At 39.3% G+C, this 144,179-nt stretch overlaps 2 protein-coding genes across 6 annotated transcripts; both read right to left on the reverse strand.

Moving 5' to 3' along the window:
* Positions 1 to 14,964: 14,964 nt before the first annotated feature.
* GP5 (glycoprotein V platelet) lies at positions 14,965 to 16,674 on the reverse strand. Its single transcript, XM_068546466.1, has one exon. It carries the CDS (start codon positions 16,672 to 16,674, stop codon positions 14,965 to 14,967), a length of 1,710 nt encoding a protein of 569 aa, XP_068402567.1.
* A 4,979-nt stretch (positions 16,675 to 21,653) lies between these two features.
* Positions 21,654 to 102,012, reverse strand: ATP13A3 (ATPase 13A3). Of its 5 annotated transcripts, XM_068546462.1 has the most exons (35): positions 101,992 to 102,012; positions 101,150 to 101,193; positions 84,931 to 84,988; positions 78,740 to 78,838; positions 78,124 to 78,297; positions 77,298 to 77,480; positions 76,795 to 76,865; positions 74,990 to 75,070; positions 73,761 to 73,830; positions 70,420 to 70,554; positions 69,869 to 69,941; positions 67,402 to 67,533; positions 65,928 to 66,107; positions 65,625 to 65,782; positions 64,698 to 64,886; positions 62,747 to 62,808; positions 59,092 to 59,242; positions 56,676 to 56,792; positions 56,048 to 56,065; positions 55,757 to 55,910; positions 55,540 to 55,660; positions 51,835 to 51,959; positions 49,982 to 50,157; positions 49,338 to 49,460; positions 49,180 to 49,259; positions 48,382 to 48,424; positions 48,184 to 48,293; positions 47,775 to 47,871; positions 46,789 to 46,861; positions 44,971 to 45,148; positions 44,114 to 44,310; positions 38,887 to 38,975; positions 33,503 to 33,583; positions 31,804 to 31,893; positions 21,654 to 25,136 (listed from the first exon to the last, which is right to left on the reverse strand). In XM_068546462.1, exons 4-35 carry the CDS (start codon positions 78,788 to 78,790, stop codon positions 24,939 to 24,941), a joined length of 3,780 nt encoding a protein of 1,259 aa, XP_068402563.1. In that variant the 5' UTR covers positions 78,791 to 78,838; positions 84,931 to 84,988; positions 101,150 to 101,193; positions 101,992 to 102,012; the 3' UTR covers positions 21,654 to 24,938. The 5 variants fall into 5 exon arrangements, with proteins under 5 accessions (XP_068402563.1, XP_068402562.1, XP_068402564.1 ...); XM_068546461.1 differs by lacking the exons at positions 84,931 to 84,988; positions 101,992 to 102,012 and adding an exon at positions 85,022 to 85,084; XM_068546465.1 differs by lacking the exons at positions 21,654 to 25,136; positions 84,931 to 84,988; positions 101,992 to 102,012 and adding exons at positions 25,150 to 27,518; positions 85,022 to 85,084.
* Between the last annotated feature and the right edge of the window lie 42,167 nt (positions 102,013 to 144,179).

Here is a 144,179-nt window from a genome sequence, read left to right on the forward strand (position 1 = left end):
AAACACAGGGGCACCTGGGCTCAATCCAAGGAGCCGCATCCTTCCCCTGCTCCCCACTCTGAGAAACCTGCCTTGCTCAGCACACTCTCTATAAATTCCTCTCAGTATACAACCCAAAAAGGAGCAAGAAAACGCAGTTAGCTAGACAAACAGGTTCAAGAAAGGCATGGACAGCTAGGAGCCCAGAACATGGACCTTAGCAAGTCACTTCCCCTTTTGGGTATCAGTTTTCCCATCCATAAAGTGGGGACATTACACGAGCTAACTATTTATGACGGTCTGTTATTCTATGAAAACATCATAACTTTTCACCCGATCTCATCTGATAAAGGAGAAGAAAGGAAGGAGGGAGGGAGGAGGAAAGTGAAGGAGGGAGGTGGGCAAATTTTGCTCACAGTTTAGGTTTGCATTCGCCTTGACTAATTTCAGACCCTCTTGACTCTGCACTGCCCACCGCACACATCAGTGCCCAGACCCGACAGCTTCCAGCTTTATTTATTATTATTGTTATTATTATCATTTATTACATACAAATGGTAAACGTTTTTCTGGCGTTCTCTCACCGCGCAGGTGCATAGAGTGACCCAGGCTCCTCCCCAGGCTGGGCTGGGGGGCAGCGGCTCTTGCAGGATGGGAGTCGGCTGGGCTGGGTCTGCATAAGTTGTGACCAACTCCTTCAGAGCTTTCGTTGCACTTGGAGCCTTCAGCGACTCAGTTCCATCGTAAGACCTGAAAAGAGCATTTCAGATTGGAGCCCCTTCAGACGGCTTGCCTGAGCTGAGGCCTCTGTAATTCTGCCCCCTCATTTGCTTTGAAAAACTCCAACCTGTGCTTTTAGGCCATTTATTCAATCCAGTACCTTGGAAGGTTGCAGCATCTGCAGTTCGGAAAGTGAGACATTCTCATAGCAAGGTTCATCTCAGGCCTTTGGCCCCTATTCCCTTTTTTAAGGACTTGTCCAAAAAAGAAATGTCTAGCAAAGTTTTCTAAATAAAATCGGTATCAGAAGGAATTGGGGTTTCTTCTTTTGTTCAAACAGTTGCTTATACATGTGTTATTATCCAGCACCATTTTTGGCACCTAAAAGTGCCAAAATGTGTGGTTCTCACACCACTACCCACCCAAACCATGTGCTTCGGGGGAGGGGTTGGAGGAGGGCGTGGACCGGAGAGGAGCCTAGACTTCATCCTGTTTAAATCTATGCTCTTCTAGAAAAGGAAACTGAATTCTAGAGAAGTCTCAGTCAAAGGTTAGGATGAGAATCCAGCATTCTCTGTGTTACACCACACCTTTGACTATCAGTTTCTGTTCTTCAGAGGAGCAACATATTATTCCTGAAGACTGCCTTCTGGTCAGCCTTTGCATAAGAAATGAGAGCTGAAAGAGCTGCCGCTCCTCATAAATGAAGCTGTTGGTTATTGCTCTGAGGGGAAAACAAGGCTAAATGACCGTGGTGCCTGGGTTCCACTGTCAGAGCCATCACCTGAGTCCTTGGAATGACAGGCTGTCTTCTCTGGCATCGGCCATTTCCCTGCTGGCAAATTAAGGGAAATGACTAAGCTTTGCTGCTGACAGCAGAGGATTTTGAAGACAGGAATGCAGTGATAGTACTTATTACAACTGGGAACCTGGAAGGAAGGCAGGAAGCGGTCGACAGGATGGATGGAGACCCAGGTGACAAGTGACGGGGAGGAGAGAGCTGGCGTCAGGGCAGAACAAGGATGACCCCGGGCTCTCCCCTGCTAAGATCACCACCCCATCCCTGCTGGGAGGCATTTCCTCATGTCTAGGATGGAGTCATGGCCCTCAGGACTGGTGACTCTGGGTGGATCAGCGTCCCAGTCATCTCAGAGAAATGGGTTTTCATCCCTCAACCTCATTCATCTTTCTGTGTATTTACTCTCATCCCTCCTGGTTCCAGAAAGGATTTGAGGTGGCTCAAATAAAATGTAACAAAATAACCTAAGTTAAAAGCAAGAAGGGGGACTTCCCTGGCGGTCCAGTGGTTAGGACTCCGCACTTCCACTGCAGGAGGCATGGGCCCGATCCCTGGTCGGGGAGCTAAGATTCCCACATGCCGCTCGGGGCAGCCAAAAAGAAAAAAAAAAAAATTTTTTAATTAATTAATTTATTTATTTATTTATTTATTTTTGGCTGTGTTGGGTCTTCGTTTCTGTGCGAGGGCTTTCTCTAGTTGCGGCAAGCGGGGGCCACTCTTCATCGCGGTGCGCGGGCCTCTCACTATCGCGGCCTCTCTTGTTGCGGAGCACAGGCTCCAGACGCGCAGGCTCAGTAGTTGTGGCTCACGGGCCCAGTTGCTCCGCGGCATGTGGGATCTTCCCAGACCAGGGCTCGAACCCGTGTCCCCTGCATTAGCAGCCAGATTCTCAACCACTGCGCCACCAGGGAAGCCCCAGAAAAAAAAAAAAATTTTAATTAAAAAAAAAAAAAAAGCAAGAAGGAAAGAAGGAGGAAAAACAAAAGTGAAGGACTCAAAGGTATTCAGGAATGCGACTAAAAGTGAATACTTCAAAATTCATTTTGTGATCATTCATCCAGCGGCACACATGCGATTTATGTACTTTTCTGTATGGATTTATGGATAGGAATTTTTAAAATACATTTACAGCTCTCTACACCTCTGGCTTGTCTGAGAGACATCTTTTAGGGTATCTGGGGGAATGTATGAGCCACTTCCCATGTCTTCTCTTTCCAGCAACTCGCCCTAAATATTGCTCCTGTCACCTGAGCTTCGAAACAACATCAAGTGGCCGTGAGGCTGACCCCGCTCTCTTGGCCAAGTGTTGAAGTGCAGGGCTTCCCTCCAGAAAATCCAGACCTGCCCATCTTCGCGTTGACTTCTTATAAAATCAAGCGTTTTTAAAAGGGAGAGTCTTTAGGTGCCCAACAATGGGACCACCTGGTTAATCTGAGCAGAAGCAGGAATTCCTCAGGAAGAAAGGAAGATGCAGGAACTGGTTTTCCACTGGGCGTTTATGTGATGTCCCATAACTCGATCTATAAACCAAGTCCAAAGGGCTGGGCTCTGATTAAGAGGCTGGCACTGCAGGCCTGTCAAGATGGTGACGTGCCCGGGAAGCTGTACCATCCACCATGCGGGCGGGCCCCTGGGAACCAGCCTCACATCTCCCCCTGGCTCCTGCTCGGTGAGGGAGGCCTGTGGAGGATGCAGCCCAAGCAGGGATCTCCATGGCCCCACTGGCTCCCTCCTCCAACCACCGAGCTGCCCAGACCGCTCTGGTCTCCCTACTGCCTCAGCCTCGGTGACAACTCAGGAGCTGTGTGGTCCAGGAGTCCCAAGGAGGCGGAGAAGAGCCTTGCGTTCACAGAGCCTCACCGATAGGGGCGTGTGGATGTCTGGCATTGAAAGCAACCTTCTCGCTTTACAGTTGAAGGAACTGATTTTAGAGAGAAGGAGAACTTGCCGAGGGCCATGCAGTGAGGGGCACAGCCAAGATGGGGTCCACGCGTACTCTCACTCTCTCCATCTTTCTCTCTCTCTCTCTCTGTCTTGCTCTTGCTCTGGTTCGCACTCTTTTTCCAGGAAGCACCTGACTCAACACGTCTAAGCCCACGTACAGTAGCACCTGCTGACCTAACACGCCTCCCCAGATGCTACCAGGGAGAACCCAAGTCCTGGGGAGGTCCTGCCTCACTGTCCCATGGGTGCCCAGTGGACCTCCCAGATGTAGTCATTCCTCACATGGAGCTCTTCAAATCACAAAGCACTTTCTCACCCATGTCTCACCATGATTGTTCCAAGAACGTCTATCCCCAGCCATTGGCGGCGGGGGCAAGAGCAGGGCCACGATAACCCAGGGGTTATTATCAATAACCCACGATAATCCTCTGGCCATTGCACTAGGACGAGTGAGACTCCAGGTTTGGTGCCAGAGGATGAGCTTTCTCTTTGTGGGCAGGGACTGGGCAGCAGGTAGCTGCTGCAGAGCACGCAGGCTGCGTTCCTAGTTAGCGGGGAGCCTTGGACTCCGCCACAGCACGGACTGAACCTGGGGCTCAGAGGGGACCTCGCCAGGTGCCCTCCAACCAGGAGTCATGAGCACAACCAGCCAAAATGCGTTTCTACAAAGCGTGGTGCAGGCAGTAGGAACAGACATGGGCACGGGGACACCTGGACAGGCACTTAGACTGGTTCTCCACTCGTTCTGGGAAAAGGCCCTTTCTGTAGCTGCTTAAGTGTTCGGAGGGAGATGAGCAGGGTCAGCCATTCAAGGGCAGCCTGGGGTGGGCGGGGAGGAGGGGGCAGGGATGTGTCTTTTTTTTTTTTTTTTTTTTTAAATTATTTAGTTTTATTTATTTATGGTTGTGTTGCACTTTATTTTTTTTTTTAATTTTTACACTTTATTTATTTATTTATTTTTGGCTGTGTTGGGTCTCCGCCTCTGTGCGTGGGCTTTCTCAGGTTGCGGTGAGTGGGGGCCACTCTTCATCGCGGTGTGCACTGTCGCGGCCTCTCTTGTTGCGGAGCACAGGCCCCAAACGCACAGGCTCAGTACTTGTGGCTCACGGGCCTAGTTGCTCGGCGGCATGTGGGATCCTCCCAGACCAGGGCCCGAACCCGTGTTCCCTGCATCGGCAGGCAGATTCTCAACCACTGCGCCACCAGGGAAGCCCAGGGATGTGTCTTTGAAAGGACAGAGGTAAATGGACAAGGAAGGGAAGTGATTTTTTTCAGGTCCTAGACTCTGGGTTTCTGTGGCATCAGAGTGGGAGTGACCTCCTGGTCCAGACCCCCATTTTACAGATGCGGACACTACAGCCCAAGGAGGGAAAAGAACTCACTCACAGTCACATAGCTGGTCAGTAGCCGAGTGAGCATCTGATCCCTAGGCGGGGGGCTGGGTAGCTAGAAGAAGAGGCACAGGAAGAGGGGAGAAAAGCAGACACACACTTTGGCCAGGGACCAGCCCCCTAAGGACTGTGTGGGAACCTAGGATTGAGCTTTTCCAAAGCAATCTGGGAATATAAACCCCTGGGAGGCCCTGCCGTCCAGTGAGAGGCCTCCTCCCCGGAAAGATCAAGCTGCAAAAAGCCTGCTGTTGGGACGGCTGGTTTTATGTTTGAGGGTGTGGACTGACCCCAGGGCATTAAGGACCCACGCTGACACAGAGCCTGCAAATTGCTCTTCCTCTCTGTGCAGATCAGCTCAACAAGGCCACGGCCAGTGTCTCCAGTGGCCGGAGTCTGGGCAGCAGGGTACACCCATATCCACCCAGTTCAACCCAGGGCAGGGTCAAGTAATCACTGGCCGTGTGAGGGAGAAGGGACCTTAAAGGACACGTAGCAGTCTCACATCTGTCTCCATCAAACACTGGAATTCCTTCCATCTCGGGGCTGCTCGGCCACAGCTTGAGCAGCTCACAGAGACAGCTCATGGTGCCACGTGATGGCCACGCCAACCCTGGGACCAAGCGTCTCCTCCACCACCCACCCTGTGGGTGGTCCTGCCAAGTGGTCCTCGTTCTGTCTCTTGAGACCCCATGGAACAAATCCCTTCCTCTTCCCCATACCAACCCTTGAACTGGCTAAACACAGTGATCAACCCCCCAAATCCTCTCCTTTCCAGGCTGAACACCCCGGCTCTCTCAACCAGTTTCCCTGTGACTGGGTTCCAGCCCTTCGTCAGCTCCCCCTCCCACCCTTTGTCCCAGTCATTTTCTTCTACACTCTCTCTGCTAGGTTAATTATTAATCCTGGCGCCCAGGATTGAACATAACATTCAAGGTGAAGGCCAACATCTCAAACCACCCTCCTAGAGACCTAATCCACATGCCCTTTCTCCTTCCTGTTACCTCGGGTTTAGACCCTCTGTTCCAAGCTTCAGGGACACACACACGAAGGCCACACTTGCTCAGAGAACAGTTATGGGAACCTGTGCTCATAATTAAATGTGTGGCAAATCCTGATTTTCCAAAACCTTAATAAGGAAGAACATTTAACTCTCTAAAGGCAGTGGGGTCAAAGGTGAACTCCCTTAACAGCACAGCATGGGTCGCAGCTGACCTCTGTCAGTTCTGATTCTGCGGGCCAGCGTAGATATGACATATTCATTCAGGAGAGCTAACTCTGAGCACCTACTAGACCCAGTAGCACCATGACAGAGAGGCTACTTAATATGTAGCTTTGACCCCAAGGAGCCCAGTTAAGCAGATCCATACACATAGAATTATAGTAGAATGTGCTAGATGCTGTAATTGAGGCATGGAAGTGGGAAAAGTTAGTTTCCTGTTGCTCTTATACCAAATGACCGCCAACCCAAAATGGGTCTCACTGGACTAAAATCAAGGTGTCAGCAGGGCTGGGTTCCTTCAGGAGGAACTAGGAGAGGATCCACTTCCTTGCCTTTTCCAACTTCTAAAGGCTGCCTGCATTCCTTGGCTCATGGTCCCCTTTCTCCATCTTCAAAGCCAATAGCATCGTTGTCACATCTTCAAATCTCTCTCCAGCTTCCTGCCTCCTTTCACTTATAAGAACCCTTGTGATTACATTGGGCTCACCTGGAAAATCTTCCCATCTCAAGGTCCTAAACCTAATCACTTCTGCAAAGTCCCTTTTGCCGTGGAAGGTAACCTATTCACACATTCATAGGGGACTAAAACATGGACATCTTTGGTGGTCATTATTTTGGCCATTATGCTCCACAGAGAACAACTAACTCTGCCTGTGGGAATGGATCCTTTAAGGCTGTCTAGTTTTGCAGGAGCACCCTGGCATAAAAGGAAAAAGAGATTTACAAGAATGTGCTTGCACAAGGCATGGGGACAGGATGGCCTGGTTAGTTTTTGTGCCCTTCCCCAACTTTTTTTAGATTGCTTTTCTTTATTTTCTTTTCCAGAAAGAGCCTGATTGCCTCTAGGGTTGTGTGATACATTACCTGTCAAGGCAGCTTGTTTCTTCCTATTGACAGATCTGAACAGAGAACCCTGATGTTTTCATCATCACTGGAAATGTTAATAGATCTTACGGTGCCCAGGAGTTACTTTAATTGAACCAGAAAGGGTGCTGGGCAGTGGGAGGGTCATGGCACACAGGGATCTGATGCAGCCAGGAGGTTCTCTGAGGTTCATCTTCAGATAGACTGTGTTCTACCTAAATGCTCCTGGGCAGGTGGCTAGGCCAATACCTTATTAGAATGATAGCATTCCCAAAGCTGGGTGGGCTGCAGAGTTTCACTGATACCACCTCCTCTACTCCTGTCCTACAAATCAACTGAAAAGAGTTTAAACTGAGGCTGACTTTGACCTTGAGGTTGAAGGGGGCAAAAACTCAGAAATAGCGACATTTTCTGTTTCTCTTTTGATGTCATTGCGGACATGAATTGCTAGGGAATTGGAGCCAGGGAAGAGGCCCAACTCTCTGCCTTCTGTCAAGCTGGGGTTCTGGCGGGCCTCAATCTGGCAGCTCCTGCTGCAGCGGTTAAGGGGAGAGCGTGGGAGCTCTGGGCTGCGGGGCCTGTGGAGGGAGGACAGGACCATGGGAAAGGCTTGTGCAGAAGACACATCCTGCATCCCTTTATCTCTTTCCATCTTCTGTTGATGTTTTGCATTCGTGGGTCTTCTTTGTGCCAAGTGGGACTGTTCTGGGTTTTGCTCCGGGATGCAGAGGCGGTAGATCAAGAACCACCCTGCCCCCACGGTGTGCCAAAAACAGGGGACCCTTTGGGACAGAGCTCCAGCTTACAGTGCACCTTTACATCCATTTGACTCCTATACCACCCCAGGAGGGTGCGGAAACTCAGTCAGTGGCATTGCTCAGACCCATATCTGAGACCAACTCTCTGTCTTTCCCACCACACAACGGTGCCTCCCGTGGGCTCTGGACGGCTCCTGCTGGGTCAAGGCCATGCTTGCAGCCACTGTCAGAATGACCTGAGCTTGGATTTCTACCTCCTTCCTCTCTCGTTCCCTTCCCCTCTCAACTACCTCTCTCCCACCCTTTTTTCTTCCCTATTTCTCTCTCTTTATTCCCTCTTCTTTTCTCCTTCTTAGCAACCAAAGCCCCTACAAATAACTCTCAGCTCTCGGAAGCCCCTAATAGGCTTAAGGGACTAGAATGCCGAGGTCAGGATGTCTACAACCACGAATGAGTGTCCTCCTGGTGCTCGCCTCCCCCAGGCAGTAGGTCCTGGGTTGAGCAGGCGACCCGTCCACACCAGGAGAAGCAGTGGGGGAGGGGGCTTGGAATAGTCTAGGCCAGAAGCCAGGAGACAGCTCTGGCTTGAGCTCACAGACAGCTCTGCCGATCATAACCTTAGGTACATTACTGCTCCACTCTGGACCTCAGTTTTCTCATCGATAAAATGGGATAATAATACCTACCTCCCAGGGCAGTTGTAAAGGTTAGGAAAATTGATTTCATGGTACCAGGCATGTATTATATATTTAATAAAGCTTGGTTGAATGCAGCATCAGCTGGAACACAGAACCATCCCAAGCAGTGGACTTGAAAATATCAATATCTGTGTTGGGGTAATAAAAGCCAGGAAGCACCTGGAAGCATCAACAGAGAGGTGGAAGGGCATGGAGGAAGAGTGTCACTGGGAAGAAGCTGTTCATTGTTTTTCCCCCTGGGCATCTCAGGCTCCCCGGTACCGTGGATCCAGCCACTGAATTCAATTAATGCTTGTCTATTCATGAAGCGATGAAATCATCTTGTAACATTCCAGATGCCTAATGAGGGTGGGCACAGCTACTACACAGTGAGTCCTGGAATCTCCCTGCCTTTGGCACGCCCTGGTAGTAATTGTGATTTTTAAAAGCTGGGAAGCCCAGAGTGACTTCTCCCAAAACAGACTTGGTCAGTCCCAATGTCAGCAGAGATTCAGAGCCCAACCTGCAGTTGTTCCAGAAAGAGAAGCCAATTACAACATGCTGGGGCGGGGTGGGGGCAGAGAGACTGGAAACTTGGAGAATAGAAATGGAAAGACTTGCAGTTAAACATGCAAATTGCTTGTCCCCAATTATCTCTTCTCCCTCCAAGGACCCCACTTAGATGGTAACAAAGGAATTGAAATGATAAACCCACTACATCACAGGGAATGGAAGAGGATTATCAATGCACTAGAGATTTCAACACATTTATGGAACAGAGCAGTTGAAGGTAGCTGAGCAGAGAGATCCCATTTTCTTAACAGAGCCCCAGAGAGGTTTGAAAATTGATTACACCAGGTACAATGCAGGACAGGTGTGTGTGAGACAGGGGAGTAAAAACCAGGGCGTTATTTGAAAGCTACCATATGGAACATTTGCCTTTGCTCCCACACCTAGGAAAACAAACAAGTTATTTTTTAAAATTACAATGCTCTAGAGAAAACAACCCTCCACGAACATTCTGGCTTGTAGAGGTTCCCAGTATAATACTCAGTCTGCTACCACAGAACCCAAACATGAAACTTGCCATGTGTACAGAGCTCTCTGATGGTGACTTTTATTGCCTCCCTTTTAAAATATGAGCCAACAGCCATGGATTTAAGGGAAACAAACAACAATCAACAACAAATCCCAGAGAAAATAGATATAGCTCAGAAAGGAAATGGTAACTTTAAAAACTACAAAATTTTAAACCCTAGTATCCTAAGAGAAATCCAAAAGAGACTGCATCCATTAAACAAGAGTAAGAATCTATAAAAAGGAACAATTAAAGAACAGGCACCACAGAAATTAAAAATACAACTGCAGAAATTAAAATTTTAATTAAAGTGTTGGAAGACAGAGTTGAGAAGTCTCCAGAAAGTAGAAGAGAGAGATTTCAAAGACAAGACACAAGAGAAGATAAAAATAAATAAATAAATAAATAAAGGATTAAAAGAGAGGCAAAATATTATCAAGGAAGTAGTGTATGATAATTTCACAAAACTTAAGGACACAAGTCTCCAGAGGACCCTGGATATTTCCAGCTGTGTGAATGAAATAAAGAGGAATACACAGCACATCATATTGAAAGCAGAACACGAAAGACATAGAGAAGATCTTAAAGGCTCCCAAAAAGAAGAAAATGAGTCAGCTGTAAATAATGACAATGAATTCTTACCAGTAATCTTGGTGCAAAAGACAATTTGAACTTAGAATTCTATTCACAGCTAAACTAGCAACCAAGTATGAGGGGAGAATAAAGAAATTTTCAGGCAAGGACTCGGAAAAAAGGATACCCTCTGTATCCCTTCTCCTAGGAAGTTATAAGATGGGAGAGCACACTAGAAGAGGAAGACATGGAATTTAGGAGATAGTGGATGCAACCAATGAAAGCCGTGGAGAGGAGTTCCCAGAGGCAGCTGGGTAGAGGTCCAGAGCGGTTTCCACAAATTCTAGAAAGATGAAGGAAGTGCTAGAAAGGAAATGTAGTTACAATGTACTACTTGACACTATAGTAAACAATATTTCCAAAGAAACAATAACATTAACTCCTTTTTACTCATTTTCAAGAACCACCAAAATGTTAATTACAGTAAGAGAACATAAAAGTCATCAACCTGGACACAGTCCTTAAGGGAAATTTACATCCCGAAAAAGAAAGAGTTAAAAATAATGGGCTAAGTGTCTGACCTAAGAAGTCATGATGAGAAAAACAACTAAATAGACTCAAAGGAAATGGAGGAAGGAAATAATAAAGCTGACAATGAATGAAATAGAAAACAATGATACAATAGAGAGGGGCAGCAAAGCCCCAAGTTTGTTCTCAGTAAAAGTAGGAAAATAGAAAAAACACTCGTGAGGTTTATCTAGAAAAAAAAGAAGTTGGATATAAACAATATTAAGGATGAATAAAAGGGGGACGACAACAACAGATACAACAGAGAAATTAAATATTATGGAAAATGTCAGGCTAACAAATTTGAAAATGTGGGGACAAAATGAACAATTTCCTTAAAAATATATAATGTAACAAAAGTGAGGAAATAGAAAATTGAACAGATTTATGACCATTGAAATTAAATCAGTAGTTAAGAGTAAACCACACAAATTTACACATCCATGGTAGCCAGGCTCCAAAATGTCCCCAGTGATCCCTGCCTCCAGGTGTTCTCACTCCAGCTGGCGCCCTCCCACATTGAAGAGGCTGACCTGCCCATAGAATACTGAGTAGAATACTGAGGAACTGATGAAATGTGACTAGCAAGGCTAAGCTATAAAAGACACTGACTTCTGTCTTGATATCTCTCTCTTGAACACTCGATCTGGGGGATGCCAGCTGCCTATCAGAATCCCAGCAGGGTTTCTCGGTGGAGCTTGACATGCTGACCTTAAAATATGCATAGAACTGCCAAGGGCCCAGAATAGATGAAACTTTTCTGAAGAAAAACAAGGTGGAGTGGCGACTCTACCGAGAATTATCAAAGCTACATTAATGAAGACAGTGAGTATAAGACTAGATAAATAGGCCAATGGTTTAGGCTACACGACCCAGAAACCAACCCATGCATATAAGGAAACTTGATAAACAACAGCTTTGCAAACCAGCGGGGAGAGAATGGACTATGTGATAAATGGTCTGGGACAATAGGATGTACATTGGCAAAAAATACAGTCGGTTCCCTACATCTCACCGTATACTAAAATAAATTCTATGTGGACTGAAGATCTAAATGTGAAAAACTTTACAACTTTTAGAAGAAATAAAGGAGAGTAATTTCATGGCTTGAGAGTAGGAAGATTTTCTTTTTTTATATATAAATTGATCTATTTTATTTATTTATTTTTGGCTGCGTTGGGTCTTCGTTGCTGCGCGGGCTTTCTCTAGCTGCAGGGGGCGGGGGCTACTCTTCCTTGAGGTGTGCGGGCTTCTCATTTCTCGTTGCGGTGGCTTCTCTTGTTGCGGAGCATGGGCTCTAGTCTTGCGGGTTTCAGTAGTTGTGGCTCGCAGGCTCTAGAGTGCAGGCCCAGTAGCTGTGGCACCCGGGCTTAGCTGCTCCTTGGCACGTGGGATCTTCCCGGACAAGGGCTCGAACCCGGGTCCCCTGCATTGGCAGCAGGATTCTTAACCACTGCGCCACCAGGGAAGCCCCAGGAAGATTTTCTTAGGACAAGGTTTTTTTTTTTTTCAAAAGCCCAAACTATAAAGTTTTATTGCTAAACTTGACTAAATTAAAATTAAAGCTTCTGCTCCACAAAAGACAGTATGAATAAAGTGAAATAAGAACAGAAAAAAGATACCTGCAAAGCATATAATTTACAGAAGATTAGTGTCCAGGATATGTAAAGAGTTCCTAGAAATCAATACCAAAAAGACAAAATGCCCCATTATAAATTGGTTGACAGATATGCACAGATAATTCTAAGAAGAAATCTGAACGTTCAATAGATATTTAAAAATAAGTTCAACTTCACTAGTTATCAGGGAAATATAAGACAAAACAACAATGAAATACCATTTCCTACCTATCAGATTTACAAAAATTAAAAATTCTGACATTATCAAGAGGTGGTAAGGATGTAGAGTAATGGGCCATAAAAAGAAAAGAAAAAACACTGGGAGTAAATGTCCATCAACAAGAGAACAGATAAATTGTGGTATATTCATTCAATTGAGTATTATGTAGCTACTAAAATGAATGAACTAGAGCCAAATGCTTCATGTGGATAAATCTCAAAAATGTGTTAGCCCAGAAAAAAACAGTTGAAGAATATTATATGCAGAGTATGAGTTTTATGCTGTAGGGAGTTTCAAAATTTGGAGCAATGTAAATAAATAAGCCAAGGAGGCACATAAACACACACACACCCCCTAGAGTGAAGGGTGAGCAGAACCAGTTGGAGTGGGAGGGTGCCTAGTGCCAGATAGCCTGAGAGGGGGGCACACAGAAGGGAACACTTTAATCTGCTAGGACAGTCAGGGAAGACTTCACCAGGAGGAGACGTGAACTTGGCCTTGAAAGAGAAGTGCACCTACAGTGCCAGGAAGCCAGCTCTTTCTACTCCACATCCAGTGGTTGTTGGAGGACCTATTTCTCTGGACCCTGAGCATAGAGCCTGACCACACAGGGCTGAGACCACCCAAAAGTGAAGACTAACTTGAATGTTATCTCCAGTTTGAGGATGTTTGCTCTCATCTTTATATACACAGAGGAAAAAAAAAAAAAAAAAAACAGCTCAAAGCTCTTCTTTTGAAATGATGACAGCAGTAATAATTGCTCGTCCTTTAATAATAAGAGCTACCATTTATTGAGCATTTACTGTATGCAGGGCACTTGGCTGTCATCAGATGCTTTATTGCCTTTAGTTCTCACGACAACTCTAAGAGGCACGTACTATTTATACCTTTCCAGGGATGCGGAAACCAAGGCTTCGAGAATTCAGGTGCCTTGCCCACAGTCCTATGGAGTTAGTAGGTGGAGCTGGGATCTGAACCCTTCTGACTCTCCAGCCCATGTTTTAACCACTGCTTCTCACAAGCAGACACCCAATGAAAGCAACAAGAGTTTTACTGCCTTCAATTGGAATAAATGAGAACGTGATCCGAGCATAATAAACTAGAACCCAAGCTTATCATTACATTCATGAACACCTGTCACTGTCAGGTGCTCCATAAATGCTTGTGAAATGAGGTAGCGTTTAGTTTCAGGAAATGAAAACCAACCCAGTGTCAAAATGACAGTCTTCACCCCTGTAGGAAGCAAGTAGCAACTCACAGGCCCCATGAACAAGCAGAGCAGCGCTTCACGGGCTCGCATCCGTGGACAGTGGGCGCTCCCAGCCCCACACTTAGACCCCCCCGAACGCCCCCGCTCCTCCCCTAACCCCCGTCCCACCTGCTCTCGTGCCCTTCCCTCCCCCGCTCCTCGGCGCTCAGCCCGGACCCTGCTGTAAGGGCTCTGCGCTGGGCACCGAGCTCCCGGCGGGAAGGCTGGGTTTTCTCTCTCTCAGCCTATCACACGGCGGACCTGCTCTGAAAATATGCTTTTGTGTGGATGGAGTTCAGCGCTCCCCCCAAAACCCCACAGGTCAGACATACATAAAGCGAGAAGAAACAGGACACACAAGAAAGTGGAAAAATTCTTTTTTTTTTTTTCTGAAAAGTTCTTTTGTTTTAAAAAATAAATTTATTTATTTTAGGCTGTGTTTGGTCTTCGTTGCTGCGTGCGGGTTTTCTCTAGTTGTGGCGAGCGGGGGCTACTCTTTGTTGTGGTGCGCGGGGTTCTCATTGCGGTGGCTTCTCTTGTTGCGGAGCACGGGCTCTAGGCGCGCGGGCTTCAGTAGTTGTGGCTCACGGGCTCTAGAGCACAGGCTCAGTAGCTGTGGCGCTCAGGCTTAGCTGCTCCGCGGCATGTGGGATCTTCCCGGACCAGGGCTCGAACCCGTGTCCCCTGCATTGGCAGGCGGATTCTTAACCACCGCGCCACCAGGAAGGTCCAAGAACTGGAAGAATTCTGCTTTTCAAATGAAAGTAGATAAAGCGAGCACTCCATCTTCTCTGCTAGGAAAAGCCATTATCACTGGATTCCCCTGTATTCATGTTATTCATTCATTTCACAAACATTTACCAGACACCTGCCAGGTGCGGGAGGCGGGCCCTGGACTGAAGCTGGCTGCCTCCTTTGCACCTTCCCTCCGTACACAGTGGAGAAAACCCTCCCTCCAGCCGGCAGGGCGGGCACAGGGAGGGGCCTTCACAGCCCACGCCCCCAGGTGCACACGACGGAGGAGGAGACAAAGGCACAGCAGGCAGCCACAATTTCTGACTGTAAATGGTACGGGGCGGGGGCGGGAATGAGAGGTGAGATAGAAAGGGGAAGAGAGAGGGAGGGAGGGAGAGAGGGAGAGAGGGAGGGAGAGAGGGAGGGAAAGAGGGAGGGAGGGAGGGAGATGGGAGAAGAGGAAGCGGAAGCAGGGAGAGGAAGACAGCGGCAGCCCGTCTGGACTCTCCCCAGAGCCACGTCTGACAATACCCTGGTCACGTTTTAATTAATTGCAAGGTTTTACCATTGCCTCAAACCAGAGCTCTCTCTCTGATTAATTTCCGAAAGAGCCTGCCGAGTCGAATCATCGCAAACACAATGATCCCGGTTATTATGGCCTGAGCAGCTAAAAGCAGAAAATAGAGACCCCAGAACAGGCTCTGGTCCTGACTTTTGCCCTCGGCCACCGGCCGGGCCCACGCCCAGGACTCGGAGCGCTTGGGTCCCAAGGAAGCGCGGGCAGGGGCGGCGGGCAGGGCGGGCTGCTGGGGGCCTTCGGAAGAGCCGAGGGCGAGGCGGCGGGAAGGCGGGCTCCCGGGGCGCGGACAGCCGGGGTCGCCGTGGGGCAGGGCCCAGAGCGGCAGACCGGCGTGCGGCCCGGGGCCGTGACACAGCGGGGGCTCGGCTCGACCCACGAGGCCCGCGTGCCGCCGCAGCCACGCCAGGAACGGCCCCAGGCCACAGTCGCAGCGCCAGGGATTGTGCCCCAGCAGGACGTTCGCCAGCCGGGGCAGAGCCTCAAATACGTCGCCGGGCAGGGTCTCCAGCTGGTTGTGGTCAAGCTGGATCTCCTCCAGGCTGCTGAGGTTGCGGAAGAGCTCGCGGGGCAGGGTCCGCAGCCGGTTGCGGCGCAGCGACACGTGGCGCAGCCCGCCGAGGCCGCGGAGCAAGTCGGCGGGGAGGGAAGCCAGGCCGGTGGAGCGCAGGGCGAGCACCCGCAGCTCGCCGAGGCCCCGAAAGGCGCCCTCCGGGAGCGCGCTCAGCCGCGGGCTCAGCGTCACCCCCAGTACCCGCAGGCCGCTCAGGTTGCGGAAGGCGGCGGCAGGCAGGGTGCGCAGCTGGGTGGCGTTCAGCCACAGCTCCCGCAGGCCGCCCATCTCCCCGAAGAGCACCTCGGGGAGTTCCTCCAGCGGGTTCTCGAACAGGGTCAGGAAGGTCAAATTGTGCGAATGGAGAAAGAGGGCAGAGGGCAGAAACTCGAGGCGGTTTCTGGAAAGAGTCAAAGAGCTTAGGCTTTGCAGACGGTCGAAGGCGCCGGGTGCGACGGAACGGATGTGATTTCTGTCGAGCTGCAGCTCCATCAGGGCGCGTAGGCTATCCAACAGCCCCGAATCCAGAGACACGAGCTGGTTCGAGTGGAGCAGAAGCTTCTCAAGCTTAACCTGGACCCCAAACAATCCCTCGGGCAGGTGGGTCAAATTATTTCCCGATAAATCCAACAATTTCAGGTTCCCCAGGTCTGTGAAGAGGCTAGCAGGGAGGAAAGCGAGTTGGTTTTGGTTCAAAAAGAGCTCCTGCAGGTTAACCAGTTTCTGAAACATGTTTTGGTCAAGGCTCTTTAGTTCATTGCCGTCCAGAAACAGCTGTTCCAAGAGCACCAGCTTATCCAACAGCGCGCCTGGAAGGTGAGTGATCTTGTTGTGCGATAACCTCAGGGTTTTAAGTTTTATCAGGTCGTTGAAAGTGCCGGGAGCAATGGCCGAAACTTGGCTGTCGGACAGCATTAGGCGCTGCAGGACGGTCATGCCACTGAAGCTGCTGTTCTGCAAGGCGCCGCGGCCCATTTGGAAGAGCAGGATGTGCGTGAGGTTGGTGGGCAAGCCGAGCGCCGCGATGCGCGCCACGCTGCCCTGCGAGCACTGCGCGGCGTCGCGGAAGATGCACCTGCAGGTGGGTGGGCAGGGGAAGGGCTGGGCGCGCAGGAGCCCGAGCGCGGCGCACAGCAGAGCGCTCCTCAGCATGTCTGGAAAGGCGACCGCGGCAGATCTGTGGGCAACACACGAAGGACAAACGCTCGAATTTCAATCTTGTAACCCTGCGTGATCCTTTCGCCAGGATTATCACTGACTTTGAATGTTACCCAGATATAAGTTAAGTCTCCCTCTTAGGAGTGCTGATTTTCCTGGGTGGTGAAAAGACGTTCATTCTACCCTACGAGGCCTCGTTCGTTTTACTGATTTTCCACTCTTAGTTCAAATCGTTGAAATGAAAGCATTTTCAAGCTATGGAAAAGTCAATACCTTTAAATCTTTACATAGAGAGAACTAATTAAAATAATCTTTCTCACAGTCAAGCTCACAGACATCACAGAGCAATGTGCATTGTGAACATAGCCCTGCTCTTGACTTCATGACTTAGCCTAGGGTGGCTATGACCTACAGCCCTGAAGGGAACAGCAAAGTCTGTTAAAGCAGCAGCAACCATCACCTGATTCCTTTTATCACAATCATGCTGTATCTGCAGTGCCAACTTACTCTAAAACAGGACCACCCCGTAATAGTGAACCACACTGAGAAAAGTAGGTATTAGTAGGTAATAGTACCTATCACTTTATGCCACGCATTGTTCTCAGCACTTTATTTAAATTAATTCACTTAATCCTTACAATAACCCTATGAGTTAGGTACTAATATTATCCCCAATTAAAGGATGATGCAGCTAAGGCACAGAAAGGTTAAGTAACTTAACCAGGGTCACAGAGCTAGAATTTGAGAGTAGTATTTCTGATTGAGCCATAAATAAGGAGCTATCACTTCTAAGATGCTTAAATAAAAATTAGTACTCGTGGCACTGAATTATCTGTGAAATACAGTAATACTAATCTGCCAAAACAATGTTTCCTACATGTAATTTTAAACGAATTGCTTCTTGTACTAAATTTTATTTCTTATTCATACAGACTAACCGAGCCCTCCGGTTGCCCATACTAATTTTTAAAATATTTGGCCTTACCTGAAATGGTGCTGCACCCCAAAGCAACTGAAAGGCTTAGAGCTTTGCGTGTGATTTGGCACTTTCCAAAGGAAGAGGGAAGTATCCTTGCATCCTGAGGATAAAGGCTTTCCCAGAATAAAAGTCATGGAAAGGACCCTATCTCAGAGGGCATATTCTGGTTTTTAATGACAAATATCTTCAAACTTTGAAAAAGAGACCATATATCACCCAAGTCCTACGGCCAAAGCCGAATGGCAAGAGCAGGAGGGAGAGCAGTTTCTCCCCAAAGGCACAATATGACTCTGTGATGTGTGTCCAGTAGTGACACAGCTGGACCACTGCAGCAACCACACCCCTGGTTGGGCTACACTTCCTTCGGGTGTTCCTTTTTCTGCCATTTCGCTCCAGTTCTGCTCCAGTTCCCCTCTCCCTCTTTTAGGAATAAGGCTAAGGACATTCTCAAGTGCTCCACTCATTTTTTTTTTTTTTTTTCGTTTTAGGAGTAGTAAAGCTAACAACATTCTCAAATATGTTCCATAATGGCCTTGATGGGTTGAAGGAAGGGTGTCCACATGTTCATTTGAACATAGGAATGTCAAACTGCTTTGCAAAGTAGTTGTGCCAATAGATGCTGCCACCTACTGTACATCTCCACCCATGCCTTGGAATTGATTTTAAAATTTTTGCCATTCGTATGAAATAATTGTCTCGGTATGGTTTTAATTTTTCATTTCCCTATTGAATTATGAACTTGAGCATCTTTTCATATTTTTAAGGGCCAGTTGTGCCTCATCTTCTGAGAAATTTGGGTTCTTTTGACCATTTTTCTATATGCAAAGTACGTATGATTGTGTCTTTAAAAAACTGAATTGTAGGCATTATTTATGTATTCTGGATACTAATCCTTTGTCAGTTGTAGGTGTTACAGATATCTTCATCTACTTTGTGCTTTGCCTTTTCACCTGCTTTCTGTCTTTTGATGGACAGAAGTCTTAATATAGGCAGAGTTATTAATCTTTAAGATTTTTTATGTCTATTAAAATAATTCCTCCTCTCCTCTCAAGCCAAAAAAAGATTCTCCTGTAACACCTTATTATTACATTTTAGAATGTTGTCCTTCGCATTTAGGTCTTTAATCCGTCTAGAATTGATTTTTGTGGATGATGTACGTACAATTTTATCTTTTTCCATTAGGATAACCTGCTGTCCTATATATGTATATCCCTTCTTCCCTCAGAGCTACAATGTCAGCACTGTCATAAATCAACATCTGATGAATGTTGTGTGGGTCTGTTTCTGGGCTATTTGATAACCCCTATACCAACACCACACTGAAATATAAAGCCTGAAAATATCCAGTGTTTTATGAAGTGTGAAGAAGTAGATATTCTCATACCACATTGGTGGGAATATAAATGGTAGCAAACTTTGGGGAGGAAAATTTAGTAGTATCAACCAAATTTTAAACATACATATTCTTTGTCCAGCAGTTCCACCGCTAAAAATATATCCTATGGAAATGCTCATTAAGACATGTACACAAAAACTTACTTGCAGGATTCTAATAGAAAAAAAAAAAAAAAAGAAAATCTAAATGACCATCAATAGGGAACTAGTCGTTTAAATTATAGTATATCCGTGCAATAGGATGCCTTGCAGACTTTGAAAAGAATGGATTTGAGCTGCAAGTACTGACATAACTTTCTTTTTTTTAAATTAATTTTTTTTTTAGCTGCGTTGGGTCTCTGTTGGTGCGCGCGGGCTTTAGTTGCGGTGAGCGGGGGCTACTCTTCGTTGCGGTGTGCGGGCTTCTCATTGCGGTGACTTCTCTTGTTGTGGAGCACGGGCTCTAGGCACGCGGGTTTCAGTAGTTGTGGCTCGTGGGCTCTAGAGTGCAGGCTCAGTAGTTGTGGCGTACAGGCTTAGTTGCTCCGCGGCATGTGGGATCTTCCCGGACCAGGGCTCGAACCCGGGTCCCCTGTATTGGCAGGCGGATTCTTAACCACTGTGCCACCAGGGAAGCTCCTGACATAACTTTCTAAAATACACTGAATGACATAAAACAAGGGCGGCATAGCATATAACATGGGGTTCTATGTGTGTCGGATTTTTAAAAACATATATGAGCATATATATTTTTTCTAGAACAATACAACCAAGAAACTTTAGTATTCCCCCTTTGGGGGAGAAACCAGGAAAAAGGTGACTTCCTTATATACCTTTCTGTGAGCTTTGAAATTTTATCAAACGTGCTTAATGTCACTATTAAAATTTTTTTAATGCAAATATAAAGTGATTTGGAAGGGAAAATGGCATTGTTTAAGACAAAAGGTAGGAATATAGGTTTTTAAAAATACTGGGAAAAGTCAATGCTTGAATTGCAAAAGAATAAACATTAACCTCTGGAATCTTTGAGTGCAGTGGTACAGCAGAAGTGGTTCTTAAATTATTTTATCCTCCTTGGGAAAAAAAGTCCCCCAAATCGACATTGGCAGGTGTTATAGAAAAGGAACTGAAACCTATTCAGCCTTTAGTGTAGCCAAATGCGGTCAAAGCCCATTAAATGCTGAAGGGACTGAAATTATCTTCTAAGCATGCAGTCCTAAAACACAGGGAAAGCCACTGAGCAGTCTGTCTTTCCGCTCAAATCAAGGGAAGCAGCTCCAGAGCCTGGAACAGCTCCCCTGGTGACCAGTGAGTCAGTCACACAGGCAGACCAAGTGAAAGGCCCCTTGCCCATCAAATGCCAGGAGCCAGCATGACAGAGGCCTGGGAAGAGGTACTGTGGGATAATCAGAATACGACTTCGAGTCAAATTCGGGTGAAGCTTCTTTAGCCTATTTCCCCAGGAAGATCTCCAGTGAGAATTAACCTGCAAGGTTTATTTTGAAGAGAGGACATTACGATGGGCCAAGAAGGGAACACTGGGCACAGAAGTTGCGGACAGTGGTGGAACAGAGTTGATCCAATGAGCAAATTGATGAGGTACTGAGAAGTACTTTGAGCACTGCAGTAATGACGGCACCAGTGTTTCAAGTCCTTTGGATTTTGGATCCATGAAACAAGTCAGGAATCTGCTGTCCTAAGTGGCAGCTTCTGTATCAGAGTCACAGAACCCTGGCTTACAGGGTTTGGCCATTCAAAACCAGGTATTTACCGAATGAGATATGCTTTTCTTCCTCCGTGGGAGAGACTCCAAGGCCAGGGCACAGCAGCGATCTCTCTGTACTTGTGGAGTAACCACAACCCCAACTTGGTACAGGGACAATCTCATTCAAACTCCTAGAACTCCCTCTGTCCTTCCCTGCAGTATATACCCAGAGTAAAGCAACTGGCAGTGATGGAGGGGGAAAAGGAAGGACAGACAGGCAGAACTGTACTGCCACCTGCAGGCTGTGGTGCAAGGGACACGATCATTTGCTACACAACCCACAGAGAATGGAAGGAACTTGGGCTCAAACTAGGTCTCACACCAGCCAACCATCCACATGGCCCACAGCAGAGGACACATGGCTCCTGCAGAACCTGTGATACAAGGAAAGCCCTCCTACCCAAGCACAAGGCCCAGCACATCCTGCCCTCTCTGGGATTCCTATGGCCAGTAGTTAGCTCCAAGTTCTCCTGCTCCACGGAGCACTCTTTTTGCATCCATGGATGCCGCTTCCCCTCAAACTTACCATGGCTTACATGGCATTAGCTTTCCGTCTGATCTTCCCAAGTATTAATAAATTCTAAGTCCCTAGTCTTCTACTTCACCATTTCCCTCAGACTTCCTGATACTTAACATTTGGCTCTACACTGTATCTGACTGATGGGTTTCTATGGGCCGGTCACAGACATGACGTGGTGTGTGGAAAGTTGCATTATTTTCTTGAAAAATTCAAAGTTAAAAAAAAAAAAAGAGAGAAATGGGGGAAGTATTAAGCAGGAAAATAAATCCAGAGAGGGCAGTATTCATGCAACTAAAGAGCAAACAAACGTATATAAAGACACAGAAAAAAAGAAATGTTATATATATCATTCAAATCTTTATTTTGAACAGCTTCAATCAAAAATTTTTCGTAAGGCTATTTACAGTGCTGAATGTACAATTCTGAATGTATGCCTTTTTGACATCAGGGTACCATTCTTGAGCAGCAATACAATTTAAAAAATATAAAGATGCAGTGTCATTTCTGATATAAAGTTACTTAAAAAAATCCAAAGTCTTAGGGAATTCACAAATCATAACAGGAAGTAATTATTTTATTAATTTAATGTGCACATAATTACCAAATCTTAATACATTAAAAATATGTGTAAATGCCCACAGACTGTACAAAAATTAACATTTTGTTAAAAGTTCCCAACCACCTCCCACCATAAATATACAAAAAGCCTATTTTCAGATATGTCAAAACTGCATGCATGAAATCTTAGAATGTTTTCTAAAGTTGGAATTTTGCTCTTCTCTGGACATTGGATCCATAGCCGTTTGGGGGAACAGAGTACATAAACACTGACATAATTTTCCCTGCCTCTGAAACTGTGCAGTAGTTTCATAAACATGGGAAACAAAACAGTAAAAACTGCAACAGTTTTATTTAAATGCAAGTACAATTTGGAAAGCTTTCGAATGTAGGGATTATAAAACTGATATAAAAAGTTTTTATTTCGTTGTTGGCTTAGCCACTTTTATTCAAGCATTATTTGCAGCATTGCTTTACAGCAGTTGGTGCTAGAAGATACAAAACATATAGTTACCACTATTTATATTTGAGGGAGGAAAAAAAACTTTAAACAACCCTGAGGGAGACACACATTAAAAATCTTGTTATTTATTTAAAAAGTTAAAAAGTTACATATTATTTAACAATTACTTTCCTGGACATTTCTGTCCTTTAGGTATGTGCATAAATAAAATTTAAATCAGCAATATTTATTCATCTTAATATGTCAAAATAATATATGTACAGATTTTAAAATTTAGATCTGTATACACTCAAATAATTTAATGTGAAATTCAGAATCAAAATTACTATGTAATGGTGACCTACAGAGAGAGGACTCGTCTATCTATGGCACTAAGTAGGACCCACACCTGGACTCACAGGCATTCTTCAAATCACATTCTGGAAGCCATCCATTACAACCTGAACAACCCACCTTGTCTATGTTCAAATCTAGCCTCCTACAAATGTTTTATCCACCTACCTAAAAACCTCATTCCTTTGAAAACAATATGGACAGATGTGATATAAAACCCTTATAAAATCTAAATGTTAAAAAAGGGGGGAGGTTGTAAAAATATAGCTCTTTATGATCATGCTCTTAAAGATGTTAAATACAATCTGATAGTTGGATTTTTAAGCTGCTACTTAGCAATTACTTTAATTATATGCTTCAGTATTTAAATCAAAGAATAAAATTTACAATTGTGGGAGATCACTGAAGACTATCACTCATATGTATTGGAAGTGAACTGAATGTGGAAATTATAAAATGATAAAGAGAGTAAGTAACTATAAAAACAGTGCTAATTCACAGCTCAAGAGGTCTGAGATGCATAGCTTCATAGAATCATTCATGGAACAACTGTTCTTATCATCTAATGTGTATTAATATAGTATCATACTTTTTTGATGGAAAACTTTGATTATATTTTTGTAAGAATCATCAGTGGCCACAGCAGTTAACAGTGATCCTGAGTGTAACATACATTTTTCTACAGTTAACCAAAAATCATCAGGTCTCTGCAGCATAAAAAATGAGAACCATTTGGTTTTACGGTTCTGGGTAACATCTGATCAAACTGGTAAATACGTATCAGGAAAATAATGATCAGCTAGAAGTAGAAAGCACAAGCATGCTACCGGTCAAGGAAGAGCACAGGATAAGATCACACAGTCTTAGTAGTTTAGTGTCCACTTTACAGCAGTATCAGTTTTCTTGTTTATCAGAACTTTGGGCTTTGCCAAACTGCTGGATCTTACCTTTAATAAAGGCATTTTTAAATTACCTTAATTTTGTTTAGAATTTAAACATTAACCAGGCAAAACAGAAAGGTGAAAAATATCTTCATGTACATTTCTTTTGGATCAATGAATGACTTTTCTTTTTAACTTTATTTCATTTTTTTTTTTTTTCTCCCATAAATTTCCACAACCAAATATGCTCATTCGTAAACACCCAATCCAGAACAGGTAAACTCTGACCTCTGGCGCCACCTAATGGCATAAGACAAACTCGCCAGGTTCATACTGCTTTGAAAAAACAGCAGTCATTCAAAACCACTCATTTTTTTAAGCCTCATTATTGACAGGAGAGACATACATCAAACCTTTAAAATTTTAGGAGGTAAAATTCTAACTCAAAAAACTAAAAAACAAAAAGCTATTATCCTATGTCTTTAGGTAATTAAAGACGTAGAAGAAAATAAAAAGACATTTAAAATAATATAAAGCCTGAGAGGAAAAAAACAGGTATGAAGAGATATTAAAAAGGTAGATCTACATCTACTACCAAAAGAAATCAGCTTTTTTCCTACTGAAAAGGCTTCAACAACATGTAACTAAAGCAAATTATACTACTGACACCAGACATAGCACAAGATCCATATAATAGATTTGAGGGACATCTCAAGAAGGCAGTGAAGCACCTTGCTGATTAGAAAAAATAAAACCCAGGCAGTTTGTACAGAAAATATAAAACCATAAATGGAAATTACCTGAGTTGCAACACCATAAAACTCACTCCTAACTCTAGGCTATCAAAGGGAACTGGTGTTATGTACACTAAGTTTTCTTTGGGAGAAATATTGAAATCAAATAAAAACAGGCTTTGTACCTATTTTCATTGAAGGCTAATTAACACCCATTTTATTTATCAACCACAAATTTAGGGCCTGTATATAAATGATGACTTTATCTAATAAGGGGGCTGTGAAAATAAATTTAAAGGCATAAACTAAAGTCTTAGAAGCTAGTATCTAAATACCTTCCAGATACCAACTTTCTTCTGTACCCTATAAAGAGTATCACTGAGGATAACAATCAAGCAAGTTCTGGAAATATATATAATATTTAGAGTCACTGAATGAAGGTATAGGACTTTGAAGATTGATTATTAATTTAACTGACAGGCCAATCTCTTTTTGTTTGTTTTGTTTAAAAAAAAAAAACTCAAATCAGCTACTGTATTGGAAGGGACATAAATTGAAAGGGTGCCATTCTGACGCACAGGATCAGATTAAGTCCTACATTTACATTCTCCTCAATACTGCTACTAGAATACCACTGAGACCGATTCACTGCTATGTTATGGTGATGATCTGACATGATCCATTCTCCTTTACTAAAGCTTTCGCTTCTGTTGTTGTTTGAGGTTTTGGTGGCCATTCCGGGTCAACCAAGAGCTCCTGGGCCAGATACATGTACTTGGCCTTTGGCATCTTCTTCCTACAGTTCAGGGCCCAGGACAAGCAGCATTTTCCCCACCAATCCACTGACTCCTAAGAAAATAAGGAAAAAGAGGAACACCCCAGTAGATTAAGAGCTGTTGTTTTTAACAAGTTTGTTAAAGCATAGTTCATCAGCACAGAAAAATAAGAGGAAATGACTTCTGAGCACAACAAATACATGAAGGAAAAAAAAAAACAAATCCACGCTTAAAAAAAAGCCAGCTTTCCATTATTTAGGAACATTATTTTTTTAAGATTATATTTCTAAGGTATCCATGTAATTTATACTTCATTTTATTTAGTTCTATGTTCCTACTTCCTCCTGTATGCAGATACATTTAAAAAATAACTTGTATATCTGAAGTCTGTGATTCCATAACACAAAACATCTGATGTATTAAGAATAACTTCAAACTATTCAGACAGAGAAAAAATTTTTAATATTTAATATGAAAACCCTCATTCTATCCTAAACTATCTTTTGGTACTACTGCTGCTAGCAACTTAACCACCTGATCAGTTTTGAAAAAACACAGTGTAAAGATACCACTGCTACTGTTAATATCACCTTTCAAAGCATTATGTAAATATTGTTAGGTCAAAATCAGAACTTAGATCATGTTTAATGTCAATCACTTCTTTTAAAACCACATTCTCATTAACATAAAAAACAATTTTATTTTATAATGATGGTTTCCCCTTGGTGCTCCACAACTGGAAAGAGGTACACAGAAAACTATAAAGCAAGTATTAATTCTTAGTATTATTTCATTATAAAAAGCTATGCTGTCACAGATTTCCTTCGGATCAATCCCAATGTTTTTACTGGATGTGATCTTAGATAAATAGTTCTTGAAGAACAAGAAAGCAGAGTCCCTGGTTATTGTACAAAAATGTAAATTCAATATAGGCCCTCAGAATTTGTCTTAACTGAAACCGGAAATAAATGAAATAAAACTAAATGACTATACTGAGACCTGTAGTTATATTCACCTCTGAAGAACAGTCAATTCTTAACTATTTTGGCTGTTTCTTCTACAAAGCAAAATTTAAATCCCAGGTTGTTTTGTTTTGCCATCAACATATAACCTAGGCTACAACCAGGTCTAAGCTCAACTGAAGTAAAGATGACCCTTGAGCAACACCGGGTTTGAACTGTGCAGGTTCACTTACATGTGGATTTTTTAAGCAAATACTACAGTACTACATGATCCACAATTGGTTGAATCTGCAGATATGGAGGAACCCTGTATACAGAAGGCCTATAAATTATATAAATCATAGCAGATTCTTGGCTGTGGGGAGGGTCAGCAACCCTAACCCTGGCATTATTCAAGGGTCAGCTGTAATCTCACAAAATTCCGGAAGCATTCTAATGTTAACTCTCAAAATATCTTCATGATCAAGAAAGGCAAATTTGCTGTAACACAGATCCTGAAACACAGGTTTCTAAATTGGCCAATGGAGAATAGCAAAAATACTTTAAAATGAAAACTCTTTAAAACTTCTTCATACTTTGACTTAGTAGGTCTCATCGTACTGAGACAACCACCAGGAACCTACTACTCTCTCCTTCTTCAAAACTGGGGGTGGGCATGTGGCAGAGAGCGTGATACACAATACGTGCTTTTAAAGGCCTTCTAGTTTACTCTGTCGACAAAACAGTGTAAGCTGCACCATTACCAAGAATTTTAAGGCAAAAACTGTGGTTTGTCACAAGTAAGCTATATTAAATTAGGGGTGTGGTGGGTTAGTGGTGATACAGATTTGAGGATTATTCATCTAGTAGCCTCTTCATTGTCATAGCTAAAAAGAGAGTTATTACCATCACCTCAAAGGAAGTCCACAAGAAAACATTTAGCATTAGAATATAGAAGAGACTAGCTATAGGATTCTTCAGGTGATCCAAATAACAAATAATTCCTTTCCAGTATAGGCGTATACATGACAAACCTTAATATTTAATCTGAGGCGACAGTTCACTACTTGGACCTATCTTTTCCCCGAGGTGTTTAAATTCTTCAGTCTAATTGCAGGGGAAAAAATATTCACTGTTCCTAAATCAGTGTGAAAGCTGTCACTTTTTATTTTACAGCAAGTAGCATTGTTAAAGGATCACAGAAAAGGGTGAATGGTGAATGCTGACTTTTTTTTAAAAAAAGGCAGAAACATATAGGCCTTGTCTGTCCAGATGAGCCAGCTAGGCTGAAAGCAATGCAAAACAGGCTGAGTTAAGGAAAGTCACAGCCAAGTGTATTCAAATGTAAGACATACACACACACACACAAAATAATAAAATCCATCGTTTCCCCACCTGTGGAAAATGAGGCAAGCAATAAAATTAAAATGAAATCCACTGCAAACAGAATCACAATTGAATAGTATTCTTTTCACATTAATGTGCATGCTTTTTTAAAAAAAATCTTCATGTCCCTGTTAAAAGCAACGTACACTTGTTATAATTTTAAAAATAAATTCAGTCACAAGGAACACTAGGGATTCCCCCTTCCACTATAATTAGACCCATATTTTGTTCTTGTACCCTCACCTCCCCCAAACAGCATACACAAAAAATACACTATAAGCAAGCATAGGCTTGTTAATTTACAAACACAAGCATACCACAGACATCCTCAAACAATATAATTCACTGGTAGAGAAAATAAACGGTGCTACAGGCATGCTAGAATAGAACTAAATCAAGGGAGAAAAGACAGTGGCAACAGGACAAAGGCAAGCACTGCACAAGGAGAGGGAAGAGCTGAAGCATCACGGGGCTTAGAATGAGCACCAAGGCCTCGCCAAGCATCTAGGGCGAGTCTCTGAAGCAGAACACAGGAGGCCCAGCAACTGGATCTTGTGATTTGCTCCTGAAAGGAATGGTTAAATAACCAAGTGTATCCCCCAGAGAAGGCAAAGTGGCCCAGCAGAAAAACCACAAAGAACTTTCAAAAAGATCTACAGCTACAATTCTCCTGCTTCTTAGACCAGTCCAAGCTGTTCATTCCAGAACCCCAATGCCAGCTAACTCCTAGCAGTGTCTTTTAGGAAATGTTTTCATAGGCAGTATGTAAGATATAAAGCCATGCTTATGGGGAAAATGTTGTAATGGTACTGTGGTTTTCATAAAAGTCTTCTTCCATACCAATCCTGAATATAAGACAAAGACGATCAGAATGAACATTCTATCTAAATAAACTCAAATAATATCCTAAGTGGCATAAAGACTACAGCTGACATCTGGATTTTTCCCCCAAAAGGAAAACATAATCAGGACACATTCTCAGGCATTATCAAAATACATGACGGTATGACTCCCGTTCCACATCTACCACTAAGCAGCCTCAGTTTACCAGACACAGGGTAGGCACAAATGCTTCTTCGAAAGCGAATACATAGCACAGATCTTCTCAAACACGGGTAAAGCTGTACAGAAAAACACAGGTGATGGGCCCCTCCACTGACGACTTCTCACTCAGTAGGTCAAAGGTAGAGCTCAAGGCATTTGTGATGAATATCCTTACTTGAAAATCACTGCATCTCAAGAATCTTTTTTTTTTTTTTGTCAGAGAATAAGTATTAACATCTGGGGCTGCTAAAGATCACTACAGAAAAAAAATACTTAGTTACATTCAAGTTTTAACTTTGATTATTTACAAATGGTTTATTTAACCTGTTTTCAATTTGATTCAATGGACATTTACTGAGGCCACTGTGCATTAATAAGAAAAAGAACCACTGTGGGAAATAAATGACTATTACATAAAAATCTTTCCTGTATCTAAATTAGGTTAGCTGTATGTATGTTCAGTGGGCCAAATAAACATAATATCTAAAATGTCTACTATTAAATAAAATGACACCTAAAGGTTTATTTCGTTTTTAAAGAACAGATGGAGGCTTTCTGTTATAGGAATATTATGGTCCTGGGCCCAGATAAAACTGAACCTGAATTCCAGTTCTAATACTGTTTCCTCATCTGTGAAGACAGGGATATCTTTAGTCTCTCTACCCTAACCTCTTAGGTGGTTGTAACAACTAGAGAGAATTTATACAAAATGCCTCACAGTGTCTACCATAAAAAGTAGGTTTTGAAAACAGTAGCTGTTCTTTGTCTCCATTTTGTCACTTGATTGTTATATTAGTTTGCATCTCTGTGGCCTCATAGTGTGAGACAGTGTGGCACAGTGGAAAAAACACTCCTCTTGAAATCAGAAACCTTGGCTTCAACTCCCAGCTCCGCCACTCATAAGCTGCATAACCATGGCAAGTTGACTGAATGCTGTTTCTTTACGTATAAAACGAAGTTAGAAACACCTTAAGATTGGAAGGATTCTGGAGGTGTTACATAGCTGCCTTGCAGATCACCAGATATTTTGGACATGGTTACTAGAGATTTCTAGGTGAGGTTCTCGACTTCACAACTCAACTGCATTAAGACCTGCAGCCTAGTCCAGGGTCTTTAGCTTTGAAACTTCGAACCTTACTCAATGGTCTCTGGGTTTATATGGTAAGGAAGGAATGAAGAAACATGGCTGTTCTTCCCCCGACATTAACAGAGAAGGTTGAGAGTTGCGATCTTAGAAGACCTCACGGGACTCTTGGTAGGAAAGAGCACAGAATGGGCTCCTAGGTGTAGCAGGTCGCTCTCATCTTTACTTGCTTTTTCACCTTATGGCAGGGATTTTCAGCCTCGGCACTGCTGACGGGTTGACCCAGACAGTCTTTGTCTTGGGCGCTGCTGCAGGATGTTTACTCGGCAGCATCTTCAGGCTCCACCCACCACATGCTAGTAGCAGCCTCACCCCCACCCCCCGCCAATTGTGACAAACAAAAATGTCTCCAGATACTGCCACGTGTGCCCGGGAGGATGGGGGGACTACCCCTAATTGAGAACTACAGCCTTACAGTAATCTGACTAACTGATGGGCTCTCCAAGGGTCACAAATATGAACAGTGAGAGCAAACTACAAACGGAAGTGTTGGAAGATGAAAGCATAGCATTCTGTGCTAAGAGGTTGTAAGAACTCTCTTTTCTAAAGCCAATGATTTAAAAAATGCTTTCTTAAATCATGACCCTAGAAACTGAAGGCCAAACTTCTTGTCTACTCAATGGTGCTCAGACCTGGTAAACACATGGGGCCGGCGGGAGCCTCCCTGCTCAGACCACTCTCTCCCCAGAACACTTCAGAGGTACAACTTCACATGAGAGGCACAAACTCTTAAAAATAATGAGGACACATACTTATTTACACATTTTTAGAAAAAAGATATAGCAAATGATAGAATTTTCTGCCATTTAATTTTGGTTGAAAAGTGCGGAAGGCTTTCCAATTGAAATGTTTTAAAGGAGTTTTATGATACCCACTTTTGACTTAGGGTACAGCTCCTCTTCAGAACCTGCGTTTCCTGTTTAGATCAATAGTCGGAGATCTCTTTGGAAAAGCTAAATACTCAATGGAAATGTTTTCCTTGGCCAAGGCCTTGCCAGTACAGATATTTTATATGAGGACTGATGATAGGACCCGAAGTTAACCCTTTGAAGTAATGTAGTGAGGTCACCAAGACACGGAGGAGATTTAGCTCAGGAACTTGAGCCTCTCTCTAATACAGCTCTGGTCATACTTACTAGGGACAACTGTGCCTTACACTGCTTTGAGAAAAAGAAACTAAAGCAGATTCCAGACTTATCACATTATTACAAAACTATCCTTACTCATCATCAAGCATTAGAAAAGGAAATGGTGCTCTATAGAACTTCTTATAAAGTGATCCTGTGATACTACTACACCAGGCATCAAGCCTGATGAATTCCCAAAGCAAAGCTCAGGACATAGCTACTCAGGTAAAAGAAAGCTAAAAATAAGTGAGTGACCCACGCCAGGGAATCCTCTTGAATTCGGAAAGCTTCTTTCTGGCCTGGGATGAGTGAAAGGTTTAGAACTCATGTGTATATAGCATATCGCCCACCTACAAACAGCAATGGGCACAGTAACGAGGGAGTGAAACTTTATGCTGTCAAGTTCTCTATACTCAAAAAGCTGCTCAGAGCTGTGATTCAATGGTACTGATTTAAAAACCAAGAGTAACCTATATTTCCTATCAAGAATTTCAACATCCTAACACCAAAAAATGGGTTTTATTCATCTGCTTCTCTTTTCTTTTCACCACAAAAAAGGTCAAAAGTCCTTAAACCATGGTTTGTATAAAAATGAACACTATCTCTCTGAAAATGTTTCTAAATGATGAGAGACATATGCTGGGGAAAACCAAAAAGCCACCCAAAATTAAGGTACAGTAATTGACAAGAAATCAGAAATAATTCCTCAGAATTTTGACCTTTGGACTCTGATCCATGAAGAAACAATTCCCATTCCATAACTTTATTTACATGAATCTCATTTAGCTTCTAATGGGATTCATAAAAACCAGAAACATAAAATTTAAGCCAGAGAGAAATGGAAAAACTTACCACTGAGAACAAGACCTTCACACACAGAGAAGATAAGGATTGGAATGGAAAAGAGACTTATGAAACTTCTGAAGTCCTAAAAAGACTGTAACAAATGTTTGCCATGAATCTTCTAGGACTCCTTACAAAAAAATGAAATGCCAGGCATAGAGGAAAAGGTTGAGCAACACACAACAGAATACCACCCTACACAATGCAGAGTACACAACTGACGTGAAGAATTGAGAGTAAGGGCTGATTTCCAACCTGCGGTAGCTGTGTGGTGGTGAAGCGATATTCTCCTTGTTTGTCTCGATTGAACACAACTTTCCAAAGGACCATGTCAAGGAAGAAGTTCTGAGAGATAGTCCAGCGAGTTAAGAATTAAAAATGACTACGTCATTCTTTATTAATGCATACATTTAAAAAGGCTCACACAATGCTGAGACATTAGTGAAAAACATGATTTGGTTTTCATATAGAGAATTTCAGTTTATATTGCAAAAGGATAAAGAATAACAACAGGACTTTTGCAACAAATATAAATCATAAAATTCTTGATAAATTTGCTACAAAGTATGGCTTTTATATGAATCCTCAGGTCTTTCCCATATTAAAATAATGCTTATAATCTGAAGTATTTTTCTTAACAGTGAATTGAGTTATTTATATCTATATACAACTATATCTATATGCATATGATGAAAAATAATTCTTTTGATAGTAAGCAAGAATAAATTAAGGGAGATTAAGAAAGGATTCCCTAGAAATTGTTTTATAAAAAGATTTTATCTTAAATAACATTTGCGTGAAAAGATGAACTTATACTATAGAAAAAAGGAAAGCTTAAAGTACAGTATCTTGGACATGCTTTCTAATGTCCATAAAACAGCAAAAATACATTAAAATGGGCAACCTAAAAAGATCAGTACCGTAATAACCATGCTGTCCACTATGGCCCCAATTTAAATACCAAGTCATCTTTTAGAAAAATATCAAATTAAACATAATTTCCAAGTCTAGAGCCATTATCTCTAAAGTATACATGTTTCCCACAAATTACCTTATTTTAATTCAAAAGCCTACTCTATGAAACCCTTAACTTAAAAATCACAACTGTATCTCCTTCTTCATTTGACATACTGCTACTGTAAGAGTGAATAATAGTAGCTCTGAGAACAGACCAAATTTTATTAATAAGCAGCAAGTGAGAACTTACTATCTCCTTTTAGAGAAGCTGACCTAAAGGAATCCTAGTAGGAGAATAACTATACAGTATAAAATGGATCAAAGAGTACTTAAGACCTCTTCCCTCTAAGGAAAACTTAAAAGTAAATACCAAGGAAGAAGTTCCAGCAATCAATGCTGAGACTGGATAAGTTCATCATGGTCACTATTTTACAATTTCAATCAACTAATTATTAATATTTACTATACTTCATGGAGAGAGCCCCCTCCCTTTCCTCCCTTAAATGGGAGATTTTACTGTACATCACAGGACTTGGGTGGTGCTCTGATTTCATGGCCACTGGTTTACCAGTTTATGGGCCACCTGAGCACCAATCTTCTCTCCTTTCTCTCAGTCACTAATTTTTGATTTATAACTGCTTATTTTCTCCCATCTATGACTGCAGCTAAATCATCTCTCTCTCTCTCTCTTTTTTTGGCCACGTCACATGGCATGCGGGATCTTAGTTCCCCAACCAGGGATCGAACCCACGCCCTCGGAAGTGAAGGCACGGAGTCCTAACCACTGGACCATCAGGGAATTCCGTCCTATCTCTTAATATGACTATTATTAGCTCATGGAACAGTTGAGAAGAGAAGGCTAAATGAATTTAACTGCAATGAAACTGAAATTCTTTGTGGGCTTCCATAATGTTACCTATCCGTTTCCCCCATTACCATTAAATCACGGAGAATTGCAAAGCAGCAAGGCAGCCACTTCATTATGTAAAGTGCTTACCTCTACCACGACTGAAACAAAGGCATTGACGAGAACAATGATGAGCATAGTTACACGCCACTGATATGGTACACACACTATCTGGAAGACAAAAATTATGTTAATATAGTATGTAGTTGATATTATAGCATTATATCGTAATTTCCAAATTTATTTAATTCCTATTATATACCAAACACTTTCACATATACTATCTACTCAATCCTCAGCAATGCCACAAGGTAGATACTATACCGCTTTTCAGATGATAAAATGCAAAGTGAAGTAACTCAAGGTTTAAAAGATACATTAAAGTGGTTGAACTTAGAGACAAATCCTATTCAAAATCAAAAGCCCATGCTCTACTAGATCATGAATTTCTAACAAGTCTCTATTTTAAAAATAAAGTCCTATAAACAATGAAGTAGATACTGATCTAATAATGAAGTACTACTCAAAACTCTATACTGTTTAAAGACAATTCATAAAAAGAACTGTGCAGATCAATTTAAGAAGTAAGTTTTCACTTTAAAACCTGTGATTAATTCTAAGGCCTAAAAAAAAAAAGAAGGAAAAAAATCTCATCCATGCATTCATCTCTTTAGTCAGCAAATATTTACTGAGTTCCTAGGTACACACTAGTACCTGTGTCAAGTGCTGAGGAGTGGCATGATATAACATGTTTTAGAAAGACACTTACGGCTCAGCAAGGATTTGAGGGGTGGAGATTGCTATACTGATCCAGGCAAGAGACGATGGTAGCCTGAACTAGAGTGGTGGCAGACATAATGGGAAATAAATATATCTGGTCTCTGTCCCTGGTTCCTGACACAGGGCTCTTTAAACGCAATTTCCTGAGTGGTGGGGGAGATAGGAATATCTTAAACAGAGCTTCTAAATCCCCTGGAATTTCCTGGGTATCAGGAATGTTTTCGTTCTAACAAGGCTACTCTTGATGGGCTTCAGAATGGGGGCTGGTCACCAGAAAGACCAGGGAGAGGGGAGGGGCTAAAGATCGAGTTAATAATTGATCATGCCTATATGATGAAACCTCCATTTTAAAAAATCCCTAAACTACAGAGTTTGGAGAGCCTCTGGGTTGGTCAACACATCCGTGTGCTGGGAGGGTGAAGCATCCCAATGGCATATGACAGAAGCTCCTGTGCTTGGGACCCTCCCAGACCTTGGCTTATGTACCTCTTCATCTGGCTGTACCTTTATTATATTCTTTATGATAAACCAATAAACGTAAGTGTTTCACTGAACTCTGTGAGCTGTTACAGCAAATCACCAAAGCTGAAAAGAGGGTTGTGGGAACCCTGACTTATATAGTTGGTTGGTCAGAAGAAGTACAGGTGACAATCTGGGACTTGCATCTGGTGCCTGGAGTGGGGGCAATGTTGTGGGACCAAGCCCTTAACTCGTAGGGTCTGTGCTCGCTCCAAGTAGTTAGTGTTAAAACTGAACTGCAAGACACCCAGTTGGTGTCCAGAGAACTGGTTGGTGTGAAACAACCCCACACATCTGGGGTCAGAAGTGTTATGAGTAGGAAACAATAGTTTCCTTTTAGGTGTCAGATGGGATTGGAGTAAAGAGAGAGACAGGGATACAGAATAAGAAACCTGAGAAAATCTAGGACCAGACTGGCCATGAAAAGAGAAGGAAAAGACAAGTATACACACACACTTCTGCCTTGGATAAATGGTAGTATCAAGAAACAGAGTCGAAGCAGGGTTGAGGGAGAACATGATGAGCTTAGTTTTCTAAATGTTGAATGAGAGAACTGATGGGTGAACCACGCATATAATGTTCAGTATGTTAGTGGATATTCAGGTTAAAGCTCAGTTGTGAGACTAGGCTAAGGGTATAAAGTCAGGAGTTTTCAACACATAGATGGCAACTACAGGGGAAGCCACAATTAAGGATGAGGTCACCTGAATGGATAGAGTAAGACAAGGGATAAAAACACAAATGTGTGGAACACTAACATTTAAGACACAGGCACAGGGTTTGGAACCACAATGGAGAATGAGGAGTCACAGAAGTAGGAAAAGGTCAGAAGAAAGCAAAGCATCATAAAATTCCAGGGGGAATGTCTCAAGAATGATGGCATGGCTAACTTGTCAAATACTGCTGAGGAGACAAGTAAGACTGAGGGGAAAAAACACACACACACACACATCAGGGGTACAAATCCACTGGACTTAACAAGAAGGTTGTTAATTGCCTTGGCAAGGGCAATTTCAGTAGACTGGCAGGGGTAGTAGCCAGATTAGATTAGTTGATGAGTGTGTGAGAGGTGAGTTGCATGTAGCATTCTTTCAAAAAATAATTTGGCTGTGAAGCATAAGACGTGTGGTGAGAGAGAAATATTATATAAATGTGTTTTATTTTCTTCTTTTGCCTAAGGTGCTTATCTAAATCCCTGAATGAAGTGTGTAGGGAAAGAGATGCTCATACACTGTTGGTAAGACTATAAACTGTCAACCTTTTCAAAGTTCAATAACACAGTATTTATAAAAATTCAAATTCTAGATACCCTTTGGCCAAGCAATTCTACTTCTGCCATTAACCTCTAAATATGCGTTTGTCCTTCTTAATGAAGTGTGCAAGAATCTGCAAATACAGCACTGTTTATAATAGCAAAACAGTGGAAACAACCTAAATATCCATTAAAGGGATTAGTTAAAACATGGAAAAGTCCATGAAATGGAATGCTCATCCATAAAGTGCATATAAGTTTGATACCCAAACCTGTCAATAACATCAAGAAAAGAAAACTAAGTTTGATCTCACTCATGCAACCACAAGCAAAGATCCTAAACAAAATCATAGTCAACCAAATCCAGCAGATATAAAAAAGAATGCATCATGAACAAGTTGGATTTATTCTAGGAATGCGGTGTTGGTTCAACATTTGAATATCAGTCAACTGGGCTTCCCTGGTGGCGCAGTGGTTGAGAATCTGCCTGCTAATGCAGGGGACACGGGTTTGAGCCCTGGTCTGGGAAGATCCCACATGCCGCGGAGCAACTAGGCCCGTGAGCCACAACTACTGAGCCTGTGCGTCTGCAGCCTGTGCTCCACAACAAGAGAGGCCGCGATAGTGAAGAGGCCCGCGCACCATGATGAAGAGTGGCCCCCGCTTGCCACAGCTAGAGAAGGCCCTCGCACAGAAACGAAGACCCAACACAGCCAAAAATAAATATAAAAATAAATAAATAAATAAAAGGTTACTATAAGAAAAATATATATCAGTCAACTGTAATTCACCACATTCTCCCGGAAGAAACACTAAGTGATCATTTCAATAGCTGTAGAAAAAGCATTAGATAAAATTAAATGTCTATTTATGTTAACACCACCATAGAAATAAGCTTCCTCAACCCGATAAAGAGTATATATCAGAAACCTACAGCCCACAATACATCCAGTGATGAAATACTAGGAACACTCCCTGTAGAGTCAGGAACAGGAAAAGTACATCGCTATCACACCAACATTCGTGTGGTTAACAGACATGAAAAACACATAGAAGGCATAAGGACTGAAATGTCAGAAACAAAAAAAGTCACTATTTATAGATAACTGTCTAAAACAAAATCCCAGAGAATCTAAAAATTTTAAGAATAAAGTTTGACAAGGCTGATGGATACAAGATGAATATCCAAAATAACTGCACTGTTTCCACCAGCATAAAAGGACTATAAAATGCAATTTTAAACAGATACTTATCAGAGGAACAAAAACCATAATACTACAGGAATAAATCTAACAAAAACTTGTATAAAAACCTTTAGGGAGAAAGATATTCTGAAGAAATAGAGATATTCTCCCCCTCAATTCTTTGATAAACCCAGTGTAATTCTAATAAAAATTCCAAGAGGGCTTATCCTGGTATAAACTTAAACTTAAAATGTATACAGAGGAGGAAAAGCTCCGGAACAGCCTAAAAGGTCATGATGAACAATGTGAGGTGGGGATAGGGGTCCTATCCAACCATATATCAAAATTACTTACAAAGTCATATCACACTTTACACCCACTAGACAAACATTGGCAAAGATGTGGAACAAAAGATCTCATACACTGATGGAAGTATAAATTGGTATAATCACTTTGGAAAACAACTGGAACCTCAGAAAGCTAAAGAGGACATGCTCAAACTTATACTAGAACACACCAGAAGACCGTCTTCCCTAGTGGTATGCCAAGGTAGGGCAGGTGGTAACAGAAGGAGTATTTTACCACTGACATTGTTTAGAATTCCCACGACAAGGTGATATTTCTAGCAGATGGACGTTTAGTGGGCTTTATTGCTGGTTTTAAATTCTCAACAGCATTGTACCACCCCCTTGCTGCTTGTACTTGGGATGAACTCTTTGATGTTACTCACTCCCTTACCCTAAGAGATGTGTATAAGAATGTTTACATCAGGACAATTAATTCAGGAAAAGTCTATAAACAATCCAGTTATTTACCAGTGGAGAACTGAGAAGTGAATTAGGGTATATTCCTATAATGGAATACTATATAGAATGAAAATGAAATGCATGCAGCATCATAGTAAGGCTTTTGGGAAAAAGCAAGTCACAGTAAAACAGCAATTACCAGATACCATTTTCATAAAGTTCAAAAGTAAGCAAAACTATCTTTTAAGACTTCATACATATATGGTAAATGTATAGTGAAAAGTAAGAAAATGAGGTAGTGGTTCCCTCTGGGTGTTTGGAGAAAGGTGCACAATAGAGCCTTACTGGTGTTGGTAATGCTACCTTTTTTTTAGGTTACATGCTGGACTCCTAGGTATTATTTTACTGCTATTATGATTAACAACTTAAACGTGTATGCATGTTCGTTTGTATAAAACAAGTATTTCATCTTTCATAAAGTTTTTAATGAGAATGAGAATAAAGAACTCAATGGACAGCATGTGATGAGGCAGCACATGCAGACTACTCGAGAAGTAGGTTGGTAAGGGACGGGTCAAATAATGGAATCAATGTTCTTTTATTTTTAAAGACCAAGGGACATTTAATTTGTTTGTGGACAAAGGGAAATGGAACTAGAAGCAAAGACTGGAGAAACAGGAAAGAAAAATAACAGGTAGAGTCAATAAAGGCTGCTGTTTTAATTATGCTCCCTTTGGGTTAATATAACTGCATCTTCGAAAATTAGGAAAGAAGAGATCCTGGAAAAAAGAAACAAAGACAGTTTAGTCTCTTCCCCAGTAACATAAGAGCAGAGGAGGGGGATAGATCTTAAGCCCTAGCAATCATCCAGAAGTCTCATTTGGCTATGTGATACTAATGTGTCATTTTCCACTACTGTCTTATTTACCACTGCTATCCCAGATCCTATTACTACTCAGACAATCAGTAATAATTGATGTGCTTAAGCCTTACCTGAAGAATCTGGTCAATAGAGGCAACTGGATGCAACATGATGAATAATATGAAAACATACAAAATAATCAGAGACACAACAAAAAAATCTGAAACAGAAAGTAAAACAATTAAATTAGGGAGTTCCTTTAAATAAAAAGGCATATAATAACAACTGGTATACTGTCGATCTTAAATTTTGGTTTTGAATACTTCTATTCAGGTTGATGAAGTATATAAAATGTGTGCTCTATGATATTTCCTAGAGTATGATACATCATGAAGGCCCAAAGGATTTATTTATGTAATGTGAAAATAATCAGCATTTATAAAAAATAAGAGACAGACCTTTACAGATATTTACTTGTGTATCTCACAGATAGATAGCTACTTTATAAGACAACCAAGCCAATCTATAATTCACAAACAGGAGACTAGACTACGTACGGCAAAATTAGATTATCATTTAAAACATACATGCAAAGACAATTGTTGATTGTAAAAATGATGATAACATTTATTCTCAGTATCGGTTATGTTATAATCCTAAACAGAGGCACTCTAAGTTGAACGTAAGTATATTTCTGTTAAGTGAATCCCACTTTTACATTAATTTCCTCCATGAAAATATTTCCACAGAAAACGCTAGCTAAAACCCAGAAACTGAGTTGATCTGCTACTTTAAATGTGGGCTAACCCTGTGGCTTGCTGTGGTAGGTAGGGATGGTAAATTCCATCCATCAGCACTTTGTATCACTTTCCTAACTCAAAAATAAAACTCTCTGCTCAGGACCATTTTGTTAACTGTGTACATACATGCATTCACATGCACGTATACATACAAGCACACCCTTATGTAACAAGCCATGGGGGTGGAGGGGGCTCAGAAATAGTCTCAATTATACTGACAGACCCCAACTTTTCCCCCCTTTTTTCTTTGGTCTGGATATTTATTCCTAAGTTCCTATTTGAGGTTGGCTTCAAAACTCAAGCTTTACTATGACCACATATGACCAAAACTTTATCATGAAGCCTTCAGATTGAGCAAAGAAGTTTAATATACTATTTACAGACTGTAAATGAAGGAAGGGGTCTCAATATTTTTAAATGTGGGAGTCATTTGTAAATATGAAATTTGTTAATCCGTCAGTTGAAAACTATAGGCCAACAGTTATTATTCTATACAAACAATACTGTGTTTTTTTAATACATATATGTTTATTGTTTTATATATATATTTATTGTTCTAGCAGCTTAGACTGAAAGTTATACTAACATTCATGCCAAAAGTGGGGAAACTCTTTTACTATGAGCCACTGACCAACAGGATGAAAAATTTGGAACCCACTCAGATAAAAAAGGAATTTTTTTTCTAGATTTTTATCTTTTCCAACATTCTACTAAATTGCAAACAGGATGGGACTTCCCTGGCGGTCCAGTGGTTAAGACCGCGCTTCCACTGCAGGGGGCGTGGGTTTGATCCCTAGTCAGGGCACTAAGATCCCGCATGCTGCGCGGGGCGGCCAAAAAATAAAAATAAAAATTTCACCAAAAAATAAAAAATAAATTTCAAACAGGGGATACAACATTCTATTCAATAAATGCAGCAATGAAAGTAATACATGTTATATAGCCATTCAAATATCTATATAGTCAGTTAAAGAAAAAGTGTTCAGAAAGTGCTAGTTGGAAGTACATGAACACACACACACAAAGACTAAATCAGAAAAAGGACCAAAGGAAAAAAAAAAAGTCAGAATATAAATCCCAAAGAGAGACAGAGAGACAGAAAAGGTTTTGTTTCAATAAAGTAATAGCCCATATTGAATGTTTTTCAAATCCTATTGCATTTTTATAACGATAAGCAAAAACAGACTTGCAATCTAGTCCTGACATGTTACCAGAAAAAAAATTTTTTTTTTACTCAAGCTCAAAAACTTCTTACATCTACCTCAACAGTATTTCTCAACTCTTCATCTGTCCTTCTCCTATAACCACCCGCTTTGATCACACCTCTAAAAATCTGCCAAGATTTCCATTTGAAGGAAAAAATAAATAATTGAATCTTTCCTTTGTTTAGCCAGGGGAGAAAAAGAGGCACTATTCAAAGGAATCTGACAGGGGAGGTGGGTGGCTGGCAGATTTAGATAACCACCAAAATGAAAAAATCAATAAGGATTTCAACCAAGAATGGAAAAGTCAGGGATTCATTTTGGAGAGGTATGAGTTTCTAGTAGACTGTGCTCTCAGCTCCGGGATTCTCCTGGCATGGTCAGTGATTCCTTAGTGATCGTACTGAAGTGCAAGGAATGCTCTTCACCAGAAGACAGCTATCAAAACAAACGCTGTGTTGGTGGTGACTGGCGGCTGAGGGAGAAGGTTCCACAAGTTAGAGAATTAGCTTCTATTTCCGATGCTGCCACAAAGCTATGTGAACATCAACAAGTCATTCAGAGTCAAATTATTTTAACTATAAAATGGGGATACTGTGAGGATCCTGGAGGAAACCGTAGATTTAAGTTATTATTACATACATCCCAGCTATGGCATCACAGAATTGTTCTTCTAATGATACCAGTTCCTTTTGATGGAATATGGCATCAAAATAAGGCACCATAAAGGATTTCCTTCATATTCCCCTTAGTTAAGTGACTCAAAAATAAAAACCTACATAGAGTAAATAAATCCGCAATATTTGTCCATAGCTCTGATATATACCTCTCTTGTTCCTTCCTCAAAAATACTAACCAGGACTGCCTGATCTATAACACAGATTTCAAGTCTTTCGTACTCCTATTCCCTCCTTCCTTACTCAGTTACTTGTCTTTAAAAGGCCACCTTATTCTGCAGGGCCTCTAGGTATCTGCTCCAACCAATTCAGGCATGGCAGATGAACAGGCAAAAGATACACAGGCCTGAACAGGAAGGATACTGGCATGTCAGTAATAATGCCTTCATAAACTGAGAAAGAACCTGGATTTCACAAGCAGTAAGTTATAAGGATCAAGTAAAAAAAAAACTGTAGCAAAAATTGAAGCCAGATCTCAAGAAATCACATCTAGTTAAGAGAGAGTGTTAGAACTAAGTCCATATGATCATGGCCCCTGAAATGATAGCATAGTCAAACAGGAAAATATAACTGGGCTAAGCTAAAGTTAAAAATGGGTAACCACAGGCTGAAATAAGGTTTTACTTAGATTCAAACTGAACCACTAGAAGACAGCAAAAAACTCTATAATGCCTTAAATGCCTAAGATTGAGATTAATTCTTAAAAGTAATCACCTCAAGATAGACTGAATACATTACACTGTTTAGATACTGAGAAGAGCAACTAGCAGGTCCCAGTGAAGACCTGTTAACTGTCTATTGTGCAGGACGAAAGGAAAGGCTAATTAATGTCAGCTCTAGGAAAGCCTTAACCTTTTCCCCACTCTTTTCCATCTATATTTACACTTTACATTGTATATCACTTTATACAGTAATACTTTATTTCTGTCATTTCTTACTTTCTTCTCTACTTTTCCTTCTTTACTACATTCCAAGATCAGGGGACTTCAATGACAGAAAGACAGACAGACAGACAGGATGTGAAAATCAGCAAAGTATGTGTACGCTGACTTTCCTGTTCCTATTGTATTTTCCGGGAGGCAAGTTTTAATGACAGCATGCACTTCTGTATGCGCTGACAGACATGCACAAGCTGCTTATAGTAAGGACAAAGGTTTTGTGGCTATATTTCTATTAAAATATAATTTTTAACACGTTTTAAAAAAAAAAAAACAGTCCAGCCATCAACAATTGAGTCTATTTAAATCAATTTGAAATTAAATAGGAAATCAAAATATTTGAGCCTTTAATTTTTTTGGAAGTTTTCCAAAATAATATAAAAGATGTGTTTAAAAAATAGGCAACTAAAAGTCTCTCTCTTTTTCTTAACTGGAGAAGTATGGATAGGGTGGATTTACTTAGACCTCTAAATTAACTTTCCTGGTGCAGCTTGTCTTACTTATTATCAACCAGTCTGAACACCAGTTTTCTTCATGTAAAGAAAGTTTTGTTCTTTGATAGATGTTTTAGCTACCCCTGGGCATGCTCAATATTTCCTTAAAATTTAAAAATATTGAACTAAAAATAATAATTAAGGTTGATATACATGTTTTAAGTTCACCTTATAATAAGGTAACTTAAGTTATGAAGTTCTCTTAAAAGTACAGTGATAAACCTTCTATGCAAGGCTTTTTGTCCCCCATGGTTTTAATATGATTCTCAGTAATACAGCCTCCATTTATTAGATAAGAAATATCAGTTCTTTTTTTAAAAAAAGAAAAAACAGATTTCAATTATTATCAGCACTTATATTTTTAAACAGTCTTACCTGTCCAAAATATAAAGTAATAACACCTTCCCTACAAACCAGAGGGTAGAAGTAAAGACTAAATAAGAAAACATATGTGAATATGCTTTGTTAACTCTAACATGAGATAGAGATGTGAGGAGTTATCACCCCTGTATCACACCAAAACCTGTGGCCTGACATTCTGCCAACTAGAACACTGGCATTTCTTTACAGCACAAGAATAACTACTACTCATCCCAAGATACTGCAAAAGTCTACAGTTTTATGTGAAAAAAAATTTTAAGTTATTCCATATATTAATTAGTACAGCCTCAATTTTTTAAAACCAGCAATTTACATATAGTGAATAAGTTTTTTCCCCCAAAACCCTAATTGTGGATCAAACAAAATGCTATCTCCTATTGCCACAGGCAGACAAGCTTACATAGGCACAAGCCTCCATCCTACTGGCCCCTTCTGAGGTGGATGCAAAGGTGACAGAAATGAAGAATTCCAGGTGAATACTGGCTGGAACAGTGTCAAAAATGAGAAAAGACAGCTGGTGCTATGCAGACCACCCAGAAGGAAAGTATAATACCCACTGTTCCAACTGAGGAACCTCTGTTCCTGCTTCTAATTCTAACTCTCTTTGCAATGGGCTGTAAAAATAAAAGTTGGAGCCAGAAGTAATAGGATGTGAAAACCAGGAATGTTTAGAACTGCTGGCTTTAATTTTAAACTTAGGGTGGCAGCTACCATGAGAATAAAACAAGACAGTAAACATCTAAATCACTAGGTTCATTCTATTTGTGAAGATCTATTTTACTTTGAAAGGACAGTTTTAACTCTACTCTTGCATTACTTTTAAAGAAGGGAAGCAGGATGGGAATCACAATAAATGCCAAACTTACAATTCTTGTAGCAAGGTTGCCTGAAGGGTTTTCCTTTTGAAAAGGCAATTGCCACTATGAGGTACTGAAAACTGGAGATAAAAAACACTGTGGTATTTTCATAATTTTCTATATTATGTCTATCAGGATTGGTTTCATTGTACAAATGTGAAGAATTCCCATATAGGCTTCCTGTTGTATTAAAAGCTTCCTGTGTACTAAAACACACACAAAAGATTTTATATTAGTAAACACAATATGTTTCCCAAAGGAAACCAGTTTTTCTTTCTAGTCACATTCCAATCAATTAAAAAATTAGAAGTAAGAAACTTCATTAATTAATAAGTCTCTCTTACTTAACCCTTTCCCCATTCTTTAAATTTGGGGAGTAATATTAGCATAGTAAAGGTAAACAGACCTTGTGTTTACCTATGTGTAATTAATTAAAATAATGCTATCATAATTTGTGAACTGGAAAACACTCTGCCCATAAACAAATAAAAGACCCACTTAATACCTTTACTTAAATTTTTTTAGGTTTTAAATGTCATTTCCCAAACTGGGGTTAGAGAAGTTAGGAACACAAACATTCTGGGTTTAGAAGAGATCCTAGTGATTAATTTCAACTTTCTTATTTTACAGATAAGGAAAGCAAGGCTCAGCTGCAAATTAAGAAACTGGTCCAATGTCCCCATCTTGGTAGTGATTATTAGGACCTGGCCTAACCACCCTCCTACAGATAAAGTCAAATACAGGCCAAATTATTTAAGTGCTTAGTCAAGCTGCATGCAATTTTTACATACATTTTAAACTTATTTTTGCATGCGTATATATTACATACATTTTACACATACTTTTTAATGGATTGACCAACTTACTCTGAATGTGGACGCGACTCCTTATACCACGTCTGCTGCTTGACCCAAAAAAACCCCAAAGATTGAAATCCAATGCAGATGATAATCTGAGACAAGACGGAGAAGAGAAGGGCCCCAGATATAAGACCTGAAGGTGGTCTTTGTGCCACAAGTTCCTTCCAGGCAGGATTTAAACTCACTACGTTGAGAAGAAAGAGAAGAAAGGTTTATATCTAAATTCATCTGTCAGATTCATTTAGGAACATTTAGGAAAAAAAAAAACCAGTTTTTCTCTAACAAATATTTAGCATGAAAAATGTCCAAAAAACAAGCCAGATGCTATACATATCTAAATAATCTGTAAAAGTAAACAATTTAGGCTTTTTCAAAAATGGCTCAGGAGCACTTTTTACATTAGTCTATTGAAGTTCAAAGGAAACACTAGTACAAGTAAAAAGAATAGTAAATATTAGCATATATCATCACCACCCTTGTATGTTTATTTCTGAATCTTTAATTGCAAAGCTACAGTTAAAATAATACATATTTCCTCCTCTTAAGAAGATATTAACAAAGGTTTGAAGCTATATAAACATAACAGTAACATACAAAAAAAGGCTCTGATCGCTTATTGAGGTGGTCCACCAAGTTTCTCCACTGTAGTGTTTCTATTTTTCTCTTTGTAATTAATAAGTAATTTGTAGAAAGATACTAAGACACTGTAAAAATCCTGTTCCTTATCAACTTTCATTCACTAGTTGTAGCATCCACTAAAGACTGTCAAACTCAGTGGTTCTCAACCAAGGTGATTTTGGCCCCCAGAGAACATCTGGCAATGTCTGGAGATATTTTTGGGTGTCACAAATGGGGGAGTGTTACCGGCATCCAGTGGGTAGAGGCCAGAGATACTGGTAAGCATCCTATGACATACACAGTAGTCCCCCACAGCGAAGATGTAGCCGGCCTAAGATGTCAGTAAGACAAGGGTCTTTCCATAGTATAAGCCAATCATTCCTTCTGTATTATTAGTTAGCATTTTACTGTAAGGAAGAGCTTTCCCTTCTCTCCCAATCACTTATTTATTTCCAGTATGGACTTATGAATTTTCATTTGATTAAATAGATCATATCTCATTACAATTATTATTTATTTTGATGTTAACATCACCAATACTGAAACAAATCAACATCTTGTCTCCTTATATGATGTACTCAGGAGGACACAGCATCCCTTCTTTGGTATTCCTGCCAAGAATGCATAGCCTGAGTCTAATGAGAATACATCAGACAAACTCAGATAACTGGATTATCTTCCTTCATAAATGTCAACGTCAAGAAGGCCCCCCAAAAGGCTGACATACTATTCTGGATTAAAGATGACAAAAGAGATATGATAACTAAATGAAATTTATGAGCCTAGACTAGATCCTGGGCTAGAGGACTAGGGGGGGGAAATAGGCAGAAGGGACCTTATTGGAACACATAACGAAACCTGAATATGGGTATGGATTAGGTAAAATTGTATGTGTTAAATTTCTTGATCATTATAACTGTTTAGCTGTATAAGAAAATGACTTTGTTTAGGGCAATATATACTAAAACATTCAGAGGCAAAGGGTCATGATAACATAAACATATTCTCAAATATTTCAGAAAAAAATGGAGAAAGAATAAAACAAATGGGGCAAAATATAAACAACCACTAATAAAAGAACATACTTACAGGGAAAATGGAGAGATATGCACTGTGTTACAACTGTTCATGTAAATTTACCAAAGTTTAATAAGCCACATCAGAATTTCATATGCTTTAAAAACAATAACAAAGCAAAATACTCACTTGTAAATACCACTACCAAAATGATTGCCAGATCAATGAAGAGAAACTGGAAGTCTCCTAGGTTACTTAAGATCTAGAGAAGGGATTTTTTAAAAATAGTTAGCGTTCAGGAACTATTTTTATAGCACCACTTTTATACCATTTCCCCCTGGTTTTATTAGATTTTTCCTCCCTGGTTTTAAATGACAACTTCAAAATGACACTTGGACATGCTTAAAAATTGAACAGATTTGCCTTTAAATTAGTGAAATATAACATATTTGCAAAATTCAATTTAATATATTAGTATAAAAAGTAGCTCCAAAAAATTCATTCAATAAAAACCTTTAAAAGTTTTTTGGCAAAAAGAAAACACAAAATTCTACTCACAAAATTTGAACATTCTTGAAAATTAGTATCCTGAAGCTTCCTTAATATCTAACACCACCTCTCCTGATACTTTCCACAAATGGTAAAAGGGGATAGTTTCACAGAGACTCCTTGGGATCTCACCAATGTTCATTTAGAGAAAAATCTAAAGTGAGATCACTTCAACTACAAAATCTATGGAGTACCTAGGGATATCACTTGTTTATACAAGTCCTAAAAGTCCTAAAACTACAGCTGAAACATCTTTTCTCATTCTGGCCTTTCCTTATAAATGTATAGCAAAGTTAACTGCAATTCTAAAGTATGTCACAGCTTGACATTTTGAAGAGTTCTTAAAAAGATGTCCAATCTGCCCTAAAGGCAAAAAAAGAATACAATCATCTTTCATTCACAAGGCTGAATCCACAGTTGTTGGCCTTAAGGAAAATGCTATTCCAGATTAATGAGATTTTCAATTTGCTACTCGAAATACAGTAAACTAAAGGAATATTTACAGATGCTAGTTATTTAAGTTCCACAATTAATGGATGCATTCAAACTGAAACATATATGCTCAATATCTTAATTTAAATGTCTTAACACTAAATACCATCTCTGTTAGCAATGTCAGTACTCACAGAATACAGCAGAGTAACACTGAAGTACTGTATAATGCTGTACAAAGCCATAAATTTAAACACACAGAAGGAAGTCATTAAAGCAGCACGGCCTTCCCTGTGAAAACAATTGTTGGCATGTGAACAGAAGTATTCTAAATGCCTCCTCCAAAACCACAATTATATCTTGACAGATGAACATCAACATTCAACCGTTACAACAAAGCACTTTTCTACCAAAAGAACTTAGCCAAAGCAGAACTGGAAGAAATGAGGAGTAGCAATCAATCTGTTGCTAAAGAGTTATAGATCAAATACACTAACATACCATTAGAACAAATTCAAATTACTTTCTATGACTTTTTTTTTTTTTCTATAGTCTTAGAGCAAGCTACAAAAAGATAATGGGAAGTTTTTCAATGTATACTACCTGATAAGGTTTGGCACACAGGAAATACTAGGAGTTTTGGAGGTAAAGGGAGATGCCACCGAAGCCTCGAGCTCTGATAAGGAAATGCCTCCATGTGCCCTCTTCAGAGCCTAATGGTTTGAAGAATAAAATTACTTGTGTTTTGTGCATGTGATTTAGGCCACAGAAAGAACTACAAATCACAAAATCTATACTTACACCACAATCATTTGCACCATCACCGCACATCCCAACAAAGTAACTAAGAAACAAAAATTATGTTAAGATTTTGATTAACTTCTAAAAACATACAACTTTTAACTTAAGATTTCCTCCAGCACAGTATTTTGAAGAGCTGACAGACCCAGATTCCCCCAGTGGGACTAATGAATCTTTTCATTACAACGACCACAGGCATGCTGCTTTGCGAACAGCACCAGCCTGAAAGTCAAATGACCTGGGTCACTGCTCCAGTACTGTCACAAGATGGGCAACCATCAGTTTATCATTTTGGCATCTCAGTTTCCTAATCTTTACAGCAAAGATTGGGCCTGCCTAGTCTTTAGTACACTTACTTTTAAGGCTATCAGTAAAGATTTCTCCCTTAAAAACTTGAAACATAATTAGTTACTAAAAGTATGACATCACTTCTATCATTCAAGAGTGAATGAACTCTACCTCATGGATATCACCTAGAAAAGGAATGCTGGATATTGTACTTTACCTAAATAAATAAGCAGATGAGCCTCTTTTAAAGAGGCACTTACCTATCTTACAGGTGACAAGTTTATATACATGAAATATTAGTTACTTTTCTGGTTTTGAAAACAGAACTACAATTCATAAAAAATTAAAAAACAAAAACAGGGAATTCCCTGGCGATCCAGTGGTTAGGACACTGTGCTTCCACTGCAGGGGGCACGGGTTCGATCCCTGGTCAGCGAACTAAGATCCCGCGTGCCTCGCAGCAGGGCCTCAAAAAAAACAAAAACAAAAACAAAATCCACCAATACTTACTCTACATTTTGCAATGCTTCTACTAACTGTGTCTTCTGATCGGGTGCCATACGAGCAAACACAGTGCCATGTAGCATCAACTGGAAAAAATATAAATTTCTTTAAAATACTGTTCACAGTGTATTCGTGTGAACACATACATAACCCAAATCACTAACCTTAGGAACAAGGTCTTGAAAATGTTCCAGTATCACCGAAAATGATTTTCCATTCATTGCAAAGTGATAACGAGTCACCTGAAGATCCTCTAAGTTATCATGGACCAATTTAATTGGAATAGCCTGTGTATAAGACGTTCAGAACCCTATTTAGCCAAACCAAGTAACACAATCCTATTTTAAATATATTTGATCCAAAACTAAATTCTTTCATTTGATGTTTTACACAAGACAACTGAATGTTTAACATTTATTGAAAGTAAAAGAAAATTCAGTTTTAAGGTAATCTATCTATATTGTTTATTTAAAAAATAAAACTTAAGGAAGGCTAAATATCAGCTTCGGTTTGAAATGATCCATGAGCTAAATATTATGGACCACTTGCATCATTTACCACTACTTTTAAAATAGGATAAATATTTGGGATTCTTATACTTTAAAACTGTGCTTCTCAACTTTGGCTAAATATCAAAATTTAAACACTGAGAGACCTGCATCTGCCCCAGTTCTAATGAATCAGAGTCTCTGAGGAGATGGCCCAGGCTTCTGTTTTTGTTGAGTTTTTGTTGTGTTTTTAACGCAGATTTTTTCAGAATAAATTAAAACAAGCAAGTTTTGTAAAAGAAAATTCTACTTGACATTACCTCCGAGTCAATTGCTGATGAATCACTACTCTGTGTTAGGGTGTCTGCATAATGCCAATTTATCTTGGCAACTTTCCCATCCTTTGGAGGTAATGCTTCAGCAATAATAACTTTATCCTGAGGTAGTATCATTCCACAGTCTCTGGCCACTGAGACAGCAGTCAACATGTTGTCACCTAATTTTCAAAATATTGAAAATACATTAACATTACAACAGAAACATGAATGCATTAAACAACAAGTGCTTACTGAGAATCTACTACAGTCCCCATTACTGGGCTGGGCAAAATGAAGTTAATGTATGGTCCTTACTCTTGGAGTTTAAAAATAATAAAATCAGGATATATATATATCAAAAGAAGCCTCAAATAATTCAAAAGCACATAGATACTAAATATTCAGAACATTCTCACCCACAATTTTTAAAGCCAAATACAGTCTCAATCTTTTTGAGTCATGGACTAGTGGTACCCATTCAATGCCTGGCACAGTGCTCAATAAATATTGTTGAAATAACCTGGGAGTGACTGGTAATCTGTACAAGAATATGAGAGTAGCATCACAGAAAAAAGTGAGTTACAAAAGCAAGATTACACAAAACAAAAAGATAAGCAAAGTAACAAGAATACAATCTTTACAAGATATAAAGAGAAGCAAGACAGACAACTTCTCAGTCACAAAAGGAAAAAACTAAAGACACTGTAAAGACAAGATCAAGAGAGGAAAATGCAGATGTACAGGAGAAACAGGCAAAGGTCTGGGGAGCCCACTGCTACCAGAACGGAAGGGCACTATTGTCTCTTCCCTCAATTCCCACACACTATTTCCAAGCGTGTCTTCCTATGACCTGACAGATCCTCTTGGGACACAACGCCATATTCTGTCGTGGCAGGAAAACAAGGGCCAGTGATACAGACAAAGTGCTCTGAAGCAGGATCATGAGAACCAAGAACTGCTGGGATGCTAATAAATTTGGTTACTTGAGCTATCTGGTAATAAGTATGGTATTAGATGGATCTCAGAGTCTAAAACATAAAAATGTACACAAGCCTTTTCCATATGTCTTACTGAACATGTAAATGCCATAAAGTGAATATCTTAAATCTGATTATATGCTAAGAAAAAAACACTTTAAGAGCTGCCACAATTTCATACGACTAAGAAAGGAATTATCTAATATTATCCACAGTATGATAAACTGTTGATCATAACAGTATGATAAATACCAGGAGAATCATTTAGATGTAGCAGTCAAGAAAGAAACCAAAAACTGGCTCTTTTCACTGTTACACACAATGATAAATGTACTATCTTATATATAAAAATATAACAAATATCTATTAATCATTTTCCATATATGTGGCACAGTTCTAAAAATTATAGACATTCTCAAAATAAGTAAATCATATTCTTAACCCTCAAGAATCTTATATTCTAATAGAGAAAACAAATCTACAAATAACTAACACAAGGCAGAGTAAAACAACTGCTATAAGAAATATATGATTAAAGAGAGATAGCAAAAAAGAGCACAGTTAAATATTTACAGTGTGCCTTTCACTAGTGTATTATACTTATTATAAACAGATTTGCTAGACCTCCAAAGTGTATTGTAAAGTTGTCCTCTATCTTGGAAAAGTATTCAGAGCTGAAATAGGGCAATGTAAGATGGAGCAACTATATAATAAATTTAATTACCTGAGTTATAGGATAATAGTGCGGTATTCGATGGAGCTATATATCAACAGTAATAAGTATGCTTTTATAACTAACTGATCGTTCCTCAATATTAGACAACCTGAACTTTAAGAGTCACACCCGATTTTTTTCTGTGTCCTTTTATAAAGTCTAACCTGTGACCATGACAGTGCGAATGCTGGCTTTATGCAAATCTTCAAGTACTGCAGGGGTTTCTCGCTTTAATTTGTTCTGCATTATAATTAATCCCATAAAATCCATGTTGTTCTCAATGGCATCTCTGCAGAAAAAGAAATTTTAACATAATGATTTAGTCATGAGAACAGGTATTTGTTCATTTTATGTTGATAAGGCAATTTAAAATAGCCATAAATTATAAATTAAAACATTTTATATGCTGAATAAACCATAAATGTATAAGTTTATGAGTTCGATCTCAACGAACTTAAATCTGAAAAAACGATTCCCAAGAAATATATTTTGAAATTAAATTTTACCTTTGAAACATGGGTATATAAAGATCCTTAGGAAATGTATATCTTTATCTAAGACACTAAATACTTCTAGTACTAAGGAATATTCATCTTGTATCCTACCTACAAAATGAATGACCATAAAATATATCTATTTTTTACCGTCCCCCATCGAACATACTCTAATTTAAATGTTAAGAGAAAAGGAAAAACTGTACACAGGCACATTCAATAGTTATACTGGATTCATTATCAAGTCTTTGAGGAATTTTATAAAACTCTTGATCAAATTCTTGATGCTGGAAGCATGATACAAAAACTATTAGCAGTCCAACAATGAGATCTACTCAGGATCCAGAGATGGGTCTTTTAGAATATTAATATTCAATAGTTATCAAAATGCTATTCCTTCAAATAGTTGATTATCTACTGTGCACCAAGTACTACACTCATCACTGGGAGGTCAAAGATGAAAAGGCATGATCTCTACTCTCAAGACCCTTTTGTGGGGAAACAGACATGCAAGCAAAGGGATCATGCAAAAATAATATGTGCTTCACCACTACAATGGAGATGAAGTCTGTTCAGTGACAGCTGCATTCTTAAAAAAATCTAAAGCTATCAAAATTATATCACAGAAATATTCTTTTCAATGGTGAAAATGGGGTTTGAAGTTAGGGACCAAAATTTCAGACTTGCAATAACCAAGTGGTTTTTCTACACAAAATTCAAAATAAGGGTGCTTAAGTAAACAGCGACAAAATCTAAACATCTTTGAAATTATATAATTATACAATGGGTGGTAAAGATATTAAAGAATAGTTAGAAAACTTAATACGAATTATACTGCTGGTGGTAACAGGAGAAATAAGCCTTGAAACCTGAAAATGCATTTCAAAGCACAAAGCTGTACCAATGTGAAACTACTGGGTCAAAGCTCTGTAACCGTTTTCCTGTGAGGTTCTAGCTTCTGGCTGCAGCTGGTTTCCTAACTCTCCTAGGAATGATATAGGTCATGGAAATCTTGCCCTCTAGTTAATGAATAGTACAATATTCAATTCAAGATATACAGGTTCAAGTTGTAAGTGAAATGCCAAAACCTATTCCTACAGGTAGAATGGAAACACAGAGAAGATCTTGGTTGAAAGATGAGGAAGGGAAGTAGAGAGAGAGAAGGGCTGATAGGGAGGGTAGGGTATTCTGCGCAGACAGAACAGCCTGTCCAAGGCACAGAAGGATGCCTGAAAGACAGGCTCAAGAACCATAGGCAACTCAGTTCTCAGTCTTTAAGGTGGGGGAGGAGAGGTGGTAAAAGGCAAAGCCGTAGAGAAAGACAACCTTAATGTTCCCTTCATAGGAATTAGGGTATAATATTTTACATGTGTGGCTCCCAATCACACATATGCATCAGATCATTTGGTTGCCGCTGTTTTTTTTTTAACCTCCCTGCTTAGACCAAATTCCCCCAGTATTCTGTTTTAATAGGTAGAATTCCTAAAGTTTTTTTTCCTTTTAGTTATTATTTGGCTATCCACTCCACTCCTTTAGTTCTCATCCAGAAAAACAGGATTGTACTATAAACACTGTCCTACCCTTTTCACATAATGCGCTTAGAATAATTAACAGAAGTATTAATACTTCAGGATTTAACCACTATCATATCATGTTATTTATACTATTTAAATTTGAACCTTATGCTCACATAGAAATATTTCTTTAGGCTGGATTCCTAGAATTGCACTTGCTCGGTCAAATTGTATAAGCAAGTTGAGATTTTGATAGGTACTATGCATGTTCTTTACAAATTTACAATAGTGCAGTAGCAGTACGTTGTTAAAATTTTCTCAAGCCTTCTCTAACACTTGATATCATCAATCTTTTCAATTCTGTAAACCTTAAGAAAGAAGTCATGTCTTGCTGTGGTTTAATTCTGTAGTTCCCCAAGAACTGAATGAAGTGTCTTATCACTTTCATGTGTTCAGTGGTCATTTGCATGTCTTTTTCTGATAATTATCTGTTTGAATCATTTACTTTTTTTTTTTTTTTTAACTAAGTATGTGTTCTGTTTTTTATTTCCTGATTCATATTCTTGCTTGTGAACTCCACCGGTAGATGATGGGGAGTTATTTATAAGAATTCCAGGTAGAAGACTAGTATTAGATTTGAATGTTAAAGAGCTCTCTGTAGACATAGTGTGGTACACAGATTAGATATAGGAAAGACTGGAGAAAAGAGCTGAGTCCCTGAATTAGAGACAATGGCAGCGGGGAGGGGATGTGAGAAGAAAAGTTTACTTGATAGGCAGAATTAGCAGGATAGCCAATAAATATTTCTTTCTGCTTACAAAATGCTAGGTACCCCATGAAATATTCCTAAACAAAAGTGTTATCTTCAAAAGGTCAGTCTGTATCATTTATAGTAAAAGTAACAATCCTTGAATGTGAAACCCATAGCTATAACTGGAAATAAACGTGACGCTGGTAATGGCCATCTGACCTTTGCCGGTGAGGGTGGGGGGGTGTGGTTATTGTGACTCACGATACTTGGTTTCAGCTACTGGGCAAAAGCAAGTACAGGTGACCCTTGAACAACACAAGTTTGAACTGTGTGGGTCCACTTACACACAGATTTTTTTCAATAAATACTATCGTACTACAAGTTGAATCCATGAGGCAGGTCCTGGAGCCAATCCCCTACAAATACCAAGGAATAACTGTAGATCACTGGGGAAAAATAAACTTCTGTAGAATTATGTTTACCAAAAACATAATTATGTTCCTAAAACATTCCTGACACATAGCAGGCACTCAATAAATATCTAACAAATAAACTAAAAGTAGTTCCAGAGGGACTTCCCTGGTAGCGCAGTGGTTAAGAACCCGCCTGCCAATGCAGGGGACATGGGTTCGAGCCCTGGTCTGGGAAGATCCCACATGCCGCGGAGCAACTAAGCCCGTTCGCACAACTACTGAGCCTGTGCTCTCGAGCCCGCGAGCCACAACTACTGAGCACGTGTGCCTAGAGCCCGTGCTCCCCAACAAGAGAAGCCACCACGATGAGAAGCCCACACACCACAACGAAGAGTAGCCCCCGTTCACCACAACTAGAGAAAGCCCGTGCGCAGCAACGAAGACCCAACACAGACAATAAATAAATAAATAAATATTTTAAAGGTAAGGTAGCTTTAAAAAAATAAACGTAGCTCCAGAGAGTTGTACTTTTATCTCAATTGCCTAAAACAAACATTGAACTGTTACATATTTGCATATATCCAATAAATATTTAATAAATAAATAGTAATTGAATATAAATTATTGTACAAGACTTTTATAAACATAAATGATGCCTTATTGGAAAAACTGTAGAAAAACCATTCATCAACCTTACCTGCTAATGTTCTGCACTTTATGCCATGTCAGTTTTGACTCCAATTTTCTGTGTGCAAGAGCAATCACGCGGAAGCCCTGTTTGGTGTAATTTTCTAAAACTTTTTCAAAATCAACAGGAACTTTTAAGGAGGAGAAAATAAAGGTCATCATTAGAATTGTGACTACAAGCTTACACAAATACCAGAATCTCACTCAAAGCCTAGCTGCTTCCTTACCTGTTTCGGGTTTACAAAGACCGGCAATGACCTCCGGCGCCCCTTTCACGTAGGCGTCCATCTTCCTGTCCCCTAGCACCCTTGCAACCACACTCATACGTTGCAAAGCAGAAGAAAATGGGAACTGGCGAACAATTCCTATCTCATAAATAGCCTATGTAATTTCAAAAGATGCACAAACCATTTATTAAGAATTAAAACAGATATACAAGTATATCTACTATAACTCAATTTAAAAAAAAATTTTTTTTAAAGATATACTTAGGCAACAAGTAAACATTCTTCACTTACTGGAAGTTCAAACAGCTCCTAAAAATAAAAAAAGACGAAAAGAATAAAGTAATAGTATAAATTAAGTCCATTAACACACTCAAGCTAAAAAAAATTTAACTACACATCCACAAAACATTACTTGGAAAACAGTAAGGAATTCTGAATATTTCAAAGTCAGGTTTTAAGATTGCTTCTTTACCACCTCCCATTCCTTAAAAAAGTATATTCTTGAGTATTTTAAAACACTCTGCTATCCTAGAAGTATTAACATATTAAGTTCTAACATAAACTAACAGGAACATATTTAAAAATTAACCTAAAAATAAAGCCTTTCACGTATTCTTTTTATTAAGTCCCAGGAATACCGATGCAATTTAAAAGGCTTAACCACCATGCATCTAAATCACAAGGCACTAAGCCACTCAGTAAATAGGAAAAAAAGTAATAGTACTGAGAATTGAATCTCAATGTTTTACACAGAAGTCCTGCAACACACCAGGTGTAGTTTCTGATAAATGCAGTAAACATATTCATATCTCTATTAGAGTTAGAAAAAGGACATGTGACTTCATCTTCCAGCAATATTTTAAAATGAGGACAAAATGTGAGCACCAACAGTATTATCTAGCTTAAAACAATTCTGCACCATTTCTTGGTTTCCTGCAGGTGTAGATTCAGGAAGCAGCTGTTTTGGAGGACGAACCACAGTGGGCATAATTCGATTATGAAGTGCTGTTTCCTCTTCAGTTGCTTCTTCCAGAATCTGAAAGGAAAATATTCAAAATATTGATTCATGAAATTCATAAATTCAATTCACTGGTTCCATTTTAAAATGAAACATTAGGCTATCTTCAGTTAAGTTTAAAAAAAAAAAAAAAAGTAAAACAAAATATAAACAAAGCTAGTTAGTTAAAGTCCTAGCAACCCATGGGAGAGGGGAGGCAGAGGTCAGTAAAGAAATAGAGAAAAACTTCTCTAATTTTGCTCCTACAACCAGTTGGGTTTAAAGGCTACTTCTGCAAGATACAGAAGGTCCTTGCAGTTCCAAAAATTGTCAGTCTATCATCCAGGGATTCCTTTCTGCTAACAGAAGAGGATTCAAAAATATGTGGCGCTCAGATACGGTTAGCAGAAGCACTGGGTCAAGAGCACTCTGAGGAACAAAGATGTGAATTTAGTTTCCCAGCTTGAATATGTCTAATTAAAGTACTACTATCCTAACTCCTTGAAATTTAATTTTAAAATATTTCTGGTGAAAAATTCAATCAAAAACTTGTATTAAATACATGCACATGACAAACAATAAACTAATTTGTCTATAAGTGAAGGAATCATCAATGGGAAAATGACGGGGAAGAGAGCTGTGTCCAATTAGCCAATTTTACACAGTTCTTAAGAAACATTTTAACACCTCTGAAATTGGGGTGCATCTTACATGGTATTAATCACATAAAATAATAGTAGTGCCCAGTTATGTAAAAACGTTCCATAGATACTCTGTGTTAAGATCAAGCATCAAAGTACCTCAGAGTCAAAAAAGCATGCTATTATACAAACTTACTTATTTAGCCCACTTTCTAAAAGATTCACATACAGAACAAAAAATCTACTGAAAATCTATTCAGTTGGAGAACAGCTTTAGAGAATATCAGAGATGAATCAGCTGTACTTTGTTTTACTCCTTATAAATGAAGTGGGTCTCCTTTAAGGAATTAAATTTAATGAGTATTTATTGTGGGCTTTCAGAAAATGACAGAGCACTTCTTCCTTCATCTCCCTCCCTTTCAAAATACTAACAAAACACAAAAAAAGAAATAACCCTGTAAAAGTAAACAGAAAGCAAAGCAAGGAGAACCGAAACATATTGATGGATGCAGCAATGAAGGAAATTGTAGCCCAGAATAAACACAAAAGGACATACAGGAGAGGTGGGAACATTTCTTATCAGTCAGAATAGCTGAGCAAAGCAAAAAGAAACAAAAAACAAACCCCCAAAAAACCCAGGAGTCATGCTCTAGAGATACGAACTACCTACCTGAGAGGAGGAAGGGCTGCTAATATGAGGGGCAGCATTCCAAAGTACTGCGTGTGCAAGCATTGGGGGAGTGGGCGGGGAAAGCAACCTAAAGACTACTTCTGCTCCCCTGAAACTGAAGAATGCCTGCTGAAGGGGCCCCGCCCTCAGTACACAACAGGTTCCCCCAGTCAGCCTTCCCATTCAGGGAAGACACATCTCAGGAAAACAGACCAACATACATATGAACAAGGATGAAAACCTTGTTGCAGCTACCCAGAACTATCAAATCAGACCTTCATTCTTAAATATAAAAGTACCATCAAGATGTATAACGAAAACCTAAAGCATGAAGGAGATGTCAATGACACCTCAATTTTTTCTAAAAGCATAAAGGAGAAGATTAATATAGGAAGCGGGGGAAGAAAACCTGACCCAGAGAAAATTAAAAATTCAGAAGCAAGAAAGGAACTTTAAAAACAAACTATTATTACATCTATAAAAGAAGAACAGAGAAAACAAACCAGAGAACACAAGCGAGCACTCAGAAATTAAAATAATCAAGGACAAAACAAACAGAAAGAAGTGAACAGACAGAAACCTCTGCGCATGCGTGTGCGCGCACGTGTGAGAGTAAGGACACAGGAAGTAGTATGTGGATGGGGACAAAAGAACACTGAAGACACGTGCCCACTCTATACTTCTGCCCTATGGCCAACGAACTGTGTCACTGAGATCTTCTTACTGACAGACCTACTGCCTCAAGATATTGATACCCGCATACCCGCTTTCTCTTGTAAACATGAAGCAGGGCCCTGAGCAGGTCATCCTCTATTAAAGGTCGTTTGAATGAGTCAATTTAACTAAAACAGACTTTTTAGACAATTATAAATATCTCTCCAGTGATGAATCTTTAGAAATTACATAGTTCCTTTTATGGTACAAGATAGACCATTGTCAAAACAACGTGAAGAAACAATTCTTCTGCAAGTTAATTTTTACTATTTTCCTAAAGTTAATTAATCGTACTTTAAAACACTGAACTTACCCATCCGATGGCTTCAAACATCTTCAAATCAAGTGGATCACCGGAAAGCACTCCTTCAATTTTTGTAAGTGAATGACAAGTAGCCATACAAGCGACAAACTGAGACTTTACCAACATCTCATTGCAAACCTTTTCTTCTGGCAAAAGAAAACTATATAGAAAATGCACTGAATTAGATTCATAAATCCCAAGACTGAAGACAATAGTCTAACAGGCCTTTTCAGGTTTTATTATTTTGAAAAGTAGAAATAAAATGTTTGCATTTATGCATGTATTAATTTTCACTATAGATTGACATTCAAAAACATTTTCTTCCATGAAAATTATTATACATGACTAAAATACAGTATTACCTTAGATTCTGAATAACTAGACCAGACATTAACAGTATAGAAAATACTACATACTAAACAATAATTAAAACTCCTGCCTATGGACACATGGCAAATTAGAACACATAAAAACTCTCTTGTAGAAACATAAAATGAATGTGTAACGCATTACCTTTCAAATGCAAAACTGGGCTCATAAGAAAGAAAAGGAAAATTTCAAGTGCCAGAAACAGGGAAAGGAAAACCAGAGGGGTGTGACCTTAAACAGATGCTGTGACTGTCTGGGGGAGAAGGAAGAGGGAGGAGAGCCATCTCAGTACCCTTAAGGCCTTGGGTTTTAATAACCACACAGGGAACAGGAGACAAAGTCGTGGCCACATACAAAGTGGGGAGTTGGAACTGAGAGAATCCCTCTCACCTAAGATAGCCAGTGCTCTTGAAGACCTACACCCTTGGAAAAAGAGTATACTAGAAAAAATTTACCCACAGACAAAGGCATAACTAAGAATAAGCTTACCTCTTTTCCCCCACCCAAAGTTCAAGAAAATAGTTAATATCTATATAACGTATTTACTATGCATTAGGCACTGTTCTGAGAACTTTAAATTTATTTGACTCCTCTCATCCTTATACCACAGGAAGGTGTTTTATTATCCCCATTTTATAGATGAGGAAACCGAAGCAGAGTGGTTAAGTGACTTGCCAAGTCACAGCATACAAGTGGCAAAGCAAGGATTGAAACACAAGAGGTCTGGTGTCAGTACCTAAACTCTAAACCATTATGCTACTCAGGATGGCATTTGGGCTTGAATGTATGTTACTGCCTGGCCTGGAAATCCCCAAGTTATGAAAGTAACATTACAGCTTGTCTGGCACCACTGACACTACTTTTGGCCAAAGTCTAAACTCTCTAGAGAGGAGCTCCCACAACATAGCCACAAAGGAGACTCACAGAAAAATCCTGCTAAGGATGAGCCCATAATTTAAAAACGAACCAGGAAACAATTCTCACGACTCAACAGACAAAACAAAGACAGAATCAGAATTCCATAAACTTGAGATAATAGAATGGCAATCTGAAAGAATGCAAAGAAGGCATTTTAAAATTACAGACTTAGAAAAAGAACAAGACACCATGGCGGGCAAAAGGGGAGAGGCAGATTTGGAAAGAACCGAATGAAATTTCTTGTCCAGGGTATGGTTAGGATTCCCAGATGGAGAGAAAACAAAGAATGGGGGAAAAGCCATAATGGAACAGACAGAGGCTGCAAATTTTCCAGAATTTAGGAAAAGCATGAATCTTTGGAATCAAGAAGCAAAATGAGTCCTGCACAAACAAAAAGATCACGGTAAAATTGCAGAAATCAAGCATAAAGAAGTATTTTTTTAAACAAAGTAGAAAAAAAAATTACTAAAGAAGACTAAGACTTCTCAATAGCAATAACAAAAGAAGTTAGGAGAAATGGAATAACACCTCCAAGGTGCTGAGGGAACACAGCTGTCAAACTAGGAATCTATACGGTTACACCATCATTCAAGAGACAGAACAACTACTAATGAATGTAGTTACAGAAGATGGCAATTTAATCCAGAGGAATGGGATACAAGAAGCAATGGTTAGCAAAGATATCCGTAAACCTAGGTAAATCCTAGCATGCAGACTGTATAAAACCAAAATCATAATCATAAAATGTTATGCAACAAATACATATAAAAAGGGAGGTGAAAGTAAAAGTAGTGTACAGTGCATGGGTTTTGGGGGGGTTTAGAAACTAATAAAGACACCCATGGACTTTAGACTCTAAATATGAATATTAATAACTTAAGGACAAGTAGTAAAAGATTAGGATGTATAAATTCTGAGAAAATGAGAGAAATATGAGAAAATGTGTCTGGGAATTGGGGTGAGGGATGGTAGAAATAATTTCAAATATATCTGAAATCACAATAAATGTGAACACGATGGCAATAAATGTAAACGTAAAGATTGAAAAGTAAAGAGATAGAAAAAAAGATATACGAGGCAAACATTAGGCAAGAGCAAGCTGGTGTATAACTATACAAATATTAGATGAAACAGAATTTAAGGCAAGATGCATCGTTAGGGATAAGTAAGGTCACAATGTGACACACTATTTACCAAGAAGATGTGACAGCTCTGACGTTACATGAACCAAACAATAGTCTCTCAGACTGTATAAACCAAAATCCCACAGACTTTTGAGAAAGAAAAAATAAAAAGTGGCATAAACACAACTATAGTAGTAAAACTTTTACGCATCAAAGACAGCAAAAACAAAGTAAAAAGATGCAACAGAGACTGGTGAAATATATTTAAGGTATAGTACTGAAAAAGATGATCACCCAGAAAATACAAAGGACTTCTACCAAGTGAATAAGATAAAGACAAACAACACCATTAAAAAAATTAGGATATAAACTGACAATACAGAGAATGCTAAATGACCCTCCTTCCAAAAATGGAAATACGCTCAAACTCCAAACAAAGAAACTCTGAACAAAGCCACAATGAAATTCCATTTCCTATCTATCCATTTGGGAAAATTAGACGTCTGACAATGGCAAGTTTGGCAAAGATATGGAGCACCAGGGTCTCTTACCCACTGAGGGAGAGAGTGTAGGTTAGCACCATCACTTAGAGAGCACGTAGACGGTACCTACTAGAGCTGTGGCCATGCATGTGCGGTATGACCCAGCAATGAAACTTTTAAGAAGCTGGTTTACTGAAACTCAACCACATGCTCACAGAAGTTGTGTGCCTAAGAATTTTAATTGTGACACTGTTTGTGAAAGTGGAAGAAAAAAGGGAGAAAAAATGAAACTGTCCCTTAGCTGAAGAACAAATATTATGGTTTAATCACATAACGGCATACTAAACAACAGTTAAGATTAATAAATTGGATCTATACGTATCAACGTGGATGAATCTTGAAAACAATGTTATGAGGCAAAAAAGCAGCAAAACACATACAGTACATAACAGTTGTGTATATTTATTTATAGACAGATCTTGTTTATGGGTAGATATATATGAAGTAAAAATACAAAAACATGCAAAGATAACAACACAACTTCAAAATGGTGGTAGGGGTAGAAAAAGGGATAGGTTAATACTTTAGCAATATCTGTAATGTTTTAAATCTTTTAGGAGATCTGAAGCAAATATGGCAAACTATCAACTGTATAATCTTAGTGGTGGGTACATAGCTATAATATTACTTTCTATATATTTGAATGTTTCATATATTAAAATATTTATTAAAATTAACTAAAATAAATGATCAAGTCTAGCTAATAATTACCGTGTATTTTCCACTCGTTGAATCCCCCAAAGATCTAAACCATCTTCAGTAAGAGTTCCAGTCTTAAAAAAAAAAAAGCACACATTTACAAAATCATGAAAAGGTATGCTGCATCTACATAATGGAGTGCAATACAGCTGTAAGATGGGGAGGGGGATAAGTAAGATCTCTGTCTGTGTACTAATAGAGTAACTTGCAGGACAAAAAGTGAGGAAAAGTGTGCAGAACACTCCCTATGGTATGGTTCCTCTTTGTGGGTGGGGTGGGGTAGGGGGAGATATGTGTAGAATTGTATTCTTATGTGCTTATAGTATTCAATGGTGGAACAATGCACCAATCAACCTATCAATCAATAACGGATGCCAACACAAGAGGGGGAGATTAGAGCATAGGGAGCCAAAAAAGGGAAGAGGAACAAGTTAAATGACATCAAGAGGTGCAATCAGCCAAATTCAGGATATAAATAACCTGGTTTCCTCAGTAACACGACTGGGAAAAAGGCAAGAAGAGCAACGGTCACAGATTAATTATAACCAATGCAATCCTTATTTGGATTGACTGAAAACACAAATTGTAAAAATTTGAGATATTTTTGAGAAAGGCAGGGAAACCTGAATATGAATTGGATATTAGGTAATACTAAGGTTTGTTAAGTGTAGTGAGCAGTGATAATGGTACTGTGGTAAGTTCTGTTAAACCATTATCTTCTAGAGCTATATACCGAAGTATATGGATGAAATAATATAATGTCTGATGCTGCCACCTTCAACATGAGGGGATAGTGAAATAAGATTGACAAAATGTTGGTAACTGTTTAAGTTGGATAATGGGCAAATGAGGGTTTATTATACTTGCATCTTTTTCTCCACTTTTGTGTCTGCTTAAAAATTTTAAAAACATTTCCAAAAAAGATTAAGCAAAATTTTAAGTAAAAATTTCTTAACAGATTCACATAAAACACAGTCATGGGATACGACTTTTTTTTTTCTCTTGATAAAATACATCTCATATTTTTTTCTTTAATAATGAAGATGCACAAAAATCAAATTCTTATCATGTTAGTTACCCAGAAGAGACAGATGGAAAGTTTTCTGATCAAGGTTTAATTCTCTAAACTTTTAGGAAAACTAATTTCAGGTGAGGAAAGAAGAACCCTTTGTAAGAGGCAAGGTATATTTCACACAGGTACAAAATTTGTCATTTTCACATAAAATCATATAATCAGTGTCTTTCATAATTTTGTAACACATTCAATGAAATCATAGAGCAAACACTAAATGTATACTTTACAGCAATAACATTTCAGTAACCATATCTGTATAGAGCCTATTCTGTTAAAAAGATCAAAGAGCGGATAAATTTTACTACTACTACTATAAGGCATAATTCTGGATATGAATGGTCAGTCAATTGCAGATTTGGGCAAATAAGCAATATCCAAAGTATTAAAAATTGAAAAAATAATGAGAAGAAATAATACAAAAATGATGCATGTGCCAAGTAAGTTAAAAAAGAGAAAAATCAGAACATTTCTTTTAAAACGTGTGCAGGGCTTCCCTGGTGGCGCAGTGGTTGAGAATCTGCCTGCTAATGCAGGGGACACGGGTTCGAGCCCTGGTCTGGGAAGATCCCACATGCCGCAGAGCAACTGGGCCCGTGAGCCACAACTACTGAGCCTGCGCGTCTGGAGCCTGTGCTCCGCAACAAGAGAGGCCGCTATAGTGAGAGGCCCGCGCACCACAATGAAGAGTGGCCCCCGCTCGCCGCAACTAGAGAAAGCCCTCGTACAGAAATGAAGACCCAACACAGCTAAAAATAAATAAATTTTAAAAAAAAACAAAAAAAAGTGTGCAAATTAGTTGATAAAGAATACAGAAACCATTAATCTAAATACTTTAGACTTACAAAGCTACAAAGTGACCTTTGAGAATGATTATGACATTGAACCAACCTTGTCAAAGCAAACAAGATTCAGTTGTCCACAGATGTTTATCCTTTGGGGACTGATACAGAAAATACCCACTTTTTTCAGTCTTCTTTGGGCATACACAACGCCAGCAGTCATTGCGGCAGGAAGTGCAGGCGGCACAGTAATTGTAATGATATCAAGAGACTCAATAATTATATCCCCAACTTCTACCTACAGTTAACATAAAAATAAATGTCAGACCCCCACTATTAAATATTTATTAACCCAATGGGGGTATTTCTTTAGTGAAAGGTCTATAAACCATTTTTAATCTTATATATAATAAGTGTGTATGTATATTCATGTATTAACTATCTATAATTTTTTTCCCTTTAGAGATTCTGCAAAATGGAAAGCTCAATGAATTGTCAGTGGACTGTGGAATGAGAGCTATTTTTAAAGCTAATTCTTACTTTAATAGCCCCATATACTTCATACACTACATACTTCAAAGTCAACAAATATTATCAGATATTGACTCTTACTACTATGCTAGTCTCTATAGGGGATAGAAAAAAGAAATTTGACAAGGTCCCTTATAAATACCTTCAATTCAGTAATCACAAATAATTTTAATGCTGTATATACCAGAGGTTAAAAAAAGAAAAAATAAAGCTTTTTGTGAGTATGGGATCACTCCTCCCTTTTTTAAAGTAACTAGACAGCAAATAAAAGATCATCTAAACCAGAGCTGATCAAAACTTTCTGCTTTCATGGTGATGTTCTAGATCTGTACCTTCTAACATAATAGCTACAAGTCTCATATGGCTTTTTTTTTTTTAAGTTAAATTAATTTAAATTCAATTAAAATTTTAATTTTTCAGTCTCACTAGCTACATTTCAAATCTTCAAGAGCCACACGTGAATCAAACTAAGAATCAAACTCTATTAAGGGTCCCATGTACATACCTCATTTAAAATGCTATTGATAATAGTGTAGATAAACCCAATGCCAGCCACCGCCACAAGACACAGTAGAAATAAGTAGGCATCTCTGTAGAGTTTAAAATCAGTTGGTTTGGGATACAATATGCAGCGGACAAGCTGTCCTTTGGAAGTACTAAATCCTTTCAAAAAAATTAAAGAAGAAAATGATTATGTAGTATTTTTATATGAAAATGAGAATTCTCTCTCAAAACAGAATCTCTTTTTAAGCATTCGATAGGCTTCAAATATGCTAAACCATGCAAGACAAGATTAAATATTTTCTACCTGTTCTAACTACTATGGCTTTGACAAGTTCTCCAGTGTAGAAACGAGTTTGAATAACAGTTGTCCCACAAAACAAAGTGTGTCGTCTATGTGTTTCTGGACTATATAATTCATCTCCCATTCCTTTTATGTCCACTGAAGGATTTGGCAAATTAGTCTTTGTCACTGGAACACTTTCTCCTTAAAAAAAAAAAAATCCGTAAGTTAAAGCATAGAAATCAGTATCAAACACACAAATCTTGAGTTGTTAAATATCCTAAATGTTATCATACTGTTGACAACAGTTATTAACAGTTCTCACATGTGAATAACATAGCTTAATCAATTAGCTTTTTGTCTATCAATTTCCTTACCCAGAAATATCAAATTTTGTCTTCCACAATAATTCCTGAAAGTGATCTGTGACTCAAAGGTAATCAGTTGGAAATAACTGTGCCAAGTTTCAAAGAAGAAGACGAGGTTGCTACCGTCGCCTCAGCACCTGTTCTGGTATCCCTGAGAACTAACCTGGGAAGCACTCTGCAACCCCAAGCACACACAACACGCGAAGATCCACTCCTAATCCCACCCCACTCCCCGAACACAAACACACACACACACACACACACACACACACACGAGTAAGAAGAGAACAAGCATCCGAGCAAGGCAGAGGAGTACAGTAATTCTCTAACAGTAAGAAAGAGCCAAATTCTTTTAACATTAAAATGTAGTGCTCTGTAGCATTCACACTTCTTGTGTCAAAGGCGACAGGTGTGTGGGGATATTTATGTGTATGAGTGTGTTTTAAGACTCTTAACAGTTCAAAAATGTATTACATAGGAATCACTTTCTTGCCAGGCTGACTATGACAATTAAAAAATAGTCATGATAAAAAGATATATACACATAGCTGATTCACTTTGTTATGCAGCAACTAACACAACAATGTAAAGCAATTATACTCCAATAAAGATGTTAAAAAAAATGTTCAAAGAAAAAAAAATTTTTTATTAAATTAAATTAAATTTAAAAAAAAATAAAGATATAAAGCTCTACCTCCAGATTGTGAATTTCCAAAGGGAAGTTATTTTAAAGTCTATTTCTCCCCAATTTAATAAAAATATCAACTATTCTAGTCCCACTTTTTGCACATCAAAGTGAGAAGTAAATATGCTGTGGGCAAAGGATTTCTTTCCTCTTCCCTTACTATAAAGCATTTCCTCATGTCAAAAGAATGGACAGAAGCAGGACAAGAGATATCGTGAACAGCATTGTGCTTTAGTATCACAGCTGAGTATAATGCAGAATTAATTTGGTTCCCTCATAATAAAAAAAAGAAAATCTTTTCACAAATATCGATCACATTCATGACATTCATGAGTAAAGGATACAAACAGCACAGTTAATTGTGACATAGCTTAATCAACAACTACTTAATCCTAATATCATTATAAACAACTCATCTGGGTTTTACTCATTTAATTTAGTTTACCTGTTAACATGCTTTCATTTACAATACAAGTACCATTAATAAGTACTGCATCACAAGGCATGACTGTCCCATTTAATGGAATGACCATGACATCTCCTGGCACAAGATCTGTAGAAAAGATCTCTTCGATTTCTGAATTCAAAGAAAGAAAAGTCTGAAAAGAATATTCTTTAACTTGGAATAAAAATACAGCAAACAAAAGATCTATCCAAAGGTCACCTGATCTCAATAAGACATTAAAAATACAATGGAGTTAAATAGAAAAATCCCAATAGATGAAGAGTTTTGACAAATAAGATTATTATTCCTTAAGCTAACAAAGCATGGTGTCTAAATGTGTCAGCTAGTTTGTCCCTGGATAGGACGCCAACCGCACAGAGTTGATGCCAAGTCCCCTCTAAGCTGACAGGTAGGTGGGCTTCAACACTCATTACAACGGTAGATGCTCAATCTTAGCTATCAGCCCTATGAGTAAACAGATGATGAATCCACACAGGAGACCCCCTGCAACAGGTAAATACACTCAGATTTCTGTAATCCCCTGGAAACAGATAAAAGCATTGAAATTTTAGCACTTTCTTTTTTAACAGCATTCTTTTTCTTGTTGCTACTATTTATAATCCATAATGTCTCATTGTTTTCTCAATATTCCTAAAATAGTCCCAAAATAGCTTAGATATTATTTCAAATCAATTTATAAAATAAATTAAACTTTGTCATACCTGGTTCATTATTTCCTTAGAAATTTATGTATTATATTCAAGTTAGTTAAACATTTCTTTAATGCTCTTCCCAAGTAAAAGGTGGCCTTATATTTGGGCATTCTCTCTCTCTTCCTCTACCCCTAGATTTTATTAAACTAGCTTAGAAGAGACTTACACTAGTTTCTAAGCAAAGATGGGTGAGGAGAAAACTACTGTTTGTGATGTTAGCCTGCAGGACAAATACTCTTCCCTTTCTAAAGAAAGGTAGAAGTAGCTTACGAAGCTATGAGGAAACAACTTTTAAAGAATTCTAATGTTATTTTGCATGTAATAAGTATAATAATCTTCATTTCTTAATAAAGTCCCTTATTTTAAAAGCGTGACTCAATGCCTTCATGCCACTTGAAATTCTAACCCTCTTAGGTGTACCGAGAAACTAAATATCAGTGATCTGTTGGACTATACAAAGGGGATAAGGAAGCTAAACACTGAGCAGTGCATCTGTCCTAGCATCCCCAGGATCTTCGGGAGCGGCAGAGTGGGAAGAGGAGGAGCACCAATAAGCTACACATCTAAGACTGCAGCTAGGGGAGGCAGAAACTATCAGCTAGTACTCTAGCAAGTGACCAGGAAGCGCAAGGAAGAAAGCAACCTGCCAGGCCAACTTGGGTTTACACCTGGATGTAGTATACTGAGACAAGAGAATGCAGACTGATTTGGTTTTCCTGATCAATCAAAGCAGCTACTGTCTCCAAGGCCCATAATGCTGTGCTGCCTCCCCTTTATCTCCTTTACCTCTTCAATATCTCACCAAACTAATGTATCCAAAACATTACCCTTCCCTACAATCCTGCTTCTCCTCCAGTGTTTCCTATTTAATTAAATGACACCAACATCCATGCCCCAGCCTGACACCACTGTATCACCTTGCATCCAATGAATCATCAAATCTTGTTCAATGCCCACATTTAAGTATCTTTCAAACCCATCTCACCACTCTCCATCTCCACAACCCTCACCCTGATTCATTTCATGCCTTCAATATTAATCCCCTCTAAATAAGTGCGAACATGGCAGCCAGAATGATTTTTTCAAATAGGCAAATATGATCATATCACTCTCCTACTTAAAACCCTTCAATGGCTTTCCACTGCCTTTTGGGAGAGTCCAAATCCCTTAACAAGCCTTAAAAGGCTGTCCACTATCTAGTTGCTGCATCTGCCACACTGAATTTCTTTCAGTTATTACAATGACCAAACTCTCTCTAATACCCAGGCCTCTGGGCACTTAGAACCCTCCTCTATCCCTCTCTCACCCCCACCTTACCACGTTCTCCTACTTTTTATCTGTCTAATTCAATCACTTAAGAATACTTTTTCAAAGAAGGCATCCCTGACACCTACAGTAAATGAGCTCTAATATCTAACCCTGACTTCTCCCTATCATAGCATTTATCACACTTTACTGTTTCTGTTTATCATCTGTCTTTCCAACTAGACTGACGTTCAATGATGGCAAGGACTATGTCCATCCACTGTATCCTAAGAGCCTAGTATAGTATCTGTCACATTATAGAAAAATACAATTTCACATAAATGAAAGAATTTGATACAGAAACATGAGTACAAATCCAAACACACATTTTTATTTCTTATGGAAATAAGTGTATATATAAAATATATTGGGCTTGCTTCACACATTAGTGCTTAGTGGAAATCTTTTTAAATTTACTTTTCCAAGAGTAAACTGAAGTACTTACTTACCTTCATTTACTCTGCAAACTGAAACTCTCACAGTACTGTGAGCTGCCACCATGTCATGCAACATAATATATTGCTGAATCGGGGAAAAAAATTTTAACTCGTTAATATAAACTAACTCTTCAAGCTATTAGAAAGCAAGGGTAATATAAAATAAGGTAAGCTAAAATAATAAATTCATATTACTCTGCCTTTGAAAAGGTCAAGACCAAAAGATTCAAAGATCATTCAATGTTTTAGCTCAAAACATTAGACAAAATAAGAAGCACTTTAATGAGACAGCCCTGAAAACAGCAGAATCAGCCCTCCAGTATTCCAGTCTTAGATAAGCAACTATAGATCCTACAGCCTCAAAGCAGTCAAGCGATACTTTGACTCTTAAAAAGCAGCTGCCTTCCCCCACCTCAAAAAAGAGGGAAAGGGAGTACATATTCACATAACTGAAAGAATAACTGTATGGAGTACTTACTTTATACCAAGTATCATTCTACACACCTTACGTGTTATTACAAAATACAAACACAGTTGTGAAACCCATAATAAATTGGACTTACCTTTCTAATGGCATATAGGGAGCTTATAATTGATACTACAGACATAATCACAATGGCTATAGCATAGTAATAGTATTCATCTGTGCTCCACAGTATAACACTGAACAGCTGGAAAATGTAAAATGGGTTGAGAACCTAAAAAACAAGATTTTTAAGTCAAATTGAATGAGATATTTATAATCATACAGATTTAAGAAATAACCAACAGGATACTTACAGGATACGCTCTGTAGTATCCTAGGGTAACAAGTAACTACCCAAAGAGCAGGGCAAGATGTTACTTTTTTTTTTTTTTACCATCAAACTACTAGAGTTTGACTAAATAAGCTTAATTTATTTGAATCCATTTAGATTCATACCAAACCCAAATACAGATTCAGCTAGAAACAGCTAACGTGTGTGAATTTAGCTGTTCTTCATTCTGCTTTAGCAATAAAATACATTTACTTTCAATAATTACTGTGCTGCTGAAGGATACAAAAACTTTTAACCAACTGGAACAAACGTTTACTTATGAACTCGAAGCACTAATTTACTTCTAAGTCAAAGGTTCACTGGAGTCCAAAGAGAAGACAAATATGAAATAAGTTACACTGTTTTGCTTTCTCTAAGGAAATAATTAAGTATTAAAACCTGAATAAAAAAAAAAAGATAAGGAGTCCTGGCAATGGACTTTGTTTACCCAAATTTTATAGTATTTTACCAATTTCATTAATAACCCCCCAGTGTGGGGAAAACTGCGGTGGGGTGGGGATGGTGGTGTGCTGAATTGGGCGATTGGGATTGACATGTATACACGGAAGTGTATAAAATTGATGCCTAATAAGAACCTGCAGTATAAAAAAACAAACAAACAAAACAACTAATACTAAACTTTCATTGGGTTATTTGTATGGAAATATGCTAATATAAATGTTTCAGACATTACATGAAATTTCTAAAAATCTTATATTTGTATTTGTGTGGAAATATGTATGGAAATATGATAATATAAATGTTTCAGACATTATATGAAATTTCTAAAAATCTTATATTTGTATTTGTATGGAAATATGTATGGAAATATGTTAATATAAATGTTTCAGACATTACATGAAATTTCTAAAAATCTTATATGTTCTGGTATAATGTTTAAGTAATAATCCTAGTTATTACTTTAAAATGTATATCTCAGAAATAACTAATTTTCTTGTCAACTGCATTATTATGAACTTTCATCAAATCTTTAACAGTGGTCATTTTTAAGTCTTTTGTCATTTACAGACAGTTCTGGGTGTACTCTGATGCTTTTGCAAATATGTTCCTATAAGAGGCTTTCATCTTCAAGAAATTCATGGAAAAGACTCTGACAAGTACAGGTTTCTGGTAACTGACTGTACTGCTGAACTGAATGAATAAGCATTTTCAGAACTCTAATGAAAAACTGATGAACTCATAAAAGTGCTAACAAAAGATCAGGATGAAAAAAAAAAATCAGTTACATGGGACTGAGTGAACTAATGAGGATGAGCATAATTTTTGTGACTTTCTGTCTGAATTAAAAAAAAAATCCCACAAGGACTCAGAGGCAAAGAATATACAAATCAATTTTCACTGCAAAGTAAAGGAGCTGTTACAGTGGAGGATTGCTGGACTGAATGTCAATATTATGACATAGTATGAGTGTGTTTCATGTTTGGTAATTGCAATCATTGTTGCTTTTGTTGTGGTCATCCATGTACAATGCTTGGTGTCAGTCTATTTATCTCTTGTAAAAATAAAATACAGTGTGTGTGTGTGAAAAAAAAAAAAAAAAAAAAAGAATTACCATATGACCCAGCAATCCCACTGCTGGGCATATACCCAGAGAAAACCGTAATTCAAAAAGACACATGCACCCGAATGTTCATTGCAGCAAAATAAATAAATAAATAAATAAATAAAACCCCCCCAGTGTTTTAAAATTGATGCTTCTGTACTTTTTAAAGCACTTTCACATATATAGTCCCATTTTACTTCAAAATCAAATGAGATGGGCTTCCCTGGTGGCCCAGTGGCTAAGAATCCGCCGGCCAATGCATGGGGACACGGGTTCGAGCCCTGGTCCGGGAAGACCCTACATGCCCCGGAGCAACTAAGCCCGTGCGCCACAACTACTCAGCCTGCACTCTAGAGCCTGCGAGCCACAACTACTGAAGCCCACGTGCCTAGATCCCGTGCTCCGCAACAAGAGAATCCATTGCAATGAGAAACCCACACACCGCAATGAAGAGCAGCCCCCGCTCACTGCAACTAAAGAAAGCCCGCGCAGCAACGAAGACCCAAAGCAGCCATAAATAAATAAATTAAATAAATAAATAAATAAATAAATAAAAGTTCCCTTAAAAAAAAAAAATCAAATGAGATCATTAAAGGACTTCCTACAATTTTACCAATAAAGGAGCAGCAGGGAGCAAGGTCTTCTAATGACCAAAGCTAGTTACTGATGAAGTCTCATTATATATAAACCAGTGTTTCTAATTCCTAATCATTACACTTTGCTATGCTCTAAAGCAGCATTATATGGCCACTCTCAGGAACTGACGGAAAACAATGTGTACCTTCTACTAAAAGTATTCACCCAATACAGCTAATTCTATACTTTAGCCCCAAACCAGAAAGAAGACTGGAGAGCCTAACTCTCCTAGGCAAAACCACTTACTCCTTCCTTTACATGCCTGCAATCCCTCATTCCCACCGCTTCTACGGCTCTTACAACTGAAGGGTCACCACAGTAACTACTGACATGTATTCCTCCTGGGCTAAAGTGCAAGCTCCTCATTGTTACTCATCATGTCATGTTTTTAATTCCAAACTTCTGGCACAATGCCTAGTTCCTAAGAGTGTACCACATGAAGAAAACATGATTGTTTTTAAAATTAGGGGGAGGGACTTCCCTGGTCGTCCAGTGGTTAAGACTCCATGCTTCCACTGCAGAGGACACAGGTTCGATCCCTGGTCAGGGAACTAAGATCCCACATGCCATGCAGTGCAGCCAAAAAAATTAGCAGGAAAAAAGAAAAGACAGGTGTATACATCTGTAAAATAGGGCAAGGTTTAGATGTGCAACTTCCTGAGAGTAAAAAAAAAAAAAAAATCTACAGACAAGAAAAGAAAAAACTTAGACAAAATAAAAAAGTAATCACGCTCCCAAATTACTGATCTATCAGAGGAATATCTTTCTGCCCTTCCAAGTAAAAAAATAAGCAAAGAGAAGTTAGGAAACAAAAAACCAAGGATATCTTCTTATTACTTAAATTCTGGCTCTTTTCAATTGACAAACCTATTGATCACGAATGTTGAGACAAGTACAATTGTCTTACCTCCTTAATTAGAAGCTTAAAAACTGAAGGCACTTTCACAGCAATTTCATTTACTCCATAAAGCAATTTTCTATAAGAGGAAAATACAATAATAATAATATTACATTATATTATATCATAATAGTACAATTTAGGGAAGGCATTGCATCAGATAAGGCTCAAACCACCGACTGCTCCTTAAATCCAGAACTTAAACATTCATGTTTCTAAACAGTTGTCTTCTACAATTTAAATTCTCTATCTACAGTATTTAAATCAATGTAGTCCATACTGGATAACTATACTATTATCACTTTATCTTTTTGTGTGACAAGTACCTTTCCCACTAGTCTATAATAACCATATCAGCAAAAGACTTTCTTTTCCATCCATGAACACAATACATCTCAACAATTTTGAATTGCAATCAATTTTTGCAAGAGACTACATAAGTAAATTTGAGGGGTCCTGTACTATTTTTCTAATAAGAATACTGTACTAAAAACTGTTTATTTCAAAACATTATACATTTGGCTTTTTTTTAATGTTTAAGTTGCTTAAAATCTTCCACTTAAATTCCTTATAATAGTACTTTCTATATGATACATTAATTCTTGCCTTTTATGAAGTAGAAGCCTGAATGAATGAATTTATATTCCAGCCCTCTGAAAGAACATGCTATAGGAGTACAAGAAAATTTCTAATGTAGTTTGAAAAAGGCATTTATCTCTACGATATGTAATACACTGGTATACTTTTATACTTTAGCAAAGAATAACACTATAAAAAGGATTATGTCTCCCAATTTACAAATTTTCGTTGTGGTAAATTTGAGCTCATGCTTACAATTCCCAACATTTCAGTAAATCTAAGATTTGAACTGTAAGACATTCCATGATTTTATGTACTATCAAGAAAGATAAAAATGCTGTCAAGTAAAGGATGACACTCCACCCACTGTATGACACACCCTCCTTATAGAGATGTTAAAATGCAGGGAAGTGTGCACCTTAGAACTGATGAAATACAGTATATTATCAGGGATATTCACTTCAAAATCAGCTTCAACATTTTTATAATTCTTAAACTGAGAGACAATGTTACCCAAATAAAATATCAATAAGTTGTCAACTACTATAATACTTAAATACCTGTTAATATTACAACTATATGGTAAAAGGGTAGACTATATATACTACTTTATTTAGGAATTTTGATAATAGATCTAACTTTAGTTGGATAAAAATTACCTGTAGGCATGCATCCCCTTTGTCAGTCCTGCACTATGCTTTTCATAAATTGACGTACAAGAAACACCTTCATCCAGTCCCCTAAATAAATCCAAAGTTTTTACTTTAAACAAAGTTTAAAATATCCAAATTTCTCAATGCCTCATTTTTCTATATTCCTGGTTTTAAAGTGTGACTTCCTTACAAATAGAAACCCCTAACAAAAACTGAGATATGGATGAGAATTTTTAAATCTCCAATTCCTAAGATAAAACAATAATGAAAGGTGTAAGTCTCAAATGTGGCAACTTTCTAAATAATCCAACGTATCACATAATAAGATGGCTCTCAATACTCAAGCTTATGTAACAATATTATTATCCTTTAAGTCTGTGCCAAAGTTGTAAGAGCTAATAATTAATAAAATTAAAGTATGACTAACTCAATAATTCCAAACTAAAGATGAAAAAGGTTTTACTTTTTATCTAGTTTCCCCTCTTCAATTTTTAAGCTTCACTCTAAGAAGTCCTCCTCATTTTTCTTTCTACAAAAGCATCAATCTAAATCCTTCCCTCATCTAATACATACTGAGAAGAGAAGTGCTGAATCTGTATGAGTCACAGGCAATGTCTAAAATCTGTAACAATTAAAACTGGGATTCAACTAGCATATCTACTTTCTGCCACAAATGTCTTAATTATGCTTATTTCAACTGAGATGCTATTCAGAAAAACTCTAAAGAGAATCTAACACATCATTTAACTCCAATCCTTTTCTACTTTTTTCGGATAGAAAAACCAAGCTCCATGATTAGCTGCTATCACTGGGATAAGTTTAAATTCTACAAGTCGGTATGGTTGGCAAAGGCTACACAGCAAATATGTTTGACTCTTTTTTCCCACTGAGGTTGATTACTTCTCCAAAGGTAGCAGGGATCAGCTCCAAGTCAAAATTAAAAAAAAAAACAAAATGACAGTTTATAGGCAGTGTTCTATAAAGAAAGCAATGGTTCTTAACTAGGAATGGTCTTCAGAAGTAGGCATGTGGAATTGCCCTGCTCCATTCCAGAATATACCAATTCTTTAGTGTCTGAGGAACAAAATCCAGGCATGAACATTTTAAATGTTCACAAGGTGATTCTTTTTTTATTGCTAATATTAAGAATTCCTTTGCCACTCTCAAGCAACGATACTTAAGGAGTGTTTATAATAATCACTTTAACAGCAATAAAAATAGAATCCTAGTTAATTTAGTACTTATATAATTTGAAGCCTCCACAAAAAATAAATTTTAAAGGATTATTCCAATCTGTCCTACCCAAGGCTTAACTTGTTTGATGATGTCCCATCTTTATCCACATAATAAAGTGAAATTTATGTTTGTCTATCACTCCATCCCTCAAGTACGAGTGGATGGAACTGTCAGGAAATCGAGAGGTGATAATTCAGATACTCTGACAGGCTAAAAGGTACACTCAAAATTCACTTTGAGGTGAACCCTCAAAAAGAAAAAGAACTGACAGACTAAACGGTATACTCAAAATTCACTTTGAGATGAATCCTCAAAACGAAAAGGACTCAGACTGGATTTTGGGAGCATACTGCTTCTAACTTTTATGTAAATTTTGCCAAGGTACAAGTTGCAGATAGGATTTATTCTAAAATGGTTATTAAGTATTCAAATAACACCAAGGAGTTATTAATGAACAGGTGAATGAAAGTTCTGTAACAAAAACCTCTTCAATTTTATGTAACGCTAAAATGAATTCTTTTCTAGCTAAAACATTATCAAGATACTCATAATCCAAACAAAAGAAAAGTACGTACTTTAAGAAAACAAAATTGTGAAGGGTATCATTCCAGAAGTATTTTACACTATGGTGGGTGAAACAACGAATCTGTAGAACATACATAAAGGTTACACCAAAGAGCATTATTATCACTTGTTAACAATTAAGTTTACTAACATAAATTTAGCATATAGTATAATAACTATTAAAATTAAAGCAATCACGTGACATGTAATCTATTTCTTCTAGTAAATAACTAAACTGTGTTATATACAATGATAAATAGGCATTTTATATGCATATAATTTTATCTCAAACAAAAAAAACTGCAAGTACAAAATTATAGACTATCCGTAATAGTACAAAGTGTAACAATTCTGGTTCTTAAAGGAACTTTGAGACTAAGATCACAATATATATCCGTAATAGTATAAAATGTAACAATTCTATCCATAATAGTATAAAATGTAACAATGTGTAATAGTATAAAATGTAACAATACTGGTTCTTAAAGGAACTTTGAGACTAAGATCACAATACCTGTTGTGATTGAGGCTGTGAATATTTATTCATCTCAAGCCTATTCTCTTCAGCCAGATTTTCAGTTAAGTGAACTGCATGGCCATTCGAAACCTTATTAGCCATAGATTTGGGGATTGAAAATGGGGGAGTTTCCAGAGAAAGAAAGCGAATTTTTGCACAAAACCACATTCTGAATTCATCCTTAGAAGAGAAAGGAATAAGGATAAAGAGTCAATTATGCATATTACATAACCATATATATTTGGTTTCCATTCTTTACACGATATTATTATTTACTTATCTCTAATTGAGAAAGTGTCACTTTCTACTCATTAAATGTTAAACCATTTCACGAAGATGCATAAATACAAACATGAAGTTTTCAACTGCTCACCATTTTATGTCATACTTCACTGAGAGGATCTCATAAAAGATCATAAGTTCTTAATTTATCCAACTATATACTGAGACTAGATACTAAAGCCTCTTATAAAATGCTTCCAATTAGGATTTTAAAACAAATCCTAGGGTGCAACAGCTTCGCAGAGTAGAAGAGATCTGGGATACAGTCCTGTCAAGTGACCTCGATACACCAACCATTGATCCAATCTCTCAGTGCCTCAAGAACTATAAAAAAGGGTAGATGTGATCATTTTTAAGATTCCTTTAAAGTCTAATCACTGGGATAATAGTCACTTCAAACACAGATGCTTTAGAAATACTAGGATTAGTATTCCTCATTGTATCCTAGCAGTGATGTTCTCTTCGTATTTTATTTTGAATACACACAAAGACATTATTTTACTCCTCAAATAATCAGCTACAAGTAAACACGTGGACTTACAGTAGTCCTCAGCAGCACCACTTCACAGTCCTTAACTGCAGCTCTAATACAGGTTGCCTTTACCCGCCACTCGGGCATCCAATAGAGGAGCAGGAGAAGAAAGCCGCCAGTACACACCACTCCGAGAGAAACTATGGCAAGCTTCCAGCGACACAAATTATAGCCATAAATCTCCTGCATGGACACAGTGATTACACATCAAGTGACATGAGAGGTAAATTTCAAAGTGACAACCCTATCTTTCCCCCCACATACCACCAACAAAGACTTGAGTTTTATTAAGCTGACTTTAAACATTTTTTATAAATGGAAAATTAGAAATTTTGCATTTGGGATATATTTAAGCATTAGCTAATGTAACTTCTTAAATTATCAAATGAAAAAACATATCTATTTCCTTTAAGTTTTAACAGTTCACAAGTGAAACAGGAACTATACTGGAACCAGAGGTGTTACATAATCCCAACTCAAAAACACAGTCAGAAGGAAGACAGCACACTGATTTAGCTGTTGTTTTATTGTATTTTAGTTTAGCAGTTTTTTTTAATATACTTTTCTACTTCCCTAGAAATATAAATTCTTCACACTTCATAAGTGTATTATAAAAGCTGGTTACCATTTCATCTTCTTGTCCCTGGTTGATAGTCTTTCTTTCTTCTTTGTCCATATCTACAGTGTTTGGAAAGGTCTTGTGCTTCAGAACAATTGAAGATAACTGAGGGAAAGAGGAACAAATATTAGAACATTATTTTGTATCTTGGTAGACTATATCTGATAGTAACTTCATACTGCCAGATTTCTTGTTTTGATACAAGTTTAACTGATATTTAAGTAGTCACTAAAGTGTTGATTCTCATGACATTTTCAATGGTGTGCCAGTTCTTGAAACTGCCTGGCTTACTACTATCACAAAACTTGGCAGATTTCAGTAATTAATTTATACTAGCACTAGCCTTGCTACAAAGCCATTTAAATTCTGAGAGAAACTATTACTACAGACTCTTCCATTTTCATTCCCCAGACTCATCTACTGAGCACCTACCACATGTATGGCAATTGCTGGGTTAATCTCTAAGGCAGGTGTACCTCTATTGGAGACCACTCAACTGACTATCTCATTCTGATTCCAAGTCCACTGAGCAATCTTATTGTTCCTGACTACCCATAATGCTTGTGTAGGAAAAAATTCATTGAGCCCACTGACAAAATTTTTTTTCCTGTATTAAAAAACAGATTAATTTCAAATATTAGACATTCAGCCACACATTAAAGACAGCTGCAAAATGTAAAACAATGCCAGTTTTCTCGTTTTTTTTTTTTTTTTGCTTCTGGAAACTATATATTTTTGGAAAATATGTTACTTAACATGTAGTATCTATTACTGTTCTATTAAATTAATATTCTTAAAGATCTATAAAAACTAATGTGGCGATAACAGGTATAACACACATAAACAAAAGCTCCTTAGGGTTCACAATAGTTTTCAAGAATGTAAAAGGGTCTGAGCCCTGAGTCCAAAGAGTTTGAGAGCCACTCCTTTAGACTAGGCTGATCTCTGCAGAACACAGTGGGAATATTACCTCCCTCATTCCAGATGCCATACCTCCACTCATCTATATGGTGTATAGCACAAGCCTGACACATGGTAGGCACTTAAAAAATACTTGCTGAATGAATGACCTGATAAAGAATTTGTGCTAAGACAGCAATAGCCACACGTAATGTTTACATGATATGAATTAATAGCAAAGTAAAACCAACTGCAGGATTTCAAGTTAATCCCCCCCCCATAAGACTACTGAAATCTCCTGATTTATGTCATCAACAAAATGACCAATAAAAAATATTGATGCCTCCTGAATGGGCACTCAAAGTTTCTCTACCTTCTGGTAGCTAAGACGGGGTTAGGGCTAGGTAGAGTCAGGGCTTTCCACAGAAATAAAATGCAAGAGTTTGATTACAAACAAACACACACACACAATATACTGGACTCAGTGCCATCTTGGAAAAGAAGCCTCAGAGGTATCTTGTTTCTCAGAGGAAAGCAAGACACATTATCATACAAAACCTTTTAGGCAATTTAGTAACAATTTCTTCTCAGTCTAGGGTACTGTTACAGCCCTGAAAAGTATAGTACTAGAGTCATCCCACCATTGTAAGACTGTTCCATCAAACCAATACAACTTGAGGCAGCAGTTATTCTCAAGGGCTATACACCTGCTGCTATAGACTTTGGGGAGAATTAGCAAGTCCAACCTCCTTCCCTGTAGAAAAGATCAGCTGTTGTTGCCTGAACCTGTAAGGTTTAGTCCAATCCTGCAAGGTTTCAAATGTGTACATGCCTACCTTCAAAGGGTAATAAGGCAAAGGAACTCTGCCCTGACACTGTCCCCACTAAAGAATCCAGTCTGCAGTTCGTAACCTTTAATCCGTGGTTCTTCCGTAAGTTCTGGACTGTGTCTCAGGATCATCACTCAGGATTCACCAGAGTCATTTTTAACAACCAAAACATATAATTCTGATCCCCATTTCCCACCACCACCTAAAATATGTTTCTCGAGGGGAGGAACCTCTTCAAATTCTTAAATGGAGAGACTTCTGCTTCCAACCAAGACTAGCCCTCCTAACTAAAACAACAAAATGAATAAAATATATAAAACTATATAGTCTTCAAGGAACTGGACGTCAATGAAAGAAACTGATACAAAAATGGGTGAGCTCTACGATTGTCCCAGTTTACAAACTGAGTAATTTACAGGATGCAAAAAAAAAAAAAAAAAAGTGTAGGACAGGAAACCCAGGGGGATCCCAGCAATCTTCCTGAGTTGAAGAGATGAAGCTGAGAGTCTGGGGAGGCACCAAAGTGACTGGGTTTGCAGGGCAGATTACCAAAGAGATATGTACAGAGAAGGAACACTGAAAATCTGCAAAGTGGTCCCTTCTCGAGTCTTCAGCTGAATACTGATCAGCACTTGTGTGTGAGGAAACTACCAAGACCAGGGGAAAATCCACCCAAAAGGTTTAAGGGGAAAAATGCATCAGGGCTCACACAGGGCTGGGAAGAGTACCTGTTGCCACCAATCACAGTGTAAAACCTCATTAGCTGCATGAAATCAGGAGGAGTACTCAGAGGGTTTTGCTTCAGTAGTGGGTTCAAATTAACCCGAAACTAAAAGCTACTCTGATCCTGCCTAACAAAACTTTTAAGACTTGAAAGAATAAAATTGTTTCCAAGTAACTTAACTGCTTCACAGAACACAGTCCAAGGAGATTTATAGGAATACAAAATATCCGGTTACAATGTCTGATATCCAATTAAAACTTAACAGGCTTGCAAAGAAGCAAGAAAATAGGACCCACAATGAGAAAAATCAATGGACAGAAGAGGACCTAGAACTGACAGAGATAATAGAACTGGTAGACAAGGACATTAAAATAACTGCTGCAACTATAGTTCATATGTTCAAAAAGCAAGAGGAAAGATTGATCATGTGAAGCAGAGACATGAAAAATATAAAAAAGAACCAAATCGTGGGGCTTCCCTGGTGGCGCAGTGGTTGAGAATCTGCCTGCCAATGCAGGGGACACGGGTTCGAGCCCTGGTCTGGGAAGATCCCACATGCCGCGGAGCGACTAAGCCCGTGAGCCACAATTGCTGAGCCTGCGCGTCTGGAGCCTGTGCTCCACAACGGGAGAGCCCACGATAGTGAGAGGCCCGCGCACCGCGATGAAGAGTGGTCCCCGCTTGCCGCAACTAGAGAAAGCCCTCACACAGAAACGAAGACCCAACACAGCCATAAATAAATAAATAAATAAATAAAATTAAAAAAAAAAAAAAAAAAAAAAGAACCAAATCGAACATAAAATAAAAAGTACAATGTCTGACTATATATGATGCAAACTATCATATATAGAATGGATAAACAAGGTCCATAAAAAATACACTAGATGGGATTAACAGCAGATTCAATATTACACAAAAAAAAAAATCAATGAACTTGAAGATATAGTAATAGAAATACCCAAAATAAAAAATGGAGAGAAAAAGACTAGAGGGGAAAAAAAGCTAACATAACAGCATCAGTAAGCTGTGTGACAATCTCAAGCACCCTGATATACATGTAAGGCAGGAGGGAACAAAAAATATGTAATTCTATACTGGCCCCAAAATTTCCAGATTAGATGAAAAACTATAAGCCCACGGATCCAAGAAGTCCAACTAACAGTAACCAAAGAACATAAGAAATTAAACCAAGGCATACCACCATCAAAACCCATGATGAAAAGTGGGTTTTATATATATATATATATATATATACACATATATATATATATATATACACATACACACACACACACACGTATATATATATATATACATGTATATATGTGTATACGTATATATATGTGTGTGTATATATATACATTTATATATATATCTTGAAAGGAGCCAGAGAAAAAAGACATGTCACATACAAAGGAAAATAAATAAAAATGACATTACATTTCTTGCTAAAAACAATGCAGGTGAAAAGACAGCAGGGCAACATCTCTGAAGTACTGAGAAAAAGAAACTATTCCGAGAATTCTATACCCAGCAAAAATATCTTCCCAAATCAAAGGTGAAATAAAAGTCTTTTTCAGACCCAAAAGCTGGGAAAAATTCACCAGCAGAGAACCTACACTATTTAAAAAAAAAAAAAAAAACTGTTAAGGGAATTCCTCAGATGGGGGAAAAAAAGATAACCAATGGTAATAAGGATCTCCACAAAGGATTGATGAGCACCAGAAATGGTAACTAAGTGGGTAACTATACATAGCAACAGCACAAAGAACATGGAGAAATGAAAGTACACTCTTATAATGCTCTTAAGAAAGTAGAAAAAGAACAGCAAGTTATACCCAGTGTAGGCACTTAAGGGAAAGACTAAAATTCAGAGAAGAAATAAATGAAATTTTAAAAAACAGAAAAATGATGGAAAAAATCAATGAAACCAAAATCTGGTTCTTTGACATTAATAAAATTGATCATTTCTAGTTAAACTCAAAGGGCGGGGGCACAAATTATCAATATCAGGAATAGAACAGGAGACATCGCTACAGATTATGCAGATATCAGAAGAATAATCAAGGAACCAACAAACAACTTTACCCAAACAAACCAACTTTTCTGCAGGTCTGAACTTACTTCCCAATAAAAAAACTTAAAACTTAAAAACAAAAAAAAAATCTTTATCAATCAGGGGATGGCTGGGAGTTGATAATTGCTAAAGCTGACTTAAAAGCTGAGTGATGAAAAAAAATTAAAATTAAAATTAAAAAAGGAAAAAAAAAGCTGAGTGATGGTCCATGAGAGTTCATTATACTCATCTTTCTACTCTTTAATATGTATAAATTGTCCATAATGGAAAAGTTTTCTTAAATAAAAGCCATCCATTTGCTAAAATATGGCACAAATGAACTTATCTATGAAACAGATTCAGAGACACAGTGAATGGACTTGTGGTTGCCAAGGGGGAGGGGGTGTGCAGGAGGGATGGATTGGGAGTTTGGGATTAGCAGATGCAAACTATCATATATAGAATGGATAAACAAGGCCCTACTGTATAGCACAGGGAACTATATTCAATATCCTGTGATAAACCATAATGGAAAAAATATAAAAAGGAATGTGTATATATATATATATATATATATGTACAATTGAATCACTTTGTTATACAGCAGAAATTAACCCAACACTGTAAATCAACTATACTTGAATTAAAAAAAAAAAAATTCACCCATCTGAAGTGAAAATAAAAGAAAATTTTCAGAGAAGAGTCATTCCTGGCACCAAGGGATATGAATCTTGAGGACTCTGCCTCTGAGTCCCAAATCTACTGACTCAACCTATTATGTTCAGGTATTATCCATAAACTCTTACCCCTGGGTTTTGAATCTAACTCTTCTTCACTCTTGTCTTTCATCCATTGCCTAGAAATATAGATGTACTTCCCCACTTCTGTAAATTCTAAGTTTTCAATGTAGAATATATTTGCAGATAAATAAGCATGCTTTTTATAATTTTAGAAAAAGAACTACCATTAAAATTCAATGTTTTCCTTAATTCCATATGCTCATAACTATTTAAAATCTTTTCCCCAAATATCTCTTGACAGAGTTCAAATTAGTCCAAGATAACTATATTTTCATCTCATCTTCTACAGGTAAAAACTGACCACAGCAAAAAAAAATACTCAAATTATTTTTAAATGAGCCATTACACATGGTGCACTGCCTACAACAATCTATGTTCATACTTTTCTAAATACAATTCTTGACCGTATTATCTCATTACTCTTTTAATAAGTGTTATTTCTCTGAAATTTAACTTACTTTTTAATGCAAAGTTCTTAAGTCTTACAAAATTTTACCAAAGATGAAATATTAAAAATAATTTAAGTAATTCAAATTAAAAGTTGTTCTAAAAGTCACCAATTACTATTCTCTATAAACATATTATACTTCATAGGAAATTACTAAGAATTCACTCTTCACATAAACTTTTAGTAAAACCCAGTGAGACAACTGCAACAGCTTACATTTAAAACATACACATACCATAAATGTATAAATTTTAAAAACATGTACATATATAGAAAGCCCTTAACATTTTTATGACATCATGAAGATAGAAATCTATATAACATATTTCAAAATATATTACTTACCAAGATGAAAATACATATTAAATACTATTCTACCATTTACCCAATTAGATATTTAAAACATTAATATCAAACTTCTAAAATCCATTTAACTTACAGAAGTACAACTTCCGGTGGTTTGCTTGAGTGCATGTGCTTTTTAATCAAGTCAATTTCTAGATCATAAAAAACAAAGAAATTTTTCTTACCAATAGCACTGTATCATCATTCCTTCCAACTGTTGATATTAGCAGAGCTTTCAAAAGCCGGCTCTTAATAACAAAAATAAAATGAAACTAAGCATAAAAATCCATTCAAATGACACTTTTCTGCCACATACTCATACTTGTTTGGGTTCTTTTTGAACTGTTTTCAAAATGACTAAGACAGTAAAATTTAGGATTTTTTAATGCTCCAATTTTAAATGGGTTTTCAGAAGATATACCTTCTGCCATCTGACTGCCACTGCAGAGCTCCTATTACTTGAATAAATCATATCTAGCTAGCATACTGAAGTCCCAATTCCACGGTACATGACTGAGCCTTGATGTTATCTAAATAGCAAGCAGCTTATAGGCTATTGTGCTTAACCAAACCCTTCCTTGCATTTACAATGAACCTGATTTTTTTGTGTGAGTAAAAACAGCAGCACAGGACAAAGTGAAGCTATCAGGAATAAATCACACAAAATCTAATGCTAATTTTTGTGAAAGTTAACTCATTTTTTCACATTATGTAATTACTAAGAACCATTTAAGGTATAGTCTTAAATCTAGGGTTAAGAGTCAGATCTTATTTCCTAAAACAAGATGAGCTGGGCTTAACAAGCATAGAATCCCCACACCTAAGGCACCTTTGCTTCAAACCTGAGTTCCGCATTAGCTGTAACAACATTATATTATATGTGGAGGGTTTTCTTTGAGGATACTCAATGTATGTGCTTAGATTTCCAAAGTAGGTAATTTTATGAGGTGAATTAGGGAATGGTCTGCCACTCAAGTAAAACCTCAAGCAAAGTAAACTCTGAATAAATATTTTTAATTTAATCTTTTACTTCTGTTGGTATTTGCCAACTTCAGGGAGACTGAAGTTAAAAAACTAAAATTAAAAATGTACTATTCAATATTTGCAAAACTAAATAAGTATTAAAAATTCTCAAATGATATTTTTTATAAGTTTGGAACATGTACTTCTTAAGTTTTAAAAATTAAAACTGCACTAAAACTTTTGGGCTACCTTGTACTGTTGAAAAACAAAATGAATCATCCCACTTTATTTTGTAGTTCTAGGTTTTTTCCTGAGAATTAAACATACCTATACATATTAAATAAAGATTTGATAAACACACCTTTCAGGACCACAAAGCAAAGGGTGTTTTAAAGCTTCTGAAGTATAAACAGCAATACCAGCATTCTGTATTATTTCATCAATATTTCAATCAATATTATTTCATTGTCAAATTTGTAGCATCCACAGCAATTAAGATGACCTTCCGCAATTCAAAAGCAGTTCTACCTTTACAACTGAAATAAAATGCGCCCTATTAATATAAAATCCTAACTCTACTCACTGTCCAACCTTAATTTTAATATCTATACAAATATTTGTGTAAAAAGAATGAAAAACTCTCCATCTCCCAACAACAGTAACCGAATTGTGACAACTTTATGAGAGCAAAACTTAACACTTCAAGTCAGCTCCTAACAATAAGAATGACATAATATAATTTAATGAATACATGGAAATTTTACGAGGATACCAGCTAAATCTTAACAAAGCTCTACTCAATACCCATTTTATCACTTCCCATCTTGAACTTTCTCTTATAATACATGCTTTTGTTTCTGTGTTTAGGCTTAAGGAAGACCATTGTATCCAATATACACCAAACTAAAACTGTATTTACATTTGTAAAATGCAGTCTTTGTATAATTATTTTTTTTTGTAAGTTACAAAACAATGTGATAGCTGTAACAAAATAAGTTATAATTAGGAAAGATAATGCAATTTTCTGTCTTAGGGTCAATTCAAGAACATTAAGAGTCATAACCTAACCTGCACTATAACATACGTGCATACATTTTTATCACTTTTATTATATACGCTATTTAAACAAAGAAATCAACCCATTATTCAGAGAAACCCCATGTGGTAAGACTATCATTAGACAAAATAATGGCTTTGAGTATTACAGTCAATTGTATAGTATTTAATCAGTAAAAACTGGGAGAGGGCACCTTTGGACTCACAAATGGTATCTATGCTTTATTCTCATTATAAAAAAAGGAAATGAGTAAAACATATAATTTATATACAGCATAATTAAGTTTGCATAATTAATTAAGTTTGTCTACTTAATATGAATGAGAGATTTTTTCATTTATTCAAGTTACTTTGATCTTAAAACGTTTATACTTCCCCTTAAACCTTCCTCATGTATGTGACTTTCTAAAACTCCATACGCAAGGACTGAGAGTTATGAAAGTATTATAATTGCTAGATTGATTTCAAAATCTTACCATCTATTATGAAAAATGCTACAGCAGACACCTGAAAGTAGTAGAAAGGCTCACTGTGATAAGACCAGTCCTAAAGAGTGAATATTCAAAACTGGCAGAACCAAAAAGGCCTCAAAAGAAAACTGGCACCCACCCCTAAGACAACCAAAGGCTGAATATATCTGTAAATTGGTGACATAACTATCAGGGGTAACAGTGTGTCAGGATGGGAATGAGGGAGACTTTCGTGTTCTTTGAATGCTTTCAGCATCTATGTGCAATAATATTTTTAAATAGTTAAAGAAAGAAAGGAAGGAAAGAAGACTGAGCGTATGTACAGAATTCTAATTCTACCACACATGGCCAACTGTGGGCCTGAACTTGTAGGAATCTCCAGATGGTCTCTATCAGACCATTCCACTCTCTTTGCCTGGGTCACACTCTTATTGTTATTTTACCCCAGACAACGTAAAGTAGCCATTTTGAAGGCTCCTTTAACAAGCATATTTCAAGAAAGCTACAGTTAGCTATTTTTTTTTTTGTCTCCTCCATATTTTGGCTCCACTGAGGAAAAGTACTAGCCAGTGATACAGCATAAGCAACAGCAAATTCTAAATTATTTTATCAAACTAATTCATCTATAAGTATTAAGTGAGCATATATGCCATGTTCACTACTATACTAGGAACAGTAGGAGATATACAACTTTATCCCAAAATACAAACAAAAAACAAAAACAAATGAAAAGAGTACACAACTCAAGAATCAGCTTCAACTTGTTCTTAAATGTCAATTAATTCAACATGAACTGTTTTGCAAGTTCCTTCACCCATCTTGGTTTCAACTTCTCCACTAAAATGAGACGGTTGTAATATTGGGTTGGCCAAGAAGTTTGTTCGGGTTTTTCTGTAACATTTTACGGCAAACCCGAACGAACTTTTTGGCCAATCCAATAACTCATGATTTATTCCAACCATGAAAGTTTCTGAGCTACACAAGTATCGCCTGTGTATATAGCCTTCTCTTGCACTCTTTCACCACTAGGTGACGTTCCAACATTGGTAAGAAAAGAGGCTGACAGTTTTCACAAGCCTTAGCAAGGCAATCACTGATCAAGAATGATTAAAGGTAAGAAATTTTATATAGTTTTTTTTAGTACCAATGGAAATACTAATAAGAGAAAGTAGGAGTTGCCTATAATAGAACTTCTGTTTCATGTGTCTCAATGGAAAAATAAGACATGGCAATAAACATAAAACATATGATAATGGGAGGGAAAGGCAGGCAGGTATATTATTCCCTTTGTAAAGATTACTGCCAAATTCACAATCATCTGAAACTAGAATTTAGGGATCTTACAATGCTGTAGAACCAGGGAGGGGGGAAAACAGTAACAATTAAAGAGCACATGATCCTATTAGAAAACAAGGTGAGGTAAAGTATGAAATTACGTGATAAAACATTATTTGCCTATTAAATTGGCACACACACACAAAAAGAGCACCTTTATACACTGCATCTGTACTAGCTTTTTGGAAAGCCAACTGACAGTATACAAATATTTAAACCTCCTACATACTTTGATCCAACAATCCCAATTAGAAATCCATGTCACATGTACCTATACATGTATGTTACCACTAACAGTTTCTTCAAATTCCTCTCTGCACTGTTAGACTTATGAAATAGACTATAAAAGTTTTGTGCTTTTTTTTTTTCTTTAGGGGTGAAAGTGGGTACTTACAAACAAACAAGCCTAGCTGAAACAAATGAGAGTATTTTAAAACACGCACAAAAGAAATTGTGTGCCATGGGCATTTAATACAATAGGAATTGACAAATCAAGAGTTCTAATAACAGGGTCCAGCGGTTAAGAATCCACCTTCCAATGCAAGGAACATGGGTTCAATCCCTGGTCAACCCTGGTCGGGGAACTAAGATCCCACATGCCGCAGGGCAACTAGGCCCGCGAACCACAACTACTGAGCCCGTGTGCTCTGGAGCCCACGCGCCACAACGAAAAGCCCGTGCACCGCAACGAAGATCCCGCATGCCGCAACTAAGACCCAACGCAGCCAAATTAATTAATTGATTAATTAATTAATCAATTAATTAATTTTACAAAAGAGTTCTAATAACAACTGCATAAATAAACCAAATTGTTTGTTTGTGCCTAAGTCCCCAAACTAAAAGTTACACTTTTAGGGGTAAGGGATTAAGAGGTACAAATTATTACGTATAAAGTAAGTTACAAGGGTATATTGTATAACATGGGGAATATAGCCAATATTTTATAATAACTATAAATGAAGTATACTCACTATATTGAATCACCATATTGTACATCTGTAACATATAATATTGTACGTCAACTATACTTCAACTAAAAAAGTTACACTTTTCAGAGGTAAGGTAAGGGTTTTTGTTAATATATACATGAATGTTTCTTCCATTTTAATGCAAATTAGTGACTATTTCTTCTAAAATGTAATGCTGTTAATCCAATCCCTAATAACTTGTTTGACATTTCAATCAGCAATTTAAAAGATGGTCTTTGAAATCTAAAGATTCATTAATTCTAAGACTCGTATTTTCCACATTTTAGCATAGTTAAAATTGGGATGTAACTTATAGAAGAAACCTTACTGCTTCAGTTGACAGGTAACCGTGGTGATGCAGTGATCAATGCATGCACACACTCAAAGCTGGTGTCAACTGTTTATGGCATTGTCATTACAGTTGAGTAAAGTGCATTATTGGCAGTACAATGCTGAGTTTAAATTGATTATTAAAAATATTCAAAAAGATTATACTGTAGTTGCATATTGAAACAAAAAGTAATCATTTGCACAGAAAAGTATCAAAATGGAGCAGCAGAGTGGAAAGGAAGAACTAGGATCAGAAGGGGTGGGGGGATAGGGAAGAGTAGATAGAGAAGGAAAAAAAAAGAGGGAAGAACAGAAGAACTTTCCAGAGAATTATACTTCTAAATCTTCAGTATGTTAAGGAGTCACACATAGACTACAGATATGTTCATTTTTCTTATAACAACAAACTCCAAAATAATTTTTCTTCACTAACTCAGCATATATCACTTCAGGATTATTGTATTATGCTTACAAGAAAACAAAATTAGTTTTACTCATGATCTATACTACAGTATGGTTCACATTTCATTTTTCCAAACATTATAAAGGCTCAACCTCAAAGAAGCACAAAATCACCAGGAAACCATTTTGTACAAAAAGTACAATCCTGCAAATTTCCAATTACAACTGATAGGCACTTGGATCAGCTTTTTTCAATTACGTGAAATTTTTTTCCACTTTACTCCTTTTTCCCCAATTTGAAACTTACTCATGCTGATTCAGCATAGAACGGAAGTATAAAGGCCTTAACATCTTCATTCAGCAAATATTTCAATAATACAGAACTTTAAATTGCTATTGAAGAGGATAACGGCCTTACTCATGGTACAACCATCACAGAAATCTAAACTTCCTCATTTCCTATGGTCATTCTATAAACCACTATTCAGGATTAAAAAAAAAAAAAATTAATGTATTTGGGTCCTATGTCAACCGTAATAATAGTGACTGACATTTGTAAAGGGATTTTTAGTTTACAAAATATTATCTATTTACCAGTTTTCAATCAATACTGTCTTTTAAAAACAGGAAAAAAAATAATCTTCACTGAACTAAGATTAGCATTTTTCACTTTCCCTAGAAAGTCAAGCACGGGGTGACTTTATACCGAAAAGCCTTACCAACAAATTAATGTAGACAGCACCATCCATTTTCCAAAAATTCATTTGAAAGCAGCATGTACTTGAAATACACGCTTTCATACGGAAAACAGCGTAGGTTCCTAAGACAGCCCACAAATGACCTTTTTACCTCTCACAATGCTGCTGAATTCTACTTCATATTACACTAGCCTGGGTGTTGAGGGAAGTAGCCAGGTTACCAAGCCTCTACTTCCTCTGTCCACTTCTTAATTATTAATATTCCCCAAGCGTCTACTTCCTCTGCCTACTTCTTAACTATGAATTCCTCTATGCTTCTCTCTCTGTAACAATGTCATGGGCAAAGGGCGGCACCACTGGCCCATCTACAGTGGCAACCACCAATCAGTATTGTCAGCACTGCTCTCTCAGGAGCTCCAGACCCACGGATTCAAACATCTACGGTCCATGTTTGCAGACAGCTAAATTCAAATGGCTGTTTCATCTTTCTTCCAAAAACCTGCCCTCCCACCTGCTGCTGCCACTACCAATTCCCTCTACTCCTTTAACGAATAGGACTTGCCTAAAAAGCCATGCCAGGAATTTGGAAGTCATCCTAGACTCCTTCCTATCCCACACCTTCTACATCCATCTGGGCACTAAGTCTTACCATTCCTACCTTTCTCAAACCCACCTCACCCCACCCTATCTGCACTGGCATGCCTCACCTTGGGTCCTGATCCCCTCTCCAGTCTCCCTCATTCTAATCAATATACGAACCTGATGTGATCGTTTCTCTCTGCTTAAAATTTCAAGAGCTTCCTATTGTCTGCAGCAGCATTTCCCAACTGGTAAAAGTCCCTCCAAAATAAAAAAAATTTAAAGGCATTGCCTGCTCATATAAATTGAAGAAAAGTACTGCATTAAACAAAGTTAAGTAGCCCTCTTACCAGCAAGACTTTGGAAAGTCTTACAACACACAATACTATTATGTGTTTGCCTACCAGGGAAACTGGGGCAAAAGAGAGACCCAACTGGGCTCCAAAGACAAAGTCACAACTAATTGGGAGACACATAAAATCCTTCAGAACCTGGCCCTGCCTAGTTGTCAACACCATCTTCCATTCATTAATGGTTATTATTCACCTCCTACAAACCTTACATCCCATCTATACAGAACACAACTTGCAGTTCCTCAAAGAGCCCTACTGATTCCTGATTCCATTCTTTTATATACATCGTTCCTTCTGCTAAGAATGCCGTTCCCTAGCTTAGGCTGGCTGAAGCTCCTGCTGGTCCTTCCAGCCCCTGGTCAATTATCTTCTCTACTAACCTTTGATTGTCCCTTCCACCCCACAGCAGACTTGTCCCACCTCTGTCCCTCCTCTACACGTGTCAGAGCAGTCAGCACTTGTCTCACAATATTGGGCTTACAGACTAAAAACAGACTTAAAGTTGGGAAGCAGGCCAGCACCCAGCAACATAGCTGACTGAGTCAGAAAGGGCAAGACAGGAGGTGAGTGTGAAGAAGGGGTAAAATCTTTCCTTTTTCTGGGCAAAATTTCCAACAAAGTAAATTTTGTTTTTGCCCTGCTCCCACACCTCATCCCTATGCCCCTTTCCCTTTCCTGACTCTCCCAATACCCTCTCCCCAGGTCCTTAGTGACCTCACCTAACCCTACACAACCGCCGCCACAAGACTATGCTCATCAGTATCAACTACTTCCTCGTCCAGTTCATCAAGAGTTATTCTGTTCAGAAGTTAATACATAAATGGGTTACAGCTTCTCAAAGCTGGCAAATCTAAGATGACTCTCTAGGCAACAATTTTTTTTTTTTTTTTTTTTGGGCTGCACCATGAGGCATGCAGGATCTTAGTTCCCTGACCAGGGGTTGAACCCGTGCCCCCCTGCAGTGGAAGCGTGGAGTCCTAACCACTGGACAGCCAGGGAAGTCCCCAAAATATTTTTTCTTTAAGCATGAAGGAGATACAGGGAGTGGGCATTACAGTTCTACCACTCAGAGAGGTTGGCCCATAAAAGTCTGGGAGTCCTCCTGACTGAGTCTCCCTGCTGCCCAGGAGCAGCAGTGGGCACTACTGGCAGAGACAGATGGAGCTGGTGCTATGGCAATCCTACGGATCACCCATTCTTTTTGGATTGAAAAGTTTTATTTGTTTTAGAGACCAGTGATGGTCAATTTTTCATTATTATGGACAGAAAGTCTCACCAACATGGTCACCGATGAACTTAAAACAGTGCCTCTATCCTAACCAAGTAATATCTTAAAATCCAACCCTAGACCATTGTTTGATTTAGGAAAATGCAAATTAATTGAGAAAACCAACATGTTGCCCAAGTAACCTTAATATTTCAAAATAAATCTGTAAATATCAAATTAGCATTCTAGAAAGAATCAGTATGGTTTATCACTACTTCCTATTTCATAAAAAATCATTTGATAGAATGTCATTGTCTACACGTGCCAAGTACGTGCTAAATGTTGGAGATTACAAAGATTAAATTTCTAACCTCAAGAAGCCAAACCTAGGCTAGACAAGTAAGCAAACATATCAAAGCGGTTGCACACTGCAGTAAAGTGCGTATCATGCGAGCACTGGGAGCAGGGAGAGGCACTGGGAGCAGGGAGAGGCACGGGGAGGGAGAAAGAGGCAGGCAAGGGACAGAAAAGTCTTCAGAGAAGAACTCTCCCTTGATCTAAGACCTCACGGGTGTGAAGTTCATCAAGCAAACAAGCAGTAAAAAGAGGGGAAATAAGAGAGAGATGGAATCCAAGTAGAGGAATTACCATATGCAGAAGTGCTAAGGTGAGAAATCCCAGAAAATGTCAGGAATACAAGTTACTTGAACTAGCTGGAGCACAGGATGGCCTCTGGGGAATGGCTGGAAATGGAGCTAAAAAAGATGGAACAGAATCAGATTATGATGAAAGACCTTGTTTGATAAAGATATGGATTAACTTGTACGTGATGGAGATTCTGAACTTTTCTCAACTGAGAGACCCAAGGCCATGCGAAGGGGCCACATTCCCAAAGAATACAATCTGAATGGTGTACAAAGCAGCAGTTCTGTGTTCCTTTGTTAGACTGTTTACCTCCAAGAAGGCAGAACTCACTCATCAACATATACCCAGCATCTAGCCCTGTGCTTGGCACAGACAGGAACTAAAAAAGTATCCGATAGTTAGATGTGCCAACACAATCTTAGGGCTCAAATAAGAGGCCCTAACCCAGCCTCGTTCCTTACTGCCTATAAAACTCACAACTCTTATGCTCTACAACAATTGGTAATTGCCACAACTTTTAAAGTAACATGGGGAAAGGTATGGGCTGCACCAGAGATTAGAAAGGATTTTGGGAAAACACACACTAAGATGTTTTTGAACCTAACAAAATTAAGCAGTTTTTCTACTCTTCTCACCAAAAACTGAACAGAAAACAACTGTGGGTTAGCTCAAAATTATTCACCAACTAACTCTAAGACAGTGGTGATAACTATAAAAAGTATATTTTTATATAGGACCCATGGAATAAAAATCTATTTTAACTAACAATTTGCTAGACTAGTCTTTCAGGCAATTAAGTGCTACTCAGGCTACTTGCCTGCAGTACTTTACATTCCACTTCGTAAACTGAATTATATTATGATAATTAGCATGTACGTAAGAACTCCATCTCAGGTGCTTGGGAAAACAATAAGGAAAAAATATTTGGTCTACGAAGAACCAGTGACTACATTTAAAGAAATCAATCCAAAGGCCAGAGAAGTAAAACAAAATTTCAAGACTTCTTTTTAAAGAAAATATGTAGACACATTTTACTAACCAGAGTTTCTAAATGAAAATAAGGGAACATAAAATCCTATTAAATAAACATAATTAAACATATTTTTAAATTTTATGATGCAGCCAGGGAGAGAGACAACAGGTAACATTCACACAGAGGATGGGGGAAAAAGAGACTGCAAACACACCCAGAGACATCAAGATAAAAATATACGTCAAATGTACATTAGAGACCCATGAAATTAACATCTTGAGCTCTATAGGATGTTGCTACCAAAGATGCAAAATCATGGTATTTTTGCTATAAAAGCCTGAATTAAACAGTATGTCATTATTGCCTGCTGCTCCAGTTGAGAAAAAGCAATCCTCAATCACAACCCACACACACACTCTCTCATGACACACAGATACACACAGGAGTGTGACTTGTTTTGAATATGTTAAATGTTATTAAACTAACAAATAACAGTAATTTACCAATTACTGAGCCTCTTATCCTCACAATTCTCTGTTTTATTATCTCCATTCAGCAAATGAAGAAACTAAATAGGGTGAAGGGACTACAGAGCTAGTAAGTGATGAGGCTGTAATTCAAAATCACTTGTATATGGCTCTGAGGCCACATTTTAACCAATACACATGCCCTCTCCCAGGGCATATGACTGTTAAATCTTTAGTCACCATAACATTTCTTTAACGACTGGTGTTTTCTTACTGTGCTATCCCCAGAGTGATATTTAAGTTCAAATACTTTAAATTTCATGGAAAACATTAACAACTTACATAGTTGTTTTTAAATAAGGCAAATCTTGCTAGCAGTAAGGAGACATTAACTCTTAAAAACACTGATAGGGCTTCCCTGGTGGCACAGTGGTTAAGAATCCGCCTGCCAATGCAGGGGACACGGGTTCGAGCCCTGGTCCAGGAAGATCCCACATGTCATGAAGCAACTAAGCCTGTGTGCCACAACTACTGAGCCTGCGCTCTAGAGCCCCCGAGCCACAATTACTGAGCCCACGTGCCACAACTACTGAAGCCCCCGCGCCTAGAGCCCGTGCTCCACAACGAGAGAAGCCACCGCAATGAGAAGCCCGCGCACCGCAACAAAGAGTAGCCCCCACTCGCTGCAACTAGAGAAAGCCGGGAGCAGCAACAAAGACACAACACAGCCAAAACAAAAAAAACAAAAACAAAACAAACAAAAAAACAAACAAAAACAAAAAACACTGATAGTAGCTGAATATCCACCTAGAATTATAAAAAGTACCAACAGTGCCCCAATAATCCCAACTTTATTACCTAGCCCTTTAATTATGCTAGGTTTTTTGTGTGGTATAAAACACCCAGTATAACCCTAGGGAAATAGCAGATTTTCCTAAACACCTAATTTCTTTCTCCATTATTCACACTGTGGAATCACATCACATATGGATTTAATTACAATTCAACTATCTGTGCTGCAAGAAAAAAGAAAAACAAGAGGGAAAAATACTCTAAATAATGGCAGCAGGACGCTTGCCCTCACATCCTTGTCCCAGAGTGAGCATGCAACGGAGACTAAATCTGGTGTTCCTTGGTCAATCCAAAGCACATAACCGATTATGATTCCAGAAAAAAGTAACCTATATTAATAGCTGAAGAAAAAACTAGCTGTGAGAATTGAAAAACCATGTCAGTTAACCAGTTTTCAAACTGGTGCCTTCCTAAATGACTTTTTCATGGGTAATTTTGACTACACAGGATTTTTACCTTAAATGAGAATGCAGGCCCAAAGCCCCTACATAAAAGGGGATTTCATTTTACTCAGCTGTTTAGATCAGAAAGAATTAGGAACCAAAATACTTGTCTTTTATATATCAAAGTAAGTTACTAACATATTTTTCATCCTATTTTACAAATGGGAAAAATAAAGCAATAGGGATGCTGTAAAGAAGCCATGCTAGACACATATGTGGGAGCTGTTCCATGACTTATTTTAAAATAAACTAAAAATGTAATAGAAGTCTGTCAAGTGATCAAAATCAATCCTTTAAAGTTGGTTCTCAATAAGAAAAAAAAAACAAAAAACCACAAAACATACATTGAGTTTTGCGATGTGCTATTACTTCAGAGTACAAACTAAAGACAAGGGTGAAAAGAACACCCAACTAATAGAAAGCTTCTCCTTTACCAACATGCTGTCACTTACCTCTCCAGACATCAGTTTCCTTTTCTATAAAAAGAAGGGGCTAGTCTAAATAACCTACAACCACTCAGCATTATTATTTTCCAATCTCATACCTCCTTATTTCAATGTCCAACTCATAAAATCCTTTGTGAAAAAAATAAAAAAACAACCAAAAAAATAGGAGTCAATTAATCTAGCTTGCTATCACTGAGGCAGACCTGTCTTTCACCTCATCACCCAACAACAGATATAAATAACTTTTATTAATAATTTCTGAGAAAGATTATATAGATATCAGCTTGTTCCACATCATGTAATCAAGAAATTCTACTTTACAGTTAACTCACTTTTCCTGGAAATTATGCTTCTAATCTAACTAGTATCTGAGTGTCATTGGATATATATTTTTTTATTTTGGCCACGCTGTGCTGCTTGTGGGATCTTAGTTCCCAGACCAGGGATCGAACCCGGGCCCCGGGCAGTGTAAGCTCAGAGTCCTAACCACTGGACCTCCAGGGAATTCCCTCAATGGGTTATTTAAAAGCAAGATCCACAGCGAGTAAGTGAAAGAGTCAACAAGAGAGAAATTTTGATTAAGAGATTAATTACAAAAAAAAAAAGAGGTTAATTACAACTCACTTCATTCATCCCATCTTACATACAAAAAAACAGACTTCAAACACAGGGTACTACTTTCTTCTTGCATCCTCAGCTCATACTAGCGTTAGTGGCCTTTGGTGATAGGTAAGGTAAAAGATGCATTTTCACCTGTAACTTCAAAGATACGTGCCTCTGGGAAGCTCCATTTTCATAAATCTATGTGGACTCTTCCCGTGGGGAGACACATACATAAGGTACATAAGTCCTTTTTTAATTTGGACAGTCTCAAAGTTTGCTATTTGAGTTAATATTTTACCATCTCAGACCTAGCAAAGGCCCCAATACAAGCCTGTGGGTTGAAGATATTACAAGGTCTGGTGTTGGGATAGCTCTCTGGAGAGGTGGTCTATGGAAACTCTTCAGCAATCCTCATCCTCAACTTTCCTCTGTCTCAGATATTTGATTATTTGGACAGCTCTCCCTTTCCTTCATTCCACTTTTCTCCCTTCTTACTGAGGACCAAAAACTCATTTTCAACTCACCATTATAACAGTGATCGTTTCTTCCAGTTACCATTTATTCATAACATTTCACATTACCTCTATTTTTAATCTTACTAATACACATGTTTTTAACTCAATTTTTATAATTACTAGTTACCATTAACTTCAGGACATTCTACCTTGTAACTGATACATACTTTTCTCCAGAGTAAACAAGCCTAGAACTTTTTACTTTTTAACCTAAATCTTAAAATATGTAGCCCAATCCTGATCCTCTCTCATTTCTCTACTCTCAAAATACGAAGAGCAACAACATTAAAGTAAGACTGTAATGATCATTTCCTTGCTTCTTGCTTGTTACCTGGACTAGTTAAGTGGGTTAATTAGAATACGGTTTTGATGACTACAGATTTACTCTCTCCAACAGGCCAGTTGGCTTCATTTCACACTGAAAAACTATGTTCTAAAACCAAAGACTAAATTCCATCAGCTAACTCTTAGATCCAGATTTAACCGGATGAGCTATAGAGCACATTCAGAACACATTCCATCACTGGAACAGACCTTCTGGTTATGTATCAGGTAGATGTCAGACACTAGATTATCTTCCTTTAGCATACCACTGTGAGTTGTTTTAAGAATGTTGTCTTCAGTTAGTGATAAGCTGCTAACTCCTATTCAACTTAGGGTCCGTTCACAAGGCCCCCTGCTTAGGTTACCCAGTATACCAGTGAACAAAAGCCAGCTTTAGATGAACCAAGTAATCAATATCATTTTGAAATTCTACTTCTGTCTTCTAAGATTTTAGAAACTACAACCACCACCTCATCGTCATTCACAAGCATGAAGTTCCTATTTCCACCATCACCTAGACCAGTGGGAAAAAACACAAAATACTAAAGACAAAACTCCACAGCATACCCCATTATCATTCATCACTGCCCATTTCCTAGGACTGTTATCCATTTTAGCAATAAAGTATATTCACATTTAAAACCTTATATTCACAGTGGTTACAAAACCACCATGCTAAACAAGCACAGCCCTGATTCAGTATATGGAATGGAAGGGGGAAAGGAATATTTACTATGTGCCAGGAAGAGTGCTCCTTTCTTTACATATGCTCTCAGCTAATCCTCAAAACTCTCTGATGTAAGTACTAGTATTCTCCTTTGTTAATTAAAAAAAAAAAAAAAAAAAAAAGAAGAAAGAAAAAGCAGAACAGGGAAGTTAAGCAACAGTATAAGGGACTTTCAACACAGCCAGAATCCTAGCTCTCTGTTACTGTATGTGCCATAGAGGTTTCTATTTCTAGGTTTACTGGATTAGCTGCATGTGACTTTGAGCAACTTAACATCTCTGAACCTCAGTTTCCCCATCTGTAAAATGGGGTTTAAATGAGACAATTCACATCATGTTTAATTCAAAGCATAGCATACAGTAAGCTTACTCAATAACTATCAGCATTGGTCAAAGTCAATATCTAGTTAACAAAGTCAGATCAAACTCAGGTCTGATTCCCAAGTTCATGCTTCTTCTACTACAATATTCTGTAGCTGCAAACACACATTATTATCCACATAAGAATCCATACTCAAAATGTAACAGATAGGAAACTGATGTTACCTAAATGAAATAACTATTTAGGGCTAACTAAACCAACAGAAGGATTTTAGCTCTAATAACTAATAAGCAGAACCAAGTAGAAAACTCATCAGAAAATACTGTTTAGATATTCAGGTTATAGAGTTTTAACTACCATGAAACTATTTTCCTATCTATATAGGAATTTATCCTATTTATCTCAAATCAGTTGTAAATTAAAACTTTAACAACCAAAGCTACCCCAAATAAAGCTTCCTGGTCAGCCTGGACAAAGAACTCAGCCCTCTTACTACATAATTTGAACACGGAGTCAAAGTAAAGCCTGTCAACTTTATATTCAAACTAAATTGCTACTTAATATTTTTATTTTTTTATAATTGTACTACTTAGGAAGTAACGCAACCAACCAATGTCAACATTCTTCCTATCCAATCCCCTGACCAAAAACAGGCTTTGCTGTTCTAATAATGTTCAAAAATCTCACTTAGCCGTCTCACCCTCATCTGATCTAATGGTGGATAATGCAAAAACAAGGATAGCCCCAAAAGTAAACTTTCATAACAATTATTAATAATAGGCTTACTATTTCAAGCAACTTCCAGGAACCGACTTGCCTTTCAAAAGGGTCGCTAAGGGCTTCCCTGGTGGCGCAGTGGTTGAGAATCTCCCTGCCCATGCAGGGGACACGGGTTCGAGCCCTGGTCTGGGAAGATCCCACATGCCGCGGAGCAACTAGGCCCGTGAGCCACAACTACTGAGCCTGCGCCTCTGGAGCCTGTGCTCCGCAACAAGAGAGGCCGCGACAGTGAGAGGCCCGCGCACCGCGATGAACAGTGGCCCCCGCTCGCCGCAACTAGAGAAAGCCCTTGCACGGAAACAAAGACGCAACACAGTCAAAAATAAATTAATTAATTAATTTTTTAAAAAAAGGGTCGCTAAACCAGAATGGGATGCCCGCATACATTTATTTTGGCAACTGTAGCCTATTCAGCAAAGCAACAATCCTCCTAAGAAAAGAATACCACATATATTCCAGTGAAACAAAATTAATAAATGTGCCTTGGTACTAAAAGGTTGAATTCTAAGCAAAGGTAGAGCATTTTTAACTAAGTAATCGCCCTTCAAAAGACAATCAAATCAGAACACCTTCACTTTAGCAACGAAGTCTTTAGAAAAGTGTTCATTTTGCAATAATCTTAAACGTCCCTGCATTTCTTAGATTTTTAAAAAATTCTAACTTCCCGATTCATAGATCTAAAATAGTCATTACATACATAAACGTTCTACTCATTTCATTTGGAATCGTGTAGGAAACACAGGTTTCTGTTTCTAGGTTTACAAGTCCATACCCATTCATTTTGCACTAATGTAACCACTAAATATAGCTCTAAAACACTGATGAAAAAGTAGTTAATTATCTGAGTGATTCATACCTCCTATGTCCAGACACCAAGATCCAAGGATGTTTCTGTCAGATCTGTGGGAAGAGGAAATGATAAACACCTGTCACAAAAGCTTTCCAAATTGGGAAGCTCTGAATTACTACTGTCAATCCCCAGTCAAGATTCCCTCCGCTCCCCCTCCCCCCGCCCCCCGCAAAAAAAAGAGGTCATATATCCACCAGAACCTAACTTTGCGAATGATGTGGGGAGAAGGAAAGGCTCTAAAGAGAGCGGCCATGGAGGTACTGGAGAAAGGGCCCTGGGTTTTTCTAGAGTCAAAGTGAGAGGCCTTAAGCAAGTCATAAGTCACTTTTCCTCTCTGGGCCTCACTTAGCTTAATGCGGTGACTGGCCAGGAGCTCCACTACTCCGTGGCTAAGGACGAAATGAAGATTCCTCAGTCAGCACCCGCACAAACCCATCAAGCGCCCTGCGAATACCCCTGCCTTCGATCTCACCATCTCCCGGACTTTCTGAAAGGGCTGGACCACCATCTCACTCCTAAACCCAACACACTCGCCTTCGCCCCAAGCGGCGTGTCCCAACCAGGCCTTCACACCCACAACGTGGTGCCCTCCTCCGCGCCTCACCTGTCCCAGACAGACATTCCGCAGTCTTAAGGCTCCTCTCCCCACCCCACACACACCTTCCCCGAGAAGTGATGCCCAATTCCGGCTCGAGGAGGCCGAACACGAGTTCACCTGGTACCCGCCACCCCCGACAATACCATTCACCTCCTCCAACCTCCCACCGGCTCACCCAGCCCTCCGCCCACCGGCTCCACGCCCTGCTCACCCAGCCCTCCGACGCCTCGGGGAAGCTGGGGCTACTCACCCGGCACCGCCGCGCCGTCTCCTCGGCGGCCTCCCGGCCGGAGCAGCCGAGGGGCCGCGCAGGGCCGGGGCCCACCGCTGTCGCCTCCGCCGCCGCCGCCTCGCCTCAGCCCAGCCCCATCGCCCTCGGCCGGCGCTGGCGGCTGCGGGTCGCTCGAGCTCGAGGCGCCGCCGCCGCCGCACGCTGCGGCTCGGGGTGAGGGGAGGGAGGCGCCGCGGCGGGGCCCGGGCCGAGCCGGGCGCAGGGGCGTCCGCGCTCTCCTCCTCGGCGCCCGCGGCGGCGGCGTGTAGCCGGAGCAGGGCGAGAACAAGGGCGGGCAGCAGGGGTAGGTTGGCAGGGGAGGGGGGCGTTTTGCACTCCGAAACGGCCTCCCGCCGCCAGCGACGTAGCGAACCCCCCCTCCCCTCCGCGGTGGCGCCTGGATCACGCTGCGGGGAGAGCCGGCGGGCTGTGGTGGAGCGCGCGCGGCGAGCTCGGGACTCCCGAGCCGGATGTGAGGTCACGTGATTGCCTCATCCAGCTCCGAAGGCGGAGGGGCGCAGAGGGGAAGTCGGGAGGGGAGGGCCCGGGTGGGCGGGGCGAGGGGCCGGCCCCGCCCACCTCCTCCCGTTTGGTCCCGTCCCCCCAGGCAGGAGGAGAAAAGAAAGGGTGAGGGAGGGCACTACAGAGGAGCCGGCTGTTGGGGAGGGGGTGTTCCTAAAGGAGGACGGCATTTTTTTGGCGGGAGGAGGTGGAATTTGCCATCCTGGCCGTGCAGACCAGATCATAGTCCAAATCCCCATTTTATGAACAGGGAAACTGAGTCGCAGTGAAGGGCCTAGCTTAACTTGCGCAGAGTCAAGGTCACAGAGGTAGCTTGTACTAGAATGATGGAGAGGAGGTCAGATCCTGGCTCGCAATCCAGGTACCTTTCATTCCTTAACAGCAGACTCCCCCCCTCCAAAAACAAACCAAAAACTATAAATCGCATTTAACAACCTGCTTGGCTCGCCCGGCCTTGGGCTGAGGACTGGAAGACGTACCCAAGAGAAAGCTCCCACGCACTCACTATACCGCCTCCAGCGGTAAGGAGTTTCTTCCGACAGCGCTGGATGCAAATTAAATACTTCCCTCCGCAGAAGATTTATCTCGGAGAAGGGCCCCGGCCGGATGAACAAATCGCGAGTTTGGTTTTCGCGACGTCCCTTCGGTGGCTCGCGCGAGGAGCGCGCTCAGCCACCTGCCTCCTCGGGCTCCCGCCATCTGTCGGCCGTGAGACTACCTTGCCCGCGCCCTTGAGGCCCGGCTATCACTGTTGCTGTCATTCACCTTACCGCTAACAGAACTCCCAGCTGCTGGAGCGTAAGAAAGGAGGAGACTCAACGACCTCTGGTGCACCGCACTTGGGCATACTTTGCCGAGGGCAGGGAGCGTTCATGTTCCGGTTCATAGCACATGATAACACTAGTCGGGGAGCTGCCACCCTTGGTCCGCGACACGTATTGACACCTCATCTGGGGGCAGCACACATCCCCAAGTCCGCTGCACCGATGTCACCTCACTGGGAGCCAGGAACACGCTGCTCCTGGCCCGTAGGTTGTGTGGAGCTGGACGGTTTCCGCGCACTTCCTGGTACCACGTGGCGTGGACTGCGCACTGGACCGAGATGGATCTACAGGTCTCTCCCCGATTCCTGGGCTCAGTCTCACCGTTTGTTTCCCCCCTCAAATGATTAAACGAGATAAGGAGCGTGGAAGCGTTGGGCAAACTCTAAGAAGCTGTCTTGGCGGCGTGGAGCCCTTAAAGCCTCCTTCCTCACCTCTCCGGGCTCCTTGGCTCCTCGCTGTTTTCCCTCAGCCTTTAAACAAGCTTAGGTTCTAAAAACAAAACTATCGTGCCCCCCCTCCTCTCCAAGGGCCCTCTCCAGTTAGCTTCCAAGCGCTTCTCTTCCTCTCATGCAGACCTCTTAAACGGTGGTCTCTCCTGCTGACTCCACTTCCTCACTTCTCAGCACTAGGCACTCAAGCTTCCCCTCTTCTCCCCCCACCTACACCCTTCCTCACCCTGTTAGTGCAAGAGTAACCCATGACCTTCATTTTCCCAAATCTAGCAGGCATCCTGCAGACCCTTATCTTTCTGGATCTCTCTGCTACATTTAACAGCTCAGATGACTCCCACCTTCTGGAATCTCAATACTGTCTTTGTTTCCAGAAGATGTGAGAACTCTTCCAGTTCTCACATCGCAGTAAATAAAGCCTCTGCCTACTTGGGTGGCGCCTTAAGTGCCACTGTTGCCCGTGAATTTAAGGTTCTTTCTTCGTTGTGAAAGAATTCGGAGATGAAGTGATAGGTAAAAATCAGATTTATTTAGAGAGAAACGCACTCCACAGACAGAGTGTGGGCCATCTCCGAAGGCAAGAAGCAAGAGGCCTTGAAATATGGTGTGGAAATTTCATAAGCTAATGAGTGGGAGGATTATTCCAACTGCTTTGGGGAAATGGTGGGGATTTCCAGGAATTCCACTTTTTGACCTTTTATGGTTGGCCTCAAAACTGTCATGGGCCTGTGGGTGTGTCATTTAGCATGCTAATGTATTACAATGAGCGTATAATGAGGCTCAAGGTCGACTGGAAGTCGAATCTTCCACCATCTTGGACCTAGTTGGTTCTCACTAGTTTTTGTCATGTACTATGGCTATGTCATTTTTTTAAAAGTTGTGCCCTGCCCCCTTCCATCCTGTTTTACCACCAGTTGTGAGTCTGCATCTTACATGGGAGACTCCACTGAAAGCCCACAGCTCGTCTCATTCCACTCTTAGGAAATCACCTCCATCCTCACAGTTTCGATTACCAAATCAGTGATGACCAGCCCAGACCTCTTCCACAAAAGTTAGACCCAAACATCCAACTGCCTACCAGGCAGCTCTATCTAGATATCACAGGGGCGCCCCGAACTCAGCTTGTCCAAAACCGAACTCATCCTCTGCCTTCATAGCTTCTCCTCCCTCAGCTGTTGGCACCACCATCCACAGCCATGGGAATTAGGAAGTTGGGAATGAGTGTGAGTCATTCTAGATTCAGCCTCTTGTGTTATCCAATCATCCAGTCATTTCTATTTCACCTCAGTAACGCTCAAATCTCTACCTCCATTCCCACTGGCAAAAGTTCCAGCCATCCTCTCCAGCCTGAACTATTACAGCAGCCTCCTAACAGTCTCCTTCAGACAAATTCATCCTCCACGCAGCCTCCAGAGTGAACTGTCTAAAACACATACCTATCTAAAATCTTGCAGGGGTTCCCCTGGCTTCTGGCTGTTGCTTGTATCTCCAAGGAACCCAGCATGAACTTATCAATGCACTCAGGCTTTTAAAAGACTACGCAGAGCTCCGGACTTCAAAAAGCAGCCAACATCCCCAAAATAAGGCAACACACAACCAAGCAAGGGAAAACTATAGGAAGAACAAGAGCAATTGAAGACTTCAAAAAGTTTCCTGTTACAGATGTTTTGGGTATGGAAAGAAGACAATTTGGACACTGATGAGAGGAGTTGCTGAGTCACTGGGTAAGGCTTGAGCATGTTTATAGGCTGAGGGGAAAGACAAGCCAGAAAAAGAGAAGCCCAGGATGAAGAGAAAGGGAGTGGAGCAAGCCTTGAGAAGTTCTGGAAGCCTGGCTGGCTCTTGGCCCACGATGATTCTGTGCCCAGACTTCTGTTTGTACTGAGGCCAGCCCTGCCCTCCTCTGATCCTACTCACTCTTTAAGACCCAACCCCTGATCACAACCCCAAACAGGTAACAGTCCTCTCAGTAAGCTCTAACTTCACTTTCCACCCTTGTTCTCAATTGTCTTCCTCTCTCACCGTCACCTTACCTTCTAGTTCACTGAAAAAAACGCAGGCCATCAAGAGGGAACACCTGCAAATCTACATATCAACCCACCTTTGCATCCAGTATCTCTCCCTCACTCCAGTTTTTGCAGAGGAGCAGGCAATGCCTCTTTCCGAGAACTCTAACCCTTCATAAGTACAGTCCTGGGCCTCCCGAAAGTCACTGCTGTTGCCAACCTCAGTGGACACTTCTCAGTCTTTATCTCTCAGGCCTCTCAGCAACACTTATCTCCCATTCTTGAAAGACTTTTCTCTCAGTTTCAATAAGTCTCTTTTGGAATTGCACCTCCCTCTTTGTCTACGTCATCTCAGACTCTTGTGGATACTTCCTCTGTCTCACCTCTAAATGGGGCTGCTCCCCAGGGCTCAATCCAGGGCCTTTTTTTTCTGTATATACAAGTCTTATTGCTTGGGTCTTTTTTTTTTTTTTTTTCATTTGTTATCTATGGACCTTACAGGAGTTGTGGATGGGCTTCAGGGGGTCTATAAATTCCTTAAACTTGAATGAAAATACTTTAAAGGAGGAAGTATAGCATCTATCAGCTTTTCAAAGGCATCTGGAACCTCAAAAAAGGATGAGAGCCTTGATCCACATTCGCTCCCCCTGATGACCTCAAATACCATGGCTGTAGCTATTGTCTGCATGTACATTAATAACTCACAACTGTATATATATACCTGCAGCCCAGGTCTCACTTCAGAGTCTCTGGGCCATATGTCCATATCATCTTCACATGATGTCTCACCAGTACCTCATAAATTCACTTATCTGAAACTCAGCTCTTGCCCTTCTTCTCCAAACCAGCTACATTCTCAGACTTTCTCGTCCTTAGCAAAAGACACTGTCACCCACCCAGCTGCTCAAGCCAGAAACCTGGGTGTCATTCTTTCCATTCCAATATCAAATCCACTTCAAATCCTTCCACCTCTCTCCATCTCTACTTCCACTAGAATAATCCAGGCCACCTCTCAATTTTCTCTCTCACCTGGAACTACTACCTTAGCCCCCAACTGATTTCCCCACTTTCACACTTACCACCCTCCAGTCCATTCTTACACAGCAGCCAGAGTGTATTACTGTGTGTGACTCCGAGCATAGCTTCTGATAAAAATTTTCAATTGCTTCCCATTTCATCGATAATAAAATGTGAACTTCTTTGACCTACAAAGTCCAGGGTTAGATGCGGCCTGCCCATCACTCCCTCTTCACTGGCATTCCTGCACCCTCACCTTCCTCCCACCCTAGATCCTTCCCTACGTCACCTCATTCCAATCACAGTAAGCCTTCTTTCGGTTCTTCAAACATGCCACCCTCTTTCCTGCCCCAGGGCCTTTGCACAACCTTTTCTTTCTCTCTTTCCCTTGTTTCCTTGCCTGGCTAACTCATACAAGTTCAGCTCGTGCCTTAAATACATGTACCTCAGTTCCTGAAAAAGGCCTTCCCTGGCTATTTATTCTTTCCTTTATTTTCTGATGACCTCCATTTATTTTCTTTATAACCATTACCACAATTTTAATTACCTGTGAGTTTATGTATGTATTTAACACCTGTCTCTCCCACCAGATTTCAATTCTGTGAAGATGAGGACTGATTACAACTCAAGAATTTTTCTAGAAGGGGCTTAAAAGCAGTAGTCTTTTTGGACGAAGAAATGAGGGTTTGTCTTGAGGCTATGCTTGCATGGCAGTTTATGTAAGACTGAAAAAGGATCAGTTGTCCATGTTTATAAATGGGGAAAGGATTTTTGGAATTAAGGGGAAGGGACACAGGAAGCACTTCCCCTGCCCTCCCCAGAAGCCATCTTTTGGTGCAGCTACTGGCAAAGACTGAATCGGTTTGGTTTATCACTATATATCAAGCACTAGATGAAGCCTGGCATATGGTAGACTCCCAAATGTTTGTTGTCAAATGAATGAATGAATGAATGAATTTACATTCCCAAACATCATCTCTGTTAAATGCCTTTCCTGACTCTCAGGCTAAGCCTCCCTATTCTGTGCATCTTTTTACTGCATTTGCAACCTTGAACAAGTACCTGTTTAACGTCTGTGCCTTCCATTAGTCTATGTTGTATTTGTGTTTTTGTTTCTACAGTTCTAAGTACTTTCGTGTGTTATTTTTTGTGTGTGTGTTATTTGATCATTACAACAATGCCAATACTAAAAGCAGCAGTAGTTACTATTATTTGTATTTTTAAAGAGATTTTTATCTGTATTATCTGTATTTTTAAATAGATTTTATTATCTGTATTTTTTAAACTGAGGAAGCTTTACATGTATTATCTCACTTAATCTTTGGAATAATCCAGGAAGTAGGTACTATTATCATCTCAATGTTTAAAGATGAAACTGAGGAGAGCTTAAAATTCCCTTTTACAGAATAGGAAAAGATACTAAATAACTCACTCAAAGTCACAGAGCTAATAAACAACACACAGCCAGGATTCAACACAGGCAACTTGGCTCCAGGGTCAAACTCTTCATCAGTACGACCAAATGAAGCCACAGGGATCCAGCCTCTGGGATCCAAACTCTTTGGATTATCTGTTTAAACACCCAGATTCTGACTTTCTCATGAGCCGGGACCCAACTCACCCATCTCTGGATCCTTACCACTTAGTGGAGGACCTGCTAATGATGGTACTCAGTAATAAGTTTGTCGACTAAATGAATAACAAACTGTCATTGATTTTCACAACCACCATGTCAAACTAACAATGGAATGATTAAGCTTCCCATTTTATAGAGAAGAAAAATGAGGTTCACAACTTCATAAGAGGAAGTGATTTGTCTTAACTGTCCTTCTGACTGACTCCAGCCCTCTTTTGTATTTCTTCCGCTGCTCCCACAGGTTAGAGGACAGTGTTCAGGAAGACTTCACCTTAGAAAAGACTGAAAAAGGGGCTTCCCTGGTGGCGAAGTGGTTAAGAATCTGCCTGCCAATGCAGGGGACACGGGTTCGAGCCCTGGTCTGGGAAGATCCCACATGCCACGGAGCAACTGAGCCTGGGCTCTAGAGCCCGCAAACCACAACTACTGAGCCCACGCGCTGCAACTACTGAAGCCTGCGCGCCTAGAGCCTCTGCTCCGCAGCAAGAGAAGCCACCACAATGAGACACCTGCGCACCTCAATGAAGAGCAGCCCCCGCTCGCCGCAACTAGAAGAAAGCCCGTGCACAGCAACAAAGACCCAACACAGCCAAAAGATAAAACAAAATTTAGAAGACTAAAAAAAAATGCCACAGCACTCACTGCCTTTCCTATAAAAAGTGACCATTAAAAGTACTTTATGATGTTTGCCTAACAAGCTCTCTCTTTCCTTTAGCCCCTCCTAAGTTGTTTTGTCCCTATTTAGCTTGAACCACACAGGACTCTGTGTGTGTGTGTGTGTGTGTGTGTGTGTGTGTGTGCATGCACACGAGTGTGTTGGAACAGGAACAGGAAGAGAGCTGTGAATCAGGTGTATAGAAATCAGAGCCCAGGGGCCACCACTCACTCGTTTCTGTGCTAAGCAAAGCATGTAATCTTTTCTGTCTCTGCCATGAGACAGAAAGCCAGGGATGCGCATTCTTCTCAGGCCATGGTACACTAGGATATGGTGGGTCACGTGCCGCTGAATATTGTTTACCAACTCGCTCAGATCATAGGACCCCTGCTTGGAGGAGTGCTCACTGCTGGCATGTAGCCAGTCATGTGCTAGTGATCCAGGCCTCCTGGAGGAAAAAAGCCCTGATTCGGGGCACCTGCCAGTTTCATGGTGTAAATACTCCCACCATGGCCATTTTCAAGCTACCAACAGTTTATGCAGCTCACAGAATTCCTGAAAATTTAGCAGTCTGCTCTAATGAGCCAACACAAATCAGCTCCAGCACACTACTGCTTATAGGGCCTCCTCGTGTGGACAGGGAGAGGAGAAATACAAGCAGCTCTTTAAATGATGGTTTTAGGGGCAAGGCCTGCCCCCTTAGGCTGTTCCCAGGATTTCTCTGTGTTTAGAGGTAATGATTTCACCTCTGATGAGAAAAGAACAATTGTACTGGAGATGGGAAAACTAGGTTCCAGTCTTAACCTTCTTAGAAGTAACATATTTATTTCTTCAAATTTCACTTTTAATAGGAATATTACCTACTTCACAGGATGGTTGATTATCTAACAAACACTTGTATAACACTTACTATCTGCTAGGCACTGTTTAAGTACTTTACACGTTTACTTATTTAATCTTTATAACAACACTGTGGGGTACGTACTGTTATCAATTTAGAGATGTGAAAAGAGCAAAGCACAGAGAGGTTAATTAAGTTCTTTAAGGTCACACAGCTAGCAAGTAATAGTGCCAGGATTTGAACCCGACTCCAAAGTCTGTGCTTTTACCCTTTAGGGCCCCAAGTCAAAGCCAGCTGCCTGATTTTAAAAATAGAGTTTTATTGGAACACAGCCATACTCATTCATTTACGTATTGTCTATGGCTGCTTTTGTGTTACAACAGCAGAGTTGAGTAGTTGTGACAGAGACCATATGACCCACAAAGCCCCAGATATTTATAATGTCTGGCCCTTTACAGAATGAGTTGGCTGATCCCTGCTCTATGGTATCCTGCCTCTTTATTCGGGGAGAGGCAATGGTTATTATTGAGCCTAGTAGTTCCCAGGGTCAAGCTGGTTCTGAAATTGTGTTCTTGGCCAGTAAGACAAGTGAAAAGTAATGTCAAGATTGTAACTGTACCCTGACATTTGTACTATGACAATTTTCTCAGTGAAACAGCATTAAGGTATAAACTTCAGTAACAAATGATCCATGAAAACAAGTATTAGTAGAGACATATACCTGATGTCATGGGATCCCAACATCTCAGGGTTGGAATTAATTCAGAGATTGTTCATTGCAACCTTGACTCTCCACTTAGGGCTATTGTGTTGGGTTTCTGCAGTTAATGCCATAAATCCTTCATGATCATCCTTTGAGTCCTGAAAGATGATTTCCCTATACTGTATATAGTCATAGGCTTTTTGTACAACAGAGCAAAGGCACCTCCTTTATGGGGCTCAGGCACCAGGCTCACATCTCCACACCTGTCAGTCTGTCTCCGAGGCAGCTCCTCCACGTGGCTGTTTCAGATGCCAAGCAGAGAAACTCCTGTAGGCCTGTCATTCACTGGCCTCTTAGATAATCATTAAAAACCTCCCCTGACCTTTGCAGCTACTTCCTGTGAGCCTCTCAGGGACTGCTAGTCACTTGTGACCTATTTTCAGTGCTGGCAGTGCTGGCTTCTAGAGCAAACAAGGAACAAGCCCAGCTATAGGTGATTGTTTCCTTTAGGCTCCTGGCAACAAAAAAGAATTGCTCGGTAATGGTGAAAGGATTGCAGGTCAGTAGGTGGGTATGATTGTCTCATTCAAGTTGACAGATGTTCATCCCACTATAAACTACGGGTCCATATCTCAAGATCACCAGAAGGCTGTTTGTTATCGTCTGTTTGCTGAAGGCTGTTGCTTCTTTATAGTAATAAAGAAAAAGAACCCATTTGCTCTTCTTGTTTTGTTTTTGTCAAAGGAAAAAATGCCTCACCAAAATTGGCAAATTAAGGCAATACTGATTGAGCTACTGTATGGAAGTCCCATTACCAAAGAATTTCTTCCAGAAACACTTCAAAAGTAAGTTGATCCAAAATACATCTCCACCATGAGGTTACCTGTAATCTAATCCAGTCTAGAAAGCAGAGTCCAAACAGCTCAAGGTTCTGCAAATTCCACAACAGCTGCAGGCACAGAATGAAATAGAACCAGGTGTTAAAGTGGAGAACAACAGAAACATCTCACTATTTGCACATTGTTCTTTGTCACTGGACTCTTTAAATATACTTAAATAGTTCATATTGCTCACAAAGAAAGCCAAAGTGAAACCTCTTGGGGCTTTACTAAAAATTCCCTTTATAATTTTTTTAAGCTTATGTGATTTTTTTAGGGTACATCTAAATACATTTATGAACTTAGTTTCATTTTTAAAATATAATTTTATTTGTTAAAGAAGTCTCAGGACCCTAAAGATCTCAAATATCCCTTCAAGAGGTACCTCATAGCTCCTCTGAAATACCTGATTTTATCTCTTCGTTAGAAATTACGTGTTCCTACAATTAAAAGTCATGCTCAGTTCCACCCTCCTTCATACCAATTCAAATATTCACGAACTAATTACAAGGTCCAAGAGAGAAGGTATAGTTCACCTTTTTATCCTCCACATGTGGATGCTGTAGCAGGCGGTCAGTATTGTTATGGTTGCTATGTAACCTCCACGAAGACAGGAATTTTCTCTATTTTATTCATTCCTATAGTCCCAGCAACTAGAACAATACACATTAGGTAGTAACCACTCAATAAATTTTGAATAAATTAGCCTACAGCCTTAATAAATGTAGGATAAGGAGGTTTAGAATTTTTAACTTTTTTCATTAAATTTGGTCCTCCTTGTAAGAGTCAGTGATCAATCAGAGAAGCAGGATCAGCAGGAGATATCTATTAAGAGGTTTAGTGCAAAGAACTGGCCTACACGATTGTGGAGATTGACTAGGCAAGGCTGAAATCCATAGGGCAGACCATCAGGAAATGTCGGCTGGAACACTCAGGTGGATTTCTTCTTCTCCAGGAAAGAGTCAGCCCTGCTCTTAAGACCTGTCAACTGATTGAACCAATTGATTGTCTAGGATAATCTCCCTTACTTAAAGTCAACTGATTAAGGACTTTAATCATATCTACAAAATACCCCCACAGCAACATCTAGATCCGTGTTTGACTGAATAACTGGTCTAGCCAAGTTGACACATAGAAAAGACCATCACATCCCTCAGATACCTATCTTGGAACTTTGGAAGTGACTCCTTCCATATCTATATTTATTTCCTTTTCTTATTTCATATAAGAAGGAACAATAAAAAAGTATTCCTTTATGTATCAAGTTTTTAAAGAAATGTTCACATCCTCTGCCAAAGATATCTCAATCATAGAAACCTAATAACATTACCTAGGTGCCAAGAAAGGATTAACATCCTAAAGAGATGTTAATCTCTAAAGAAACCTAAACTTGAGTAACTTGTTCAATGTCAAATAGCTGGGTAAATTAAAGGACTAGCGTGTCCCTCCAAAGCCATTTCTCCTCTATTAACGTATATAAGTATTTGAAACAGGGAAAACGCTTACACAGAGATGGTCACTCAGATATCATTTATAATGGGGGAAAAGGGAGGAAGAGAAAACCTAAAGCCCAAAGATGGTCAGCAAAATGAGAATGTAGTTTATAACACATTATGCAAACATTTAATAGTATATTTACCAAGGAGAAAATAATAAAGATTAGAGTGACAATAAATTGAAAAGAGAATAAGAAAGCATTACAGAAAACTGATGTCCCAAAACTTGATTCTTGGAAAATTTTGACATCATTGACAAATCTTTATCCAGATAATCAAGAATAAAAGAGGGAAGACTCAAATTACCAAAGTCAAGAATAAAAGAGAGGACACCATTACCTACATTACAGAAATTAAAAGATTTATAAAGGAATACTATGAATAATTGTATGCCAACACATTAGATACCTAGACAAAATGGATACATTTCCAGAAAGATGCAAAGTATCAAAACTGACTCAAGCAGAAATAGAAATCTAAATAGATCTATAGCAAGTAAAGAGATTGAGTTAGTAATTTTTAAAAGTTCCTACAAAGAAAAGCCTAGGACCAGACAGATGACTTCACCGATGAACTCTACAAACATTTAAAGAAGAGTACCAATTCTTCACAAATTCTTCCAAAAAATAAAATAGGAGGGAATATTTTCCAACTCAATCTATGAGGCCAGTATGAACCTGATAATCAAAACTAGACAAAGACAATGCAAAAAAACTACAGACCAATATCCCTTATAACTATAGACACAAGTATCCTTAACAAACTAGAAAACCAAGTCCAGTAACATGTAAAAAGTATTTTATAGCATAACCAAGTGGGATTTATCCCAGGAATGTAAAAGTTGATCTCACATATGAAAATCAATAAATGCAATACACTATGTTAAAAGAATAAAGAACAAAAACCACATGATCTTCTCAATAGATGCAGAAGAAGTATTTGACAAAATTCAATATATCTTTTCAGGATAAAAAAACATTCATGCCAAAGTTCATAGCAGCATTATTCATAATAACCAAAAAGTGAATAAGTATATCCATATAATGGAATATTAATTGGCAATACAAAGAATGAAATATCAACACATGTGACAACATGGATGAACCTTGAAAACATTATGCTAAGTAAAAGAAGGCAGTCACAAAAGGCCACATCTTGTATGATTCCATTTATGTGAAATGTCCAGAATAAGCAAATCCACAGAGACAGAAAGTAGACTAGTGTTTTCCAGGGATGGGGAAGGAGGTTCAGGGGAATGAAGAGGGAGTAACTGCTAATGAGTACAGTGTTTCCTTTTGGGGTAATGAAAATATTCTGAAATTAGACAGCGGTGATGGTTGTACAACTCTGTGAAAATGCCATAAGGCACTGACTTCTATGCTTTAAAAGGGTGATTTTTATGGTACGTGAATAATATCTCAATAAAGTTATTTTTTAAAATAGTATATTTACAAAGTGTTTTTAAAAACATAATAAGGGCTCCAGGCCATGGTTCAGTTGTGCCTTTACTTAAACCTTATATTCCTCCAGGTACCATAATTCAATTCTTTAATCAAATTAGACCATCAGAAGGCTCCAAATGGAATCATATTAATCCAGTGCCTCACAGAATCACCCTAAAGACATTTCATCTGAATATTTTCCCTATAGCTTCTAAGTCGCTATAATAAATAGTCATATGGAACTTACTTCTGCATTTTTTGCATGAATACTGAGACTATTGCCCATCCCATCATCAGGTCACTCATTGCTCCCTGTATTATAAAACACTTTTTGAAAATTACATTTTATAATTTATTTTAGGAAAACCAATGTCCTTTAGGAGTTACCCTTTTTAATAATCAAAATTATACAACTGATTGTGATTTCTTTTTAGTCTTGGAGGAAGCTCAGTTGAACTGTAGCAATTACGTTAACTGAAATGATTAGCATATTTGCATCTGCATTTTTTTCTTTCTGTTTTTCTTCTTCTATTCATAATTTGCTATTTTATGGCATGGAATTTCAAATTCCCAATACTTATTTGAAGGATTGGTCTAGGATTTTGGACTAAGGTTCAATATTTAATTGTGCCTTATATGAAATCAAGGTTTCTCTATATTGGCACTATTGACATTTTGAGCAGGATAATTCTTTGGCTGGGGGGTGAGGGGGACAGTCCTGTGCATTGTAGGATATTTAGCAGCATCTTGGCCTCCACCCACTAGACACCAGTAACTGCTCCCCAGTTAAACAACCGAAAGTGTATTCAGACATTGCCAAATATCCCCTGTAGGGCAAAATTTCCCCTGATTAAGAACCACTGTCTTAAATCATCATTGAAAAACTGACCCCCACCACACTTTCTAGTCACTCTTGAGAAATATCAAAAATTCATTACTCTAGATGGGTAGGTGGGTAGGTAGGTAGGTAGGTAGATAGATGATGATAGATAGAGATAGATAGATAGACAGATAGATAGATGATAGATTGATTGATTCATACTTTGCTCACTTACTTGAGATGAATCAAGGATGTCTGTGAACTGGATGTCAGTCCCTGAAGCAGAGCTGCTTCCACGTAGATCTTCTTATTTCACAAAAAAAAGACTTTTCTGATCTTTCATTTGAAAACAACAATCCATTAAAAAGAAACTTATTCTAAATTTTAGATGAGGAAACTGAGAAAGGGATATGATCAACTTCAGGGCTAAACTCCAAATTCAGTGCTCTTCCTCTTACTGCCAGGGAAATCTTCCTCTCTCTCTCCCTCTCTGTCCGTATATAACCATGCATCCCTCCCTAGGTGGGTAAAGGATAGGAATGGAGTCTTATAAGGCTGAAGATGATCTTCTAAAGTACCAACAACTTAAAATGGTGTTTAATATTTATTTATTTTTGGCTGCATTGGGTCTTAGTTGTGGCTCAAGGGCTTAGTTGACCCGCAGCATGTGGGCTCTTAGTTCCCCCACCAGGGACCGAACCCACATCCCCTTCATTGGAAGGTGGACTCTTTACCACTGGACTACAAGGGAAGTCCCCCAAATGGTGTTTAATCCAGTCAATACCTAGAAAATGAATCACCACTTCCCAGATTACACTGTACTTTAATCTAATTAAAACTCACAACTTTCCATTAGATCTAACTTCCAGTTTACAGGGAATGCAGGGGATAGAGGAATGAGTTAGACACTAGTAGGAAACAATCAACCAAATCCAAAAGTGGGAGCATTCTGTAAGACAACTGGTCTGAACTCTTCCAAAATGTCAATGTCTTGAAAATAAACAATCAGAAAACAAAACCATGGATAAACTATTTTAGAATAAAACAGACCAGCACATCATAACAATCAAATGCAATGTATGAACATTGATTGGAATCCTGGTAGTATGTAAAAGGGTTCTTAGAAAGAAGGGAATTTTGAATTTAGATTTCATCAGTTTTAGTTTTCTGAGATGTGATATAATAGGAGATTGTTTTTGAGGATAAAGTGCCATGATGTCTGCAACTTTCAAGTGGGTTGACAACAACAAAACAACAAAGATAAATATATATATAGATAGATAGATAGATAAAATAAATATAGTAAAATATTAACATTTTTAAAAGTTTAGAGGGCGGAGTCAAGATGGCAGTGTGGGAAGACGTGGCATTCATGTCTCCCCGCAACTAGGGCACCTGCCAGATGCTGGTGGGGACCCTTGATGCCCAAGGAGACGGAAGGAACCCCCAAGCAAACTGCCTACAAACTCCAGCATTGGAAGCCTCAGGCCAAACAACCAGTAAGACAGGAACACAATCCCACTCACCAAAAAATAAATAATAATAATGAAACAGCAAAAAAATATGTCACAGAAGAAGGAGCAAGGTAAAACCCTACAAGACCAAACAAATGAAGAGGGAACAGGCAAGCTACCTGAAAAAGAATTCAGAGTAATGATAATAAAGATGACCCAGAATCTCGGAAATAGAATGGAGGCACGGACTCAGAAAATACAAGAAATGTTTAACAAAGATCTAGAAGAACTAAAGAACAAACAAACAGAGATGAACACCACAATAACTGAAATGAGAAATACACTAGAAGGAATCAGTAACAGAATAACTGAGGCAGAAGGACGAATAAGTGAGCTGGAAGACAAAATGGTGGAAATAACTGCTGAGGAGCAGAATAATGAAAAAAGAATGAAAAGAATTGAAGACAATCTCAGAGACCTCTGGGACAACACTAAATGTACCAACATTTGAATTATAGGGGTCCCAGAAGGAGAAGAGAAAAAGAAAGGGGCTGAGAAAATATTTGAAGAGATTATAGTGGAAAACTTCCCTAACATGGGAAAGGAAATAGTCAATCAAGTCCAGGAAGCACAGAGAGTCCCATACAGGATAAACCCTAGGAGAAACACACCAAGACACATGTTAATCAAACTAACAAAAATTAAATTCAAAGAAAAAATATTAAAAGCAGCAAGGGAAAAACAAAAAATAAAATACAAAGGAATCCCCATAAGGTTATCAGCTGATTTTTCAGCAGAAACTCTGCAGGCCAGAAGGGAGTAGCAGCATATACTTGAAGTGATGAAAGAGAAAAACCTACAACCAAGATTACTCTACCCAGCAAGGATCTCATTCAGATTCAACAGAGAAATCAAAAGCTTTTCAGACAAGCAAAAGCTAAGAGAATTTAGCACCACCAAACCAGCTTTACAACAAATGCTGAAGAAACTTCTCCAGGTGGGAAACACAAGAGAAGAAAAAGACTCACAAAAACAAGCCCAAAACAATTAAGAAAATGGTAATAGGAACATACGTATCGATAATAATCTTGAATGTAAATTCAAGGTTAAATGCCCCAACCAAAAGACACAGACTGGCTGAATGGATACAAAAACAGGACCCATATATATGCTGTCTACAAGAGACCCACTTCAGACTAGGGACACATACAGACTGAAAGTGAAGAGGTGGAAAAAGATATTCCATGCAAATGGAAATCAAAAGAAAGCTGGAGTAGCAATACTCATATCAGATAAAATAAACTTTAAAATAAAGACTGTTACAAGAGCTAAGGAAGGACACTACATAACGATCAAGGGATCAATCCAAGAAGAAGATATAACAATTATAAATGTTCATGCACCCAACATAGGAGCACTTCAATACATAAGGCAAATGCTAACAACCATGAAAGGGGAAATCGACAATAACACAATAATAGTAGGAGACTTTAATACCCCACTTACACCAATGGACAGATCATCCAAACAGAAAATAAATAAGGAAACACAAGCTTTAAATGACACAATAGACCAGATAGATTTAACTGGTATTTATAGAACATTCCACCCAAAAGTGGCAGAATACACTTTCTTCTCAAGTGCACACAGAATATTCTCCAGGAGAGATCACATCGTGGGTCACAAATCAAGCCTCAGAAAATTTAACAAAATTGAAATCATATCAAGCATCTTTTCTGACCACAATGCTATGAGATTGGAAATTAATTGCAGGGAAAAAAAACTGTAAAAAACACAAATGCATGGAGGCTAAACAGTGCGCTACTAAATAACCAAGATATCACTGAAGAAATCAAAGAAGAAATAAAAAAATACATAGAAACAAATGACAATGAAAACATGACCCAAAACCTGTGGGACACAGCAAAAGCAGTTCTAAGAGGGAAGTTTACAGCAATTCAATCTCACCTCAAGAAACAAGAAAAATCTCAAATAAACAATCTAACCCTACACCTAAAGCAACTAGAGAAAGAAGAACAAAGAAAACCCAAAGTCAGTAGAAGGAAAGAAATCATAAAGATCAAGCAGAAATGAATGAAATAGAAACGAAGAAAACAGTAGCAAAGGTGAATAAAACTAAAAGCTGGTTCTTTGAGAAGATAAAATTGATAAACCCTTAGCCAGACTCATCAAGAAAAAAAGGGAGAAGACTGAAATCAACAGAATTAGAAATGAAAAAGGAGAAGTAACAACTGACACTGCAGAAATACAAAGGATCATGAGAGATTACTACAAGAAACTATATGCCAATAAAATGGACAACCTGGAAGAAATGGACAAATTCTTAGAAAAGCACAACCTTCCAAGACTGAACCAGGAAGAAGTAGAAAACATAAACAGACCAATCACAAGCACTGAAATAGAACTGTGATTAAAAATCTTCCAACATGGGCTTCCCTGGTGGTTCAGCGGTTAAGAATCTGCCTGCCAATGCAGGGGACACGGGTTCGAGCCCTGGCTGGGGAAGATCCCACATGCCAGAGAGCAACTAAGCCCATGTGCCACAACTAGGACTTAATTTCAGCTTAAAGGGAACCACAAAGAAGCAAATAAGTAGGAAAGGTGAAGGAGGGAGGTTATACTGGATGTTTGTGTTATTTGAAAGGTGGGATTTGATGAAATGTATGAATGGGCATATAACCAGCAGCCCTGTCCTGATTTGCACAATGTCAGTTAGCACTGCCCCATACATGGAACAGATTAGCAACATCTTTTCCTGCCTGAGGGCTTACATGCTGCAATTCTCTTGTAATAAGTTCCTAAATATTTAATGCCTGAATGACTTCCTAATAGGGTGTTGATTTACTACATCACAGGCATAATTAAGAAGCATCGATTCAGGTCTGACGGGATTAAGTTTAAAGCCCGAAAGCTTAGCTTTCAGAGCCAAGCAAATAAGAAAGCAGCACGGGCACGACAGAAAGAAACATTTACACACACGCTAACACTGGCAGCTGTGTTTTTCTAAGATCCCACCTTTGCTTCGGGCCCACTGAGTTTTCTCCTGTTTTGAGTGTGTGAGTGAAGCTAAAATGAACCCAGAGTGCTGAGCTCACAGTGGGGCTCTATGGTGAGTGCCACAAATAGTCACTCTGCTGTTTTTAAGCTTCGGAAGGAAACCTTGACCTAGTATTTATGAGACAGGTCCACTCCCATCTACAAGCGTGGATGTGGATATTCATTACTAAATTTCACCAGAAACTGAGGCTAAACTTCAGAGAGCAAAAAGTGTTAGCTGTGGCAACTAGACACTCCATGGGTTTTGCTAGTAACTTTTCATTGTAAACACTCCTGTGTTATCTTACCATGACGTCAAGTTTTAGATGAACAAATTGACTGACTGGTAAGGGATTTTGAAGAAATCTGACAAAATATAGTCAGGTTTTCTTTCTCCACCCTCAGCATGTCGCACACCTGGGCCTTTCAGAAAGTTTTCGCAAATCATAAAACCCTTCTCTGCTCTGTGGACCTATTTTATCCCTTTTTTTGATGCAAGGTTACTTGAATCACTACTGGCCTCCATTCATAGTGAAAACCGTTATCTCTGCTCACATATTTCCGGATTGCCAGACATAAGAAAAAAAGGTTTAATGAGAGTTTCCTTAACAACAACAACAACAAACTTTCATTTTTGCGGTTGTTATTGCCATCATTCATTGAAGAGGTATTTAGTGAATGACTAAATGTTTAGTGTTTAATACGATATGCCAAGAACCAGAGAAACCATAGTACAAAAACACTGCTCCAGTTCCAAGGAGTATATAGCCTTGACTAGTAAAACAGTGGAATAAGAAATCAGAAAATTGAAATACAGAAGGAGAGATGCAACAAAGGAGGTAAGTACAGATTGACTTTCAATAGGAAATACCAGGGGTACACATTTCCAAAATAGGAAGCAAGAACTAAGGCAAACATCCATGACGCTGCTACCCGGATGAGGCACTAGGAACATTTTGCATAATTCCTTTGATTTGCCTTTGATTCATTTTAATATAGTTGTGCCCATCCTGAAGGTAGAATCTGTTATCCTACCTTTTTTTCACTTAATATAAGAACATAAGCATTTCTCCCACATTATTAAAAATTGGTTGTAAGCATTGTTTTAGTCATATGAATATGCTATAATTTGCGTATCCTGTTCCCCATTGTTCATCATTTACATTGCATATTGTTTTCATTCAGAGTAATTAATTCATTCTGCATTTATTGAACCCTTGGCATTCAGGAGTCAAGCACTGGGCTTGGTTTGAAGATATAAAAGTGAGTTAAGTCTAGACTTCCAGGAACTCAAAATGTGGAAGAAAAATGACTGGGAAGCAGACATATACAATTAAAATAAGGTGACAAGAGGAGGCATGAGGAGTTCCATTAACCCAAAGAGGAAAGGACCTACAAGTACCACAGACTGGGTGGCTTAAACAATAGAAATGTATTTTCTCACAGTTCTGGAGGCTAAAAATCCAAGATGACGGTGTCAGTAGGTTTGGTTTCTTCTGCGGCCTCTCTCCTTACCTTGCATTTGGTGGCCTTCCCACTGTGTCCTCATGTGACCTTTCCTCTGTGTGTGTGCACCCCTGGTGTCTGTGCCTCCAAATTTCCTCTTCTTATAAGGACACCGGTCAGATTGGGTCATCATACCCTAAAGGTCTCGTTTTAACGGAATCACCTCTTTAAAGGCCCTATCTCCAAACACAGTCACAGTCTGAGGCTTTGGGTGGGGTCAGGGCCTTAACACAGGAATTTTAAGGAGACACAATTTAGCCCCAAAAATTTAGCGACAAGAAAATGCTGGAAGGAGGTGACACTTAGCTCATTCTAGAAGGATGGTAAAGAATAAAAAGTGAAAGGAGATAGAAATATTTTATATATATAAAATAGGGATGTGAAAAAAGATGCAGCATGTTCAGAGGAACTACAAGTATTTCAGTATGACTGGCGCAAGTTGTGGAGAGAGAAATAAGGAGAACAGAGGCAATTATAAATAATCCTGGAGTGTATAAAGCTTTGTCCATATTTCACTGAGACTAGTTAACAGTGATTATTTCACTGAGATTGATGCCCAATAAATGCCCAATAAATATTTGCTGACATGAGTAACAGTGACGACTCTGTGTGAACTGAAAAGAGCCTACTTAATGTCAAAGTTCCCTCTAATCATTAAGTCTGAGAGCCAATTAAGGTTTTTTAAATGACTCCCAATCACTATATGTAAGAATTAATTTTAATTCCTAAGTTTAATTCCTAACTATTGTCCAATCTGAGGAAAATGGTCTAAGCACAGTTTTCAGCTTTAAAAAAGGAGAAGTCACCTCCTCTGTGTAGTTTTATGCCACTGCGTCGTGGAAGTAGTACTTTATTTGAAAAAACATTTTTCTCCCGGTGTTTGTTTCTGTCTAAGTTGATTGGCATGCATTCAACATGTTCATTATTCAGCCTAGGTTTTGCCATTCTATTCTACTTTATGTGAAACTCCATTTCAAAATGCAGCTCTTCTCAGAAAAGCGCCTGCCCATTCTGCAACAGCCCTTCTGAATGGAAGGCCCGCTGCACGCACCAGCCTAGGGTCAGTTCCAGGTGCACCTGGGCAGGTGATGCTCCACCCCCTCAGGTGTGCCATCTGGGTAAACACAAGCTCTCCTGGGCTGCTGCCACCACCAAGGGTTCCAGTTTCACTGTCGCTGTGTTTCTGATGCCAGTGCTAAGGACAGTGAACTTTTAAAAACAACCTCTCCTTTCTTCTCTAATCTGGTAGAAAAACAAAGCCTGAGTCAAGAACCAGTCAAGTGGAAGACAGTGCATCTAAACCAAACACTGACCTCGACTTTCTCCAACACTGCTGCCCAGAATCTCTTGAGAGGCGCAGGGATCCCTGGGACAGGCTGTTTTGTAGAGCCTGTCCCAGAGATCCCTGGGATCTCAAGAGAGGGGGCCTTTGCAGGACCTGAGGTGCGATATTTAAGGGGGCATGAAGAAAAATAAGGAGGCACCACCTCACACCTGTCAGAATGGATGGCTATTATCAGAAAGACAGCAAATATGTGGAGAAAAGGGAACCCTCATACACTGCTGGTGAGATTGTAAATTGGTGCAGCCACTATGGAAAATGGTTTGAAGTTTCTTCAAAAAAATTAGAAATAGAACTACCATATGATCCAACAATCCCACTTCTGCGTATTTTTCCAAAGAAACCAAAAACACTAATTCGAAAAGATATATGCACCCCTATATTCACTGCAGCATTATCTACAATTGCCAAGATATGGAAGCAACCTAAGTGCCCACTGATAGATGAATGGATAAAGAAGAGGTGATATATATATATATGGAATATTACTCAGCCATAAAAAAGAATGAAATCTTGCCATTTGCAACGACATGGATGGATGTAGAGGTATTATGTTCAGTAAAGTAACTAGACAGAGAAAGACAAATACTGCTTGATTTCACTTATATGTGGAATTTAAAAGACAAAACAAATGAAAAAACAAAACAAAACAGAAGCACACTCATAGATACAGAGAACAAAAATGTGGTTGCCAGACGGGAGAAGTAAAATAAGTGATGGGGATTAAGAGGTACAAACTTCCAGTTACAAAATAAATGAGTCACAGGGATGAAATGTACAGCATAGAGAATATAGTCAATAATATTGTCATAACTTTGTACGGTGACAGATGGTAACTAGACTTATCGTGGTGATCATTTCGTAATATATAGAAATATCAAATCGTTACGTCGTACACCTGAAACTAATATAGTGTTATATGTCAATTATAATTCAATTTGAAAAAAAGAAGGAGGGGAGTCCCCTTCCTCTGTTATTGCCTTCCTCCTGTCACCTACCCTTGAACTTCAAAAAGCCTGAGCCAGGCCATCAGCATCAGTCTCCCTTTAGGGCACTCTCAGGTGAAATAGGAAAATATCTGAGTTGGGAGAGAATTTTGAGGTCTCAAGTGTAAAAGCTTCATTTTGCTGATGGGAAAACCCAGAGGAGGAAGGAGGCTTTTGCCAAACTGGTGGCAGAGCTAGCGATAGAACCCAGAGTCCTCTTGACATGCCCCCCATGCCTTCCCTAAGTGTGGTCTTGGCCCCCGAGAACTACCTCCTCTCCCAGTGTTCCTGTTGCTATTAGAAACCCTTTTCCTCCCAGTTAATGACACCAGGAATCATTATTAACTATTCTTCTTTATCCCACATTTCCAGTTAATGAAACTCATTGAATCTTACTTTAAAATATCCTACTCTTTATTCCAGTTGCCATCACCCTAGGCAGCGTTGCTTCAGTCCTTGCCTCCTGCTGGCCCCCTGCCTCTGATCTCTCTCCAGTCCATCTAGCAAATAGCTAACATATTGATAGTAGCTAACAGTTGTCATACATGTATGTGCCATCACTGTTTCTAAGTGCTCTACACTTATTATCCCATTTACTCCTCATAAGACCCTAAAAGCGGGATGCTTTTATTACCCCCATTTTATAGATGAGGAAACTGAGGCACAGAGCAGTTAAATAATACACCTAAATGGCACAGCTAGCAAGTGGCAGAACTGGGATTTTTAAAAAACAGGTAATTTGGTGCCAAAGTCCCAACTCCTAAGCATTGCACCATACTGCTTTTTTCCTGAAGCACCCATATTACTGCCCATATTACTGCTTCAGCAGCTCTCCTCTGCCACTGTGGGAGTTCAAAGTCCTAGTTTGGCACTCAAATCACTGCATGGTTTGGCTTTCACTAGACTTCAGGTAAGTTAATTAACATCTCTGTGTCTCAATTTCCTGATCTATTAGTTGAGAATGATTATAACAGTGACCACCTCATTGGGCTGTTGTGAGGATTAAAGGAGGTCACCCATGTAAAGCCCTTAGCTGAGTGCCCAGCACAAAGTGACTCTTGATCAATGTTAGCTATTGTTGAGTTACCTTTACATACAACTTCCTTATAGGACTCCTCGGACCAGAATGTTGCTGCAAATAAATAGTGCTTGTTGCTGAACTGAATGCTGGTGCAGTTTTTCCCTTCTAGTTGTTTTCCCCATGGCCACTGTCATTTCCATATTCCAAAGTAGCCAAATCCTCCCTTCCTCCAGTCTCCCTTCCTCAGTGGCCCCTCACCCTACACTAATCTGAATTCCTAGAACACTTTTTCCCATCATACTTTTTTTCACATCATCATTTGTCTAATCATTTGCTAAACATTTGTCAAGTGCTAACTCTAATAATAATAACTGTATTCGACAGTATACTTTAAAGGGCTTCAAGTGACAACTATGCCTCTGTAATCCTTATAAAAGTGGTGGACAGTGGTTCCCATTTTAGAGCTGCTCTGGTTCCCCCAGCTGTTGCGTGTCAGTCCCAGGGACCACGGGGAGCAGGGTGGTGATGAAACCAAGTCCCCCTAAAACTGAGTTCCCCTGTTAAGTTGATAATTAACCTCTCTATCCAAAACAGTATTCCTTATCTTGTCCTGCCCCTGTTCCCCCTCAGGATTGAGGAGTCTTAAAGAAAAAGAGAGCCTCTGGGGTACAAAACCTCCTCCGTGTCCCCTGCTTCTTGTTTGGCCTTCCCCAAGTTTCCAAAGAACAAACTCAAGCAGTTTATGATTAGAATGATAGAGTCACAAAACTCCTAGCTCTTCCTGAAGGGATGCAGATTACAATCTGATGCATAATTTTGTATTGTTCTGCAGAAACTAAGACCCCCCCCACCTCCCCAGGGTCACCACCACTAGGATGGTGACTACATGCTGACTGCAAGCATATAGACCCCAGACTGATTGGAACCAGAAGGTTGATGATTAAGATGCCGAAATACCACCCTGTTCCCTCACCACCAACCAATCAGAAGAATGTCCACAAGCTGATCACACACCCCTGTGACCCTCACCCCTAAAGGTTACCTTTAAAGACACTTGCCTGAAAGCCATCGGGGATTTCAGGTCTTTTGAGCATGAGCTGCCCATTCTCCTTGCTTGGTGCCTTGCAATAAAAGCTGCACTTTCCTTCACCACCACCTGGTGTCAGGAGACTGGCTTTGCTGCACATCAGACCAGCAAACCCGAGTTCGTTTTGCTACCAGTGAGGCAGATGGGACTCTCAGCCTCGCAGGCAAAGCAAGGTCTCTCCACATGTGGTGACAATCCAGGGCAGATGGTGGCAAAATCTGGCAGAGTGGATGAGAGGTGGTGTCATGACTTTTCAGGCACAAGCATGGCTTCTGGCTGGGCATATCTACACTTCCCCAGACAGTGCCTGCAGCAGAGGTCAGCACACCCTGCTGAGGGGAGTCCCTCTGGACCACAGGGTCTGACTGATGATACGGCAATAGCAAGGAAGATACATTCATTCTGCAGGATGCAGGAACAGGCTTCCTAGGAGCTGCCCCTACTGGGAAGTTTAGTCTTTCGTTCTTTTCTTCATTTATCCATGTATTCACCACACAAGTATCAAATGTCTGCTATGTGTGTGCTTGAGTACACCACAACATCACAAGGCCTTAAAACACAGGCCCAAAGCAACCATGTAGCGTAGAAGAAACACAGTGATTTTGAAGTTAGAGTCAGCTCCAGTCCTGGCTCAGCCACTTTCTAGCTGTGTGACCATGACGAGTCCTAGCTCAGAACCCAGTTTCCTCAGGAAAACGGTGCTAACACTCACCACCATTTTGTTGTTATCAGAATTAAAGATAACAGCTAGAGAATGTCGGGCAGCGTTCCTGGCACACATTAGCTACTTCATTCATTACTGAAGAGCAGGGTGAGTGCACTTGGCCATTTCTCTTTTTGGAATAGCAGGTACACAGAGTCCAGGTCATAAGTCCAGAGTAGAGGGACCCTGGAATTCTCTCTTCCTGTGCTAAAAGGGAAAAAACAAAACAAAACTTCACCTGAACATCCTTCCCATTCTGCAGGGCTTTCAAATTTACCTCCAGGCAGAATTAGTACCACCTCCTTTCTCCACAGCATTTCCACAAGTCTATTTTAACACATCACTGATTCCTTTTTATTTATTTATTTTTAAAAATTTATTTATTTTTGGCTGTGTTGGGTCTTCGTTTCTGTGTGAGGGCTTTCTCTAGTTGCGGCGAGCGGGGGCCACTCTTCATCGTGGTGTGCGGGCCTCTCACCGTCGCGGCCTCTCTTGTTGCGGAGCACAGGCTCCAGACGCACAGGCTCAGCAATTGTGGCTCACGGGCCCAGTTGCCCCGCGGCATGTGGGATCCTCCCAGACCAGGGTTCGAACCCGTGTCCCCTGCATTGGCAGGCAGATTCTCAACCACTGCGCCACCAGGGAAGCCCCTGATTCCTTTTATTAGTGTGTTTTTTTAAATACACATCTGTTTCTTCCCCCCGGGCTATAAACTTCCCTAGAAGGTAAGAGTCTTCACAGTCTTTCTTTTCCCTCCTAGGTGCTGAGCATAGCCTCTGGCACATTGCAGGGCCCTCGAAAACGGCTTACTCCTTTGAAAACAAGTCCAGCAAGGGCCAATTATAAGGGGGGGGGGGGGTGGAGGGGGGAATGAGGAGGGCTGACGTTTCTCCTCCACTTTAAGCTCTCTACCATATTGTATACACAAATGGAGACTGAATCCCTTAAATTTATACAGGTATAGCATTTTATAGTGTATATATACAAAGCTTTTTAGTTGTTATTATTAATCTTACCATTTAAACCTTTCAAGAATCCAATAAAATTCCTCATTGGAGTGCATTCCATACCTTCTCTCCCTTTTCCTTAATACTGTAGAGGTAATAAAATTTTGTCTCAATTCTCTGTGGCCTTCGGACAGCACTTGTCTCCTGGACACAGAGGGACAGGGATTCTTAACCTGGAGGCTACAAGTTTCAGCTGTCAGTGAACCCCTCAGATTGCAGGCAAAATTTTACACATGTGTGCATGTGTGTGTGTGTGTGTGTGTGTGTGTGTGTGTACATAGTGCATTTTTGGGTGGGGTGATGCTCTGTGGTTTTTGTTTTTTGTTTTGTTTTGTTTTGTTTTACAGACAGTGAAACAGAGAGAAAGTCTTTTTTATTTATTTATTTATTTATTTATTTATTTATTTATGGCTGTGTTGGGTCTCTGTTTCTGTGCGAGGGCTTTCTCTAGTTGCGGCAAGCGGGGGCCACTCTTCATGGCGGTGCGCGGGCCTCTCACCATCGCGGCCTATCTTGCTGCGGAGCACAGGCTCCAGACGCGCAGGCTCAGCAATTGTGGTCCACGGGGCCAGTTGCTCCGCGGCATGTGGGATCCTCCCAGACCAGGGCTCGAACCCGTGTCCCCTGCATTGGCGGGCAGATTCTCAACCACTGCGCCACCAGGGAAGCCCTGCTCCGTGGTTTTTAAGCTGGTTCTCATACGGGTCCCTGACCTTACAATGGAGAGTAAAATAATGAAAAATGCTAAGTGTTCACTGAAAACTCTCTATTTTTAAAAGATGGCACAGGCCGTATTCACTTCTGTTCAGCAAATAAGAGGAAGGTGTGATATTATGATATAATAAGTTCATTTATATTTGGTCTTCATCTCTGGTTCCTTGGTACAAGAGCTTCTAAAACCCTTGAAATTTCTTGAGTGATAGAAGTGAGTGTCTTTTGTTATTCATGATAAGCCTCTTTCAACCTTACCTGAGTTTATGCTAATGAGGTGGCTGGTGGGCCCCTAGGTAACGTCTTGGGGGCTGGTTGCAATGGGAACCAACCCTGTGATTTGAGGTTTGGAATTTTCATAACTCCCAACTCTGGGGAGGGGAGAGGTGCTGAAGATTGAGGTAATCACTGCTGGCCAGTGATTTACTCAATCACACATGTGTAGTGAAACTTCCATAAAAACCTAGGGCTGGAAGAGCTTCCATGTTGGCAAACACGGCTCTGTTCTGGGAAGGTGGCACAACTTAACTCGACAGGGACAGAAGCTCCTGTGCTCAGGACCCTTCTGGACCTCACCCTATATACCTCTTCATCTGGCTGTTCATTTGTATCCTTTATAATAAACCAATGGTAGAAAGTAAAGTGTTTTCCTTAATTCTGTGAGCCATTCTAGCAAATGATGGAACCTGAAGTTGGTGGGGGGAGTTTGGGAACTCTGACTCTGCAGCCAAATTGGACTAAAGCGTGGGTACCTGGGGGACCCAATACTTTCAACTGGCATCTGAAGTGGGACGGTCTTGTGGGACTGAATCCTTAAAACTGTGGAGTCTGTGCTAACTCACGGTAGTTAGTGTCAGAATAGAATTGAACTGTAGGACACCCAGTTGGTGTCTGGAGAGTTGGAGAAGCGGTTGTTGGCATGGGAAAACCCGCAGAAGTGTTGTGAGTAAAAACACCCCAAGAGAAGGAAACATCCTTTTAAATAATTTTAATGTATTTTATTATTGTATCAAGAATGCTTCAATAATGAACCTCCTGTGGAAAAAGGAGACCCAGCAGACAGGAGAGTGAGCATGAAACAAGTGATAGACGCCAGTGAAGAAACTTGAGTACATATTCCTAAAAGACATCATACTATGCCATTGACTCAGCTTCTAGAACTTTAAATACATCCACCTTCAAGGTTCTGAAGGCAGATTACCATGAGAGGAGAATATATGTCATGGTAAGGAAGAAAATAACTTTCCTGCAAAAAGGCATAAATAACGAGGCACATTCTTCCCTCTGGTTTCTCATTTCCTCTTTATTTTGGCCAACCTTGTACAGAACGTTGACATAAGTGCTAACCCCCTAAGTTGTCTCCCTGACTTGGTTATCTCTTTTGTTCCAGATTAATCATCAAACAAGATCACCTTATTCAAGTTGCTCAACACTGAAAAAGACAGAATGGCCCTTCTTTGTCCACAAAGATTTAAATTCAAATTCCTTAGCTTTGCATGTAGGACCCTTCCTAATTTGACCTTATGCACCTTTTCTAAAGTTCTCTCATATTCCCTGCACACACACCCCCCTTTGGCCCGGCAGGCTTACTCAGTCTCTTCCAAATACGCTGGATATATTCCATTTGTTTATTCTTGGAATGTCCTATACAGAAAGCTACCTCCCTATCACCTTCCAAATGGCACCCACCCTTCAAGACTCCATTCCGTCCCCTGATGCCTCAGTATCCCACCTCCCCAGCCAATTGTCTTTCCCTCCCATAAATCCCAACATTTCACATTTATTCCTTGTTATATGTGGCTCTTTATCTTTGATTGGCTCCCTTATATTTGCTCATGTCTTACCTTCTTAGCTAGTCTGTGAGCTTCTTAAAGGCAGTCCACATCATTGCATCTCCCTTGGCCCCCAGGACAGGGCCTGCCTAGAGTAGATATTGGATCATTTCTTTTCATTGATTCATTTCTTTTTCATTGATTGATTTTGGAGTCACCATGAGTTTTGAATTCCTTAATGCAACCTACAGCCTCTACATGAGTTGGCCTCTGCCACCCTCTTTGGCCTCGCTAATGGCTCTTCTCCCTTAACACTTCATAACTAGCCATCTCCAGTTCCAGTCAGTTCCTTAAGCACTCCAGTCATGATATCGCGTGTCACATTCTCTGCCTGAACACTCAGTGCCTCTTCTTTGTTTGGTTGACTCTTACTCAACCCTTGGGTCTAATTCCAGGCATTGCTTCTTTTTTAATTAATTAATTAATTAATTAATTAATTTTTGGCTGTGTCGGGTCTTTCCTTGTGGCACACAGGATCTTTCTCTACAGCGCACAGGCTCTTTGTTACGGCACACAGGCTTCTCTCTAGTTGCGGTGCATGGGCTTAGTTGCCTCTCGGCATGTGGGATCTCAGTTTCCCGACCAGGGATTGAAACTGCGTCCCCTGCATTGGAAGGCGGATTCTCAACCACTGGACCACCAGAGAAGTCCCCAGGCATTACTTCTTAATGAGAAGTCTTCCCCCAGCCTCCACTAGAAACCATAGGTTAATAAGGTGGGGGCAGCCAAGTGTAGGGTGTGTGTGTGTGTTTAGCAAGAGGAAATGAGAAACATTTCCATCCACCCTCTCATGAACTCTCTCCAGCTTCTTCTTTTCCTGTGCCCTTTGGGTGCCAGCCACCTGAAATTACTCACAAGACTGCTGAATTGACTTTTCTTTCTTCCCCGGTACCTTTATACACACTTTTCATTCTGACTGATTCCATTTAATCCACAACCTTTCTTCACTTAGTTAACTCCTATTCGTCATTCAACGCCCAGCAAAGGAGTCTATAAAATGGGAACAGTAGAAATAGTTTCTACCTCAGAGCATTGTTGGGAGGATTAAATAAGTATATATATAGCTCTTAGATTACTTCCTGGTACACAGTAAGGGCTCAATAATTTTTAGCTATTATTATTACCATTATCATCATCTTCTCTCTCATCATTATTATCAGTGTATGACACATACACAAGTATCATGCTATTTAACATGCTATATAGTATTGCTTTTCGTGTCTATCTCCCCACTATCATATGAGCTCCTTGTTGATTGAATGGTCAGCAAATAACTAGGTCATTCTACAAGCCCTAGCAAAACATCAACAGTCAAAACTCAGAGGACTTCCCTGGTGGTGCAGTGGTTAAGAATCCTCCTACCAATGCAGGGGACACAGGTTCGAGCCCTGGTCCAGGAAGATCCCACATGCTGCGGAACAACTAAGCCCGTGCGCCACAACTACTGAGCCTGCACTCTAGAGCCCATGCTCCACAACACAGAGAAGCCACCACAATGAGGAGCCCACGCACCACAACGAAGAGTAGCCCCTGCTCGCCACAACTAGAGAAAGCTCGTGTGCAGCAACAAAGAACCAACGTGGCCAAAAATAAATAAATAAATAAATAAATTTATACCCCCCCCCCCCAAAAAAAACAGTCAAAACTCAGAGCTACAGAAATCCTGTGGGAGCTGTGAAAAGGAAAATATTAACTGCACGAAAAGGCTGTGGGGAAAGGAACAAGTAAATGAGCTTAGAAAGAATCCCTTAGATGGAAAATAAATAGATGAAATAAACTCTGAAAGCCTGAGTTAGAAAAAAAAATCCCTTAGAAACAACCACAGGACTCTTACTCACCACTGACAAGAATGCAAGTTGACACCACCCTATTTTGTAGGGCAATTTGATACTTACTACTAAACTTTTAATTGTATATAACCTTTGACCAAGAAATCACTTTTAGGAATCCATTCAATAAAAACACTCAAGTATGCAAAGATATATGATAAGGTTGACTATTACAACTTTATTTGTAAAGTAAAATATTGGAAACATCCCAAATGCTCATCAAAAGGGGACAATTAAATTAACTAAATTAACTGTGGGATTATGGGGCTCCATACACTGGAATACTGTGCAACTGTTGTGGAAAGAAAGTAAAGCTATATGCCCTGAAGCTAGAGTCCATAATACACAGCTAAGTGAAAAATTTGTAAATTCATCTAAATGTATTAGCCCCATTTTGGGGGTCGGCTTTATGAAGGTATAATTTAAATACAATAAAATTCATCAATATTAAGTGCACAATTAGATGAGTTTTAACAAATACATAATGTCATATAACCACTACTGCAATCATTATATTGATAGAACATTTCCATCACCCCCAAAAGTTAGTTGGAAACCATATGCAGTCATTCTGTATCTTCACCCTCTGGGCCCTGGCAACCACTGATCTGCTCTTTATCATTATGGTTTCTTACTTTTCTAGAATTTCATATAAATGGAATTATAAAGTATATACTCCTAAGTCTGGCTCCTTCCACTTAGCATAATGCTTTTGACATTCATTCATATTGTTGCCTATCAATAGTACATTCTTTCTTATGCTGAGTAGTATTCCATTGTAAGGTTGTACTACAATTTATTTACTATTTAACAATTGATGGACATTTGGTTTGTTTCCAGTTTTTGATGATTATGAATAAATACACTATAAACATTCATGTACAGTTTCATTTAGTTAAACTCCTTATTTTGAGATAATTGTAGATTAACATGCAGTTGTTAGAAATAACACAGAGATCCTTCTATCCAATTTCCCCCAATGGTAACATTTTATAAAAGTATAATACAATATCACAACCAGAGTACTGACAATGATATGGTCACGATACAGAACAGTCCTATCATCACAGGGGCCTCTTATGTTGCCCTCTTACAGACCCATTCACCTCTCTTTTCCCCTCCCCAGACCCTGGCAACCACTACTCTCTTCTCTGTTTCCATAGTTTTGCCATTTAAAGGATATAATATAATGGAATCATACAATATGTAATTTGGGGGGAATTGACTTTTTCATGCAACGTACTTCCCTGGAGATTCATCTAAGTCATTGAATATATCAACAGTTTGTTCCTTTTTATTGCTGAGTAGTGTTCCACGGTGTGGATGTACACAGTTTGCTTAACCATTCACTGGTGGAAAAACATCTGTTTTGTCTTTAGTTTTTGGCTATTTTGAATAAAGTTTCTTTGAACATTTGTGTACAGTTTTTTAGCGGGAGCATGAGTTTTCTTTTCTCTGGGATAAATGCCCAGGAGAGCAATTGCTGAGTTGTATTGTAGCTACATGTTTAGTTTTATAAGAAACAGCCAAATTGTTTTCCACAGTGGCTCTTCCACTTTACATTCTCACCAGCAGTTTGTAAGTGATCCAGTTTCTCTGCACTCTAGCGAGCATTAAGTGTTGCCATTTTTTTATTCTAGCCATTCTGCTAGGTGTGTAGTGATAGCTCATGTGCTTTAATTTATATTTCCCTCATGGCCACAGATAGTGAACTTCTTTTCATGTGCTTATTTACCATTTGTGTATCCTCTTCAGGATGTCTGCTCATGTCTTTTGCCCATTTTCTAATTGGATTTTTTTTTTTTTAATTCAGCTTCTGTTCATTTGACAGTGGAGTCTTGGTTTTGTTCTTTTTTTAAAAACATCTTTATTGGAGTATAAATGCTTTACAATGTTGTGTTAGTTTCTTCTGTATAACAAAGTGAATCAGCTATACGTATACATATATCCCCATATCTCTCCCTCTTGTGTCTCCCTCCCACCCTCCCTATCCCACCCCTCTAGTTGGTCACAAAGCACCTAGCTGATCTCCCTGTGCTATGCAGCTGCTTCCCACTAGCTATCTATTTTACATTTGGTAGTGTATATATGTCAATGCTACTCTCTCACCTCGTCCCAGTTTACCCTTCCCCCTCCCCGTGTCCTCAAGTCCATTCTCTATGTCTGCATCTTTATTCCTGTCCTGCCCCTAGGTTCATCAGAACCTTTTTTTTTTTTTTTTAGATTCCATATATATGTGTTAGCATACAGTATTTGTTTTTCCCTTTCTGACTTACTTCACTCTGTATGACAGACTCTAGGCCCATCCACCTTACTACAAATAACTCAATTTCGTTTCTTTTTATGTCCGAGTGATAGTCCATTGTATATATGTGCCACATCTTCTTTATCCATTCATCTGTCGATGGCCACTTAGGTTGCTTCCATGTCCTGGCTATCATAAATAGTGCTGCAATGAACATTGTGGTACATGACCCTTTTTGAATTATGGTTTTCTCAGGGTATATGCCCAGTAGTGGGATTGCTGGGTGGTATGGCAGTTCTATTTTTAGTTTTTTAAGGAACCTCCATACTGTTCTCCATAGTGGCTGTATCAATTTACATTCCGACCAACAGTGCAAGAGGGTTCCCTTTTCTCCACAGCCTCTCCAGCATTTATTGTTTGTAGATTTTTTGATGATGGCTATTCTGACCCGTGTGTGATGATACCTCATTGTAGTTTTGATTTGCATTTCTCCAATGATTAATGATGTTGAGCATCCTTTCATGTGTTTGTTGGCAATCTGTATGCCTTTTTTGGAGAAATGTCTATTTATGTCTTCTGCCCATTTTTGGATTGGGTTGTTTATTTCTCAGATATTGAGCTGCATGAGCTGCTTGTATATTTTGGAGATTAATCCTTTGTCAGCTGCTTCGTTTGCAAATATTTTCTCCCATTCTGAGGGTTGTCTTTTCGTCTTGTTTATGGTTTCCTTTGCTGTGCAAAAGCTTTTAAGTTTCATTAGGTCCCATTGGTTTATTTTTGTTTTTATTTCCATTTCTCTAGGAGGTGGGTCAAAAAGGATCTTGCTGTGCTTTATGTCATAGAGTGTTCTGCCTATGTTTTCCTCTAAGAGCTTTATAGTGTCTGGCCTTGCATTTAGGTCTTTAATCCATTTTGAGTTTATTTTTGTGTATGGTGTTAGGGAGTGTTCTAATTTCATTCTTTTACATGTAGCTGTCCAGTTTTCCCAGCACCACTTATTGAAGAGGCTGTCTTTTCTCCACTGTATTTCCTCCTTTGTCGTAAATTAGGTGCCCATATGTGTGTGGGTTTATCTCTGGGCGTTCTATCTTGTACCATTGATCTATATTTCTGTTTTTGTGCCAGTACCATACTGTCTTGATTGCTGTAGCTTTGTAGTATAGTCTGAAGTCAGGGAACCTGATTCTTCCAGCTCCGCATTTCTTTCTCAAGATTGCTTTGGCTATTTGGGATCTTTTGTGTTTCCATACAAGTTGTGAAATTTATTGTTCTAGTTCTGTGAAAAATGCCATTGGTAGTTTGATAAGGATTGCACTGAACCTGTAGATTGCTTTGGGTAGTATAGTTATTTTCACCATGTTGATTCTTCCAATCCAAGAACATGGTATATCTCTGCATATGTTCGTATCATCTTCAATTTCTTTCATCAGTGTCTTATAGTTTTCTGCATACAGGTCATTTTTCTCCTTAGGTAGGTTTATTCCTAGGTATTTTATTCTTTTTGTTGCAATGGTAAATGAAAGTGTTTCCTTAATTTCTCTTTCAGATTTTTCATCATTAGTGTATAGGAATGCAAGTGATTTCTGTGCATTAATTTTGTATCCTGCTACTTTACCAAATTCATTGATTAGCTCTAGCAGTTTTCTGATAGCATCTTTAGGACTCTCTATGTATAGTATCCTGTCATCTGCAAACAATGACAGTTTTACTTCTTCTTTTCCAATTTGGATTCCTTTTATTTCTTTTTCTTCTCTGATTGCTGTGGCTAAAACTTCCAAAACTATGTTGAATAATAGTGGTGAGAGTGGCAACCTTGTCTTTTTCCTGATCTTAGTGGAAATGGTTTCAGTTTTTCACCATTGAGAATGATGTTGGCTGTGGGTTTGACATATATGCCCTTTATTGTGTTGAGATACGTTTCCTCTATGCCTACTTTCTGGAGAGTTTTTATCATTAACGGGTGTTGAATTTTGTCAAAAGCTTTTTCTGCATCTATTGAGATTATCATATGGTTTTTATCCTTCAATTTGTTAATATGGCTTATCACATTGATTGATTTGCGTATATTGAAGAATCCTTGCATTCCTGGGATAAAGCTCACTTGATCATGGTGTATGACCCTTTTAATGTGCTGTTGGATTCTGTTTGCTAGTATTTTGTTGAGGATTTTTGCATCTATGTTCATCAGTGATATTGGCCTGCAGTTTTCTTTCTTTGTGACATCTTTGTCTGGTTTTGGTAACAGGGTGATGGTGGCCTCGTAGAATGAGTATGGGAGTGTTCCTCCCTCTGCTATATTTTGGAAGAGTTTGAGAAGGACAGGTGTTAGCTCTTCTCTAAATGTTTGATTGAATTCTCCTGTGAAGGCATCTGGTCCTGGGCTTTCTTTTGTTGGAAGATGTTTAATCACAGTTTCAATTTCAGCACTTGTGATTGGTCTGTTTATATTTTCTGTTTCTTCCTGGTTCAGTCTTGGAAGGTTGTGCTTTTCTAAGAATTTGTCCATTTCTTCCAGGTTGTCCATTTTATTGGCATATAGTTGCATGTAGTAATCTCTTATGATCCTTTGTATTTCTTCAGTGTCAGTTGTTACTTCTCCTTTTTCATTTCTAATTCTGTTGATTTGAGTCTTCTCCCTTTTTTTCTTGATGAGTCTAGCTAATGGTTTATCAATTTTGTTTATCTTCTCAAAGAACCAGCTTTTAGTTTTATTGATCTTTGCTATCGTTTCCTTCACTTCTTTTTCATTTATTTCTGATCTGATCTTTATGATTTCTTTCCTTCTGCTAACTTTGGGGTTTCTTGGATCTTCTTTCTTTAATTGCTTTAGGTGTAAGTTTAGGTTGTTTATTTGAGATTTTTCTTGTTTCTTGAGGTAGGATTGTATTGCTATAAACTTCCTGCTTAGAACTGCTTTTGCTGCATCCCATAGGTTTTGGATCGTTGTGTTTTCATTGTCATTTGTTTCTAGCTTTTTTTTTTTTTTTTAATGGAAAGCCCTTTAATTAATTTATTTATTTATTTTATTTTTAGCTGTGTTGGGTCTTCGTTTCTGTGCGAGGGCTTTCTCTAGTTGCAGCAAGCGGGGGCCACTCTTCATCGCGGTGTGCGGGCCTCTCACTATCGTGGCCTCTCTTGTTGGGAGCACAGGCTCCAGACACGCAAGCTCAGTAGTTGTGGCTCACGGACCTAGTTGCTCCGCGGCATGTGGGATATTCCCAGACCAGGGCTCGAACCCGTGTCCCCTGCATTGGCAGGCAGATTCTCAACCACTGTGCCACCAGGGAAGCCCTCTAGCTATTTTTTAATTTCCTCTTTGATTTCTTCAGTGATTTCTTGGTTACTTAGTAGTGTATTGTGTAGCCTCCATGTATTTGTATTTTTTACAATATTGTTCCTGTAATTGGTATCTAGGCTCATAGTGTTGTGGTCAGAAAAGATACTTGATACGATTTCAATTTTCTTAAATTACCAAAGCTTGATTTGTGACCCAAGATATGACCTATCCTGGAGAATGTTCCATGAGCACTTGAGAAGAAAGTGTATTCTGTTCTTTTTTGGATGGATTGTCCTATAAATAACAATTAAGTCCATCTTGTTTAGTATGTCATTTAAAGCTTGTGTTTCCTTATTTATTTTCATTTTGGATGATCTATCCATTGGTGAAAGTGGGGTGTTAAAGTCCTCTAGTATGATTGTGTTACTGTCGATTTCCCCTTTTATGGCTGTTAGCATTTACCTTATGTACTGTGGTACGCCTATGTTGGGTGCATAAATACTTACAATTGTGATATCTTCTTCTTGGATTGATCCCTTGATTCTTATGTAGTGTCCTTCTTTGTCTCTTGTAATAGTCTTTATTTTAAAGTATATTTTGTCTGATATGAGAATTGCTACTCCACCTTTCTTTTGATTTCCATTTGCATGGAATATCTTTTTCCATTCCCTTCACTTTTTCTGTATGTGTCCCTAGGCCTGAAGTGGGTCTCTTGTAGACAGCAATATATGGGTCTTGTTTTCGTATCCATTCAGCCAGACTATGTCTTTGGGTTGGAACATTTAATCCATTTACATTTAAGGTAATTATTGATATATATGTTCCTATTACCATTTTCTTAATTGTTTTGGGTTTGCCTGTGTAGGTCTTTTCCTTCTCTTGTGTTTCCTGCCTAGAGAAGTTCCTTTAACATTTGTTGTAAAGCTGGTTTGGTGGTGCTGAATTCTCTTAGCTTTTGCTTGCTTGTAAATGTTTTAGTTTCTCCATCGAATCTGATTGAGATCCTTGCTGGGTAGAGTAATCTTGGTTGCAGGTTTTTCCCTTTCATCACTTTAAATATGTCTTGCCACTCCCTTCTGGCTTGCAGAGTTTTTGCTGAAAGGTCAGCTGTTAACCTTATGGGGATTCCCTTGTATGTTATTTGTTGCTTTTCCCTTGCTGCTTTTAATATTTTTTCTTTGTATTTAATTTTTGATAGTTTGATTAATATGTGTCTTGGCATGTTTCTTCTTGGATTTATCCTGTATTGGACTCTCTGCACTTCCTGGACTTGACTGACTATTTCCTTTCCCATGTTAGGGAAGTTTTCAACTATAATCTCTTCAAATATTTTCTCAGTCCCTTTTTTTTTCTCTTCTTCTTCTGGGACCCCTTTAATTCAAATGTTGATGTGTTTAATGTTGTCCCAGAGGTCTCTGAGACTGTCCTCAATTCTTTTCATTCTTTTTTCTTTATTTTGCTCTGCAGTTGTTATTTACACTATTTTATCTTCCAGGTCACTTATCTGTTTTTCTGCTTCAGTTATTCTGCTATTGAATCCTTCTAGAGCATTTGTAATTTCATTTATTGTGCTGTCCCAATGTAAGGACCACTATGAAAAAAGAAAAACAAATTCATGAAAGCTTCACTGCAGCTACACCAGCAGGTGGGAAAACATTGCACTTTTTGTGAAATAACTTTTTATCTTGTATTGAAAATGCAGCTTTTACGTGGGTGCAGAATTGCTATAGGGAAGACATACCTATAGACTTCAATACGATTCAAGAGAAAGCAAAGTCATTATATGACAGCTTAAAGCAAAAAGAAGGAGAAGAATCTGAAGCTGGAGAATTCAATGTCAGCAAAGGATGGTTTGATCATTTTAGAAAAAGATTTGACTTAAAAGATATCAAGATAGTAGCAGAAGCAGCTTCTGCTAACCAAGAGGCAGCAGATGAGTTCCTTGATGCCATTAAGAAGTCACTGAGGGGAAAGGATACCTGCCTGAACAGGTTTTTTTTTTTTTAAAGATTTATTTTATTGATTAATTGATTGATTGATTGATTGCTATGTTGGGTCTTCGTTTCTGTGCTAGGGCTTTCTCTAGTTGCGGCAAGTGGGGGCCACTCTTCATCACGGTGCGCGGGCCTCTCACTATCGAGGCCTCTCTTGTTGCGGAGCACAGGCTCCAGACGCGCAAGCTCAGTAGTTGTGGGTCACGGGCTCAGTCGCTCCGCGGCATGTGGGATCTTCCCAGACCAGGGCTCGAACCCGCGTCCCCTGCACTAGCAGGCAGACTCTCAACCACTGCGCCACCAGGGAAGCCCTGAACAGGTTTTTAATGCAGATGAAAGTGTCTTATTCTGGGGGAAAAAAAAAAATGCCACGAAGGACATTTATTAGTAAGGAAGAGAAGTGAGTACCGGGATTTAAGGCAAGAGAGGATAGGCTAACTCTTCTGTTTTGTGTAAGTGCAGTCAGGTTTATGATCCAGATTGCCCTTATCTACAAAGCTGCTAACACCCGAGCTTTGAAGGGAAAAGATAAACACCAGCTGCCAGTCTTTTGGTTGTACAGCGAGAAGGCCCGGACAACAAAACCCTCTTTTTGGATTGGTTCCATCAATGCTTTGTCCCTGAAGTCAAGAAGTACCCTGCCAGTAAGGGACTGCCTTTTAAAGTTCTTTTAATATTGGGCAATGCCTCTGGCCCCCCCAGAACCCCATGAGTTCAACACTGAAGCTGGCAAAGTGGTCTGCTTGCCCCCATACACAAGTCTCTAATTTAGCCTCTAGACCAGGGGGTCATAAGGATCTTTAGGGCTCATTACACGTGGTACTCTCTGGAAAAGACTGTCAGTGTGACGGTAGAGAACCCCAACAGAGAGAACATCATGAAAGTCTGGAAAGATTACACCATTGAAGATGCCATCATTGTTATAGAAAAAGCTGTGAAAGCCATCAAGCCCAAAATAATAAATTCCTGCTGGAGAAAACTATCCAGATGTTGTGCATGACTTCACAGGATTTAGGACAGATCCTATCAAGGGAATCATGAAAAAGATTGTGGATATGAAAAAAAGGTGGTGGTGGTGGTGGTGAAGGGTTTCAAGATACGGATCTTGGGACTTCCCTGGTGGCTCAATGGATAAGAATCCACACTCCAATGCAGGGGGCCCGGGTTCGATCCTGGTCAGGAAACTAGATCCCACATGCATGCTGCCACTAACAATTCACATGTGACAACTAAGGAGCCCATGTACTGCAACTAAGGAGCCGGACAACCAAATAAATAAATAAATATATATATATACACACACACACACACACACATATAAAAGATATGGATCTTGGAGAAATTCAAGAGCTAATAGACACCACACCAGAGGAATTAACTGAAGAGGACTTGACAGAGAGGAGTGTTTCTAAATCAGCGCCAGATGATGCGGAAGATGATGTAGAAGAAGCAGTGCCAGGAAGCAAGCTGACATTAGACAATCCGGCAGACGGGTTCTGCTTATTCAAGACTGCTGTTGACTTTTACAACACAGACACTTCTATCATTCAGGCACTGAAACTAAAGCAAAAGGTAGAAAAAGGATTGATACCACATAGAAGCCTTTTTAGAGAAATGAAAACACAAAAAAGTCAGAATTTACAAGGTATTTCTGTAAAATTAGACTGAGTGTGCCTGCCTCTCCTTCCACCTCTGCCTCTTCTGCCTCTGCCACCCCTGAGGGAGCAAGACCCACCCCTCCTCTTCCTCCTCCTCAGCCGACTCGATGTGAAGACGGTGAGGATGAAGACCTTTATGACGATCTACTTTACTTAATGTATAGTAAGTATTGAAAATCTAATAAGTGCATGGCAAAAGCTGTATGAGACATTTTCGTGTCATCATCATCACCATTGCCTAAGTATTTATTCATCATGTAGAACACCAGTACAAGACTTGTATTGAAATGGAAGCCGATCCTTACGTTGGCATAAGGTGAGTGATACTTAATATGAAATTAAGAATGTGTTCGTTTCTTACTATTTTATAGCTTTGCTTTCAGAGAATTACATTACTGTAAAGTACGCCTCTCTCTCTCTCCCTTACTTGGAGAAACTGTGCTTCAGCCTATCATCATAGGAAAGTTTTTTTTTCCACAAAATGTAACAAAGTTCCAATACTGTATTATGAATATGACAGTAATACTGTATGCCATAAAAATTTTATAACGAGGGACTTCCCTGGTGTCACAGTGGTTAAGAATCTGCCTGCCAATGCAGAGGACATGGGTTTGAGTCCTGGTCCAGGAGGATCCCACATGCCTCAGAGCAACTAAGTCCATGAGCCACAACTACTGAGCCTGCACTCTAGAGCCCGTGCTCTGCAACAGGAGAAGCCACCACAATGAGAAGTGCACACATTGCAACGAAGAGTAGCCCCCGCTCACCGCAATGAAGAGTAGCCCCCACTCACTGCAACTAGAGAAAGCCACAGCAACGAAGACCCAATGCAGCCAAAAAAAATAAAAATAAAAATAAATTTTTAAAAATTTTATAACGATTCATTTGTTAGTGTGTAGGCTAGGCTACCATGAAGCAATCATATTGCTGCTTCTTCATTATCAATGCATAAGTTGTTACACCTGTAAATAAATATGAATTTCTTTTTCACATTGTCTTTCCATTTTTTATGTCTAGTGTTAGTAATACGTGTAACATCTACAGTGTTTTGCATCACATAAGGCAATACTGATGTAGGTACTGACAGACAGACGATTCATCTTGTAAACAGACAATGTAAACTTATGGTATCAATAAATACAGTACAATACTGTAAATGTACTTTCTCTTCTTTATGATTTTCTTAACAACATTTTCTTTTCTCTATCTTACTTTAATGTAAGAATACAATACATACAAAATAGGTGTTAATCAACTGTTTATGTTATTAGTAAGGTTTCCAGTCAACAGTAGGCTATTAGCAGTTAAGTTTGGATACAGATACTAAATATTATGTGGATTTTCAACTGCACAAGGATTGGTGCCCCTAACCTCCACATTGCTCAAGGGTCAGCTGTATTTTATCCCAGCCTGTGGTTTGCATTTTCATCTTCTTAACAGTGTCTTTTGAAGAGCAAAAGGTTTTAATTTTGATGAAGTCCAATTCATCATTTTTTCCTGCTTTTTGTGGTCTGTTTAATATATTAATATATCCCGACCCAAAGTCACAAAGATTTTCACTTATTTTTTATTTTAAAAATGTTACATTTCTAGTTCTTAAATTTATACCTATGATCCATTCCAAGTTAATTTTTGTGTACAGTATGAGGTAAAATTTTTGTTTTAATTTATTTCAACCTCTTTCTTTTTACCTTTTTTTTGGCCATGCTGCATGGCTTGCGGGATATTAGTTCTCCAACCAGGGATTGAACCTGGGCACTCAGTAGTGAGAGTACGGAGTCCTAACCACTGGACTGCCAGGGAATTCCCTGAGGTAAGTATCACGGTTCACTTGTTTACATATGGATATCAATGATTACAGTACCACTTGTGGAAAGAGTGCCATTTTCTCACTGAATTGCCTTGGCATCTCTAAGGGGTTTTCCAAACTGCACACTCAGAGGGAACAGTCCCTATAAGACTGCCCTTACTTCAGACAACAGCTGCAAGTTTGGGGTTTTCCCAAAACCACCTTCAGATTCGGTACTTTGCTAGAATGACTCACAGAACTCAGGAAAGCCCTATACTTACAATTACAGTTTTATAATAACAAAAGCCTACAAATTAAAACCAACCAAAGGAAAAAAATGTATGGGCAAAGTCTGGGAGTGCTTAAATACAATGTTTCTCTCATCATCAGGGATGTGTTACCCTACTGACATTGATGTGTGGTAATGTGCACAGAGTATTGCCAACCAGGGAAAGTCACCTGAGCTTTAGTGTCCAGAGATTTTATTGAGGTTTTATTACATAGGCATGATTGATTGAAACACTACCCACATGGTTGAATTCAATCTCTAGCCCTCTCCTCCCTGGAAGTTGGACTGATACCAACTGACCCAAAGCCCCAAGCCTCTAATCTCGTGCTTGGTCTTTCTTACATGACCAGCCTCCAGCCTAAGTCATCTCATTAGCATATAATACCAGGTGTAGTCCCAGGGGTCCACCATAAAAAAGAAAGACATTCCTATTGCTCAGGAAATTCCTAGCAGAGGTTGCTAGGAATTGTTGTTAGATGTTGCTTCCCAGGTACTGGGACAAACCCAGACCTCTCTTTGGAGGTCACATTTCTTACTATACAGCATCTTTGTTGAAAATAAATATAAAATATGGTTCATCTACAAAGGTTTAGGCTATTATGCATGAGTCTACTTCTGGACTCTATTCTGTTTCATGATCTACTAAACGGAACTATAGAAACCTTTTATTTTCTATGTAAAGTATTTTTGTAATAATTGTTAAATAATGTACATATAATACTTTGTAGTTAGGAAATATGATAAGAATATACGAAAGGAAAATTATCTGCCTACGTAAGAATAAAAAATTCAACACAGTAGTTGGAATATAACATTGGGGAAATTCCCCAGCAAATAGAGCAAAAAGACAAAGAGATAGAAAATAAGAGAGAAAAAGTAAGAAATTAGAGTACAAGTTCAGGAGGCCTTACAACTGAACAGCAGTGTTTCCAGAAAGAGAGCAAGAAAAGAAAAGGGGAGGAACAATCAACGGTGTAATTCAAGAACAGAATGAACTGCCAGATTGAAGAGCCAATAAGTGGCTGGTACGATTTGAGGGACCAAGAGATTTTACTGCTTCCAGGGAGGAAAAAAAAAGTGGGTCAGATACA

Source organism: Eschrichtius robustus, chromosome 6 (assembly GCF_028021215.1).
Source record: "Eschrichtius robustus isolate mEscRob2 chromosome 6, mEscRob2.pri, whole genome shotgun sequence".
Taxonomy (NCBI): Eukaryota; Metazoa; Chordata; class Mammalia; order Artiodactyla; family Eschrichtiidae; genus Eschrichtius; species Eschrichtius robustus.

Excerpts from the sequence above, each read along its gene's own strand:
- GP5 (XM_068546466.1), bottom strand. The coding sequence starts at position 16,674 with ATGCTGAGGAGCGCTCTGCTGTGCGCCGCGCTCGGGCTCCTGCGCGCC.
- ATP13A3 (XM_068546462.1), bottom strand. The coding sequence starts at position 78,790 with ATGGACAAAGAAGAAAGAAAGACTATCAACCAGGGACAAGAAGATGAA. Across the intron at positions 51,960-55,539 it reads AAAGTGCAGAACATTAGCAG|AGATGCCATTGAGAACAACA; the intron begins GTAAGGTTGATG and ends CTTTTTCTGCAG. Across the intron at positions 38,976-44,113 it reads GCAACCTTGCTACAAGAATT|ATTTTTTTGTTGTGTCTCTG; the intron begins GTAAGTTTGGCA and ends TTTCTGTTTCAG.